Source organism: Salminus brasiliensis, chromosome 14 (genome assembly GCF_030463535.1).
Source record: "Salminus brasiliensis chromosome 14, fSalBra1.hap2, whole genome shotgun sequence".
Taxonomy (NCBI): Eukaryota; Metazoa; Chordata; class Actinopteri; order Characiformes; family Bryconidae; genus Salminus; species Salminus brasiliensis.
Window position 1 is genome coordinate 7,606,846 of NC_132891.1, and position 144,179 is coordinate 7,751,024.

General features: G+C 41.8%; 2 protein-coding genes across 4 annotated transcripts; one reads left to right on the forward strand and one right to left on the reverse strand.

The window, feature by feature from the left end:
• The first annotated feature begins 4,605 nt into the window (after positions 1-4,605).
• arhgef25a (Rho guanine nucleotide exchange factor (GEF) 25a) lies at positions 4,606-110,929 on the forward strand. 3 transcript variants are annotated; one of them, XM_072696898.1, is made up of 17 exons: positions 4,606-5,204; positions 9,649-9,784; positions 73,222-73,532; positions 75,175-75,282; positions 86,325-86,449; positions 87,465-87,531; positions 88,284-88,387; positions 89,686-89,755; positions 95,660-95,749; positions 96,240-96,332; positions 97,823-97,873; positions 98,206-98,283; positions 98,394-98,585; positions 100,358-100,538; positions 101,107-101,324; positions 103,092-103,259; positions 107,170-110,929. In XM_072696898.1, the coding sequence occupies exons 1-17, from the start codon at positions 5,109-5,111 to the stop codon at positions 107,272-107,274; spliced, it is 2,193 nt and encodes a 730-aa protein (XP_072552999.1). In that variant the 5' UTR covers positions 4,606-5,108; the 3' UTR covers positions 107,275-110,929. The 3 variants fall into 3 exon arrangements, with proteins under 3 accessions (XP_072552999.1, XP_072553000.1, XP_072553002.1); XM_072696899.1 differs by lacking the exons at positions 4,606-5,204; positions 9,649-9,784 and adding an exon at positions 33,434-33,894; XM_072696901.1 differs by lacking the exons at positions 4,606-5,204; positions 9,649-9,784 and adding an exon at positions 66,139-66,308.
• A 2,870-nt stretch (positions 110,930-113,799) lies between these two features.
• sp5l (Sp5 transcription factor-like) lies at positions 113,800-115,455 on the reverse strand. The gene is made up of 2 exons (XM_072697386.1): positions 115,402-115,455; positions 113,800-114,849 (listed from the first exon to the last, which is right to left on the reverse strand). The coding sequence occupies exons 1-2, from the start codon at positions 115,453-115,455 to the stop codon at positions 113,800-113,802; spliced, it is 1,104 nt and encodes a 367-aa protein (XP_072553487.1).
• Between the last annotated feature and the right edge of the window lie 28,724 nt (positions 115,456-144,179).

Here is a 144,179-nt window from a genome sequence, read left to right on the forward strand (position 1 = left end):
ACACATGTGCCACATGTGGTGTCAGAGACTGTATGACATTCTGCACTCTATAACAACGAAGAAATGTCTTATCAGCTGCTCTCTTTCCTGATCCCGCAGTGTTTTCAGTTGTTATGCTTGCAGGTGGACTCCGCCCCTGAAGTCTGCTTGCACTGCACAGTTTAATATTTGCCTTTTTTAAACACACCTCATTCCACATAAGAGGGACTCTTAGTGGATTGGTCTGAGACAGGGAATTGAATATGCTCTGAATAATGAGTGTATTTTTTACTTATTGTACCAGTAGGGGGCCTCTGCACACAGTTAGTTAAGCCCAGTTAAGGGTGACTGAACAGGAGTTCAGACACTGACACAATGTTAAAGGAATGCCATTACATTATATAATGGCTTATGATAAACTACTACCAAACGAATCCTTTAAAACAAATGTGATAGAGTTGATATTTGTGTATTAGAGCTTTTGGTTATGAAGCTCTTATTTTCTGTAGTGTTTTACCTGTAGTTAAGCTCACAAACCTGGAATGGAAAAATGGAAAGAACTCAAGGGAATCATCAGCAATCCCTTAAGCCCTAAAGACCTGTATCTTGGCTTAGAAAGCTGGTGTCAGCCATGCTACAATGCCCCTGCAACAGAGAGTGTTGAAAGCCATGCTCAAGGACCCAACAGTGGCATCTTAACTAATCTGGGTATTGAACCCACAACCCTGTGATCAATAAACCAGCACCATACCCACTGAGCCACCACTGCCCCAACCTTTAGCTAACACCTTTACGTTTGATCTTCACTTGAACACTACTGAGAGATGGTGGAAGTAATCTCACCTACTGTTACAGCCAAGATCCACAGTATTGTTTTATTCATTACTAATTAATTAACGTTTACATTCCGTTTACATTTGTATTAAATGTGGACGAGATCCGTCTCTGAGCATCTCTGGATGTGGTTTGAGTGATCTGATTGTAATCTGATCACAGTGTATCTCAGGGGTGAACGTTGAACGGTGAAATCTGAACGTTATTCGGTCACAGAAATTGCTGTTAATGGTCGGTGTAAACAGGCTCTTAATTTGGTTTGCTCTATTGTTTTACTGTCCGCAAGTGGAGAACATGCCAACATGGACAGAACAGGCCGTCGAGTGAGTTCAGTCCAAAATCAGACCTCAGTAAGCATAAAGAAGTCTGTAACGATCCGTAAAAGTCTTCATGGGACCTACAGGTAGCTCTTTCCACAGTTACTGTCAAAGTACAGCATCTACCATCTGCACACGGTAGTTTCTCTAATGGGAGGTGAACAAGGAGGAACCCCTTGCTGTGAGAATCCCCCCCATCAGAGCAACAGTTCCAGCTTGATATTTTATCATGTACCATTTTCATGCTTTTATTAACCACATTTTTAATGTCAGTACATCAGAAGTCCCATGGAAGTAAAAGGAAAACTCACTTTTTAGATGTATATTTTGATTAATTCCATTCTTCCAGACTTAAACATCTCAGGGGCCAAAAGAAATGCAACATTTCCCGACAATATGGACATAAATGCATTAAGAAAGAAGACTAAACGTTGATGGATCAGCCTCAGCCCTCCGCTCTCTGGCATGTGGTCAGACTGAGTGAGGGGTTGGACAAGAAAGGGCCGGTGAGCTCTAAGTTTAGACACGGTGCCAGTTCTAAACACAGCCGTGTGCTGGGCTATTATTAGACCATTGGCAGTGTTTCCATGAGCCGTCTTAACACCACGTCGCCGCCGCAGCTTGGAGGAGCTGGAGCTGATTATTTTCCTCCCCTTCTCGCAATCACGCTGCAGCTTGGTGTTCCTGAAAGCCCGCAAATGGTGCTTCATCTATGGAGAATGTGTCTGACGGGGGGGGGCATAAAACAAACCCAAATTTGACCGTTCTTACTGTGGTTCTGGCAGCAGAGCGAGCGAGAGAGAGAGACTAGTCACAGTAACTTTTTTTTTTGGATTGGTGTTCTGTGTCTGGGCCAGACGAAGCAGGAGTGAGCAGCAGACTGTAGAATGTATATGTCTAACACAGGAAGGGGCCAATATACAGTGGAGGCCACCCACAAATGGACTGTTTTTAGCAGTCACAGAGGCGCTCCTTTTAGGTCTGATAACCGATCTAAATGGGCCTAAATGGATACCGGAACACCAGGATCTGCACACACACACACACACACATACTAAACACACACACTCACACACACACACACACACATACTAAACACATAATATTTCTTGTACTCAGATTCTATGCATACACTTTATGGACTAAAGTATTGGGACACCTGCTCATTCTTTCATTGTTTCTTCTTTAATCAAGGGAATAAAAAGGTTTTTTGCTGCTCTTGTTGGAGTAACGGTAACTCCACCAGGAAGGCTTTCTTTTAGATTTTGGTGCATTGTTGTGAGGATTTGATTGCATTTAGCAGTAGCAGTAGCAGAGTCGGGCTGTTGGATTATTTTCCATTTTGGATGACCTCCCCAACTCATCACAAAACTTTTAGATGAGTGGAGCTGAGAGGCTGTTGTAGCTAAAAGCTAGTGCACGTCTACGTCACCTGCAATCTTTTGTACTACATTAGCCTTGTAGCTTCACTGCAAAACTGAAGAAGCTGGCAAAATGCGAATTTGCCTGAGATAACTCGTCCTATTGCTGTTTAGCCACTCTCAAAATGCTTTCAATTTTTCAATGAATCAGACGTGCCAGGTGGCTGCACATAAATAAAAGATGCTACACCAGCACAGTTGCACACTTTTTTGTTGATTTGTTGTGGCACGGATTGTGTTCATGTAAAACGTTTTATTCATGACACGTTTTATTCGACACCTTGACTCAGATGACACTGACCACTGCACTGAAAAATAAGCCAGTGTTTTGAAGTTGCATGATTAGAATGTGTCGGGTGGTGGCGGCACACAAATCAAAGGTGCTCCATCTACATCATTCTTGCCACGGGAAGTGGGCTGCGGTACAGTGTTTCATGCATGCAGTGTTTTGAATCAACGGTACAAAGTACAGGGAAATGTTATCACTATTAAAAATTAAAGGGGAAGTCCGCTGGGTGGGTTTGTACTTGTAGTTCGATTCCCTTGGTTCTGGATCAAGCATGAATATGATACATTGTTGCATTTTACTTCTGGTTTGATTTGCGTTCATACTGACATGTTTGGAGCACAAAGGAAAAAGGTGGTGTATGATGCATGTATATGACAGAAGGCTTGCAAGTAGAGGTGGGTCTGTCTGCAGGTCATGTCTAACCTCTGGATCCTTAAACCTGTCTTATTAAATCACTTTGCCTTGATCTCAGTATTAAACCACAGATTTGATCATGTACACATGTTAATTTGTCCACAGAACGATTTTAATGTTGAAGCTGTAAAGTGTGGCGTTACTGTGGCTGCATGCCAACTTTCACCCATCTTTACTTTTAGGCAATTACACTAATGAACACAGTTCTAATGGTGACTAGTGTAGTAGTTTGGTAATGTGTGGTTTGGGGCACAGCCCCGCTGACCGAAAGCAACAAACAGAGGAAGGTGGCAGTTAAAGCACAGAAACGTGGGCAGGTCTGCACTAATGATGCAATGGTCAGAAATGGACGGCATTAGTAGAGCAAACAAGCAGGACTGATACTAGATGTTGCAGGCAGGAGTGACCCCCTCTGCACTCTTTGGTTCGATTAGACGCCTTTGGTTTGTATTCTGTTCGTACTTCAAACGGGCTGCACTAGACTTCGCCTAGAGACAGACCAGGACCCACCTGCTCAGGTGGCCTTGGCCTTGGAGTTGAAAAGGCAGCTTCCATGCTTACTCTAATGAATCACACTAACAGAGCAATCACACCAGGGTTCGTTTAATCGAGCCAGAGCTTTTAGGTATAAACACACCCTTAAATGTTGTCTGTAAGTCAGTGGTCGAGATGTAACTGAAGTCTTTTAGTCAGAGTGGTCTGTTATGAAATGGAGGATTGTAATGGTGAATGGAACCAAGTGCAGTCATTTAGTAGCATGGTTACGTTTCTTGCGTGAGACCAGGTTAGAATTGATATAGTATTGCAAAACATAATATTGCGATACTTTGATATATCGTATTTTTCTGAACCCCCTAATAGTTATTAAAGATCCATGCATTGAAAAGTATTTAATGCAGTCAAAACCGGCTCTTCTGTGGTGTTGCTCTGAAGAACCCTCTTTGACACCTCTGAGACACAAAGCCAACTGCTGTGTGTATCAAAGCAGACCCAGTGGACACAGTGAATAACCCTTGACAGTTTGCCTGTAAGCAGAGGGTGCCCTGTTCTCCAGCCCCAGTTGCCTTATTTGGGAGTATACACAAGCCATGTGCCACTGAATGGGGATAACAAGAGAGGAGCATAGCAGAGCATGGCAGACGGGATAAGGAGAAGAAGGCAAGGAAAAAAAAAAGAAAGAAAGTTGCTCCCTGAATTTTGCAAAGTCTTGTGCAAGCGAGCCCTGAGGAACGAAAGATGGATGGGGGGAGAGAGGGAGGAGAAGCTTGTGAAGGGGTGGAAAACACACACAGCCAATGACTGGCCAGAGCAAGACAGCCTTCAGAGTTGTTAGATGGTCAGTCTTCACATTACGAGCAAGGTTCTAAAAAAGCCCAGGAACGTGCGTCAAAGAATGTGGAGGACACGTCACTTTGCCTCGGGATAAGGAGATAAGAATCCACGAGGAATAAAGGATTACAAGAAGAAAGGATGAGTCAGTGAATTATGATGCTTCACGGAAAGTGGACAGCAGTTATTTGGGAAGGTGTTTTTAAATTTGTGATTTAAGTGACCTTACGGTAAGGAAGCAGCAGTGCTTTGGGACGAGGCCCTGACTGAAGTGTGCCGCACGTCTGACCACTTGGAAGAAGCATTAGGAAAGGAAAGCAGTGTGGGAAAAGCAAGCACGCGTCAGGCCAGACGAAAGCACCCTCCGCTCTTCCACAATCAATTATTTATGTGCAGGAGTGTTCTAGTGGGCCAGGCGAATAGGAGTTGGGCTGCGGCTCAAAGCTCGGCCACAGTGCGCCATAGGAAACAGAGGGATAACCGGGAGAGTAAGAGGGCAGATTGAGAAGAGCAGAGCGTTGCACGATGACAGCTCTTCAGAAGAACCAAGGGCGCACTGACCAGATTCTGGGTGCTATGGCAGATATGCTGAGCTCACTGGCCATGCCTAATCAACAGTGGGTGAGTGACTTTGTGTCTCAGCTTTTTCTATATTCATTTATTAATGTGGCTTTAGTTTGGAGTTCCACTTGTCCAGCATGTTTGTTTTAACTTCAGCAAACTTAAAACTAAAATTTCACAAGATGCTCAACAGAGTAGCTGGTGCCAGTCGCACAGTGATGGTACTAGTCATGCCTTTGCTAATGCTCGAGATGACAATGCAATTAGGATAATCCCTTTCCAGTTATTGCAGTTATTTCATGATCATGATCTAATTCAGTTGAGACTACACTAACGTCTTCCTAAATATGGCTTTGGGGTAGGTTTGAATAAATTCTGTACACACAATAGCTTCTGTGTTTTAAGCCTTAGGCCAGCTCACTGATATCCTAGTGGACAAATCAGACACAATGAGACTGCTTCAGATCTGTCACCACAAATGTCTCATGACCCCTGATGAACAGATGAAGGATCGTACCTTTAAAATGCCAATAGCCTACTTGGCCTGACCTCTCTGTTAACTCACATGTCAGTGGACTGGCCTGAGCCAAAGCTAGTGAGCTAACTGGACAGTTAGTGTTTACAAACACATTCCAGAGATGAGATGAGATGAGATTTCGTGCTTGTATGTGTATGTAGTTGTGTATGGAGGGGCTTGCGGAGATCAGGAGACAGGATTCTAAAACATGCACAAAAAAACCTGTGCAGCACATCCTGTGCAGCCGACCAGAGGATTGTCCATCAGAGGAATTATGAGTTGTATGAGTTGTTACTGGGCTCTATTCAGTTTCAAGTCAGTTTAGAATATTAATGTGTTTAAGATATTTTTTTTAAATAATGAATAATTCAATTATGTATTTTTTTACTTTACAATTTAATGTAATAATATATTCATATAATAATACATATAATAATACATATTTAATACATGCATCATAGTTTGGGCGAATTTTCCACTTTCCTACTGTAGCTCCCCCTAGCACTAGCAATGCTCCCGACACTAGACGGGTAAGAACTTAACGCGTTTCTCCTCTGATACATGCAAAGCCAGCCAGCTGTTCAGCCGACACGCTCAGAGAAAAGCACTGGGTCCCCAGAACAACATCTATCCACTCGGAGAGAGCACAGACAGTTTGACCCTCTTAGACTCTGGCCGCTGATGGCAGAGTGACATGAGGTTTGGAGTTCATTGGACACATTGGACCACTGGGTCACTTGGATCCCTGTTAATTACATCATTAATTACATAATTTACAAAGTTAATTACATAATTCACAGTCTGTTTCGACAGGTTGAGTGTTAACAAATGACAGAATCAATGCAAATATGCATAATAAAATGTTTGGTACATGGAAGTGAAATATCGTGAACTAGGGCTGGCCGGTATCATGGTAATATTGTATACTGTGGTGTTTACATATAATGGCAGCATCTCCAATTGAGGATGATATTTCAGAATTATGATGTCTGATGTGTCAAATTTCTGTTCTTTTTCAATCTAGTACACTGCCAAGATAGGGCATTTAAAAGAGCCACAGATTAATTCAAGCTGCGCTTAAGTTAAAGGGAAAGCAAGCAAACCTGGATGAACCAGTCTACTAAATGTGCCTGTTCGAAAACATAAACCATTAACTTGAGTTTGAGTTCTCAGATATGAGGCTTTATCCTCTAAATGTGTGGGATTTGAGCCTCACTTATCTGGAACACGGTCTGTACTGTGGTGTTTAGCCTGTTAGCTAACAGATCTAAACCTAGCAAGCCGCCTAAGAGTCTAAACACTGTGAAACACACCTTTTGTCGCTTAACTCAGTTCTGTCAGACACATTTTTTTATCGCCAATGCTCAAAAGCAGCTGCACTGGGCTGGTCGATACTAATGCAACAGCGATTTCGGGAGAATACGGTGTTGTTGTTACTGAAGAGCAGCTCATTAGCTCCAGACTGTGCTAGTTATAAGAATATGAGTTGCTATGTGAATCAGGCCTTGCAACTGTGGCTTTTCCATGACAAAGCGAAAGCCGCAAAAGAACATGTGGATCTTTGCTAGGCTAAAAGCTAACACTAGTCTTTTACCATCTCTTTTCTACCAAACTGGAGCTTAATACACATCAGAACGGAAAGCACCAGCTTATTTTTTCATTGGTAAGACTTGAAAAGGCAAACCATGGGAAGGGAGTGGTGGCGAGGCTAAAAATGAACCTCTCTCTTCTGCTTGCTAACTGCACATCGTGCTGAGAGGACACAGCGAGAGGACAGCAACACTCTGGAATATTACAGTGTTAAAACACTGTAGTGCTGTAAAACCCTCCGTAAAAGGAAAATCAGCTTGTTCCATTCTGAGGCAAAATAACAGGGTTGTAAACAGGCTTGGAACATTGCGTCTGAGCATTTTCCACCCCAACCTACGTCACATATTTACTATTATTACATCAGAGAACAACTGAAAATATGCACTACATGCATTCTTTGGTATCTTTAATATTAAATTGCATCAAATTTTAGTTTTCATCACCAATTAAATGACTTCTTAAAGTCCTAAAAGGAATAGGTTAAATAAACTGTATTGGTGAGTTTAGAGAGACAGAAAATGGACCAGGACTGGTTACTGTGACAAATAGTGGGGCCGGTGTCTCCTCAGGGCTGCAGAGGAATTTTGGACGTTTTACAGGAACAGGAAACAGAGTAGCACTGATGAAGACATCTCCCCATAAACAAACACACCACGCAGGCCCAACTCCTCACCACAGCTGTCATGCAAGCTTCCCAGTGCACTCTGACTTTCTGCCTGCGTCTCCTTCCAAGCATGAGGCAGCCTTTGCCTAGAACCAGCAATAACACTTCAAAACAAGTCATAAAATCAGAATCACTACGTAATGCTGGTAGTTCACCGCTTCAAGAAAAGCTACAAACTGGAACAATACAGTTCGTAAAGGGAGAGAAGAAGAAGGGAAGGGAAAACAGCAAACTAATTGAGCAAGATTAGTGCAACTATGTGAAGCTTTTCCATCCCTGTGCAACACCCTGCCTGAGGTCGCGCTCCAAGGCCTGCAGTAAAATAGATTTAAAACACTGCTTTTCTACACTTACAGTTCCACTCCCTCTGCCAGAATAAAGTCTGTTGAGGAAATTATTTGCACAAGGAATTTTAAGCTGTTGATTTTCAGCATCTCAGTAGGAATATGTTTGGTTAAAGGTGATCATAGCGTTTTGGCTTATTGAATCATTGAATACCTGTGGCAATAAATCGGTATTATTTGCGTGCCAAAAAGTATGATGTCTCAAACTCATGGCCCATTACTTTACCATCTGTCTTAAAGTAAGATCACTGTGGCAAACCTTAATTCCTCCTCAGAAAGGAATTAACTGCTATAAAATCCATATGTTGAGCTTATACACTCAAATATGTTGTGTCTGAATTTATATATATATGTATATATATATATATATATATATATATTCATTATTGGTTTGTCAGTGTTTCCAGTTTTTCTTTCAATTAAGTACTGCTAATTAACCCACCCGTAGCTCCCCCTGGCACTAGCAGTGCTCCCAACACAGTGCTCCCAAGGGACTTAACACATGTCTCCTCCGATACATGCAAAGTCAGCCACTGCCTCTTTTCTAACTGCTGCTAATGATAACTTCCAGGCAGGCGACACACTCGGAATAAAGCACCGGGTCCCCAGCTCATCTGCACCGGCCAACAGATGCTTGTGTCGGCCAACATTGCTTAAGAGTGATGAGGGAAGAGAGTGCCGTCTACCCACCTGGACAGAGCATAGCATTAGAGTGCTGAACCACTCCCAGTGTCCTGGATTTGTATAATGTGTTAAGTGAGAATTGGTATTTTCAGCTGGTATTTTCAGCTCGTGGGCTTCCCTTACAGTTGGGGAGTGTAATTCACTTTTACACCACTGCCGTAAATGTAAGTCGCACTTTGAGCTCCCCCTAATGGACAGCTGTGTGTGTGTGCACTTGTTGACATGTTAAAGAAGTTAATGAATCATGTCAGCTGATGCTGTAGAGCCCTGGTCTTCCAGTCTGGGCATTGAATTCAGTTTGCAGTCCTGGATTTTGTTCTTACTGGTTAAGGTGACTGTTAATGTACTGACAGGCCACTTAGTGTCATACCTATCAAGAATTACAGGTCAAGTCCAGGACTACTGTTCTAGAGTAATACTCCAGTAATATCACATTGCTTTACCTGAGTCTGAAGTTTTGAGGCATCTTTGTTGGATGTAAATGGGTAACTGAACTACACAATACTGAGTCACTTTTTCCATTGCTTCCCATTTCCAGTGATAGTAGCTCAATTTGGGAATCGCTAGTCCTGGTAATTCAGTGACTCTTATTTTGATTTTGAAATATTGCAGTATTTCAGTATTTTGCAATATGACTTCATGCCAGTATCATTCCTCTCAGACCTGTTCATAAGTACAGTATGTGTGTGTGTGTCTGTGTTATAGAACTCTGAGGGAAATGAGGAGCCGGTGGTGGATGGGGAGCAGAAGGCAGCAGGCCAGCCTCGGTGGGATACAGAAGGGCTGGAGTGGGAGCGGGCGTCTCAGGACAGCCATGAGAGAGGGCAAAGAGACAAAGAAGGTAAGACGCAGATGCCTTATTTGGTCGTGTTCAGCTTGACTTGGACAGTAGGTTTATTTAATACATCAAATCTTGACAGTGATCAAGTTTCCATATTCAGAAGAGAACAGAGTGATGCAATCCTGTAGGCAACAGAAATAGCATGCTTCATACGTACAGAAGTCATGAATCAACCAAGACCTTTCGCTGACCTGTCAGCACAGCTGGCTTAGTGGCTACATGCTGAGCGATAGTACTGACCACTCTGTATCTGACATTGGTCAGATATCAGCAAAAGGTCTTCGTTAATAAGTGAATAGACAAGTTTAAAGGTAGCAATGAATGCTTTCATCCAGTATTTTGTCCAGTTAAATAAAGTTAAGTTGTTCTTAGTGATTCTGATTGGGGTGAAAAATGCTCAGATGCAGTTTTACAACCTTATTTACCACCCTGTTATTTTATACCTCAGAGTGAAAAATGCTGTTTTTCCCTTTATGGTAGACTTGTGACACACTGACATTTGCATACAGCATAGCATAGCCTGGCTTTTAAGACTGTCGCAAGGACTTTGTGGTTGGCATTTAGCATTTTTAGCTGTGCTCAGTATCTTCTGAGGAATTTGTTGCATTTTGCCTCGGAAAGGCTGTTATCAGAAATTGTGGATGTGTTTATACGAATATTACTACAAATGTAACTGTGTAAACCATTTACTTTTGCCATTGTAAAGAAGAGTTGACATGCCACACTCAGTAGTTTGTCAGACTTAGCAAGAGCAACCGAAACAGGGGGGCTTAGCAAAAGGATCATTTAGCGAAATTAGTTGGAATTGTTGCGCTCATATTAAAACTAGGTGTAGCTGCTTAGCGACAACTGTGTATCAGATAGATGTAAAGTCGGGGCTGTATACCCTTGCTGTGTGTCTGCTGCTTGTGACTTGTGTTTCTTGGAAAGAACTATAATGGATCCTTAAGCTTCACAAGCATGTGAGGCTAACTTGATCAGTACTGACTGATTTTTTAAACTACTGACTACTACTATCTAATTCCATTTTATCTATGCAGATCATAATTCTAAATAATTTATAAAAATAGACCAAAAAAAAATTATGCCATAATTAATGTATTATACTTATACTTATACTTATACTTATACTTATACTGAGTGATGCGATAGAAGAATGATAAAGAAATGTTTTCTAACAGTAATCAAGTTTTCTTTAAATCTTTAAACCTCTGTAATGTAAATTTTGTGTTTCTGGGCAAAAATAATCATCTCATTATAGCTGATAAACATTTCAAAATAATACAGATTTTATATGATAAAATAAAAGAAGTTATTGTAATCATTACACATTGTTATACACTTTTGAGCATAATTTTTTGCATATTTAGACAATAACAAATACTCTTTATATTTATTACAGACCACTTTGTGTCGAAATTGAACAAGAAACCACTTTAATTTTTTTAGTAGTGGCACAAAATAATATTTTATGCTGGTCAAAGTTGACCTGTATGATTTTCTTACTAAATAAAAGACAAAAGGAACCTTCAACACGTTCTTCACACCTTGACACTTGACACTTATACACTTAGTTACCACTAGGGGCACCAGCACATTCATTTGACTGGCACTCTAAATAAACACACAGGCCAGCAATGTTTGCGAGCTGCCAAATATTTACAAATCCATCCAGCCACTATTAACATGTTTTGTGTGCCCAAATGGAATTATAATGGTTTCAGTGTGGGCCAAAAGGAATTATCAAATTCATATCAGATGTGCAGCCGTGCGTGTGGCAGATCAGAGTTTAATACGGCTAATACTTGATCCTCAACTTCAGCCGCAGATTTTCAGAGGTCCAGCAGGCAAATCCCACAATCAGGGCATAATCCGTACGTTTCGTTTCGCTTGCCAAGCCGGTGTTGGGGTGGGCGAGAATCCGCTGCGTAGCGATAAGCGAAGGTAGCATGACTGTTATCAGATTGGATTTGGATACAGTGGCAAGCTGGAGGTTAATGAACCACACCCTGTAAACTGCAATGCCTGGACTGATAATCAGAGCGGCCTAATCAAACCGGGGAAGCGATGTGGGCCCCTGCTAATGTTCCATGCAGAAATCTTGATGACTTGCCTGCCCAGAGCAACTTCCAGATGCATTGGAGAACCAAAGAGGCATAGCTTGCTCCAGAGTGAGGGGAAAAAACAAACCCAAAAAGCCCTATCGATTGCAGCCATAGTTATTTTGCCTAGGAAAGGTTTGCGTGCATTCACATGTTCATTGAGTGCCATGGAACAAAAGGAGCTTTGTAAGTGTACTGGGGGAGTGACTGGGGTCTGAGGTTCGCACCATATGGCTGAATGGCAGGCTGTTGTGCAGAACGATGCGTTTAGGAGAGCGAGGAGGCCGTTGGAGATGTTTATTTCGAACGAGACCACTTAGATGAATCGCACTGCCAGAGCTCCATCTTCCAAATATTGGCTTATGTAATGGCACGAGGCAGCCTGAGTGCTATGAGCTTCGTTGTTTTTGTTAGCGCTGGCTTGTGCTGACGTTAGCTGACCTGCTTCCTCCATGCCATCATTATGCTGGCTTATAGAGGGTCAGATTTCTCAAAGCTCTGCAGAAGTTGGAGATTTTAATTGCTGATAACTCCATAATGGTTACCAAACCGCATCTACTTTAGCTAGGAAAGGTCTCGAGATGTGTTTTGCTGTGCTTTAAGATGTCCACCTCACTTATGGTAATGCAATTTGAGCGACCCATCAATAAGTTTTGAAAGGGCCGGAGTGGAGTTTCCATGCTTTGCTGGGGGAGGAGGCCCCAGCTCCAATTACTTAAGAGAGGGAGAGAGGGAGGGAAAGAGAGAGAGAGAGAGAAAGAAAGAGAGAGATGCATAGAGGCATAGGAGATCACCCATCTGTTAAAGATTAGGAACAAGATGCCTTCTAGTGGCTTCAGTGGAATCACGGGACTGTGCCAGCAGTTCCCTAAATCACAAGCAGACACTGCAATTTGCGGAGGCTGTACCCTGTGTCCCCCTCACTCAATTTAAAATAAAGGGGGTACATAGAGCGATACCATAGAGCGATACTATAGAACGACCACTTTTGGTCCTCAGAAGAACCTTTCATACTGTGTTTTACCCTAATCTATCTGCCACCTCTGTATCCAACAGCAAAGGATCTACACCATGTGTACAAATGTTTGTGGACACCCCTTCTAATGACTGCAGTCAGCTACTTTAAGCAGCCATGGCTGACACAGATGAGCAGACACACACACACACAATCCTAGAGGAAACGCTGTTGATAATAGCACACTTACAATGCGTGAAGGTGCAAATGGCTCGTCATAACTGCAAATATCATTTACTAAATGGTTCTTTAAAGGACCACCACTGAATGCTCTATGACATGGGCTCCAAAGGGCTCCAAAGAACCCTTTTTGGCACCTGCATAATTAATAAGGGTGATTGTCTACGGTAAGCAATCAGATGTGGTAGGTTGAAATGGTAAAAAACAAGGAAACTCTGTGCAGTGTTTTTTAAAGGTACACTATATAAAAAAGTATTTGGAACCCTTCTCAAATTTTGCCTTTTCCTGAAATCCAGGGTATTAAAATGTTATCCTGCAGTTAGTCCTGCTTTTGTTGGAGTAACTGTCTCTACTGTCCAGGGAAAAAGGCTTGTTAGATTTTGGAGCAATGATGTGAGGATCTGAATCAGCATTCAGGGACAAGAGTGTTAGTGAGGTCAGGATGTTCCACTGCTCCACAGCTCAATGCTGGGGGCTTTATACCCATCTAGCCCACTCCTGACATTAGACACGGTGCCAACAGGTTTGCATGTTTAGTCCTATTCTATTGGCAGTACTTTCTCTACAGAGACTAGACAAGCTGTGTCGTCTATGTCAGCAGTGGGTACAACTTAAAGTAGCTGAATGCCGTCAATTGAAGAGGTGTCTACAATCTTTTGGACATGCAGTGTATCATCCACTGAAACGTTCTTTAGGGAACCAAAGGTGGTTCATCTACAACATTGCTATTATTGAGAGCCCCTCGCAGTTCCTTTGATAGGTGGTCATATTTCCCTCTCAAAGCTCCTCGTTCAGTTTCATTCGGCATGCTTCAAGGCCCACCCACGAGCAGATTTAGCTAAGGCCCTCAGGACCAGCTCGAGCCATTTAGCTCCTTCAGTCTTTCATAACAAGCCTGGGCTGAGGTGACTGCATGGATGGAAGCCGATCTTTTCTGTGTTTTCTTTGTCGGTGTGGAAAGCTTAGAAACACAACAACAGGAAGCAGCAAGTGCTCAGTTACCAAGGTGGGCTGTTCCACCTCCAGTTTCCTAAGAATTATAACCCTGGCAGGAGATGTATACATGGAATGGAACAGAAGATGGCGCAGAGCTTTTTGCAGAACTGAACTGACTGTACTTTTTAATCAGTTACCATCAACTGATTGTAATTTCTCGCTTATCAGCTACATAACTCACATAATGCTTTCATAGCTAGTCCTTCAGAATAGAGATTGCTTGCTGTGCCTTAAAGGAATTATCTGGCAACATCCAAATTTACACAGTTATCTGATAACAAACACTAGAAGTCAGTATTTACCCAAATGTTTCCATACATACGTGCCCACGCACTTTTCTGCACCCACTCAGACTGCATCCAGGTCTTCTTTAAGACCGCTCAGACTTGTCAGTGTTATTTAGGGCACAGTGTGGCTTACTGTCCTGTACCACAATTCTCCTTCATGTACATGCATGTCTCTCGGACATATGGACACGCAGAGGGGAGTCATATACTAAGGAGATTGTGCAACCTTAAGGAAGACCTGGATGCAGTTTGTTCATGTTGATGCTCCACTAACTGAAGACTGAAGTCAGTGTCTCTATCATTGCTGCTCCAGACTGAGGATGCCAGACCATACCCCTGTCATTGTAGGGCGTTTTCACACTAGAGCTTTTTTTCGGACCCAGGTCCGCTTGCTCTGCATGTTTGGTGCATAACGGTGGACCATTCGAGCCCAGAATGGTCCAGAGCACCGATCTCTGGTCCTACTGAAATCAGTGGTCTCTGGTTCGCTTCAAATGGACTCTGGTGTGGTCGGCTGCAGGTGTGGAAGCTGTCTGCTCCCGGCACCGTATGTGGGGTTGCCTGGTTAATTTTGTGCACTGTAAAAATGCCATGACTGAGCGCTGTTCTTCGCTGCTTGAGTGTTTGTATCCAAGGAAAATAAGGAAAATCTATAGACAGATGAACTTGGTCTTACTACTTTTTTTTTAGAAATGCATGCAGAACAGTGATGTTAGAATTTCCGAACTCGAGCCACGGTTTGGATGGAATTCTTCTGTGTGAAAGCAAAGCAGTGATTGTGAGCCCCTCCAACAAATGAGCCCAGATTCGGTCCAGGGTGTGGACTTATGTATTCAGGACAAGTGTGAAAACACCATTAGTGCAACCACATGGTTCTTCCACTTCAGGTGATGGCTTTGTATGTCTCAGCTTGTCCGGAAATGCATGTGAAAGCATGCCCTGCAGTGGCGGCTTAAAGCGTGAATTACCCCTCCCGACTGAAGGGGGAGCTCAGGAGCAAGAAATGCCAGTTCTCGCATGATGCTGCTTTAAGGCACAGTAATTGATCCATATGATCAGTAGATAGCTCTGAAACCATTATGTAGGTTATGTAGTTATGTAGTCACGTTTTGAAAGTAAAGGTGCTACAGTGGGGTCTTTAAGCGAAGCCAAGGGAGAACCAGTTTCATAAAAGAGATGTGTGTGTGAATAATCTTTAAATTGTAAATTACCTTTACCTTTACATCCCCTTCTTTAAACCCCCTGGGCCCCAGGTGGCCCAGCGGACTAAGGTGCTGTCATGATCAGAGGATCGCTGGTTTGAATTCTGGTCATGCTGCTAGCCATCGGCAGCCGAGGCCCTGAGAAAGCACAATTGGCCTTGCTCTCTACAGGGTGGGTAGATGGCGCTCTGTCCCCCCACACTGGTTAGTTGCGGTTCTGGCCGTCGCTTGCATCTGCAGGCTGGTGTGTTCCCTCGAAAAGTTTGAAAAATGAGCAACTTGATTGCACACATGTTGGAGGGGGTGTGTGCTCGTCCACCTTCACTGGTGATAGGGGCATCACGTGTGATGTGGGGGGGTAGTACATGGGTAATTGGCAGCCCTGATTGGGGAGAAAATGGGTGAAAATTGGAAAAAAAACTTTCATAAAAAAAGGTTCTTCACACACATCTCTTTTATAAAACTGGTTCCTTATGGGACCACATTTTTTTTCTGTGGCACCACATACAGAAACCGTTTGCAGCACCTTTATTATTAAAAAGTGGAATTATTTCATGTGTGTTTATGTACGGGTTCAGCATGTATTGCCCCTAAGTCCATAAAACCCCTTCATCCAGTTTCATTCTTTCATGTGTGAATCTTTAAAAAGCCACGGGACGCTTTACAAGACCTTTACAGAGGAGAATAAAGGGGGTATTAACTGTTGCAATTTCAGTCGCCAGTGGGCTTAAATGCTTCAGTCCTAGAAATGCAGCCTGGTTTAGATTTTGTCTTCACTTTGTTCACTGGCGAGCATGATGCCTTCAGCTTTCTGCCCTTGAACCGATTACACATGGTGAATCTTTGCATGCCACATTTTCCATGAGACTGTCTTATATGTAATCAGTTTCTACCCTCTAATAATTCATTTGAATGACTAATGACCTTGGCAGGGTGATTGCGTACCAGGCTGAGAATAGATGTTCTTTTCCACGTCTTTTCCATCCTTTTTTCATGTAAACAAGATTAAAACCTCCCTCTCTATTGTCATAGCTCTCAGAAGAACCTTGTCATTAAGAAACAAGCTTTTATGAGGGGAAAGAAAATCCCCCCACTGTTTAATCTAGTCAAAACCAAGGAGAAACCCCTTCTTTGACTGTAAACTTGCTCAACAATTTATTAGGGAGATTACACTAGTACTAAGATGGGCCTCAATTTGCTCTCAGCCTCAATTCTTGATGGCTTGGATTCCAAAAGATATATTCCCAGCATCTATTCTTCTGAGATTCTGGTCCATGTTAACAGGATTGTTTCACTCATTCCTGTAGATCTTTCAGAAACACCTGTTCTCCTGTTCTACTGGAAATCCAGTGAAGAAAACTGACCTCATTGTTAAGTTTTTAACAACTTTGCATCTGCACGTCTTGCTATCCCTTTGCTGCTGTGACACTGTAAATGTCCCCACTGTGGGACTAATAAAGGAGTATCTTTTCTTATCTTAAGTTTACGTAACCAGTTTGAGACGATGGTTGCTTTGTGACATGGTGCATCATCATGCTGGAAGTAGCCGTTAGAAGATAGGTAAACTGTGGCCATTAAGAGATGTGCATGATCAGGAACAATATTTCAATAAGCTGTGGCCTTCAAGCAATGATTGATTGGTATTAATGGCCCTAAGTATGGCAAGAAAATGTTCTCTTCTGGCTCTTGTGAGGCCAGTGTGGTGACTGTCCAATTGGCTTTTTGGCAGGGCTTTTCTATGGAGATTACACAAGCTGTGTAAGATGCACAACTGACCACCTTTATCATCCATAGATGCACCTAAAGTAGTGGAATTTCCTAATTAGAGGGGGTGTCTAAATACATTTTGATAGGCAGTATATATATATAAACACAACCATGGTATCAATCGAGAGTTTACACAGCAAATATCCCATTTAATACTTACTGTGCTGATTTAACGCTGACATATTAGCTGTGTGGAATCTGCAAGTTTTCTTGTTTGTTTGTGCGGGTGAGTAATAAATAAACAAGAAGAAGAGGCACTTCAAAGTGTATACACCACAGGGGAGCTGAGAGTTGGGGTTAAAGACCTGGTATTTATGGCTCATTCACTCATTCATAAGCTGACCCATTTTATGGTCCTGTTCTTCACATCTTCCCCCAAAAAAAAAAAAAAAAAAAAAAAAAAAAACAGCTGCGGGAATTTGCAGTTGGGCCTTCCAGGGGAGCGGCGGGTTTAGCCAGGCCTGACCTTAAAAGGGCCTTGCTACCACAGCCCTCAAGCCGGCCTGAATGTGTCACGCTTTCACAACGTGTAAGTGTGTGTATGAGTAAGCGTGTGTAATATTTCTATTTTAGTGGTCATCAGAGGATGATTAGACCATAAACTGTGACAAGGACAGCCAAGTTGCGAGGTGCTCTCCATCACACAAGCCCCCCCCCCATTTGCTGTTCATCAGACCCCTATTAGTACCCCACCTGTGTGTCAGTAAAGAAGAAAATGAAAAAAACAAAAAACAGATGTTGATGTTCAGCATACATAAGCAGTGGGAGTGTGTATAAACCAGGTCAAGGTCCAAAGTTTTAGGCTTGAAAATAAACTGGGGTTGTCGTGGAGAGCAGAAAGTCTCTAGGAACGACGCTCCATGAGTGGCTGACATGTTGATGGACTGCTGGCCTTAGTGCCTCTGCTCCAGGCTCCAGGCCAAAACAGACACCCTGAAACGTCAGCCGTAAAACACTCAGACATCTCTACAGGCAGGATGAGCCTGTGTCAAACGCACCATAAAGCCCTACTGTTGCTTTGATCTTCTATTGTGTAATGTTTGTAAATGGCATCTCATATAGATATCAGCTTTATAGGAGAAGGAAAACACTCCATAACTTTCAATGGAAGTCAATGTAAAAACATTTTGGAGAGTTTATATATAAATCATTCATCATGATTTTTTAGCGCAATGTACAAAACGACAGACGACAGATTTCAATACGGCAGAAATGGAGATACAATGTTTTTGTGTGACAGTGAGGATATACATTGCAAAAGTTTTAGACACCTATGAAAACTTTGATTGAGATTTAAAAAATATGCTGTCTCTGGGCAGTGAGTGTTTATTTACTCTATTTATTTATATTGATAAATAACAAAATAAATACAATTAACATTAATGCAAAAAGTACTCTATGACACCGTGTTTTTTGGTAAATCAGTGCTTAAATGATGTTAAATCAGGTGAGCCGTTATATATAATCATATTCCCTATATATATATATATATATATATATATATATATATATATATATATATATATATATATATATACACACACACGCACACACACACACACACATATATATATATATATATATATATATATATATATATATGTGTGTGTGTGTGTGTGTGTGTGTGTGTGTGTGTGTATGTGTGCGTATTGTCAAATTTGAAACATTCTGTATCTCTGCATTTATTTATTTCCACATCTATTGTTTTGTCTCTACATGTACAGTATATGTAGAACATGCAGTTAGAGACTGCAGTCCATCTGTTTGCCATGCATAATTTATGCAAGCCATCCTCTAGCCATTCGCAAATGGTCAGTTTCTGACCACAAAACCACTTTTGGCTGGATATTTATGTTTTTTCTCAGCCTGGCAGTGACAAAGACGTCTGCAAAACCACTAGAAACATTGCTGTATTTGCCGCCCGAGTTCTATATTTATATTAGCAGCAGTACAGTGGTCAGAAACCGTCCAGTCGTGAATCCGGTGGTGCATGTCCACAACACAACAGATGTGCATGGTTTGTGCATTCTACATTTTTATAGTAGAGCTGCACAAAAAGTGGTGCTTTAACATCAAGTAATGTGTGTGAGTTTATTTTATTACACTTTCTTGTTCTGTTAACAAAATGTTGGGTGGCCAGAGGGATACCAGGTAGATGTTTTTAATAAAACAGCCAATGAGTGCTACAGAGGGGATATTTCCAATAAAGTGGGCAATGAATACTGTAAAGTAGACCTTTCTAAAGAAGTGGTAGATGTTTCTAATAAAGTGGCCAATAAGTGCTTTAAAGTAGACGGTTCAAGTACAGTGGCCTACAAAGTAGATGTTTCTCTTAAAGTGGCCCATAAGTGACGCAAAGTAGATATTTCCAATAAAGTGACCAATGAGTGCTAAAAAGTAGTTGTTTATAAGAAAGTGGCCAATGAGCGCTACAGAGTAGATGTTTCTGATAAAAAGGGGCAGATAAGTGCCACAGAGTAGATGTTTCTAATAAAGTGGCCAGGAAGTGCCACAAAGTTTCTGATAAAGTGGCCAATGAATTTCTCAAGTAGACGTTTCAAATAAAGTGGCCAATGAGTGCTACAAAGTAGACGTTTCTAGTAAAGTGGCCAATAAATTTCACAAGTAGACGTTTTCAATAAAGTGGCCAATAATTGCTACAAAGTAGATATTTCTAATAAAGCGGCCAGTAAGTGCCACAAAGTAGCTGTTTCTAACAAAGTTGCCAATGAATTTCACAAGTAGGCGTTTCCAGTAAAGTGGCCAATGAGCAGACAAACGTAGATGGTGAGTGTATATGTGCAGCACAGTTGAATCTTTTCCCTCCTCAGAAACCCTTAATTCAGCTCATCAGTTAATCCGGTTTAAATCAGTAGGCGTGTTGAGCTGGAAAATTGTTAACTGCTACTGGACTCCTTTTACAGTAGAGTTTCGAGTGACTAGTAGCATATGTAGGTTATAGTGACAGTTGTGTAAGTAGCGCAGTGCTGCATAATCCAGTGGAACATTTAGCGGGGTCTGGGCTATGTCTTGAACCACGTCTTCTCCACACATTGTTCCATAGGACAGAGCCAAATCCCTGTGATTAACTGACCATTTGGAACTGAACCTTTGATCCCGGGCAGTCAGAGAGGGAAAGGTCTGAGTCTTCTGACACTGACCAGGTGTCATCCTCATAAGCCACGGGGTTCGTGACACAGTGCCTCAGGACCAGAAAGAGCCTGGAAGAAAAACAGTGGAAAGCCTTTAGTTGTGCTGCACTGATATAGTGGCTTTAATCGATATCAACGACTGTAGCAAGAAGAGGGTGCCAAATTCAGTAAGAATAGTAGTTGTAAAGTTAATCATAGTAATAATAAAGGGGCAGCGGGTTATTTTTAATAACCAGGCCCAATACATCAAATCTGCCACTTGCTAAAAAAAACTAAGATTTGTCTTATTCCACAAGTCCTGGTCTTTGTCTAGATGTTCTCTGGCAACAGTTGGTCTTGGCCTGATATTTTTATTCTCATCTCCCATGAAAACCAAACTTCTGCGCTTCTTTCTGATGGTCTGTGCTGTATTTTGACCTATTCGTATTTTGACGAAGCTACCTGTAGTTCTCGTGATGACATTTTAAGATTGTTAGAGACTTTGTTACACATCCTGTGGTCTGCTGTTGGGTGATTGGGTCGGAGCATCTCCAAAACATCAGGCATGTCTTGTGGGTTTTTTACTGGTATCAGCCAAAAGTGCTCCAAGAAAGGACAACCAGTGAACCAGCAACAGGGTCATGGGCACCCAAGACTCATGGATGGTCATGAAGGCCCCACCTCACAACTTACAGGACTTAAAGGATCTGTTGCTAATGCCTTGATGTACAGATACAAGGAGGACCTACTCAATATTACTAATGTTATGGCTGATATTGTGTCAGAATTTCATGATGAACTTGACTTTCATTAAAAGTTAAGAAGGTTTTTTTCCTTCTGTGAAGTTGCTGTTTTAGATTTACAAGGTTTTCGCATCAGTATATGGCCCTATATCAGATTTCTGTGTGGGCTGTCAAAACAAAACCTTGCATATCCAAAAAAAGTAACTTTGCAGAAGAAGCTAAATTCTCTCTGATGACAAACATTCATAATTCACCCTGTTGATACTGTGCCTATGAAGACCTACCAGAGAACAAGATGGAACCAAGAACAGCAGCCCAAATGCGTGTCTGTGCTCAGTAACTGTAGTGTGTGAGAGGCAGATGTGCATTATTCAGCGCAGGACATTAATAAGAAATGCTGTGTGAGAGTTATGCTTTATAAGGCAATGACACAAGGTCAAGGTTGGAGTCAGTATGCGCTGTAACTTAAAACAGAAAGGTCTTATGTAATCTGAGTGAGGGGCTTAATGTGTGTTTCTCTGACTGCGCTTCGATTCGGGAACTTGAAAAGACGGCTCATGAGTAGTGTTTACATAAGATAAAAACATCTGCTGGAATATCTGTGATCTGTATAAAAAGGCCCCCAAATCCTCTTAGAGATTTCTACACGTTAGATGTAATGCATGTGTCCAGAATTCCTTTGGCCTGCATGTGCTCCGTGGAGTGGGACTGAGGGTGGGGGCACTGAATCCGAGGGGAGCTACGAACGGCACCGCCTGGTACGTCCTCCCCTTACTCCTTCCATGCAGGTGGCCTACTGCTGGTGTTTTTGTGTGTGTGTGTGTGTGTGTTTGTGTATTTGTGTTTGAAAGTGAGTCCTGGCTGCTCTCATGCGCTGGGCTCGCAGACAGGCTAGTAAACAGTTCGCAGCGCACTGAGCCCAAATGAGCTGCACCCTCTGGCACCGGGCCAGCTCGTCTTGTCCAGCCTTCCAGTGCTCTCCTATACAAGCAAGCCTTAATTGGGCTTCACCCCAGAAGAGAGAGAGGCAGAGAGAAATGAGAGAAGAAAAGAGAGTAAGTATGAATAAGAAAGGCAGAAGATAGGGAGGGGCAGAGAGAGAGAGAGAGAGAGAGAGAGAGAGAGAGAGAGAGAGAGAGAGAGATTATAGGTGGGAAAAGAGAAAGAGTGTGAAAGACAAGGGATGGAGAGAGGGAGGGGCAAACAAAAGTGACAATGAGAGAAAGAGAGGGAGAGAAATTAAGAGATTAAGGAGAAAAAGAAATAAATTAAGGGAGAGAAGAAAAAGAGAAAGAAAGGAAAGTGGGAGAGGCAAGTGACAGAGACAAGAGAGCTAGATAGAGAAAGAAAGAAAGAAGGGAGAGATACACTGAAGGAGACAGATAAAAGAAAAGAAAGAGAAAAAGTAGAGGAGCGATGAGAGAGAGAGAGTGAAAGAGAAAAAAAGGGGGGGGGGGCAAGCAAGAGAGAGCAAGATAAGAGAAAGAGAGGGAGAGAAACCGAAAGAGAGACAGAATTGAAAGAGGGAGATAGATAGATAGATAGAGAGAGAGAGAGAGAGAGAGAGAGAGAGAGAGAGAGAGAGAGAGAGAGAGAGAGAGAAATGTATGGGAGAGAGATACATTGAGAGAAAGAGAGAACCTAGAAGAATAGAAGAGTGTGAAAGAGTAAGGGTGGAGAGAGGGAGAGAGAGCACAATAGAGAGAGAGTGAGAAAGTGAGGGAGAGCGTTAGAGAATGGAAAGAGAGGAGAAGGGTGTATATATATATATATATATATATATATATATATATAGATATATATATATATATATAGATAGATAGATAGATAGATAGAGAGAGAGAGAGAGAGAGAGCATAGGCTATAAAAAGCTCACTCTGAGTTTGGATCTCAGTTAGTTATGTCTGTGCTTCAGATGGCCTGTGTAGTTCTGGAGAATTTATCCATCTTGTAAAGACTGGGTGAGAGGGGACATAGTTTGGATGAACAAACACATTTTCTTCGTTTTTTTTTTATTCCTCCTGTGTCCTCCAGCCGTCTACTCTGTACATGCTACCATGCTAGTGCGCTAATCTTCTTCTTATTCTTCTTCAGAACCTGTTTGAGCTTGGCTAAAATCCAGCTGTAGCCCATTTGTACAAGGCTTGCATGTTTTCATGTCCACAAACACAGTATACACAGTATACTGTCAGTTCACTTAAAATCTCAAAATGTGAAAGAGACAGAGAGAGAGAGAGAGAGAGAGAGAGGGAGAAATGAAAAGCACGGTGAGGGGTCAGAGGTAAGATCAGCTTTGGGTGCCCCCTCCCCTAACCAACACAGACTTTGTCAAAGCCATAATACCGTTATGTAAAGTCTATGTAAATCAAAAGGATCAAATACATTCTACTGCGTCATATTAAGATCAAAGCTGTCTATGATTGTCCTTTAAAAACGAATCAGAACTTGTGATTAGAACTACTGATAATTCAACAGAAAACTGTTGGACAGCATATATCAATATGACTGCATCAGCAGTGTCCAAGTAACATGTTGTTCAGCTCTGATGACCGTGACGGGGTCCACTTTGGCAGTTCCCACAGCTTAAAACTGAACACAACAAGTTCTTATCTAATGTCAGCGTGTTCTTCTTAAACACAACAGCCAGTCCTTGTGCGTCAAAGAATCTTAAAGTGTCCTAAAGTCTCTGTAAAAAAGGTGAAAGAGAAGAAATGAGTGGTTGGTAAAAGCTCTTTTGCCCTGCATACAGCTTTACACCGTGCAGAACAGGCGTGCACTAGCCATGCTGAGGAGAGGTTATAAAGAACGGCACTCTGATAGCTTGTTGTCCTGTAGTTCATTCTCTTGCGGCCTGAGCCCAGTTCTTAAATTTCACTTCTGCCCAACACAGGAAAAGCATCTTGATAATGGCTTTCAGGAGAATATCTCAGCCTCCTGAAAAACATAAACAGCTCCAAACACCCTCCAAGGCCTTGTGCTCTTGTTATTGTGTCAGAGCTAGACAGAGCTGTCCCTCTAAATGATCAGTTATAAGTAGTAAGTAAGAAAATTATGCATAACAATTATAATAAGAGAGTAAGGGAATGGGAGTCTCCGATCACTCCCATTACCCTGTATAAACTAATAAAATAATAAAATAATAAAATAATATTCTGAATGGCCAGTTTTAAGTGCCTATTTCCATATATTCCTTTAAATGATAATGAGTTACTGCTCGTTCCATAAGTACCCTTGTTCATTACCCCTCCCCTAGCTACACAAATTCTTAGACGTATGAATTCTGATGTCATTGTTTTCACTAGTTAACTAACATTTACTTCACCTTGAGTTCACATCTCATGTTTTCTTTCCCTCCTAGCTGTAGTCCGCTGTACTTGCCTTTCTGTTTTCCGGTTTCCTGCTACCCAAATCAGGACTAATGTACACTCACTGTACAGTTGATTTTCGTTTTGTGCCCTTGGTACATTTTCAAAGTAGCCCAAAATACCATGCAACCTGACATTTTGGACCCGCGTCTGCCTTTTGAAACTCTGCCTTCGCAAAGGTAGTAGATTGAGTTACTTAGATGGGGGCGATATAACACTAGTAGCTATTGTAACCCAGGTGGCAGGTGTCTACAAACTGACAGGGTTGGCTAATTTAACAGTCTGTGGGTTGGTAGGCACTCCAGATACCCAAATATATGCACACAAGCATTGAATAGGACTAGTACTGTAACATGTGTAGAGTTCAAGATCATTCTATTGAATAAAAATGATCTAAAATTATGGATGTATTTGTTCATTCACAGACATCATCAGGCTTTCTCTAAAGGCCCAGAAGGTGCTGGAGGTTCCCTACTGGTGCAGATGTAGCCACCTTAAAAGCGTAATCAACTGCAAATCCTATCGCAATCACAATATGCAACATGTAAAATCGTGGTATAGTATTTCAGTGTTTTCCATATCGTGCAGCTCTAACATGCACAGCTTTAAGCTAGTTTCTTTCCTCTCCAGATCCTCGGCCCAGTGTGGCTTTCTCCCCCTGCAGTGATTTAGTAGGAGGAAGTCAGGCTTGATCTGTTACATGCTTGATTAAGACACAGGAAGGAGTGTCAGGCTCTTGTGCATGTGCCAACACAGGCACACTTTCAGAAGCATGCTTCAGCATAGCAGAGTTGACCCTGTGTGATGATTCACGAGCTAAGCATTTGATTTCTGCTGGAGCTCGGGTGGCATAAGTGTTGGGATCGGGCCGAACTGAACGGGTCGTAAATGGGCACAGCAGACGTGGATGAAGAATGAACGGATGGAGAAAAGGAGAGCCTTTCCCCCTGGCCCTGACCTGCCCCGCTCCGTTCAGCTCTGCTCCCGGGCACACAAACAGGGCCATCAATTCTGCTTTCTCAGAAGAGCTTAGTGGGAGGGAATGGGCCTGCACGGATGTTCAGATACACATGTCTTCAGTCACCTCAAATGGTGGCTGGTGAGGCCTAGACATCTGTGTTTATGCTTAATGTATGTGTGTGTGTGTGTGTGTGTGTGTGTGTGTGTGTGTGTGTGTGTGTGTGAGAGAGAGAGAGAGAGTGAGTGAGTGAGAGAGAGGAAAAGAAAGATGATTCTCCTCAGTCTTCTTAGCCTAGAAAATGGATGATTCTACACAAATAGTTTCTTATGCACAAAAACTGATGATTATTATTTATATAATTAACAAATGAGCCTAAATACAATCTGAAATACTGGATTTCAGATTTCTTAGCACACATCATAAACACAGTTAGCTTGATCTCTGTATGCTGTATGTAATAAGTCATTAGAAGCTTTAACTTCACTATTTAACTTTCAGTTTTACAATTTTAATTCTACACTTTATTAACTCTATACACCTTATTAATTAATTATCAGTATCTAATTATTGGTAACTATTAAGTTTTATTTAAGTATTATTTAGTATTTGTTGATAGAATAGTCATGGATGGTGTAGTAGCATGGCCTTTGAGTGAGATGTGAAAGAAAAAATGCAGGCAGCTGTGTTTTGGCACTATACTCGCCCCCTAATGACAAGGAGCGGTACTGCATGCAGTCTCATACAGCTTACAGCACACTATTCTCAGATGTTCTGTTGCAGATAAAGATTATCCTGTGTATTAAGATATGCTGTTTTTTGCACTTAAGGAGTATATCATATGATTTATACTGTGAATACATTTGATATTAGAATCAAATAACAGTATTTAAGAACAAAATCTATAAGGATATAAGAAATACAGACATATGAATCTTTATTCTTGACCAGCTTATTATTTTTTTGTTTTGCTTCATGAATACAACACCATGTGTGCATAATATTACACATGCATTGGCATATATGTCAAGAAATTGACCATATAAAGGACTGTGGCCAGGACAAAACTTACCACCCTGTTACACACCTTCACATTTTACTGTAAATATGGCTCAATAAAAACAATATTATTCATAAGATCTTTTAGACACATTTGTATTTTTACACTTACACTTATATACATTATTTAAAAAGGAAACATTTGGCCTTAAATTGATTATTACCTCTACAGTATATGTGTATAAAATATATGTATATATATCAAGTAATGATTATAAACCCCAATGTTTCCTATTTATAAAATAATTTTACATGTGTGTTTATATATCTCTGCAGTACTTTTGCCCTGCCCACCCACATTCACAGTATAAGAGTGTTTCAACCTGGACTGCTTTTTGAATGAGGCACAAAACAGATACGTCATTTGCATAGATACTCGTCTTAAAGGCACAGTACAACCTGTTCAATTCTAATGGATCAATTAAACTTGGAAAGTCATGTATTAGCGAATTATGATTTCCCTTGTTACATAAACCCACTCAAACACCAAAAGTAGACCTCATGATTTAGGTAAAAAACAGTCACAATCATATTTGACAGCTCACAGTCCATAACTGACAGCTGTGTCTGTCAGCAAAGCACCGGTTAAATGAAACTACTGGGGAATATTAAATTATATAATATTAGATTTAATCATTTTTCAGAACTTTTAGCTCCTAATAATCGTTTGGGTCACAAGCCTTTTCACATCTGCCAAGCCCTAATATTTACACTGATCTGCTGTGCAGCCTTTCCTCCTCAGTTTAATCTGGCTTCTCTATGTTTATTTTAATGTCATTGATCTTCAGGGAGGTAAATGTCCATGGCGGTTGTTTGGAATGGCCTAACCTTGAAAAAACAAACTTATACCTGGCCTTATTTACCCACTACTCATGGGTAATGCACCCAATTACTACTGCTCAAGGAGCTCTAATGAAGCAAGAATGCCAGACCCCACTCTTATTAATGTCTTTACGAGCTTTTACATCAGTGAGTTCATCTGAGTTCTTTAAAGAACCGTTGAATTGAAATGTTCTTTACAGTGTTCTTCAATGGCACCGATCCAAAAGAACTTATGAGAGAGTGGAGGAGAGAAGGAGATGGAGGTGTAGAGGATGGGGTTGGTGGTGGAGAGAAAGAGAGGGTGGTGGTGAGAAGGAGTGAGAGGGTGTAGAGATTGAGAGAGTGGTAGAGAGAGGGAGACTGGTGGAGAGAGTGTGGTGAAGAAAGAGCAGTGGATAAGGCGAGAGAGTGAAAGAGAGGTGGTGGAGAGATGGCCAGAATGATGGAGAGAGGGAGAGAGTGGTGGAGAGGGTGAACGTTATTGAGAGATGGAGGGAGTGGTAGAGAGGGATAGAATGGATGGAGAGAGTGGTGGAGAGGGAGAGCCTGGTGGAGAGAGGGGGAGAGTGATGGAGAGAGTGGTGGAGAGAGGGAGAGAGTTATTGAGAGAGCGAGAGGATGGATGGAGAGACAGTGGTGGAGAGAGGAAGAGAGTGGTGGAAAGAATGATAGAATGATGGAGAGTGGTACAGAGAGGAGAGAGGGGGTGGAGAGATTGGTGGAGAGAGGGTGAGACTGGGTGAAGAGAGATTGCTGGAGAGAGGAACAGAGAGAGAGCGAGTGGAAAGAGATTGATGGAGAGAGGTAGAGAGTGGTGGAGAGTGGGAGAGAGGGAGAGAGTGGGTGGAGAGAAGAATAGAGTGGGTGGAGAAAGGGAGAGAGGCAGAGAGTGGTGGAGAGAGGGGGAGAATGGAGGAGAGAGGGAAAGTGTGTGTGGAGAGAGAGAGAGAGAGAGAGAGTGGTGAAGATTGTTTCATTACCCACGCTCCTCTTTGATGTGCCAGGGGCAGCTTCCACCCCCAGTTACCTCAGTACTCTCTGTCTCTGTCTGTCTGTCTCTCTCTCTCTCTTCATCGTGTGGTGTGTGAGGGTACACACAGTGCTCTGGGTCTGTTCTCCTCTAGGTGTGTTTTGTAAATATTGTGTAACTCTGTCCGGTCTGATCAGGCCTGCTTTCCGAGATGTGCCTTAATGCCTGCTGCTGTTCTTTTCATGTCTGTTTCCTTCCTCCTTTTACTTCTTCTGGCATCTGTTTTGCATTCAGAGACACCAGTGCAGACCTGGAGAAAAGACCTGCTATATTACCATCTGACTACACATATATATACACACACACAGTACAACTAGCAGTGAATTGCTTGGACAATTATATATATATATATATATATATATATATATATATATATATATATATATATATGTATATAGATAATATTTATCTAAAAATATATAAAGAAAATAAATAGCAGTATATACAGTAAATGTACCTGATATAAAAAAGAAGAATTTACAGTATCTTAGTAGGTATATATACAGTCATAGCAGCATATTATGCCCACCTACATAATAGTGGGAAGAACCTCCCTTGGCTCAGATGACACTAGTGAGACGTCATGACAAGGACTGTATTAGGTGAGTGAAGGTGTTCATCATAGAAGCTAACTGGTCCGCTGTGACACATCGATCGCTCTATACCAAACACCATCGAGTCATCCTTTCCCTCTGGCATCAGTGGCCCGTGGTCATTGGGAGGCACTCAATGTGTGAGAATCCATTCTCTGTATACTTTCACTACGGCAGCTCTAGAACATCCTATTAACATAGCAAGATTCTCAGATGCTACCACCCTTTACCTGTTACCCATTATCACAGCCTTTTGGACATTTTGCACTCTGCTACAACTGACTGGTGTGCTCGCTTATTTATATGGCTACCTATTGTCTTGGTGCCCAAAACACGATCACAATGTTGACATGCACAGCTCTAAAATATTTGATGATACTTTACTGGTATTTTGGCATGTTGTTAAAAGGTAGTCTTATGACCAGGAGGTAGTGTTACTTAATGATGAGGTTGTGACAACATTGCTGAAAAAACATAAACAGTGCTGTGTAGCCTGTGCAGACTGTGTTGTAGCAACTTTGTAAGACAGTACACAACGCTGCGACAATGCTGCGTGTTTGCTGGGATACCCTGTCATGCGGCATCTATGACGTCCTGAGCCGAGTTCATTCCAAACCGGCGGTGGTGCCCCCTTTCTACCATTGTTGCAGTTACAGATGCTTTGGTATTTGCGTATTTAATGTGTATCATTCCACACAGAACACCAGAAGTGAACAATGCCCAAAATGATTGGCACTCTCAACTCAGAGCCTCAAAGGCTATGTTCAGATTGCTAGCCCAAATCAGATTTTTGGCAAATTTAGTTTGTATGCAGATTTATTTTTGATAGTCTGGACAGTCAAAAATCACATCAGATTTCAAAATGTCTGTTGCATCACCCGTAACGTCTGATCCGATCTGATCCAGTCTGATCACCTGCAAATAACTTGTCTCTCAGATTTGAAGGGTGTCTCCACAGATGTTCTATAGGATTTAGATCTGGGCTCATTACTGGCCACCTCATAACTCTCCAGGTGTTTATCTTAAATAACTTACAGGTGCTTGTTGAAGTAAGTTTTGGGTCACTTTCCTGCTGAAATACCCATGGCCTGTGACGGCACACAAGATTCTTTGGTAGTCATGTCCACACCCAGTGTTTGACCATAGGGAGATGGGACAATGAAGTGCTTTCCCAGAAAGCTATATTTTGCTCTCATCTCTCCACAGGATGTTCTCCCTGAAGGATTGTGGCTTCCTCATATGGCCAGCACCTGTCACCTGTTAAAAACAGTATGTGAATATATGACGTCCGGGGCTTTCTTAAGGCTCTTGTTAGCACAACGGTGGATCTATTGCAGTTAAATGCTAATAGCAGTCAGGCACTTGCAAAAAATGCTTGCTTTGACGTCTTCATGTCATTGTGACTACAGTCTCTTGGCCCTGTATTTAAACTGGTAAAATTAAGAACTGTGACAAGCTGCTTAATTACAGCAGTAGAGTCAGAAGACTCATCTTTTTATAATCAGAATGCAGGTCCCTGGGCTCGTCATAGGTGTCAGAGCCCAAAGTTAAATCCTGCTCAAAAGTGTGAATAACACCAGAGTTTTCTTTATCACGCTTTAAATGAACTTAATAGTCCTGACGAGTCGAGTTTGGTCTGCGTTGTAGCTGAATAGAACTTTTGAGTGATTCCTGACTGATTTGCTTTTCAGGCCCCACAGCTCATACACTCATACAACTCATACACTTCACTTGCAATAGCTAATAGATACACAGGCAAGGTCGTTTGGGTCGATGGAGACAAGCTATTGGTGCCAAATTCTCACTCTGCCGTCTGTGAGCCTCAGCAGAAATTGAGATTCATCAGACCAGGCTTCGTTTTTCTGGTCTTCTGGGTGAGCCTGTGCCCACGGCAGCCTCAGCTTTCTGTTCTTGGCTGATAGAGGTGAAACCTGATGTGGTTTTCTGCTGTTGTAGCCTCCGGTTTGGACATGTTGTGCATTCTGAGATGCTTTTTTGCTCACCTTAACTGTACTATGTGGCTATCTGAGTTACTGTAGCCTTTCTGTCAGCTCCAACCAGTCTGGTGTTTCTCTGTGAACCTAACCCCCTGGTGTGGAGGCTGTACTTTAGCCTGGCTAGATCTCACCATGGAAAAAATCTGTATTACATCCACCAAGAATGTAATGGATTGACACAGTATAGGTCAGTTCTGGGACTAGTGCACAACTGCTAAGCGATTTTTAATTCTGAAAAGTTGAGATAAGCAATCTTATGGAAAAATGACTTTTATAGTATAGATGAGTCTGGATGGTGGCCACGATTTTAATTAAAAATGTTGATCTTGAGGTAAAGCCCGTGCGCTGAGTGTGTAACACATGATGTAGTGTGCTGTGTAATGGCTTTGATGCTGATCTGTAGAACTGCAGGATAAGTACTGGGAGGAGAAAACAGTTAGCAGCTCAATCCTCACATCTCTCTGGACTTTAGATGAAGCTGCTCTGCTCTACTGAAGTACATGTTCTGTAATTGGACTCTAGAGGGACTGATTCCATATGCGTGCGCGCACACACACACAGGCACAGTGGGGGCGTGCAAGAGTTTGGAGAGAGAGAGAAAGACAGGAAGAGGGGGGAAAGAGAGATTCAGTCACTCAGCACAATCCCCAGCACGCACACACATACCTTAAACACACACACACACACACATCCTCAGAGTTCAGACGCATGCTCCTTATTACATGCTTCTCCTGCAACATCCCACATTCCAACACACACACATACACACACACACTGCTTCACAGTTCCTTCCTATGCTGACCCCCGCATCAGAAATCAGCAGTAATACGTGTCTCTCAGTGTCCTTCTGTACTGACGTGTTCACTGCTGCTGTGTACAGTAAACATCCCCAACACCCTGCCCTCCCCCTCCCCTCAGCGGCCTGTTTTAGCCGCTCCGTCACTGGCACTCACTGTTCAGTCTGGCAGGACAGGGGCACCTCTCGCTTTACACTTCAGACACAATTATCATTAAACACATGTGCAGGGGTGGGTTGGGGGAGGGGTCTGTTTAACCCCTTAAACTTAAAGTGCCACACCTACACGTCTTACAGTCTTACAGTGTGGTTTAATAGTTACTGGACCATCCATAGTAGTTCCTGTGTCATTTGTAGTAGCTCCTGAATAATATACCATAATTACTATATATATAATAACTGAATCATGAGCCTCTATATTAATACCTCAGTAATACGCTTCAACATTTGTTAATAAATAATATGCCTAAACATATTTAATAAACTTTTAACATTAATAAAGTAGTAAGAAGGCAAAATTTTATGAACTTTATTAAGATTCTTAATTTCAATACTTGAATAATAAGCCTTACTAGTAATAGCTAAACAATAAGCCTTTAAATTAATAATGAAATAAATATTACATAATTACTAAATAATTAACTGTTAAAACGGAATATACCTAAACATTAATAACCGAACAGTAATCCTGTACATTAGTAACTGATTAATAGTAACATATTAATAATTATTAATATGTGAATATGTGAATTAATATGTGAATAATTAACCTAAATATTAGTAACTGCAAAATAGGCCTAATATATAAAACTATATAATAATCCCTTAAACATTTATTAAATACGCAGAAGAAAGGCGCATTACTAACTTTATTATAATTCTCAGTCATTTAAACACTTGAATAATAAGCCTAAAGATTAATAACTGAATAATAAGCCTTCAAGTTAATAACTGGTTATGTCTAAACATTATTAACTGAACAGTAACCCTAAATATTAATAACCTAATAATAAGCATAAGCATTAATAACAGAGCAATAACCCAAAACATATATACCTTTCATTTTTCATTTCAATCTGGGTAATAAGCCTTAGTATCAATAACAGAACAACATAAATCTAACACTTTTAAGTGAATAAAAGAGGTAAATAGAATAATTCAGCTTGATTAGCATTAATATCAGTACTCTGTAATATTAATTCCTGAATATGAAGCCTGTGTTTGGACTGTCTCAGTGTCTGGTATGTTGAATGGGCCGAGCTGAAGTGTTGGGTTTCTGACTGCTCGTCTCTCTCGGAGAGCTTCTGAGTAAGAAACCCACCTCAGTTACACCTCAACTGCCCAGCCTGAGAGTGGGCTACACTCTGAAACCGACCCACATCAGGAAGCAAGGAGAGGAACATGTTGGAGAGCGAGAGAGCAAGAGATAGAGCAAGAGAGAAAATTTGAGGGGAGTGGGAGCTGTATCCTGGAATAGCCAGTGACTGGAGCTGCTGACTCCACCTCCTCCCCCTCCTCTCTCTCCCTCTCTCCCTCTCTATCTCTCTCTCTCTCTCTCACGCTCTCTCGCTCTCGCTCTCTCATGCTCTCTTTCGCTGTCTGTCATTTGACCAGGCGGTGAGCAGGAGAGAGCAGGGCAGAGGAAAAACACTGCATGTGTGTGTGTGTGTGTGTGTGTGTGTGTATGAGAGAGAGAGAGAGCGGAGGAGAGAGGGAGAGAATGAACTGAGCTTCTTCTTCTGGCGCTGGCTGCTTTCTCCACGGCTGGATATCTGGACTTTTTTTCTTTCTTTTTTTTTTTACTTCAATGTTCCACTTTTGTCCCTTCACCGTTTGAGGCTTTGGGATTAACTCCACAGAAACCCGCCGGCAGGGGTGTGTGTGTGTGTGTGTGTGTGTGTGTGTGTGTGTGTGTGAGTGCCATGGGCCATGCCCCTACCTGGTAGTCGTTTGGCCAGTGTTTGGGGTACACCATGAAGGGGGGCCATCACCACCGGGGCTGCGCCTGCCAACACTTGTTCCGAAAAGTCCTGGCAAAGTGCGGCTGCTGCTATGCCAGGGTCAGAGGTCAGTGACTCCGATGCCTCCCTTTTTTGTTGTTGTTTGGGTCTGTGGGACGGGTTTCAGATAGCTATTGTCTGTGTTCCACTCCTTGGCCTATTATTCAGTCATTTACCCATGTTATTAACCTGTGTTTCTCCAAAATGGCAACTTTACAGGAGACGTCTGTGTAAAAAGATTTTAGTCCAAATCACGTCTGAGCTTTTCTATTGGTCCTGAAATTTGGACTCAATGTAATGAAACAACTGCCAGACTCACATTCAAGAATCATCAAAAATGGAGATACAAGTTGTATATTTGTTTATTTAAGTTTGGGCCTTAATATGAGCCTTTACACACTGAAGACAAGTGAGTCAGTTGTTCGCATAATTTCCTCACTAATAAATAAACATAACATTAATATGAATATAATACAGTTATTGCCCAAACCAAGTGAACCGAAGTCAGGTCATTTCAGTGCATTACTGTTATTCCTGTGTTGTCTAAGAGGCGTTAAACAGTGCACATCTTCAGTTAAATGAACCAAACCTTGGACTCTATCCATAAAACAGCCATTCGAGCCTCGTCCAAAGTGTGTTCCTGTTTCCGAGCTGTGGCACTTTCTTAAAACCGTATGTACTCCCACTCCCACTGTACCAGGTGACCTCCCACACGGCTGCCCTATTTCTTCTTGTTTGTTGGTCTGCCCGTTCCTTTCTCCCCATCAGATGTTCTTTGCCTTAAATCCTCTTTGGCAGATGCTCTCCCACCTCTTCCTTATCTCTCCCCCTGAGATGGAGTGTTGGTATACACTGACGATTTAGCGTAGCAGTGCATGTATATGTGTGAATTGCTCTCGCTCTTTCCCTCATCCACCCACTCTCAGGCAGAGCAACAGACGCCTGTCACTTCTCCTGCTTATGGTGTCGCTTCACACGTACTTTGAAGATTTTTCTCTTGGACGCATGCAGTTATCACACAATTGTGTACAATTGTGTGCATATGAGTGTAGCCTATATGTGAAAGCACAGCTGAACGTGAATCATGGGAAATGACACTTCTGAGGGAATTGAACTTTTTGCAGCATTTCCGCAGCGTTTACGTCCATTACAAGTTTCGGAACTCTAATCCAGCTGTTTGCGCTGCTGTCGTGAGTCAAACTCACCCCTAACTGACTCACGACTCGACCCGAGGCATTAAATACATTAAAGACAACAAAGCTGATTAACTTGTGGACCAGCAGTCTTAATCTTGAGCAGTAAATGAGTTAACCGTTAAGGTTCCAAGCTTATGTCTGACTTTTACTACAGTCAATCCCAGCATTCATTCTGAAGCCAAGAACAAAGCTCTACATGCAATACCTAACTAGCACACTAGCTCATCTTACTGAAGTTTCAGTAAGTTACAGATCACATCAGCTGAATAAGATCTTATGCTAGCTAGCTCATTTGCCCCACAAACTACAGGCTAACAGACCATTTCGAGTTGTGTGTCTGGCTGCAGTATTAACTGTGTGTAGAGCTTCAGTTCTGTCGCTCAGATCAAAGATTTTTCTATAACAAAAGGCTGAAGTTTTAGCTGGATTTATTTTTGCAAAGTTCAGTGCCTGCAGTTAATAATGCTAATAATGCTAATCATGAGTGAAAGTCATACACCCAATGGCTTAAGACTTGAGTTAGATCCCTATGAAGGGATGTGTGGATTTTGTGCCGGCCTGAGCTGTTCTACACTGGTTTATGCTGGTCTGCTGCTGGTTTAGCTTGGTTTAGGTTTCTGCTTGAACAGCATATGCTGGTTTTTGTACTTGTCCATTTCACAACATTACATGACTCAATCTCCAAAATGCCAACTTTAAAGGAGAAGGACAAAAAAAACCTTAACGTTCATTGAAAGTCAATGTAAAACGATTTTTGTCCAATTAATTTTGGAGCATTTCTATTGGTCCATTCGTCACGACATTTAGACATACCGTAACGAACATCTGCCAGATTTGATAGGTCAAAAAGTGAGAAACATCAAAATGTAGATGGAGAATATTCCATAAATTGAAATATGATTTGAGAAGAATCGTTTTGGAAGGATGAGTTGAACTGTGTTTGTGTGCCTGTGTGTGTTTGTGTATGTGTGTGTGTGTGTGTCTGTGTAAGGAACTATACAGTGACAGCTAGTGCTATAGCAAGTGGCATGTGTATCCCATGCTTTAGGTATGTGCAGCACATGGGTGGATGAAACAGTGGGGCGCTGAGCCACATAGAAAAATTCCTTCCCTTCAAACAGCGGGAACAAAATCCAGGCCTTTCTTGTCTTCCTGCTTTTCTCCTGCCCCCCCCCCCCCCCCCCCCCCCCCCCCGCTGAACACCTCTGCACTCTCGGCCTGTTGCTGAAGTCCCTGTGATTACGTGCCGTAACGAGGCCCTGAATGCTAGCATTTAGTGATGCGGAGTAAAACAGCGGGAAGTGTGATGTAACAGCAATTTGTGGCAACTACAAAAGGAGAGAACTAGCTTGTAACATGCACCTAATAATAATAATAATCCAGGAACAAGCACATGTACACACACAAAACACAAGATTAGCACAACCCAGAGTCTTTCTTAGGAACTTTGAGAATGAGTGCTTGTGCTTGTATCTAACCCTACATGGATGTTCACCTCATGAGGCTCATCATTCAGTAATTACATTGAGAATATTACAAAATAATAATAATAATTACCTTCAAACTACATGAATGCTCACATACTGAGGCTTATCATTCAGTACCTACATTAAAAATATTACAAAATGACAAAGTTGGCATTCATTTATTGTACATGCATGAAGAACTGAAGTTTAGACCTGCCAGCTGGGTCCCTCTACAACTGATAGGGGTGGTGGGAAAGGAAAGGAAGATGAAATAAGATATTATTGGTTAATAATATTTTCCTGTGTGCTGGTGCACAATGATATGGCCATAAATCAAAAGGTGTTTTTGAAGGCAGGCAAGAGCCAAAACAAACTGAGAGGAAGGAAGAACTAACACCAGCTAGGCTCAATCGCTAATGCCCTTCCTTAAATTCACATTTGCTTTTTGGCTTCTGTAAAAATCGGGGCTTGAACACATCTCAGAAACTACAGCTGACAGTACTTAATGCATCTACGTCAAAGAGTGAAGGTTTCCATAGCAGGAGGTGCGTGTAAAACTGTGAAGCTGTAAAACTGGAACATACCAAATGAAAAGAATATGGTGTTTGAAGCTCTTACGGGCTTCAGATGTCCTTGTCTAAACTAAACCTAGTGTGTGGACGTGAGAGTAAACAGCTATTAGTTTGACCTGGGTGGGTCGAAAGGTTTGGTACAATATCTACTGTAGAAACTTGTAGAGGGTTTAAACACAAATACAGTAAAAGGAACCGATCTTGTGAGCTAGTCTGAAGAACAAAGCTTGGTTCTCCTGGATTTCTCCTAGACGCCTCCAGCCAGCACAGCGTGGATGTGTTCAATTCCATCAGCAGCTCACCTGATTTACCATCATTAAGCACCTATTTACCAAACCAGGTGTTGGATGATCATTATAAATAATACTAGACTTCATGAGGAGAACTTTGGAGATGTTTTAAAGAACACAGGGATGGAAAACAATTACTTTTATATGAATTTTACAGCCCAGCAACCCAGACAAGCAGAACTCAAACAATTTGAACAGAGAATGTTACAAAGCAACAAACCAGTGAAGTCCTAACCCTAACCCTAACCATAACTAGAACCTTAAAACAAACTTATCTTAACCCTTATCCTAATCCTAACCTTAACCTTAACCTTAAACTAAAGTTAACCTAACCCTTATCCTAATCTTAACCCTAAACTTAACTATAATCTTAAACCAAAATTAACTTAACCCTTATCCTAATCCTAACCTTAACCTAAACTTAAACCAAGCTTAACCTAACCCTTATCCTAATCTTAACCCTAAATTTAACTATAATCTTAAACCAAAATTAACTTAACCCTTATCCTAATCCTAACCCCAACCCCAAACTTAACTATAATCTTAAACTAAGCTTAACTTAACCCTTATCCTAATCCTAACCCTAACCCTAACCTTAAACTAAACTTAACCTTACCCTTATCCTAACCTTAACCTTAACCTTAAACTAAACTTAACCCCCCCTTATCCTAACCTTAACCTTAATTTTAAACTAAACTTAACCCCCCCTTATCCTAACCTTAACCTTAACCTTAAACTAAACTTAACCCCCCCTTATCCTAACCTTAACCTTAACCTTAACCTTAAACTAAACTTAACCTAATTCTAACCCTAACCCTAACCTTAATCTTAACCCTAACCATAACCTTAAACCCTAAACTAAATCATAGTGGGATGTGTTTCTGTCCTTTCTTTCTTTTTTTCTAAGCTCCATAATGGAGAAAAGCGTAATGCTGTGAATGAATTTCTCTTCAAAATGACACTAAATTATGACTCATGCTTAATGTCACCAGGGAACCATATACAAGTTCAGAAAGGGTCACTTTAAAATTTTGGGTTGACTTCAAAGAGTTAAAAGTGCCCAGCACATGTTGGCTCTGCAGTCTGAAGTCCACCTCAGGTCCACCTCTGCTGTTTCTGCTGCTGTGTACGCGGCAGGACCCGGGAATAGTTGAAATGCCTCATGTTTAATCTCCAGCGCTTATTTAATGGAGCTTCTCTCCATGCTTGCTTATCACTGACGGGATTTGGCAGTTTGGCAGGATGCAAATTCACAGAAACCTGAGGAGAAAAATGAATGAAAGTATTTTGCCTAGTTAACCCTTTATGCGCTAGGTTGATTATTCAGTTTTGGAGCTGAAGACACTGAGGAACTGAAGTGTGAATCCACATACAGGCCCACTCACCTTGCTTTACAGTAAAGTCCACAAGGATGCCATGAAGGAACTTTGAGGATGTTCCGAAAGTAGCAGCAGGCACTCATTAAACTTCAATGGTGCACCGCTTTTAGCTCATCTCCATGCATGCATGATGTCCCCTCTGGCCCGATCACAGTGTAGTCTCAATGGGGCGAGAGAAGACATAAGTCTCTGTGAGCAAAATGGCAGCAGTGCTCTCTCTCTCTCCAACAGCGGAGAAGGCCGTCTCAAGACCGCGCTAAGCCTGCAGTTATGTGGGCTACAGAGCAAATGCTATTGGAAGTCAAGCAAATATCATTTTAATGCTGGGCATTAGCATCAGGCCCAGCTGCTTTAATATAAATCACATTAGGGGAGTGTTGCAGGCAGATGGAGACTGCTTACACCCATATGTGACTCCCTCTCACCTTCTTTTTTTACCTCTTTCCTCCCCAACTCTTTCTCTTTCTCTCGTTTTATTTTTTCCTTTATTCCTTCTGGCCTGCAGGCTGCTTGCCATCTCTGCGGCACCTAAGCTGCATCCTCCATGATGGAGGAGGGTATAACTGGGTGGTTTACATAAGAGTGTTTAATCATGCTTGAATAAGGGCTAAATGTTTACTCGGGCCCTGGACTAAAGGAAACAAGCTAAATGTATCCAGAGCAGGACAATGTGTGAGATGTTATTTGTGCTACATGCTCGAGTTTGCCGAAACACTCACATTCCACCGTCCAGCATGGGTTAGCGCTGTGTTTGGCTCTTCTCATTGACCCCACTTACCTTAAACCGCACTGTAAACATTATAAAGGCAGCCAGCTTAAAATGATGCAGTAACTGCTTACAGAGCATTTTTTGAGTTAACTCAACTTAGTTTCGTAAAAAATTCTCCTAACTCACACTTTTTTTTTTTTACTTCTGCATCTCAGTTTGGTCAAAAGTACATATTTGACTAATTACATATGTTTTACTAATCAAAAACATTAGTAAATGAGCTGCAGCTGACATTGCTTAGACATTTGGTAAGATTTCTAGTCCGTGTCCCTTAATTGTTTACTGTTTATTCCCATCTGCACGTTAGGGCTCCCCCATCACATGGTTGTAGAACATCCCAATCTCCTGGCCATTAGGGGCTGTGGTGTTGATGGGATCCCTATGATCTCTTGTCTCTTGACAAGCAGTCAGTTAGACAGTTGCACCACTCTAGAGGTGGGAAACCATGTACATATCAGTGTCCAAGACAGAACGGTAAATTTACTCAGAAATGTGTTTTATGTAGTGTAATTACAGCTCCAGGGTGGCCCTACAGTCTAACTGCCTGTGCATTAAGTGTGAAGAGAGTAGGACCTCCATAGAAATCCCAGCAAGGACTCAGCACTGCATTGTCAAAATCCTCCCAGACTGGGCCTAACCTGCAGATGCCATTCTGTGATATAAACCACATAACCACAAAGTTTTCACAGAGAATTTGGGAGAAAAGGGGGGCAGTTTGATAAGATATTTGATCACACACTCACGGAGCATTCCCATTTTCCATGTTTGTGGCAGAAACAGTCTGAGGCAATTTCGAGCTGATTAGACTCACGTGCCAGATTGGCCAGTTGTTCACATCCTCCTTCCCTGGAGTGAAATGAGAAATGAAGCAGTGCACCCACACGTTTCCTGGAACTGAATCATCTCCCCATTTCATCTTTATTTATTTCACTCCACCGTGATGTTGCATCAGAATTTATGCATATGAATATTCTTTGGTGTATTTGTAAATGTTGACGATTAATTTCTGAATCTCAAAAACAGGCTGTTTGTGTTACTGTTTCTTTAAGACTGAGGTATGTAAATGGTCTGGTGTTCTGATTGCCAGTTTGTTTGTGTTGTGTCTCATTCAAAAAGCAGTTCAGGCCAAAACACTTTGACATCTTTAGTGTGAGGGGGTGGGGCTGCACACTGCTGCACAATGAATAGGCAGATTCTGTACATGTAAATGCACTGATATGTGACATCACAAAATCAGTGAATTTAAAAATACATTTTTGCAGTTTTTTTTCCCAAAATATATAGATTGTATAGAAATAAAGATCTTTATATTAACCTTTTAAAGTAGCATTATGCAAGAATTCGTCATGAGTATAGTTGCCACTTTGCAAGAGAACAAGCCGAAAGATACAGAACCGGCTTCTGAAGTGAAAGTAGCATAAGGAGTTTAAGCTATAAGGAGTAGCAACGATAGCGGGGATGTTCTCCCTATTACAGGCCAGTGGAACATTGATAAGATTTTGAAGCTGTTAAAGGTAAAAAATACTACATAATGCTGCTTTAAATCTCATGTTTTAGTTGGCAATTAATCATAACGCAGAAACTATTATCAAATGTTTCATAACAGGTCAGCATATTTTGCGAGGAACCACAGGGTTCTATTGTAAGGTCTATGAAACTGTTTAGTTCAGACTGCTTAATTAATCCCAAATAATCCCAAAGAATCCCAGCTGATCTTAATTATGAGAGTACTGGAGTTAGTGTGAGCATTTGCACAGGGTTTAAGGAGCAGCAGCACTAGGGCTCAGTACTTTGCACCATTAAGTGGAACTGATTAGAAGTGTTTTTGAGGTTAAAATGAATGTACAATCACCTCTGTACATCTAAACCTGTTAATTTACTTCAATTGGTTCCACTCAGAATAGTCATTGCATCTGAATAAAACCAGTTAAGTTTGTGACCACATGAAGTTGTTAAGTTGACTATTTTTAGAGTGTCTAACCCTCCCCCTTTTTATGGGTTTTAGTAGATTTCCCAACACGTCAGCCCACTTTGCTCTTTAATCCGCAGTGTGTCTCAGAACAGGACATTTTTGCTTGGTGTGTCAGTCTTTTTAAAGGCCTCTGCTTCTGCCTGTTGTTTTTTAAAAAAAAAATCCAGACCCTGATAGTCATAATTACGCCGCTTTACGGCCGCTTCTTTCCGCACTGCAGCTGCAGATGCCTGTTATTTACAAGCGCAGCAGGATTGAATGAAATGGTCTGAATGACCACAGTGCCTGTGGTGCATATGACAACCCCCTCCCCCCTGGTCCCTGGATCAATAGTCTTTAAGACAATGCCTGGTGATCACACCAGGCCCTCAGCTGCCCGCGCCTGAATCAGATCAATATCAATGAGCTGTTAGATTGCAGACCTGCATCCCTGTGTCTGTTTGTGTATGTTTTGATGTGATACTTAGAGTGTAATGGATCAGAATCTGTTGGCATCATGGTACTTCACAAAGTACAGCAATGGAAAGAACCTTTTGGTACAGATACAGACACCAGATATAGTTGACGAGCCAACATGTGTCATGTTTGTTCTGATTTTTTTGCAGTGTTGCATTTCCTCTGCTTCTTAGCTAGCTAGTAGCACACGGTACCTAGTTTGCTAACTGCCTGCACTGGACTTTGTAATGAAAAATGAGCAGCACGAGACCTCTCACCAGAGCTGCGTAATGCTGCATAACCCGATGTCGGTTCTGTATCTCTCAGCTTGTCAACAAATGCACATTTATAACTGTCCAAAAGAGGGAGCTCATAGCAAGATCTGTATTTACAGCAGAGGGGTGAAAGTGTAAAGCAAAGTTTTCATCATTCTAATTAATTTCTGTGAAGACATGACAAATCACACCATTGCAGGAGGGGGGACCTTTCTGGTGATGTCACCACACAGCCTGGTTACACTGTTCCATGTGTGTGGCCAACAGGCTCCTAAAAAGGAGTCTTCATAGGACAGTCCAACCGAGGACCTGCCCTACCTCGCTTGCAGCCTAGGCTTTGAAACGCTGCAGTAGACGTCCTTTATTGTTGTATAATTGCTTGCCAAAAAATGCACATTTATAACTGTCCAAAAGAAGGAGCTAATAGCAAGATCTGTATTTACAGCAGAGGGGTGAAAGTGAATTGCACGGCCTAGCTGTAAGGAAAGCCCAGGATCACAAAATACCAAGTGGGCTGTGTTTCTCGGCCGCAACATCATAGAAGGCTGTTCCTAAGAGCCATTGGGAGGACACAACTGATGTATTCGTCCCCGGCCCTCACCCAGAGGCCTCTGCGCACGTTGCAATGCTGGTGAAAAAGAAGTGAAAAAAAAAGAAGCACCACGACAATGGCGTAAAGCAAAGTTTTCATCATTCTAATTCATTTCTGTGAAGACATGACAAAGCACAGCACACAATTGCAGGGGGCGGGACCTTTCTGGTGATGTCACCACACAGCCTGGTTACACTGTTCCATGTGTGTGGCCAACAGGCTCCTTAAAAGGAGTCTTTATAGGACAGTCCAACCAAGGACCTGCCCTATTTCGCTTCGCTTGCCTAGGCTTTGAAACGCTGTAGTAGGCGTCCTTTATTGTTGTATGCACTGTAGTAATTTCAGAGGAAGCACATGAGAGCACAAAGTTAAGAATTGTTAAGTGTGTAGATATCTATAATACTGGACAAAAGGATGGACAGAATTCAGACTTCAGACATGTAGCTGATCAGTGTTTACGGTATCCTCAATATGCTTAGAAAAGCATACTGTTTTCACGATAACAACATTTATCACAATAAGATAAAATATCGTCATATTGCCCAGCTCTACTGCAACTACTGCTACTACAAATCTACCACAAAAATACTGCTTTTGCACAGGTCTAGAGACATTACTTGACTTTACAACTGACAATACTTAATAGCTTGGGGTGGTTTCGAGCAAGTGGTCAGTTTGCTCATAAGCTAACTTTTAAAAACAGTGCATCACATTGGATTGCAAGCACTTCATGGCTGATCCGCTGTATTCAGTTCCAAGGCAAAAGGTGTAGATTTGATTTTTGGAGTAGGTGTGGGGGAAAGAGTGAGAAAGACAAAGAAGAAGAGAGTTGGGAAGAGAAACACAGAGACAAAGCCTGAAAACTGTGTGTGAATGCGAGAGAATAGACTGTTGTATCTATTTCATCTCAGCTTCTAACTTGGCCCTCCCAGCAACAGGAAGCTAAGCTTTAGCTCAGGAAAAAACACAGCTTAGCCCAAGACGTGTGAGTCAAAGGGGGCTGTTTGGACCCCTGTTTCACTGTGGTCAGGCAGAGAGGTGTGAGGGAGTGTAAGGGCTTTCAAATTTACTGTCCAATGTCTTTCTTTTATGGAGACTCTCAGATTAAGTGGACTCAGGGTTGTTTCTTCGGCCTTGTAACGTCTTACGTTTTAATTGTCTTTTGGATTCTCAGCATTAACGGATTTCACGCTGTTTAGAGAAAGCTTGGAGTTCTTAGCTGTTTGATTTAGCCCAGCTGGGCTGCGTATATGTCCTGCCCATTTATACGGATGGCACCATTCCCTGTGCTGTCAAGGAAATAAAGAGGAATCCCTACACTTTACTCAACTATGGGAATGTAAAGCCTCTTAGAAGTTGGCCCATCAGGCCGTGACAGGGCAGCAGTGGATGACACTTTAATGACCCTTAGATTAACCCTTTGACTTCGCAGTTATTCTCAGTGATAAGAAGAGCATGTTGCCATTTTTATTAAAGGAGCCAAAGAATGTATTTATTGGGTAATTTAAGTTGTCCTTTAATGTATAAATTGTAAATATAACCCTGTTCACATCTGGTCACTTCATGTGACTAGTATCTGGACTGTAACCTGATAAGATTTTACCCACAAGCATTTACACTGGTTAGTCAAATGCATCTGTGTGTGGGACAGAATATGCAAATTCGTTGATTGTGTGTGTGGTTATTATTACTGGTGTTTCAGTTGTACTGGGAGGGGTTTTGGTTGTCGAATGTGGATGCATTTAATTGCTTTTATTGGCTGGATTGCAGCACAGAAACCACCACAACAGCATAACATAGCCTAGCCTAGCCTAGCATAGCATAGCTTAACACTCTAACGAGAACAAATAAACACAAACATATATTTTGTAATTATTCCTGATTCATAACAGATAACGGATACCGGACATGTTGTTCTCCAGTTGGCACAGTGTGCAGTTAGCAAGCAAAAGAGAGATTGTAGTAACTCAGCCTAGCATTAGCTTATTGCTTTTTCAGGTTCCAGAGGCATCTGTGCACTAGATAGCATCAGCTCTTGCTTTGGTCAGCCTAGTGTTAGCTTTTAGTAATTTCAGAGGCTTCTGTGTGACAGATAACAGCATCGGTTCTTGCTTCGCTCATCTTAGCGGTAGCTTTTAGCTGTTCCAGATGCTCCAGAAGCTTCAGTGTGCCGGATTACAGCCTTGGCCTGTGCTTCGGTCATCTTAGCGGTAGCTTTTAGCTGCTCCAGAGACTCCAAAGGCCTGTGTGTGCCAGATACCAGCATTGGTCCTTGCTTTGTACGGCCTAGTGGTAGCTTTTGGCTATTCCAGAGGCTCCAGAGGCTTCTGTGTGCCGGATTACAGCCTTGACCCATGCTTTGGTCGGCCTAGCTGTAGCTTTTAGCTGTTCCAAAGGCTCCAGAGGCTTCTGTGTCCCGGATTACAGCCTTGACCCATGCTTTGGTCTGCCTAGCTGTAGCTTTTAGCTGTTCCAAAGGCTCCAGAGGCTTCTGTGCGCCGGATTACAGCCTTGACCCATGCTTTGGTCGGCCTAGCTGTAGCTTTTAGCTGTTCCAAAGGCTCCAGAGGCTTCTGTGCGCCGGATTACAGCCTTGACCCATGCTTTGGTCGGCCTAGCTGTAGCTTTTAGCTGTTCCAAAGGCTCCAGAGGCTTCTGTGCGCCGGATTACAGCCCCCCTCTATCCCCTTCTATCTGTATTCCCACAAATGTCTGTGATTCCATAAAACTAAACTGAACACAGTACTTGGCCGTTTGGTCGGATCATGTTCGGATTTCACTTGTCTGCATGAAAATCCAGGTGTGAACTGGAAGGAAGTCTGAAGCTTGAGATGCTGAAGCCGAGTCTTTGTGATTGTAGGTGCACCCTGTGTAGACACCAATGACCCCACATCCTATCTTTTGGTTCCCTTTGCCTTTCATTTGAACCATTGTCTGAAGAAGTCCTGCATGTGTATTGGGTTGGGCTTCCTCAGGACCCGAACTCTCTCAGAACTCTCTCAATGGAGAAGTTCTTCAGCTAAAGTTCAACAGTATCACTCCAGAGAACCTTTTCACCACCTTTATCTGGACGAGTTTCACCAGGCCATTGTGGGGACGTCCTGAAGCGATGATGGCGAACAGTGTGTTTCTGTCTGTAACACATCCTGGCTCTAATCTCTCCCTGTCGTCCTCTTCCGCGCTCTCTGTTCTGAATGCAGTGAGGAAAGAGCAGCAGAAAGCAGCAGAAACTGAAAGTATGCAGGGGGCTCTAGTCTGCTGCCTCTTCAGGAGTGAGATATTTTTAACATGAGACCCCATCCCCCCCTTACCCTCCTTCTGTCCCTTTCTCTTCCAACACATCTTTCTCTGATATGCTTCCTTTTCAACTCTCTTGCTCGCTCTCTCTCACTACACACACACACAGGGTTCTCGCAGCGGGACAGAGAAATAGCAGAGGCTAAATTTTGGGCACAAAGTCGTATGATTTGACTGTGAGGAATGTGAACATCAAGTGGAGCATTAAGATCATTCCTGGGGCAAATATCTGTCTCTCTCTCTCTCTCTCTCTTTTATGTCTCTCTTTCTTTTTTATGTCTCTCTCACTGTCTTTCTAATTCTCTAATTTGCTTGCACCTGTCTAAACCCCACCTTGGGGTAACCCCCCCCCCCCCTCTCTCTCTTTCTCTTTTTACTTATCTTGTCTTGCTCTCTCTCTCTCTCTCTCTTTCTCTCTCAATGTTTCTGTCTGTCTCTCTGTCCCTCACTCTCTGTCTCCTGTCCCCACTTCTTTCTTTCTTTGTCTTGCCAAGGTGCACCTCAGTCTAAACGTCACCTTGTGGTGACCCCTCTCTCTCTTTCTCTTTCTACTAATCTTGTCTTGCTCTCTGTCTCTCTTTCTCTCGTTCTACTTATCTTGTGTTGCTCTGTCTTTCTCTCTCTGTCTCTCTCTCTTTCTACTTATCTTGTCTTCTGTCTCTCTGTCTCTTTGTCTCTGAGGTGCACCTCAGTCTAAACCTCACCTTGTGGTAACCTCTCTCTCTCTCTTTCTACTTATCTCATTCGTGCTCTTTCTAACTTCAACAGCATCTTTCTCTCTGTCTCTCTCTCCATGTTTCTGTCTGTCTCTCTGTGTTTGTCTGTCTGTCTTTCCCTCTCTCTCTTCATTTCTGGTGCTCTCTCCATGGCTTGCTTTTTCAATCTTTCTCTTTCTCTCTCTCTGCCTCTCGTCATGTCTTGGTCTCTCAATCTCTCTCTCTTTCTCTCTCTCTCTCTCTCTCTTTCTCTCTCTCTCTCTCTCTCTCTCTCTCTCTCTCTCTCTCTCTCTCTCTCTGTCTCTCTCTCTCTCTGCCTCTCGTCATGTCTTGGTCTCTCAATCTTTCTCTCTCAATCTCTCTCTCTCTCTCTCTCTCTCTCTCTCTCTGTCTCTCTCTCTCAGTCAGGCTACATTAATCACCGTTCCCACAGCTGGTTGTAATAACCCTCTCTACTTGATTCACCTTTGCTTCCCTGCAGTCATATCCCCACCCCTCCTCTCTCTCTCTTTCTCCCTCACACACACACTGACATAACTCTTGCTATGTCGTCTGCTCTCCAGGCTTGTGTTTGTGAAGCATGCATTAAGACAAGAACGAGGGAACGGCTTATTAAAGGCAGGAGAGCATTCCATACCTTGTTTAGAATAAAAAAAGGGAAGGTATGGAACACACTCGGGAAAATTCCTCATCCTCCAAGAGTGTATCTTCACTTTACCAACCCCCCACCTCAACCCCATCTCTCCTCGCGTGGCAGACATAAGCTGTCCAGCAAGCAACTTAAAATAGAGCCCTGTTGCATCTCCCAGCTTCAGAAAGAGAGCTGCAGCGGCAGCGGTGTGTCTGTTAAGGAGTAGTACTTTCTCTGACCTTTGGCATGCCTTTCAGTGCTGCGTTTCCCTGCCATGTTTTTCAGCACAAAGGTCTCCGTCTGTCTCCACTGGCAGCCGCCCACTTTTTCTTTCCCCCGCAGGATCCCTGAAAGAAAGGACTGGCAAACATTTTCATGAGGCCGAAAAAAAAGCCTTAAATGATTGTGGAGTGGAAACAGTTCCTCAGCCCAGCAGAGCTCACGGTCTGACTCTCCAAGCCTTTATATGATGTAAAAGGGGAAAAAAAAGCATTGTGAGGGGGGATCCAGCTGTAGATCCCAACTCCACAGGGACTAGAGGATTGGCTGCCTTTTGAGGAGGGGTGCCTTCACTTCAATTATGCAACAAGCTCAAGGCCTACTGAGAAATGTGGAGGATCTGTATGTTTACTTTTGACCTCAGGGGGGAATCCTCAGTGTATTCACTCGTCTGTGATTAACCCCTTAATGCAGCGTTCATTTATTGGTATTTTGTACTCATGGGCTCCCCCTAGAGTTTACTGCTGTAAACACAAGTCACACTCATGGACAGCTGTACACATGCATTTGTTGACAAGCTGCAGGATACAGAACCAGCATCTGAAGTGAAAAAAGCACGTGGACGGAGGCGGTAGAGTAGTATTACAGGATTGTGCACTGTTACGCAGTTCTGGCTAGAGATGTTGTGCAGCTCCACCAAAGTTCCACAGTGCAGTAGCAGCAGTGCAGCATCAACATGATTCTGAAGCTGCTATTTTAGGGTGAACCTGCTATGCAGATTTAGACTGTATGGACTGGAGTGTGAATGGTATGTACTGAAACTGCCAAACCCATTGTTCAAACCTTGTATCTCCATTTTTGCTGTTTTTCACTTTTTAGCATAGTTTGAATCTGGCAGTTGTTTTATATATTATGTCACAGTCCTGTGATGATTGGGCCTATAGAAATGCTCCGAAATGTAGATCTTTTTACATTGACTTCTATTGAAAGTTAAGAAGGTTTTTCCTTCTCCTGTAGAGTTGCAATTTTGGCGATACAAGTTTTTTGCTTGACAGTGACAGTAAGGTCTGTTTTTAAAGGTTAAGGGGGGTTAATAGCGTTAGTATTAGTTTATAATATTATTTTTTCATAATTACAATGAAGATGACTTTTTCAGCAACGTCCTGCTGGAATAAAACGATGCTTCAAAGTCAGTTAAAGGTGTGAGGCTGCAAATGGACAGCGAGTCCCAGCTGTGGGGCTCTGATGTCAGCACTAACTCACAAAACGTATGAAGTAATGTACGTGTGTGTGTGTGTGTCTGAGGAAGAGAGGAAGCATGGGTGTTAGAACAGGCTTTCTGACTGCTTATCTTCTGTGTGGATGTCCCTCACTCTCCTCCCCTTGGGTTTAGTTGCTATGGCAATGTGACTTAGAAGAAATGGAGAGACATGGGAAAGAATAAGAATGTGCGTTTGAAAAATGAGCCAAATAGATGCAGCACACCTTCGTTGGGCTCTCTGCCATGCCATACATGCACTGTCTCGGAAACACACACAGCGGGCGTCTGTTGTCTGTAACGTTATCCCTGTAACCCTGTTGCACACCTTACTCCTCCCATACAGTGCTCGGAGCGTTTGTTGGGTCCCGAGCGTTCCTGATTGTTTTTAGTTGAAAAATCCCAGCTTTAGCTCATAATTTCAGTCATTTGCACGCACACACTAAGCACCACATGACTTTTCTGGGCCGTGGGCTTTCCACACCGGAACCGTCTCTGTGAGAGGCTCTTCAGTACCATCTGGACCTGGGCAGCCAGCTTCACAATTGTAAAGCTTCAGTAGGCACACACACAAACACAGCATGGCACAGCGTTGGGCAGGATTTCTCCTTGGCACAAACATTGGGAGACTCACTTTCACACAGAGGCTGTTTACACCTGGTGTTAGCATGCCATTTTTTAGTAATTGGCTCATGTTCGGATTTCTCGTCTCTACATGAAAAGACAGGAGCAAAACCATCTTCAGAGATGGTCCGAGGTGCATCTGAACGAATTGTATCACGCGTGTAAATGGAATGCTCCTTCCATGTCATGTCGGATACAGTTAAACAAGTGGAAATATGTCTGTTGGAATATAGTTAACACAAGTAATTATTACCTGATATGGATACTGGTGTCTAGCAGAGGAAGATGCCACTGTGGAAACCCTGGCATTTCTTGAAACAGAGCTAGACTACCTTGGTGAGAGACCGTCGGTTACAGAAAGTAAAATGTAAATTATGTACAGTATGTGCAACAAAAGTATTGGGACACCTGCTTATTCATTGGTTCTTCTGAAATCAGGGGGATTAAAAAAGAGTTTTTCCCATTGGAGTAACTGTCTGTACTGTGCAGGGAAGAAGGCTTCTGCTAGATTTTGGAGCATTAATAAGGTCAGGATGTTGGATGACCACCATTCCACCTCCATCCCCAACTCCCCAGCTAACCCCAAAAGAACCATAATTCCAGAGAACACAGTTCCACTGCTCCACAGCTCAATGCTAGTGGTCTGTTTACCCCTCCAGTCCACTCCTGGTATTCGGCATGGTGCCAAAAGGTTCATGGTTATCTGCTCCGGAGAGTCCTATTCTATTGTCAGTACCTCTCTATAGGGGCACGACAAGCTGTGTGTGTGTGTGTGTGTGTGTGTATATGTGTGTGTGTGTGTGCAAGTATCAGCAAACTCAGCAGCTCAGTGGGTTCGTATGGTGAATATTCGGATATTATCCAGATATGAAATGAATGTTAACGCAAGGTTTAAATAGCCTCAAAGACGCCCACATTGTTATGGAGAACATCTGAAGCTCCATTTACCCCAAATCAAGGTGAGGTTTTGGTGAGATGTTCAGCAGGCTGGAACAAGAGTGTTGCTGACTGTAAATGATCAAATATATAGAGATATATACATTTACAGTTAGTGTATTGTGTGTAAAATTGTCTGCAGATGACAAGGAGGCCAAATAGATGCTTGAACTTGTTTCTGAACTGCTGGAAGAACATCAGAGAGAACATTGATGCTCCAGGCTTCTAAAGCCACCTGTTGCTGTTTGTATAGAAGTAGACTGGGGCACTGAGCAGAAATATGAGCTGGAGCACATCAGTTCATCACTGAAATAAGCTTGTGCTTCACTCCTGAAATGGAGCAGTATATCAGAGAGATCTCGGCGCGAGAGAGAACATTGATGCTCCAGCTTTCTAAAGCCACTTCTTGCTCAGGGCAAATCGCACCTCTCCACTTCCACTCCCGCTCCACCCGGCAAACTTCTTTTCTGTAGACTCTGTAGTGCTCTGAGTGGGCTACGATATAACCCAGTTCAATGTCATCATCATCATCATCATCATCATCAAGGAAGAATCATGTAAGGGCCAACAACAGTGAGAGTGGTCAAGCCATCTCTGGACAAATCAGGAAAGGAATGTTTGGCAAGTGTATTCCTCACAAACAATGTCAAGACTGCATTGTCATACACTATAGGGACAAAAGTATTGGGACACCTGCTCATTCATTGTTTCTTCTGAAATCAAAGGTATTTAAAAAGAGTCTATCCCGCTTCTCTCACTACTGTCCAGGGAAGGCTTTCTACAAGATTTTGGAGGAGCATTGCTGTCAGGGTTTGATTGCATTCTGTGACAAGGGCATTAGTAATGTCAGGCTGTTCGATTATCACGACCCTACCTCATCCCCAAGTCCCTAACTGCTGGGGGCTTTACACCTGGCATTAGGTATGGTGCCAATAGGGTCAGGTTCCTATTCTATTGGCAGTACTTCTCTAAAAGGACTACACAAGCTGTGTGTAAGTGCCTTTGCAGATCTGTACCAGCAATAGGTGCAACTTAAACTAGATGAATGCATTCGTTAGAAGGGGTGTCCACAAACATTTGGACATATAGTGTATCTTTTGTTAGCTTTGAGCCAAGCTTCAGTTTAGTCACTGAATATGTCTCTGCGGATCGACTACATTGCAAATGAGATTTTGCGCTGCAATATGAAGTACATGCCCACTCAGAGGGAAGCCCTTTCTGACCATCCATGCAAATGCCAGTGAACCCAGCCGTTCTCTATCCCCGTCACGCATGCCTGCCTCACACTCAAACCCAATCAGCATTCCTTGCTGCACCCCCACACGAATCCAATATAAGGTAAATAAGATTAATCAGAAACTGAAGCCCTGTCTCACAGCCCTTATGTAGAGGTTGCTGGGTTCACTCTCTCTCCCCACACGCTGCCAACCACTGCAGCCCATCATTAGGAAGAGTAGACTGTGTGTGTGCTAGGGGTGCAGGAAGAGTGCATGGATTCAGGCTGCGGCTGAAGAAGTGTAATTTCCATCCCCTCTCTCTTCATTTAAGCTGTGTCTAGCCCGCTAATCCCAGGGGCCGCAGGCTCCTGTGGTGGCTCCTGAAGAAACGAGGGCACAAAGAGGGACTTGGAAGGGCTGCTTGACCTGCTGCGCTGGAATGCAGGACTTTTTTCCCCCTAAACCAGGACTGCATGGCTCCCGCCCAGCCCGGCGCACACCACTCAACTTACACTCACTCATAGACCTGCAACCTGAATAAGAGCCGCGAGCTAGAGTTAGAAATATTTGTCCAAATCCAACAGGACCCCACTATTCACTCTGAGGTTCGGTCAGGTTTAAACATCATTTCTGAAATATTTGTCGGGCTCAAGTCGGGTTCAGATTTCTGCCTTGGGTTTCTCATAACCGGTCTACCAACTTTAACATACTTTAGCATGCTTTTACCCCTGCTTAAATTTTCCTCTGTACTTTAGTCTGTCCCCCTGCTTCTAGTGTCTCAAACGATTCTCAATCAGCTATGCTAGAGGCTCTCTTTCTGTTGGCAGGGAGGTCTGCTGAGTCAAAGAGACTGGAAGGAAAATAAAGTGTTAGGTTATGTAAAGGTTGTCCAGAGTAAAATCGCTTGGATTGCTGTTTGTAAAGTATTGAAGGATGAATACATTTAAGTTCTGACAGAATTGGGTTGGGCTGCACTCACATTTAGACAGACTTTGGTCGTACTACAAATGAGTTCAGAAGGGCATTTTTCAGACTATGGTTTGGGTTCAGAAAATATTGTTTTAGACTACAATCAGGTTCCCATAGAATTTTGAAGGGTTACATTTGGGTTTGGACATAATTTCGTCAGACTATATTCTGGCTTGGACATAATTTTGTCAGACTACATTTGGGTTTAGACAGAATTTTGTCTGACTTTGTTCTGGTTTGTACAGAATTTTGTCTGACTGTGTTCTGGTTTGGACAGAATTTTGTCTGACTGTGTTCTGGTTTGGACAGAATTTTGTCTGACTGTGTTCTGGTTTGGACAGAATCTTGTCAGACTACATTTGGGTTTGGACAGAATTTTATCAGACTACATTCTGACTTGGACAGAATTTTGTCAGATTAGGTTCTGGCTTGGACAAATGGACTACATTTGGGCTTGGACAGAATTTTGTCTACAACTACAATCGGGATTAGAATTTTTTGTGACCTGCTGTAACATTTGAAAGAACCTTGTCGGACTGTAGTTGAGTTGACAGAATTATATGGCATGTAGTTGCCATACAGGTTTGAAAGAAATTTGGTGGACTATGATGTGGTTGGGCTACAGTTGGGTTCAGACAGAACTTTACAGACTGCAGTCAGGTTTGAACAGAGGTTGGTCGGACTACATTGTTTGGCTCAGACTGAATTTTGTTGTACTACAGTCAGTCTAAACTTCAGGCCCGATTAAAGCTCCGGCACAAGCTTTTCACTCTTGAGACTCAGGAGACAGGCAGACCTGCCCCAATCCATCCCCATCTTTCTTTTCACTAGCTGGAAATGTCACTGACTGCCATTGACCTGAATACTCTGACTGCCCCAGATCCAGGCATTTCATCAGATTATGAAGTGGTGAGTGAAGTGTAACATGCGAGCAGTGCTGACCGTGCTCACACATTGACCTCTACGCTCAGAGCTGTGTGTATCATCTTCAGAGCGGAGTGGAATAGAACTTGAAAAAGGTTTCGCTGTTCACACTGGGTTCAGACATTGCTTCTCAACTATTTGTTGAGCTTGGATTGGATCTCCTACCTTTGACAGATTTTGGCCTGCATTTATCCCTGCTTTCGTTTTTCCCCAACTCTCTATTTTATTATCTTAAAGCTTTTTAATCTGGAATACTGGAATCACTCATGCTGGTTCATGTGGCCAACACATGTGTCAAAATGAAAGCCAGTGAGATAGAAAACGGCAAATTTATTAAGCAGAACATGTTGCAGGCAAGACAACGTTCATCACATGTGTGAAAATCTTCGGACATGGCACATAACAAGTACATGTTTTGTTCAGAATGTTTTATACAGCTCCAGTTGGTGGTGGTGGTCTTTGGATTTGGATTGGATCGGACTGAGAAGGAATTTTGAGGAGCTCCAGTTGGGTTCTTATTCAGAACCTGTGGTGCTGTTGGTTGGGTCAGAGTCTTGTGTGCTTCTTTGGCTGCTGCTCGGACGTTCAATACCAGGGACAGATTCCAGTGCAGTTCGGTGAATTCCAGATTAAACACACCTGCTAAACTGGCTTGAATCAGATATGTGTGAATAAGGAAACTGAATTTCCTCATGAGCCTGAGTTCGGCTCATCTTGACCAGAGCTGGACAGCCTTGATCTTTTTCCGCCTGCCTGCCAGCTGGAGAGGGAGACTAACTCAGAAGTGACAGGAGGACTTCAGTGCTGGGTGTGCTGGAGAGAGGCCCAGTGGTGCCTTTTCGACAGAGTTGTCTAGCTCTCTAGCAAGATAACACACACAGCCTGATCCGATCAAGCAGCCCGAAGTGTCAAACACTGAGAGCCTTCGGGGTAATGAGACTGGAGAACATATACACATATGCATCCACTCTCTAACACACACACACACACCTTGAAGGGTTACACATAAGTCTCATTCGTCTTTTAAGTATTATTCATGTACTTTAATGATCTATAATTTATATCATTTATGTTATCCATACAATAGCAAATGGAGCTAAACATTACACCTTAGTATACACTGATCAGCCATAACATTAGCACCATCTGCCTAATATAGAGTAGGTGCCCCTTGTGCCACCACAGCAGATCTGAGCATTTGAGGCATGGACTCCACCAGACCTCTAAAGGTGTCCTGTGGTATCTGGCACCAAGATGTTAGCAGTAGATACTTGAAGTCCTGTGGGTTGTGAGGTTGCCTTATTTGCCCATGACCCTGTTTTGCCGAATTACTGGTTGTCCTCTCTTGGAGCACTTTTGGTAGGTACTGACCAATGCATACCCAGAAAAACACAAGACCACAAGACCTGCCCGATGTTTTGGAGATGTTCTGACTCAGTGGTCTAGCCACCACAGTTAGGTTCTTGGCATAGTGTCTCAGATCCTTATCCTTGCCCATTTTTCTGCTTTTAGCACATCAACACATGAAGATAATCTGTCTTTCACTTCACCTCTCAGTGGTGCTAATGTTATGGCTGATCAGTGTATAGATTTCTGTATATGTGATCAAACCCAGGAAGGGGACCACTGGACTTGAAGGATAACAGGAAGGCTGGAGTAGGTAATCAGGAAAGTCAGGAGGCCTGTGGCTTTTTTGCTCAGGTTTCTGTGAGCTACTTTATACAATTACAGGGTTAAACTGGTGCCCCTGCCTCCGGTTGTTCAGTCCCGGTTTGCTGATTGCAGCTGAGTCTGTGTTTTTTTGTTGTGTGTTTGTGCAGCAGGAAACACAGTTTAGGGTTTTAGCTGGTCTGCATTATGAAACTCCCAGTCTGAAAATGAGTCCCAATCGGGCCTGGGATAACACTGTTAGCATTTAACCTCCAAGCAAGTTGATTAGATTTAGGATAAACAACGCTTCCTCCCCAACGTGTAAACTGCTGGCTTAACCTTCCGAGACAGTAGCATTTTAAAGAACACAGCAACAGTGTGCCTAAGAGTGCTGTCTCTGCATTCACGATCCATCTCTTATGAAGTGGCAAATCCTGCTCTTCCCCTGCACCAGTCCAGGAGATGAGTGTGTCCCTCGGGACGGCTGGGGGAACGGGTGGAGGAGGGGGTTGCTGGACGCCTCTGTGTGTTTGCGGTTCTTCTTTTATCGCCTGTGGCTTTCCTCCACCGTCCCGTCCGTAATCATTCACACTGTTTGGAGTGTATCAGACAGCTAGCCTCAGCTCTGTGCTGAGCTTATGTAACAACCACACAGCTGGAGTTCGCACTTCTGAGGATGTCTGGAACTGTTAACAGACTGGCATTAAATGAAGAGTCAGCAAGATGGTTTATATGGCTTTGCCTTGGGCCTGTACACGGTAATATTAAGTAACAGTACCATCAGCACATTGGGAGTGAGCTGTGGTCTACCAGCAATGCCATCTCCATTATACTGTGATGAAGAGTGCATGTGTCAGAGATGTCGACTGACTGACAACTCGAGTTGGACCCCCTTAACTGACTCACGGCTCACAACTCAACTCGGAGTCAAGGCTTTCTTATGTGTGAGACGTCACCTGTCAGTATTGCTGTGCTTACACAGAGTTATTAGTACAATGTCAATCCCTCTCAGCTTGCAGAAATGAGCCATTTGCTATGAAAAAACTTTCAGTTTAATGGACAGAATCAAGCTCTACATCTGTGCAGGGTTTGTTAGCTACAGTTCCTATAAGTGACAGAGCACATTCCTCAAAAATGAAGCTTTCATGCTATTTAACTAGCATATCTGCTGTACAAAGGATGGACTAACCAACAATTCCACCTAAAATAGTGCAACAGTTACAGTCAGACTCATATATGGGTACTTGTGTGCAACTGCAGAAGCATTTCAATTTAGAATTTAAAATAAGAATAAGAAGCTGAGACTTGGATTCAGATCCCAGGGACTCAACACTGAACTCAGACTTGTATCCCAGAGACTCAACACTGAACTCGGACTTGCATCCCAAAGACTCAACACTGAACTCAGACTTGCACCCCAAAGACTCAACACTGAACTCAGACTTGCATCTCAGAGACCCAACGCTGAACTCAGACTTGCATCCCAGGGACTCAACACTGAACTCAGACTTGCATCCCAGAGACTCAACATAGACTTGCATCCCAGAGACTTTAGGCTTAACTCAGACCCAGACTTGCATCCCAGAGACCCAACGCTGAACTCGGACTTGCATCCCAGAGACTCAACATAGACTTGCATCCCAGAGACTTTAGGCTTAACTCAGACCCAGACTTGCATCCCAGAGACTCAACGCTGAACTCGGACTTGCATCCCAGAGACTCAACACTGAACTCGGACTTGCATCCCAGAGACTCAACACTGAACTCGGACTTGCATCCCAGAGACTCAACACTGAACTCGGACTTGCATCCCAGAGACCCAACACTAAACTCGGACTTGCATCCCAGAGACCCAACACTGAACTCAGACTTGCATCCCAGGGACTCAACGCTGAACTCGGACTTGCATCCCAGAGACTCAACATAGACTTGCATCCCAGAGACTTTAGGCTTAACTCAGACCCAGACTTGCATCCCAGAGACTCAACACTGAACTTGGACTTGCATCCCAGAGACTTTAGTCTCAACTCAGACTCAGACTTGCGGCCAAGAGACTCTACGCTAAACACATACTTGCATAAAAGAGACCTAACGCTGAACTCGAAGAAGACTTGCATCCCAAAGACCCAACATAGACTCGCATCCCAGAGACTTAAGGCTCAGTTCGGACCTGCATCACAGGAATTCAACACAGACTTTTATCCCAGAGGCTCAAGACTCGGCTCGAACTCAGATACAGGCACTCAGGACTCTCAGTTCAGGCATCTCAGACTGCACAAAATATTAAACTAAAGCGAATGGCCTACAACAGCAGGAGACTACTTCTGGTGGGTTCCAGCTAAGGATGGCAGTGGGCACAGGCTCACCAAAATGAGACAGCTGAAGACTGTAAAAACTAAGCCTGGTCTGATGATATTTGATTTGTGCTGAGGCTCACAGATGATAGGCTCAGAATTTGGCACCAACAGCATGAGTCCATGGACTCAACATGGCATGTGTCAACAGACCGGGCTGGTAAAGGTGGTGTACTGGTGTGGAGAATGTTTTCCTGGCATACTTTGGACTGGTTTATACCAATCAATTAATGCTTGAATGCCACATGTGGGTATTGCCTATGTGAGTATTGTTGGTGACCATGTGTTTCCCTTTACTGCCACAATTTGTATACCTTCTTATCTTCTAAACAGCCAGCATGATGATGCACCATGTCTGTTACCAAGGCAATTTTAGACTTTTCTTTTCTCTTGTTATCTCTTTCCCTGCTGCCCCACTTTCAATACACCATTACACCTTGCCATGCACTTATGTGGAAGGTAAACACAGAAGAGCTGCTAACACGAGAAGGCCGCGTTAGTTCCGCTGCATTAGGTGCCTCCCGGAACGGGACATTTCCAGGTTTCCCGTAAGACAGAGGCACCGGAGGGACTGGATGCAGCTGCTTTTTGGCCTGTCAGCCTGGTGGCCACATGGTATAATGCTCATCTCAGCATCTTTGAACTGGTGAATGGACAGGGGGTTGGTGCTGTAGAGCAGAGAGCACAGTCTGTCCAAGATGCGGAGAAAACAGGAAAGTTAAGGAGGGAGGAGAGGCTGAAAAGAAGGAACAGCCAACAGTCAGTGCTTATTAACTCAAGTAGAGCAAAAAAAAAAAGCCCATAAACAAAGCCAAACAATAACACAGGATCAGATACCCCATATATGGCTGAGAGCATAAACAACAAGGCACATTAAGAGCTCAGAGCAGCACTCGGGCAAAAATAAACCTGGAAAATGGCCGTAATCATGACCAGCACCGATAAACCTAGGCTCATGTGTGCCCCAGCTCCGGCGGGGGCCGAGTCATGTAAGGTCACAGCATGGATGGGGTTTTGTTATTTATTGAAGTACTCAGCCCTCGTTCGGTCCAGTTCAGCTATGCCCAGAGCTGGAAAGCATCAATGACCTGGTCAGAGGGCTTGTCCTCCAGCCACATCCCAGCACAGCTGAGCTCTTTTGGAGCCAGACCTGTCTGAACCTCAGACAGCTCCATTTCCTCTGAGTAGGTGAAATGTAATCTCAGGACAGGAGTCGGTACAGATGAGAAGCTATAGAAAGAGAGGGGGTGAGGGAGAGCGGTGGGTGGGGACAGGGATAGCATGAAGGTGCTCTTCTTTATGGTCCTGCTAACTGAGCCTTTCAAGCACACTGAGCTAACTCAGTGAATTTAAGGGCTTCTATGTACGTCCATAATTCAGTTCCTCAGACCTATTTGTTACCAAGTAACCATATGGATATTTTCTGTAATTACTGCAGATGCTTTTATCCAGAGCGATGTACGTTGGTACTATGTAGACATGTAGGCGAAAAAGTATTGGGACACCTTCTTATTCATTGTTTCTTCTGAAATTTATGGGCATTAAACATTACATTACATTACAGTATTCTGCTTTTATTGAAGAAACTGGCTTTACTGTCCAGGGACGAAGGCTTTCTACTAGATGTTGGAGCATTGCTGTGAGGATTTGATTGCATTCAGAGTGTTATTGAGGTCAAGGTCTTGGATGATCATCACTATGCCTCTGTCCCAATTCCACAAGTCATCCCAAAAGTATTGGATAGAGCACCATCATTCACAGCTCAATGCTGGGGGGCTTTATACCCCTTTAGCCCATGCTAAAAGGTGCTTAGCCTGTTTTTATAGTTGCAAAATTAACATATAAAGACACGGAAAGATTATAATTATATATTGCTGTGTAAATTATTATTATTATTATTATTATTATTATTATTATTAATAGTTGAATAATAAGCCAGCTGTTTAAGGGTTAAGCGTATCCTGGCTGTTGGCCATGCTTCCATCTCTCTGGTCCACTGAATGATTCTAATGCTGTGAATAATGCTGCTCGGGCACCCGCTGTGTGTGTTTGTGTGTTAGCCCATGCTTCACAGGGCTGGAAATCACTACACAGGTTAGACGCAGTGGGATGTTAATCTGTGATGAGTGTGTTTATCCTTGCTACTCAGGGTTTAATATCAATGCAAAAGTGTCTGTGTGTGTGTGGGTGCACGTATATGCTTCACAGAGCCTGTCAGTGCTGCATTGTTTTATACAGTTGGTGGTCAGGTGGAGATGACCTGGCTCTGTTCCCCCTCAGTGCAGTCTCTGTGGCCTAGCCAAGCCTGAGCTGACTAAAGGCTTTCAGGTCCCATGAGGCTGGAACGCTCTGTCTAAACAATGCTGCCCCATAATGGCTACACTCTGTCCAGCGGAGTGCCTGCATCAGCAGTGGCCTGGCACAATCGATACCCAAAAACTGAGGCCAAATTTTTTTGAAAAACAATCTGCTCCCTAAGAACTTTAGAGCATGAACTTTTTAGGTGAATTCATTAGGGGAGAAATGAAGGGACAGAAGATCCATCTTTGGTTCCTTAAAGATTTGTTTAGTGGATGGTTTTTCAGATAAATGTTTGCTTATGAGATTAACCTTTAAAGATGAATCTTTTGAACCCAACAACCCTTAACATCTCATCCCATAACAACATAATATTAATAATTATAGTGTCTTAGCAATTACTGAATCATTTATAGTGGATACTAAATAATTCATAGAGATTACTAAATTATTCATATTAGACATGTAATAATTTATAGTGGATATGGAATAATTCATAGTACATAGTGACTAATTAGTAGACTCTGAAAAAATAATTGTAGTTACTGAATGATTCATAGTCGTTACTAAATAATTCATAGTGGATACTGTATAGTCAACTGTAAATACTGAATAATTCATAGAGATTACTGCATAATACGTAGTAGTTACTGAATAATTCATAGTAGTTACTGAATAATTCATAGTAGTTACTGAGTAATTCATAGTGGATAATGAATAAGCCACTGTAAATACTGAATAATATCTAAATACTTAATAAATAATAGATAATGATATCTTAAAAATACATCTAGGCTTAAAGATCTACATTTAGTGATCCTAAGGTGTTAGAATGAGGACCCTTTCTTCATAGAACCATTTCAGATGGCCACAGATATTTCAAGTATTTCAACAAATGAGCAACCCACTGACATCACCAGAGGCCAGACATCCTCCCTAGTGATGCGTGCTCTTTCAGGCCTGCAATGCATCCATTTAGGGTTGACGGCTGACTTGACCAATTAAAAATATTCCATTTCTTGACCCTGAAGATCCTCAGCGGCGCGTTTGTGCTACAGAATAAAATGCCATTGCGTTTTGAAGCATTTGATCATTGAAGAAGTTGATGTATCTGATGAAGAAGAAGATGTTTTTGATCACCTCACAATTCATACTGGTGACTCATCAATAAAAGAACTGTACAGTGTGCCAGTTCAGGGCTGCCAACTCTGCTTCTGGAAATCTACTGCACTGGCGAGTTCTGTTCCAGCACACATGGCTCTAATGTTCAGATACTTCTGAAGTCCTGACTAACTGGATCAGGTGTGTTCGATTAGGATTGAAAGAAGGTCTGTGCCAGTAACAGATCCCTCTTATTTGTCTTCCCGTGTGGAAAATAGCTGCGGTAAACAGTTCAAGTGGAACTTTGGGGTTGTTCTCTTTTTTTTTTCTCTTGTAATGATGTGACAGACCCTCACAGTGAAGTGGACTCAGGAGCAAACAAAAACATGAAGGCATGTGAACTGATGATTGATCTTTGTGAAATAACAGAACATTGTAAGAGCAGTTCAGGAAAAGTTGTAGTGGTAAAACAGTCATCTTTAATTTGGCTCCAAAACTCACAATATTTCAGTGGAAAACAACAGAGCTGTCTTTTATCTGAGAGCTGAGACACGGCTTAAAGCCGTTTTGTCTGATGTGGGAAACTTGATGTTGTGGTCTGAGGATGTTCTCAAAGTAACGTTTTGTACAGGCATCGTACCCATCTTTCATAACAGCTAACAGCCCCCTTCTTCCCAGAATGCTCAACCAGGGCTCCTCAGCAGCAGCAACATTTAGAAAAATCTAAGCTGTGAAACTTGATTAACCATCACAGGCCCAGTTGAAACGAAATGCTGCGCAATGGTAGATCGGCTGGATAAGAGTCACACCTGCCTTTGATCATTGTCGTTCCTTTTTTCCACCCTTTCTAGCGAATTATGAAAACATGCATGAAAAAAATTTTCTTGCTCTTGGATAATGTGCATAAGTTAGTTTATGGATGCAAATCTGCAAAAAAAGGAGTGAAGGGAGAAAGGTTTGGCATTTAGATCCTGATGTAGGCCTAGAAGAGCATGTTTAGCATTACGGCTAAATCCGAGCTGTTTACTGCAGTGACGTTCCCACCCAAGGGTTCAGTTGATGATGGTAAAGCCCTCATAAATGGACTACTGCCGCTCAACCTGGCATCTCTGAACTACTATCATTAAGTCCGCTATAGGTGTATAAAATCAAGCAGCTAACTTTGCAATCAGCCTTTAATTCTGCCACACATTAGTGAAAGAATGGGTGGCTGTAAAGAGCTCAGTGAATTCCAGCGTGGTTCTCTAATAGGATGACACCGTTGCATCAAAGCAGGTGACATTTCGTCCCTCGTGGATCTTCCAGTGATATTAAGAGGTGTTGCTGAAAGCCGGAAGCATTTAGGAACTTGTAAAGTTACAGAGCAGGGTCACGTAATGCTGAGGTGCACAGTGCCTAAAAGTCTCCAACGCTCTGCTGAGTCAATAGAGAGAATTGGAGAGTTCCAACCCTCCTCTGGCATTAACATCAGCACAAAAACGGTGTGCCAGGAGCTTCATGGCATGGGCATTCAAGCCTTACATCACCAAGCACAATTTCAAGCATTGGTTGGGGTGTTGTAAAGCACACCACCACTGGAGCACCCTGGAGCAGCAGAATCGTGTTCTGGCAGAGTTTGGTAATGCCAGGAGAACACTGCCTGCCATGACTGCATTGCGCCAACTGTTAAGTTTGAATGGGTAAAATTTCACAGACACACCCTAAAATCCTGCAGAAAGCCTTCCCATGTAGAGCAGAAGCTGATATAGTGGCAAACAGGGCACCAACTCCTTATTAATGCCTATGAATTTAGAATGGGCTGTCAGAAAAGCTCCTGTAGGTGTAATGTGTAGGTGTCCCAATAATTTTGTCCTACAGCAGCTTGTTGAAGTTTTGACATAATTGGAATCTGGCAGTTGTTCTTTATATTATGAATGAATTTTGTGATGAATGGACCAGCAGAAATGCTCCACAATAAAAAATCTTTGAGCGTGGAATGGCCTTTGCTTGACAACGACAATATATAAAGCTCACTGACTGCAACTTTTATTCCATAGTTATAGTTTCCCTTCAATTACAGTCGCCTGTGAACAGAGACAAAACATCCCTGTGTGAGCGAATACTTCCAAACTGCACTGTTACTGCGAGTGCTTATTATCCCTGAGGTTTTTTGCACAGAAAGCATAAAGCTGAGAACAGGAGCAATGCCTTGGCAGAGCCATTAGTGAGAGAAAAGGGGAGGGGGATTAGAGAGGGAGAAGCATAATGGGAGGGAGAAGCCCAGCATTACACTGAAAGCTACAGAGAGGGGGAGCCCGGCCTTAATATGCCTGCCTTTTACTTTCAGCTGTTAATTATCAAATCCACTGAAGGCTGCTGCACTTGCATTAGGAAAATGCATCTGTGTAATCTGTTCTCGCTCTCAAGCACGCCATTAGAGAAATGAGTTGCCAGCAGCCCTGCAGGCCGAGTCTGACAGTCTGGGAGGAGTGGAGGCTCTTTTTTTTTTAATCTCCATAATACACACACACACACACTCCTCTTTAAGTGACACAGTGACAGCAGAGTGCTGGGAGAGAGAAGGGCAACCCAGTTATGGACATTAACTCACATAAGCATTCCGGGGCATAGGGAAGAATTATGGCCGTGCTCTCAGGCGGCACAATTATCACAATATTGGCCTTTGCAAGAGGGTTATCGCTGAGGCTGGCGAAAAACTAAAGCCTCAATCAAATCCCTAAATGTTTTATTGCGTGATCATCCTCCTGGCCTGTTCACACACATCCCAGATCAATTTCTGAGGGTGTTGTGATGAGTCAAGGCATTCATGTTAGCCTGCAAATGCTAATCATTTTGGTAAAAATAAAAAAAAATTAAAATTTGAGAATCAAAAGACTTTAGGACTATATGGACAAAAGTATTGGGACACCTACACATTGCACCTACAAGAGCTGACAACTTCTTTTTGCAGTGATGGTTCCAGCGATGGTTCCAGCACCACGCTGGAGTTCAGTGAGCTCTTTAGAACCACCCATTCTTTCATTAATGTGTGGAAAGGCAGACTGCATGGCTAGATGCTTGATTTTATACACCTGTGGCAATGTGTGTCCCAATACTTTTGTCCAGCTAATAGTAGTAATATTAATTGTGAGTCAAAACATGAAAAAATTAACACTGTCTGCAACTAAATTAGCTTTATATTATTCAACACATTGATTATATCATTAGATCAGTTTTTCCAACCCTCTGAGTGTTAGTGTGGCTTTACAGTGGACTGTATGTGTGTGTGTGTGTGTGTGTGTTTAGGCATCACATCCTGTGCAGGGTGACAGCTGGAAGGCAAAGCCAGCCCAAAATGAACCAAACCCCTTCAGAGCCCACCCAGCTCCTCTATCTCCCCACATCAGACACACCACTCCACTCTGAGTCAAACACCAAGCACATTTTCAGCGTCTCACAGACGTCTCCGCTCACTTTTTTGCCTCTTATAAAAGCAGAAAGGAAGGAGACGTTAGACTGGTGGGGACAGTCCTCAAAGACGCTTCATATACACAGAGCCAGAGCAGAGAGCGAACACTCGTACACAGAAAAATAAGACGGGGCGAAGGCAGGGAAAGCGCAGAGGAGATATCTTCCCCAGCAGAAGACGGAGGAATTAGAGGCATTCATCTCGAACAGTGAAGCTGTGCTTTAAGATTAGGTTTCAGACTGAGGGTGAATAGCCGGCTGCTCCTCAGCTCTGGAGCTGTGCATGAAACAGCTCCGCCAGCTGTGTCCTTCTTTATTCTCAGAACAACTAGTCCCCAATCGTTTGATCTCACAATCAGCTGCATGTTTGCATGACCTTCAGAGGTCTACAGTCCCCCCACAAAGCCCCCCAACAACATGCGCTTCTCATTCCAGTAAACGTCTATAGGGTTGCCGCTGTAATCTGATTTAGGAATCACTGTTGACCTTTAGAAGTTGCTATTGTTTTTTTTCTGTACTATTACTACACTATACTACGTGCAGTAATGTAGCGAATTACATAATTGACGTGATTTACATTCTGATTCTGGGCTACATAGCTTTTACGCTTGTTTTGTAATGTACGCTTTTTGGACAAAAGTATTGGGACATCTGCTCGTTCATTGTTTCTTGAAATCAATTTTGTTGAAATCAAGGGTATTAATAAAGAGTTGATCCTGCTTCTGTTGGAGTAACTCTCTCTACTGTCCAGGGAAGAAGGCTTTCTTCTAGATTTTGGACCATTGCTGTGAGGATCTGATTGCATCACGTGACAAGAGCATTAGTGAGGTCAGGATTTTGGATGATCACCACCCCACCTCAACTGAAACTCCAACCTATCTAAAAACAACCAAATTATTGGTTGGACCAGCATCATAAGCACCCCTTTTCACAATAGGCCATCTGGAAAAGAAAAACAAGCTTGTTTTCATTGTTTTTCAGGTAAAATAACAGGGTGGTAAGTAGGCTTATAACATCGCATCTGAGCTGAAGTCTGACTGCCAGGGAAAAACTGCTCATGAGTCTGGACGACTCTGCCCGGATGCTCTGTAGCCTGTGTCCAGATGGGAGGTGCATACACGATAGATTTCTGTCACAATATCACATTAAATGATCTTTTCTTCCACATGAACATAAACATGGTATCAGTTGAACATTCAGAATCTGTATTTTTAGCAGATTTGGTCTGCTAGTGAAACTAAAGTTCCTCCCACCATCTCTGTCACCTCCATTCTCCCCCAAGCCAGTGTTTGTCTAATGTCTTCACTGCCTTCCTTCCCTTTTCCTTTCTTGAAGACTTCTCTATCCCTCTGGCCATTCATCCCTCCATCCTGGATCTCCTTACACTGCTCTAATGGCTATACCTTCATGGCTGGTTTTGTGGCAGAGGGCCGCTCTAGGTCGCCCTGAGCTGAAACATATGCTTTTGAGAAAATCACCATGGGGGACATGCCAGGAATTTCTTCTTTCCAACTCTGTGTGTGTGTGTGTGTGTGTGAGAGTGAGAGAGAGAGAGAGATGAAGTACACAATGACTGACTAGTCAGTTTCCATGCATACTTTACTTTCTATGCACTATATGGACAAAAGTATCAGGACACTTGCTTAATCATTGTTTATTAATTGGTATTAAAACAGTGTTCATCCTGCTTATGTTGGATTATTTGTCCCTTATGTCAAGGGAAGGCTTTCGATTAGATGTTTGGAGAAACCCCCAACTCCCCAACTCATTCCTAATGTCTTGGATGGAGCACCATCATTCCAGAAAACACAATTCCACTGCTCCACAGCTCCAACATGCTGGGGGGCTTAGTACCCCTCTAGCCCATGCCTGGCATAAGGCATGGTGCCAATAGGTTTGTGCTTATCTTCTCTAGAGAGTCATTTTCTATTGCCAGTCCTTCTCTAAGGGGACTAGGCAGGCTGTGTGTGTGCATTTGCATGTCTGTGTCAGTAATGAGTGTAACTTAAAATAGACAAATGCATTCGTTAGAAGGGGTGTGCACAAACATTACGTATAGTTTATGTAGCCGCAGAATTGGGACTTTTGGTGTCATTGGTTTGGCTATTTTTTTTTTTTTTTAGATTAACTGACCAGCTGTCATTAGGGATTTGTAGTTTACCAGCCAAAGTTCTAGGCTATAGAACCTCATGCATGTACATGTTTCAGTGACATTGACAGGGTGTCAGCTCATGAGAACTGGGCCAATAGATGTTTTTTATTAGCTTTTATTGACCACTGTCAGTATGGGAGGAGAATTTCTTTGCCAAATATTACATAAAGTGTTCCGCCTTCAACTTGATGACCCCGCTTTTATGAGTAGGTGGTTTAATTGGCGAGACTCAGTTTGTAGAGGCGAATTCCGCAAGACAGACTAAGTTCCAGAGAACGTCAGCTTAGCTGTTAATGCCAGAACTCAAAAAGCTGAGGTAGTGTGGCAGAGAGCCACTCGTTGACCTTGAGTCAAACATCAGTCCAATGCAGAGAGCCCTGCTGCTGCTTCTCTAATGTGAAAAAGCTCGCCGGATGGACATGAATGGCACTAGGCAGTGTATTGTGAATGGACGTTAATACAGAAACATCCGACTGCTCGATAAGGTCATGCAAGCGCACTGAATACACCCACGCACATTAACTCTGCTCTGCTTTTCCTCTCTATCTCTGCGGATTTATCACTAGTCCATCCACTGTCTCTGAGCAGTAGGAGTGGGTGAAGCTCCATAGTGGAAGTCTGGGGACTGGCACTCAGTCAGAGTCACAGTAAGGAAGTAAGGAACTCCCGGCAGCTCACTGCAGTTAACAAGTCAAGTGAAGCCATGGTTGTACAGTAAGGCAAATGGACTGGGATGACTCGTCTTCATGGGCATCTTCTTTTAGTCTAAAACAAAGAGTCTCTGATGACTCACCAGCTTGAGGTGATGGTTATAAAATCTAAAAATCTACCCTAAATGTAGCCCTTCCACCAAATCAGGTCAGGTCTGATGTTCAAACTCTGCTTAATTTAGAGTCACACATTTCGGAATTACGAAAGAAAGAAAAAACACTCATTATATCCATTCATATCATGTCAGCTCTCCACATTTGCTTGATACTTGGTGGCAGATCTTTTAAACGGGTAGCTTTGGCATTTACAGTGTTGTTTGATTGTAAGTCAAATTCTTGTTTTCTACCTTATCCAAAATAAAATAACGATGGATGCAATTTTCAGCCAGGCTTTCTCTGAAGGAGCTCCAATGCTTTGCACCTAATTCCACACAGAGTTTACAGTGGGAGTACAGGGGGATATTTATGCCAGTACTTTTTAAAACCAGTTCTGTTGATAACAGTGGTCCATAAAGTGTCAGAAACCACATAACCAGGTCTATTTGAGATTACTTAAGAGCTTGATATGGTTTGAGGCAAGGCCTGTAGAAAACATGGACAGCACAAGGTCTCTCAAAAGTGAAGCTTGAGGATCGCTGGGTCAAATCCTGGGTCATGTTGCCTGCATCCGCAGCAGGAGCCAGAGCGACCACAGTTTGCCTTGCTCTCTCCGGTTGGGTAGGTGGCCTGCTCTCTCTCCACATCACTTCAGTGTGATGCTGGGAGGCACAGGCGTCTGCTAGCTGATGCATCAGGGCAGGGTACCCGGAGCTTTCCTCTGAGCATATTGGTTGCCAGGTGACATTGTGTCTGCAGCATTACATGTTTTGGGGGGCGGGGACTAACACATGAGTTGGGTAATTGGCCGTCTAAAATTCGGGGATGAAAATTGGGTAAAAATAATTGCCAGAATTCGTATTCTGCTGTATTGTAAGAAGGCCTTGGCTTGAAGAAACAGGTTTGTTTGCAGGATCTACAGAATGAGTAGGTGAGTCTGGTCTCTACTGCACAGACTCTGGGGGTACTAATTAGTAATGCTAACTAATTTTTGAGTATGTAATATAGATATAAATAGCAGTGTTGAAGTTGAGTTTACTCAAATATGCACCAAGCTTACTTAAAACCCTGGTTTTATGCATGTGGTTTGGTATTGATCCCACAGTGCAGTGCAAAACAGAAAGGAGCTACGATGGTGACAATGCAAGGGCAGTTGCAATAGTGGCAGGAGAACTCGTCCTGTTAGTACAAAACAAAGTGATTTAGTATGTCGCTAATAGGTAAATTATAAGTAACCTGTTAGTTGTATTAATCACCAGACTTGTCTTGGCTAAAAGCTTTTGGGAAACTCTTGAGGGGAAACTGTTTCTTAATCTTGGTCTGTCCATGCATGGTTCTATTTTACCAGTAGCCTTCTGTAGGCTTCTGTGAGCTACTATAGTGCTGTAGCTGCTGTAAACTTGATAATGAATGGAGAAGTCTTAAACCAGCCTGACATGTGCATAGGCTGAAGTGAAGGACAACTCATTGTTCAATAGTGTATGTCACTATTGATTTGTGGAGGATACCATAAACAATAGCTGATTGTTCCAGACTCCAAAAGGTCATTGTGCAGCCCTTGATTCTCGATAACATTACATTCCTGTCCCCAAAAAATTTAAAACCGGCTATTGAATTTGATTTATCCCACTTCCATAAGAGCTGTTCTGTGAGAACGAGCTCAGAGAGAGGAAGAGAGAGACGTGAGTGAGAACTGCAGGCTAACGCTGTTTCCTCGCCCCTCTCTGCAGTGGAGAAAGACACATGGATGGTCTGTCACCTCGTTCACACATTCTGCAGGTCAGCATGCTGCAATATGGTGTCAGAAAGCTGCTATTCTCCTCAGCTCAGTAGCAGGCAGTAGGAGGTGTAATCAAACCCTCTTGGGTTTCCTCTAGATTCCACTTGGGCTGAGATCAACTCTGTTATTAGGCTGTTAATTTAAACGCTAACCTGGAAAATGTTGTGAAATGGAATAAGCAGTTTTCACAGCAGGAACGCTTTCTGCATGAGGCATTTCCAAGTCCAATTTTTCACCAACGTCATCAGCACACTCTTCTGAAAAGAAGTGCTGCCTCTTTCGACCTGAGGAAGTGCTACTGCAGCTGTTGGGACATTGAGTGGCTGTATACAGTACATGACCTTACACATTAACCTCGGGCTCGGGGCCTGTGCAGGTCAGAGGGAAGAAAATGTTTATCCGTGTGCAGTTCTAGAAACGGTTCTTTTCAATAAACCTCTAGGACTGAATCTTAAATCCTGCGACATCCAAAATTCTTTCCAATTTTTTTCGATTCCATTAAGAACTTTTTTTTTTTTTTGTAAAAGAGAAGTGTGGACCCTCACATGGGACCAAAAATTCTCTCTTAAAGAACACATTGTAGCACATTCATGTTTTAGAGTCCACATAACCATACAATACTACTGCTACTGTGCAGAAGCCTGTCCAGGATTCCTGTGGGACCCACCACAATATGATACCCTGCTACAGCACCTTTTAGGCTAGGGGAGGTTAAGGGCCTTGCTTAACCGACGTGAGTGTTGATTCACTGAGCCACAACTTCTTTTTGCCTATATGGGTCTGCATGAACGGGAGCAGGCTGGAAAGTGTAGGTTGACTGTTAATTGTATGGACAAAAGTATTGGGACACCTGCTCATTAGTTGCTTCTTCTGAATTCAAGATTATTAAAAACAGTTTATCCTGCTTTGGTTGGATTAACTGTCACTACTATCCAGGAAAGACATTCTACTAACTTTTGGAGCATTGCTGTGAGGATTTGATTGTCTTGAGAGTTCTATTTTATTGAACAAGGGGTGTCCACAAACATTTGTGTATGTGTTGGTGCTTTGTGTTCCAATTCCAGTTAATTCCATTAACATGCACAAGTGCCCACAGAACTGAACCTGAGAGCAAAGTTTACTTTTAAATCAAAGGATCACTGACATTTGATTCTTCAAAAAGAATCAGTTCACTACACTGAATAGAACTCTCCTTCAGAGGTCAGAAAGGGCTGCTGGAGAAGGATGGGAGGATGAAGCAGGCGAGTGAAGAGGGTCATTTGATAACCCCAGACATGGCTGCCACACTCTGGGGGGAAGATAGGGGGTGGGGCATTGGGGAATGGAATGGGACACGGACGTGTTCAGAAAACAACAATGAAAAAAGAGTTAGCGCAGCCTTTCCTGTGGGTGAGGATTAAAGTGTGCTTCCTGTACACATCCCCCTTGTTCCCCCTGCTCCCTTCCCAGGGTCTCCGTGACACCAGTGCTCCTCTCACAGCCTCAGCTGGACTGGGACTATATTTAGCTCCCCTGGGTCACACTGCAGTCCAGCTGACCAGTACTGCTCCTTCTTGTCCGCCCTCAAGCACCCTTATACACTGCCAATTCATGCCAACTCAAATAGGGCTCCTGCACAGGGCACTCGCACACTGGCATGAAATGTACACCCGTATGTGTAACCTCAAGAATATACACACATACACATCCTTAAACTATAGATAGAAACTATATAGAACTATATAGAATCAAGACATGAAGTCATACATATCCCCCATATCTGCTATATACATATTTACTCTCTATTGACCCCAAAGCACAAGAAAACCCTGCTCCAACATGCTCACAACCATATGAATAATCAGCAGAAGTTTGGGGATCTGCTATGGATCAGTGGTCTGGAGGGGGAAGAATTAAGCATATGTTAAAAAGAACACCCTGCCTACAGTGAAGCATGGCGGTGGCTTGGTGATGCTCTGGGGCTGCCTTGTGTCTTCTGGCACTGGAAATCAGTGAGGAAGCTGAAGCTTAGGCATCATTGCACCTTCCAACAGGACACCGATCCCAAGCAAACCTCAGAGTCCACCTTGGCTTGGTTTCAGAAGAAGTCCTGGAGGATTCTGAAGTGGCCGTCACAGGTGCCTGATTTGAACACCATAGTTAACTGGAGGCCACTGTTCATGAAGAATGGGCTAAGATTCCCAAGGATTGCTGCCAGAAGCTGATGTCTGGCTCTGTATCATGTTTACAGCAGGTCGTAACAGCAGATGGGTGCTGTACTAGGTAGAGTACTGAAGATGAGTCAGGGGTGAATCCTGAGTCTGTAGTCATCATTAAAAGTAGTATTCTGTGTTGAAATTGGGCAAAGCACTCGTTCTATTAGTTGTGAGAGTGCTGATCTATTTAAATTGCTCTTGTTTGATTGGTTTATTGCAAAGAGCTAAACGTTTTTACATTTTGCAAATAAAGCTAATTTGCAATGGGGATTTTTGATTATAGTAAGTAAGTAACTGCATGTGTTCATAATAATATGCCCCATATCTGTTATATATAAATAACTACGTAATAAAGGTTTATTTAACTGAAAAAAAACTGTTTGTTTAGTGAAAAAGAAAATCACAAAGGACCATTTTGTTGGATCTGAAGTCTGGCCCTGTTTTCCGCTGGTGTTTCTACAGCGTCAGGATATTTGTATCTTGAAACCTTGTGAAAACAAACACCCTTGTACACACATGCACAACTACTGCCTAGAGTGTCAGGAGAGCTGAAACACTGAATCATAGCTCCTCTAAGGTCCATGTGTTACGCAACTGTGTGTGAAAGTTTGTGATGTTTGTGTTTTGCACTTCTGCTGCAGACCTAATGTATGAAAGCAAACAGGTTTTGAAGTTTCGGAGAAAATATTTTACAGTGAAGTCCAGGTGCCAACGAGCAACACAATACAACATGTTTATTGACTTCTAGGCCTTGGTTTGCTCTAGTTTGCTGTGCTGTGTTCCGACTTCAGTAAAAGTCGGTTGGTCTAAAACAGTCCCCTACATTCTTGACTCTCAATACATCCTATTCAGTGCCTCGGTCCTTTAGAAGCTTCTGATTGGATGAATCAAGAGTGTCTGATTAAATCTGCAGTAAACCTCTGCAGGGGAGTCTCTGAGAACTTCAAATATTTATCCAAGCCTTTATTCTGTGATAATAAACACTGTTCATAATGTCCTGAACATTTTCAGGATATTTGTACACAGTAAATATTGCCCCCCAAACTACACATATTACACGATATGGGCAAATGTATTGGGACACCTTCTCAATCTTTGTTTCTACAGAATTCAATGGAATTAAAAAGAGTTTATCCTGCTTTTGTCAGAGCAACTGTCTCTACTGTCCAGAGAAAAAGGCTTTCTACTAGATGTTGGTGCATTGCTGTGAGGATCTGATTGTATTCAGCGAGAAAAGAGTTAGTGAGGTCAGAATGTTGAATGATTACCATGCCACCTCGTGCCCAGCTCCGCAAATCATCCCAAAAGTATTGGATGGAGCACCAACCATCATTTCAGCGAGAACAATCCCACTGCTTCACACCCCTCTAGCCCACTACTGGCGTTAGGCATGATGCCAATAGGGTTTTAATTATCTGCTCCAGAGGGTCCTATTTAAAATTGACAGTACGTCTCTACTGAGACTAGACAAGCTGTGTGTGTGTTTTTGCGTTTGCACATCTGTGTCGACAAAGTGTACAACTTAAAGTAGCTGAATGCATTCATTAAAAGGGGTGTCCACAAACATTTGGACATGTAGTGTTTGTGGTAGCTGTTACACAAACACCTTGTATCTCCTTGTAACTTTTAACTTTCAGTGGAAGTCGATGTGAAAATATTTAATTCCGGGTCATTTTGGAGCATTTCTATTGGTCCATTCCTCATGAAATTTGGACACGATGTAGAGAACAACTGCCAGATTCTCACCATGTCAAAAAATGAAAGATGGCAGAAAGACAGATAGCAACAATATGTATGTGTGAAGGAATGCACTTCAGGTTTATCTCTTTTCCTTCCTGAAATGCTTATTGTTGCGTTTCTCCATGTGTGTGCAGATTCCTACTCCGCAGCAGGCAGCGAGGGCAGTATCTCCACATCCGTGGCCTCGTTACCCCCCCAGGCATCTGGCAGCTCTGCCCCAAGCTCCCCCAGCTCTCGTCGCTCCGTCAGCACTCTGAAAAAGTGGCTGACCAACCCAGTGAGAAAACTGAGCGCTGGAGCAGCCGGGGGCAGCAAGGGGGAACGGCCGGCACGCAAGCAGGAAGGCAAACCCCCTCCACCTCAAAGCAAGAGCAATCAGGAGCTGGGCAGCAGCAGGACTGCGGAGGAGCACCTGACCATCCTGCCCATCACAGACAAGGAGCTGGTGAGAGAAATTGCACATTCTGCAGTAGTGGACAGGGGGCCCCCTATTAGATATTGTGGTAGCAGTGTAGATCCTTCAATGTCATCCTCTAGAGAAGACGGTTACATTAGACCCCAATGTCTGTGGATTTACATTCTGGTATTAAAGGGCCAGTGTCCAGTACTGTTTGCTGATTGCTGACACTCTTATCTGTTAATTATCAAGGTTCATGGGTGGGCTAGAGCTAGGAAATTACCAAGTGTGCTGCCCACCGGCCCTGCAGGAACTGATGTCCCTGCACAAATACTTGATAATAATAGTCCACATGAGACACATATGCCATTACATTTTATATTAGTATATTAAATCCATATATTTGCATAAATACTATGTTACAGTATTGTTTTATCCATTAGATCCTTATGCTAGTAATGTGGAATACCTTACAGTAGACGCTTGTGTCAATGTACTCTACATTATATTCTTATTTCAGTAAACTCTATATTAGACCCTCCTTCTCAGTGTACTCTATATCAGACCCTCTGGTCAATATACTCTTTATCAGAAGCCCCTGTCAGAATACTTTGTTAGACCCTTATTTTAGTATATTCTGTATTAGACCCATATTTGAGTATGTTAGGCCCTCCTGCCTAATATAAATATAAATATACTGACAGGAGGGTCTAATTACGTGTACTGACACGTAATTAGACCCTCCTGTCAGTATATTTATATTAGACCCTTTTTTCAGTATGCTCTTATTTAGACCTGTATATCAGTATATCAGTACACGCTTATGTCAATATACTCTACACAAGGCCTTTATGCCAGTTTACGCTACATTACATTCTTGTCAGTATACTCTACACTGGAGATGTAGAGAGAGATATTATATATAGAATATAGAATATTATATCAGAAGACACACTCTTAGAAAATAAGGGACTAAAGTATTCAAATGTGTTTTACTAGCAAATATTTAGTACATTTAGTTACAGAACATAATTGTATAATATTCCATTGCATTTATTATTTTATGCTGCATTAACTCAATAGAATTTCTATTGAATTTTTCTATTAAATGTGTTAAGATAGTTTTGTGTAAATATGTGACTCATTCATATAAGGTACCCAATTGAACCTTATAGGACGTTGTTGTAACTTTAATGGTATGTTTAAATTGTTTGCACATATAAATAACATACCCGTACAGCACCCTGTTCTTCTGCCAGCCTTAAGTCTGTCAGTGGAGATCCTGAAAGATACTAATATCTTCCCAGTTGTGCCCAGCACTCTTAGCCCTGTCTGACCTTCACACACCAAAGAAAGTACACAGGCCACACCTGTACACATGTCACTGTCCTCAGCCAGCTGTCTCATAAGGCAGCGAGAGCTGGCCCACACTGAGTTAGCATCTGATCCGCTGGACTGCCCTGCAGCGTGCATCTGTCTAACTGACCAGCATGCCCACTGAGTGTTATGCGTCAAGGACTCTGCTGCTGTGCCCTGCTGTCTACTTTTTTTAAAGGCCTTGAAATATTCTAGTAGAGTCTACAGTGGAGCTCGGGTCATTATGTGGAGAATGAAGCTTATAAGGCATGTTTTTTTCCAACTTTTCATAATAACCTAAAAGTGATGGCTATTTTTATGTTTTCCAATGCAGGAGTGGAGGGATGGCCTACCAGCCTCTGAAGATTCTCCAAGCATTCTGCAGTCTCACAGCCACCAGTCTGATTCCCTACAAGGCTCCAGCTCACTGGGCCCTGTACAGGTCAGTCCCTTCCATACAAACAGAGAGAAATAGAGAGAACATCATGATTTCCATCATGCTCTTTTAGTCTCGTCAGTGGCACATTAGTCTGTATAGCCTGCACTAATGGGTGAGCAGTGACCTTTTAGAACATTCGTCTCTAAATCTCAATGACTCAAACTCAGTCATCAAGTGGTAACACCAGATGACCCTTGAGATTGGTTGAGTGTACTGAAAATGGAGATTTACGACTTGTACTAATGACTATATAATGACTTCTACTTGTTGTAAATGACTTGTAGTTGTTGTTGTAGTTGTTTGTTGACTCGTCTGTGACTCTTCTACGACTTCATCCTGTACAATGAGGTCACTTGTAGTCTCTGTAGATGGCTTGTAGGCTGTCTTCTGAGACTTTTGTTCTTTGTAGATGACTTTTTAGCTTCTCCTCAGAGATGATTGCTTGCAGACATCTTGTAGGCTCTCCTATGAGAGGAGTATTTGTGGCTGTTTTAGGGGAGCTGAACATTTTATGAAATAGCAGCTTGAGGTTGATGTAGTAAACTTGTAGACTCTCTTATATGAGATGGTGACTTGTAGTCCTTATAGACAACATGTAGGCTCCTCCTCCTCTGAAGTGATGTTTTTAGCTTCTCCTAAGAGATAATTACTTGTCTTTGGTAAATGACTTGCAGACTTTAATATAAGAAGACGACTTGCCGTCAGGACAGATGACGTGTGGTTGTTGTGGACAAACAATTGGCTCGATGTGAAGATTTATGGCTGTTGTAAAGGACCTGTAGATTCTCCTATGAGATGGCAACTTGAGGTTGGTGTAGAAGACTTATGGTTGTTGTAGACATCATGTAGACTCTCTTACGAGATAATGACTTGTAGTTGATGTAGACTATGTAGGCTCTCCTCTGAGATGATGACGCTTTAGCCTCTCTTAAAAGATGACTACATAATATTCTTTGTAAATGACTTGTAGACTCTCCGATAAGAAGATAACTTGTAGTATGTGTAGATGATGAGGGGCTGTTGTAGACAGTTTATATGCTCTGCTATGAGTTGACTTGTGGCTGTAGGGGATTCTCCTATGAGATGGCAAGTGGCTGTAGATATGGTTTTAGGAGACTAGTAGAGTCTCCTAGGATGTGGCAATTTGTAGCCAGTGTAGATGAAAGTGTATTCTCTCCTGTAAGATGGTGACTTGTGGATGCTGAGGTTTGATCATGGGTGCTACCTGGTCCGAAGCATTGAAGCGAATATCAGAGAAAGCTAATTGCTACACTTTCCTCAGCACTGGAAAGGGAATTAAATGGGCTGAGGAAAGTGTAGAGGTAAGGAGAGATGATTAAGGGTTTGAGGGAGGTGAAAAGTGAGGGGTGAGGAACGAGCTGAGAAAGACATACACATAGATTTAGCTGAAAAAGGCTGCAGAAGCACTGATGTATTTGTGTGTGTTCAAGAGTGTGCTGTGTGAGAAGAGCCAGATGGGACAGAGTGATGGGTCATTAGTCGCCAGGCTGCCTGTTAAAGCACCGACTCCAAGAGCGAGAACACACACTGATCAAACACAATTCACACACGCCACCTGAGCACTACACACACACACACACACACACACATATATAAAGCCCACACATCTCGTACGCTTCAGCTGGAGCCAAGGGAAAACAAACACAGCTCCAGACGTCACACACAACATCACCCTTAAAACCCTTATGGTGGACCTAGTGTTTCTGGCATGTGTCCAGCATGGACTATAGCTCAGAGTGCCTGACTGATGACTGAAGAACTGTAATTACACAACTTCAGAGCAGAATAGAGGAATGCTAGTGATTTTGATCTACAGCCTTGTGATTACCACTCAGTGTGCAGTCATTGTGCAGAAAACTATTATTGCCAGATGGTAGATACTGTATTAGTAATCAAATACACCACTGGTCAAAAGTTTTAGGACACCCCCAATTTTTTCACTAGTCCACTGCCAGTGTTGCATGACCCATGGTCTTAGCAGTGACTCTCGTACTGCCACTCGACCTGTCAAACCTGCAGCTCCAAGTTTTCTTCTCTCAGCTGTAATTGAGACTTGGTCCAGTGTTAAGCTGTTCTACAAGGTGGTGTCACGGTTAGCTGCCTATTACACAAGCTGTTGACTTTCAGAAACTCGTCTTCTGATGCTGTTGTGATTTTGAGTCTGTCAGACCTCTTTCTGTACCAGAGCTCTGCAGTTTTCCAGTCTTTTAATGTGTATGAAAACGACACCCTGTAGTGTACTCTAAAGCAAAGAGCTCCACTTTTACATTTACATTTAAGGCATTAAGCAGACGGCCTTCTCCAGAGTGTCTTACAAAAGAGCTTTGCTATTTACCCAAGAAAAACCTCAGCTAGTTTGAAAAGGCTAAAAATTCAAAGATACCTCTAAACACAAGGCAAATAATCTGCTTTACGACCCATTTTCTACATCTCCAACTGTACCACCTCTTCTCAGTCTGAGAAGAGGTGGTACAGTTGGAGATGTAGAAAATGGGTTGTAAAGCAGATGTTAATGATCCTGTCGCACACCCTGCAGGTATTTATAGCTCAATCATCCACAACACCATCTGCAGGAGCCTGCAGTTACTACCCCCTTAAACATGCAAGGTGACTCATTTTCCGTCCGGGAAGCATATTACTTTAACTCCAGCGCAAACCAACAATAAAAGCATGAAGAAAAAACATATCAGCACTGATCAATTTTACTCTGCTGAACAGTGTCGTACACACTCTTCTCCGAGGGCAGATTTTAAAGGTTAAGAGACTCAAAGACAAGCTGTCTGAATGTATCACAGTAAGAATAAGGCAGCGTAGGGTTAATACCTTTCTCTCTGGTGCTGTTATGAACTGGGAGGATGACAGAGTGCACGTGGTGTTCGGGGTCAGGCATTGGCCTGCCATGCTGTCTTTGTATGTAGCTTAAGGATCTGAGTGCAAAGCTGTGCTGGGATTAAAATCTATAACTGTGTGATTACTGGTCAGCGTCCTGCATGCCCTGTATTCACTCTCAGTCATTAGACCAGTTCTTTTTCCATATCTCACCTCTAGACTTTCCAGTGTGGGTATCATATGATAAGGGAAATGCACTGGGGTGTGCGTTTGTGTATGTGTGTGTTCGTGCAGGCATGGGTGAGAAATGACTGCTGGGCATTTTGTTGCCAGGCTTCATGTTATAGGCACGACTCACACTGATGAAGCACATCACACACACACACCAACAAACCAGTTTATTTTCACATAGTTTTAGGATGTCGTGTCATACATAGATCCCATATGTAGGCTATTATATGTGTATTGCATATACATCTGTGTAAGTACCTACAGTTGTGAACATGGTTTACAAACATCATGGATATGAGATTCATGGTAATATTGGGCTTTCTTTTCATTTCAGTCAACCCTGTATTATGTATCCTAATTTTGACCCTGTGTCAATTAAAAAAACAAACAAATATGCACCTCATTTAATTTTCTTTATTAAAGATGTTTTATTAAAGAACAATTTAAAGAAAACATTGAAAGCCCAATATTGCCATGACATTTCCCTTTACATGCACTCATCGTATGTGTAATAATGTAAAATTGTCCCCTCTCATGCAAAAATCTTGTATCTTCAAAATGGCAACTTTACAGGAGAAGGAACCCCTTTTTAACTTTCAGTGGAACTCGATATAAAACCTTTATTCTAGGTCATTTGGGAGTATTTCTATTGGTTCATTCATCATAAAGTCTGACACAAATGGCAGATTCACATTAGCACAAATGGTCAAAAACTGCAAAAAATTAGGATTAGAAAATTGATGGACAATATCTTGATGTACACTATATGTCCAATTGTTTGTGGACACTCCTTCTAATGAATGCATTCCGCTACTTTTAAGTTGCACCCATTTTTAAGATGACAGGTGTGCAAATGCAAACACACACACGCCAATAGAATAGGACTTTTTTTTAAAAAACCTTTGATTTTGGAAGAAATTACATCTATATTAACTTTGGAATAATTTCCATCAATATACATTAACTACATATGTCTGTAACAAGCTGTTTTGTCTGTATTTGTAGTTTTTTGTTTTCACATGTCCTTTAGATTATGTAGAAAAGAATACACTAATAATACTACGCTAAAAATAATCATTCAAAAGTTGACAGAAATTACTAGTATTTATATTTATGTCTTTTAAACGTACAGTAAAATTTTAAATGTAACAAGCATGTCTTTTCACATGGCTTTGATTTTAACAATGATACATAAGTATCTTTTGTTGTATCTATGATATTTAAGCATTTATGTAATAATATGTTCCATATGTAGTACATATGGGCCACTTTTTAAATGATGTAATAGTAATTTGTCCCATATGTTTATATACATATACATACACAGTGGTGAAGTGGCCCTGGGTTTTTGGTGAAGTGGCCAGAGTCACGTAATTTTAACATAAGCAAATTATAGTTTCACTTTTAACTTGAATCCCAAAATCACCACACTCACATCACTGTGCAGAGAGAGAGAGAGAGAGAGAGAGGGAGAGAGAGAGGGAGAGAGAGAGGGAGAGAGAGAGAGAGAGAGAGAGAGAGAGAGACATTGCAGTGAACAGGGTTAAGATGTCCTTTTAGAAGAAGATTAAATAGGATGAAATCATGTTAGGTACATACTGAAATCCCACCTCTTAACTCTGCAGTAAAGAAAGGAAGATGAGAGAGGGAGAGACAGACAGAGAGAGCTGTGAGTTGTGGATTACAGAATTCGGGTCAGTCTCTCTTGGGTTGTGCCCTCATGAATATTTCTCTGTTATTACTGCAAATTGCAAAAATCAAGGCTGCTTACTTTAAGCCTCTACCAGCATCTCTCCACCCAGGCTAAGGCTCAAACTGCACGTTTGCTCTGTCCTGCTGAAGGGCCTCATTCCTTAGCTTGCTTTACCTGCCTCTGAGCTGCAGGCCCCAGCACTCCAGCATGAGTTTATTGTTTGTTGGCTAATGGAAAATTCCTGAATGAATATATAATCGCTCCAGCAAGCTGACCCCCCTCCCCCCAACCCCCCAAATGGATGGACACTGAGAATGTTCTAAACAAAGTGTTTAATTTCAGGCCCTGCATTGCCTTTCCTACAAATGTCGGTCTGACACAGTGCATCCTGGCTAAGTGGGAAACTGCAGAGGGTTTAATTCTCCCGAGTTTTCTCACACCAGACAGAAAAAGAAATAGGGGAGTGATGCTGGGATGGCCTCTTCTTCACTGTACCTAACTTTAGCATAATTTCCTGCAGGAAGCAAAACAAGTCTTGATCCCAGCGTTTTATTAAAATGTTTGAGTGCGGAACGTGGGCTTCTGGGTAGAAAAACAACGCGTGCAAATAAAGGAGAGAGCGTAAAGTAGAGGGATGTCTCCTGCGGACTGAGCCAGAGTGCATCTGGAAGTGATCAGAGGCGAGCAGAACGGCCAGGAAACCTGTCAGCTAAGCAGGGGAGCACAAACAGCAACACACAACTCAGCATAACGCAATGCAGTGTGACACAGTATAGCACGATGCAACACAATACTCAGTTTAACACAGCGAGACGCAGTGTAGCACAATGCAACACATTGTAGCACAGTAGAACCCAGAAACCTGTAGAATACCTCAACCCACTGTAGCACAGTGTACCACAGTACAATTCAATGTAGCACAGTGCAACAGTGCTACCCAGTGTAGGCCAGTGCAACCCAATGTAGCTCAGTGTAACCCATTGCTGCACACCACAACCTATTGTAGCACAGTGCAACACATTATAGCACAACGTTACCCAGTGTAGCACAAAGCAATACAATGCAACACAGTATTGCACCACAACCCAGTGTAGCACCGTGCAACACAACACTGTGCAACTGACTGTAGCACAGTAAAACCCAGTGTAGTACACCTTAACCCAGTGTAGCACACTGCAACACAATGTAGCACAGTATGAACCAGTGTAGCACACATTAACCCCAGCATAGCACAGTGCAACCCAGTGCAATACAGTGCATTGTCTTACTGTGTTTAGTACAGTAACACCAAATGATAAACCAAGGCTTGCGTGGCGAGATTGTACTATAGCCTTCACTGTAAACAGTTTTAGAATATGCCATGGTGTGCAAATATCACTCATTCACATTTCATTGAGGTAGTTTTACCAGAGGAGCATTTTAGCATACCCTTAACTAATACCCTTGAGCCAAAGGCAAGAGAAACATCCCCTAAACAACCCCTATGATACCAAACCCTAGGTCGGTCAGAGAATCCGCCAGTATAGGGATAGACTGTGGTGTAGGTGCTCAAGAGCCTTTACACAATTGCTGACATACCTATTACCCATCCGTCTATTATCTACATCTACATCTATATCTATTATCTTAGTCCACTACAGTCATTCTGAAACTTGTCATTCTTTAGTGGCTTGTTAAAATGCTTGAAAGTCAGTCACATACGAGAAGAAGCGAAGGCAATGTGAATGTTTCAGCCTGATATCTGCATGGAGCTGAAGAGGAGGCTGCTGTAGGCAAAGGTCTTTCTCAGAAAAGCCATAAGTAATGAACAGAGAGGGAGAAAGACAGAGAGAGAAGCCCAGGGGATGGAGAACAGAGCGGTGGTCTCAATCACAGCACCAGTGTGTGCTTTATATTAGGCTATGTAACTTTAAAGCCCCAAACAGTTCTTTGGTCGCCCCAGGACTTCTGTCTCTCTGCTCACTTACGAGTTCACTTACAAAAACAGGGACACAATAAAAGACAGGCCTTGTCTTTCTGTGTTTTCTGCATGCTTATTACTGTTCACACATCTCTGCAGCCATGTCACAGTCAGCGTGCTGGGTAGGTGATCATGGAGAGGAGACTAAGGAAGGTTTCTTCCTCTTGATTCAAGGGAGTTTTTCTTGCCACTGTCATTATCGGTTTGTTCAAAAGAGGCTCAGACCCGGATCTCTGTAAAGCTGCTTTGCGATGACATTTGTTGTGAAAGCTTCTCATGAAGTCACTTCTAGTAGGAGTGTTGATCTGGGATCCGCTCTTGTTAGTAAGAATTTTAGACCAAAATCTGATCTTGGGTCAGAACTCAGAACATTCAGCTTCTCCAGTTTATTCGTGTTTTGCCGAACAACAACCTCTACTCTTTTGCCAAGGCTTTCCACTAGATGTTGGACAAGCTTTACAAAAACACTCCGACAATTCCTTTCAAACTAATGAGAAACACTGTTAATAATTTGTTATGCTTGGTAGTTGGGATGTCACTGAATAGCAGTTTGGATAAACATGAATAGATTTAGTCATCCACTTGCTACGATTCCCCCATTCCCACAATTCTAGCTACAATCACTGGGAGGTTGAAGGCTAGCAAGGGCTTCCTCTGAGTCATGAAGCCAGTCAACTGCATTTTTTCAAACTGCCATTAACACAACGCCATTGGACAGCTCAGCATGCTTGGATGAGAACACTAATGGTACATGTCCACTGCACACAAATTCATCACCCACTCCACTGCTGCGTTCTCTTCACTGGCTTCCTGTAGCTGCCCGCATCAGATTCAAAACCCTGACGCTGGCCTACAAAGCCAAGAACGGACCAGCCCCTCCGTACTTGATGGCAATGGTCAAAAGCCGATTCGCACATAGAGCCCTTCGAGCTTCAAGTACGGCTCGGCTCGACCCGCCATCCCTCAAAATCCGCGGAGAACAAGCATCCAGACTTTTTTCTGTCTTGGCACCAAAGTGGTGGAACGAGCTGTCCCTGGGTGTCTGAACGGCCGAGTCGCTCGCTGTCTTCAAACGCAGACTGAAGACCCACCTCTTCAGAGAGTACTTGGACGATTAGAGTACTATGGTCACCTTATTGTCTTGTGTTTAGTAGTGTCTAAGCTTAGAGGTATCCTTTGAATTATTAGTCTATTCTAACTAGCTAAGGCTTTTCTTGGGTAAATAGCAAAGCACTTTGTAAGTCGCTCTGGATAAGAGCGTCTACTAAATGCCATAAATGTAAATGTAAATGTAAATCACCCGTCAGCCAGTAGTAGCGAGTAGTAGTGAGGAGAAAAATAGGTTGCATGGGGTGGCAAGAAAACTTGAGCTGGCTTCACCTTTTTGTAAATTGCCACTGCAATCTGACCAATCAGGCAAAAGCAACATTTTGTTGTCCGTGCACAACCAGTATTTGCCTGCACAGTTCTGCCTGCACGACATGGATGTGAACCCATTAAGCACTGGTGTTGCTAACTGGTGTAGTTAGCACGGTATAGCTAATTTAGAGTGTTTAATCTCCACATTTAAAGCTACAGTACAGTACAGTTTCTAAAAAAGCAACTGGGAGTGGGAATACATTTGGATTTGGTAATTGGATGTAATTGTAAATAGACATGAAATAATTCAACTACTGTCAGACTTATTTTATTCAAAAATAAGTCTGACTGAACCAGGTTTAAGATAAGATAAGATAATCCTTTATTAGTCCCACAGTGGGGAAATTCTCAGTCACAGCAGAAAAGGGATAGCAAGACAAAAACGTAGATAAATGACCAATTCAACAATATAAATAATAGAAGTAAGAAAAGCAATAACAGTATTATTTATTATTGAAATCTGTTTGAAATCCACGACTTCATGATTGACACATTCCTTTACACCCTATATTGTTGGCATACACGGCCCTAAAGTGTTGAGGCGCTGGTGAAGGAAGTGGATAGAGAATTTTGCATTCTCCCCTGCATTCTCCCAATCACAAGACAGATGCTTAGACAGCTGCGCCACTCAGTAGCTCCCCCTATTGTTTCTTGTGTAGTTCCCAGTTTTTGATGATCAGGAAACTCAAAACTTGCATATTGCAACTTTCTTTCCTGTCAGTTTTTGCTGATTCTGTCTGGTCTGTATCTCGTGGTTTGAGCTGTCAGGGGTGCGCTCCAGAAGCCTGAGCTAAGATTAGCGAGCTGAATAAAAATAATAAAATCATTATTCTGAACAAACTGACTCAAAGAATACACACTCTTTTAGAGTGTGTATTCTAAAAGAGTTTTACACCACTTTAGCTGATGCTTGGCATTGTGCATGGTGATCATGGCGATCCCATTCTACTGCCAGTGCTTTTCTGTGGAGATCAAATAGCCGTGTATGCAATTTAACACCTGTGTCAGCAAAGAGTGACTAATTAGAAGCAGTGTCTGGATACTTTTGGAAGTATAACTGTTGGTTGGCACATAACTACCCTCCTGGCATGAGGTATGAGGCATTACGGCTGAAAAATGAGATGAAAACTGGAAGAGCTGCAGAGGAACGGCAGCTTTAGCCACTGATTAAAGGACTTTCTGTTCCCTGCACACAGAGGCTGCAGTTGGTTAGCTTGGCTCTCTCTGTCTTTTGATTTCAAAGCGACGCTCGCTGCTTGAGTAATGTTTCTGTACAAGCTCTACTCTTCTAATCCCTATTATAGTCCTGACATCTCATTTACATTCATTTGTCGCTGCTCTTTTGAGGGAAATTAATTGACTTGTGAAAGAGAAGCTTGACTTGTGTGTTTGTCCTCAGTTTACCTTCGAAAAATATGTTAACAACAAAGACAGGAACCTCCATGTACTTCCCCTCTTTCAACACTTTACACAACCAAACAGGACCAAATGGACTTTCCTCATTAGAAACATGAACAATGGCCCAAAAATTCACACACAGCGGAATTTAAAGCAACAACATGTAGCAATTGTATTTTATAATAACAGCTTCACAATCGCTTACCCTGACTGTAATACAGAGAATGGCATATCTGTCGTTGACACTCGGGACCAGGACGGCGATTACTATACTATGGTAACTATGGTGGATCTGTAGGTAATCTTTCATGAGAACTGTATAATGCTGCGTGACCTGTGTCATGCTAGGTGGACCATGACCTAGGCCTTTAATCCAGGCCATAAGACCTCTAAGATAATCTAAGGCAGTGGTGGACCATTACCTAGGCCTTTAGTTCAGGCCATAAGACCTCTAGGATAATTCTAGGCAGTGGTGGACCATGAACTAAGCCTTGAGTTTAGGCCACAATGCCTCTAAGATAATGTTAGACAGTGGTGGGCCATGACATAGGCCTTTAGTTCAGGCCATAAGACCTCTAGGATAATTCTAGGCAGTAGTGGATCATTACATAGGCCTTTAGTTTCGGCCACAACACCTCTAGAATAATGTAAGGCAGTGGTGGACCATTACCTAGGCCTTTAGTTCAGGCCATTAAACCTCCCACCTCATTCCCAACTTCCCATTTCATCTCAAAGGTATTGGATGGAGCACCATCATTCCTGAGAACACAGTCCTGCTGCTCCACAGTTTAATGCTGTGGGGCTTTACACTCCTCCATCCCATGTCTGCATTATGCGTGGTGCCAACACATTCATGTTAATCTGCTCCAGAGAGTCCTATTCTATTGGCAATAATTCTTTACAGTGACAAGACAAGTTGTGTGTGTGTGCATTTGCACATTAATGTCAGCAGCGGGTGTAATTGAAGTAGCTGAATGCATTCATTAGAAGGGGTGTCCGCAAGCATGGGGTGTCCACAAATTTGGATAAATACAAACTAAACATTAGGTACATTTTCAGTTCCAGGAATCATTAGACCTTCTCTGAAGACATTGAAGGCCCTTTGGGTTTACTAGGTTGTGCTCTGGTCCTAACAACCACACATGTCTTTAATGGTTAAGTTTGATGAGCTTACTCTCTCTCTTTCTCTCTATCTCTCTCTTTCCCTCCCTCTCTCGCACGCTAATGGTGTCATGATTATTGGTAAGCACTGAATGCCTCTTATCATTCAGTCACCGTCACCGACAGAGCCTGAATACGCCTCTTCCGTCACCTAGGCAACTTGCTCCATTACAGCAAGACAACAGGAGCTCATCTCTCTCTCGCTCTCTCTCTCTCTCTCTCTCTCTCTCTCTCTCTCTCTCTCTCTCTCTCTCTCTCTCTCTCTCTTTTTCTGCCAAGCATTAAATGCATTTCATAACGGTTTCATCACTTGTTTACTCTCTGTTTCCACAGAACACCCAATCTTCTAACCTACAGCTAGAGGACAGTGGCTCCGTGTTGGTGGATGACACCTCCAGCCAATCATCAGCCACTATAGACAGTGAGGAGGAGAGGAGGAGTGCCTTAGAGAAAAGCATGTATGTATGCAGTCTGTTACTGAAATGGTGTTGAAACTGCTCTAGGTGGCTAAACGCAGGCTGGGCCATATATTTCTATCTACATATTGCTTATTCCCCGCCCACATTACAGGTTTTTAACCCCTGTTAAAATGTAATAGACCCAATTTTCACAGCCCCTCACACTACAAGATTACCCGGGAAGTACTGTAATGCTGCTTCTACATTATTATAGTAGATAGACCAGATATGTTATTATATTAATGGATCAGCAGCTGAACTTTATTCCGATGTGGTGGTGGTGATGGCAGCGAATTCACCACTCAGTTTTGCTGTAGAGGTGGAGCAAACCAGATGTAGATGTATTATACTTAAAATATTCACAGCTCAATTCCTTATTAAACACTATATAGATTTCACAGTTCGCCAACTAATATCATCGACAGGGACAGGCCTTATTAAAAGTGATGTAAATGATATTACAGTCAATTAAGGCTGCATAGTATATCGGTTCTGCATCTCCATCATGCTACTTTTTTGCTGCTTATATAAAAAGATTCCAAGATTTACAGATTTACAGATTTTCCATGACCTATCTACCAGAGGCAGGCACGATCAAATCCCGTACATAATGGGTGCAATATTAATATCATGAAATGTTGGATCACTGGATCATTTACTTCTGGTGAGTTCTGGTGAAAATTCCTCTCTTTTGTGATGGCACAATTTTTTTATTTTTTTATTTTTTTTCGCAATGCAATTTTTTCAATGTAGTGCAGTCCTACAGTCCATACTGTTTACTCTTTAGTAATATAACATGACACAGCATTGGTCTTGTGGGAACAACAAGGTTAAATAAGGCCTAATCCTTTCCCTTACGTATTCGCCACGTTGTGTGTGGAGTGCCTAATTGAAGCGGATGCAGATACCACATCAATTACACTGTTATCTCCTCTGAGTGAAAGCAATGCTGGCAGCATTATTCTCACATCAAACAGATGAAAGCCCTCCTCATATGTCCCTTCTCTCTCTGTAGGTATGTTCTCAAAGAGCTGATTGAGACGGAGAAGCTGTATGTAGTTGACCTGGGACTCATCGTTGAGGTGAGCTTGAATGAATGGATAGATGGATGGATGGGTGATAGAGATTGTTTTTCAATACACCAATAAAAATGATCTTTAAATGTTATATATGAAAATTGAAATAATTCATCAAATATATTTTTAAAAACATATATAATATATGTTTATTATAATAAAACGTTTTTTTTTTAGATTATTCTGTAACATACACATTACTCATAAGACTCAGTAGAGGTTTAATAGAGCCCTATTTACTTTTTATTAGAGACATATTTACGTAATACAATACCCCATGTACAATGATTAGGTTTTAAATATGTGCTCCTTTTTCCTATTTATTCGTAGTTGTTGCTCACAGCACTGAGTGGAACTGTAATAAAGCCTTACACAAGATCATGGCATCATTCTCTCTCAACAGCATTAAAAGCATGGCAAGAATAAACAGAGTTTTGGGATGAATCCAAAAACAGCTAGCAGCGGATAAGAAAGGGATTTGTTCCAATCTCCCACTATGGTCCATTATGTAAAGTCCAGTTTTCCTAAATATTTGTTGGACATGGCTGAGCTGAAGTGAGCTATAGTGCTTTTATTATGTCACCATTAAAGCCATGCCTTATTGTTGACAGCACATTTTGTTGCAGAGGAATGGTTTAATGTAAACGGTAAATGCATATTTACTGGACTGGTCCAACTGTGTGTATGTGTGTGTGTCTTTATCATGTGTTGAGTTGCTAGTGTGAGCTCTGTTGACCATTTATCTGGTATCTCCACAGGGCTACATGGCCACTATGGCTGCTAAAGGAGTACCAGAAGACATGAAGGGAAAAGATAAAATAGTGTTTGGCAACATACACCAAATCTTCGACTGGCATAAAGAGTGAGTATTTTCAGTTGAAAAGTTTGGAGTTAATCATTTTTTTAATAATTTGATATACACCACGGAAAATGTGTCTCCGTTCTGTAGTTTTCACTGGATCCTCTGAATTATGAGGTCATTAACAAGTCACAATATAACTATAGCAGCATATAAGCTGATGCTACTGTGCACTGAATTGACGTCATTAGTCTGGCAGTTTGGGTAGCAGTTGTTGACCAATCAAGATGGTTAAGCTGGTCATGGTGTTAGACCAGCTAAACCATTAAACACAAATGGATACATATGCTGTGCTGGTCAAGAGCTAGACTGCTTGATCAGCTTAACTTTGATCAGCCTGGATGAGCAGCTTTTCAACCACCTTGACCATCAAAGACCATCTGAAACCGGTTACCAGCCAAAGCTGGTGTCAAGCTGGATTTTCAAACCTCATGTAAGCGAAACAGAGCTGGAAAGCAGGCCAATTCCAACAGTCCTGATTCGTGATTACAAACACCCAGCCCAGCTGAAGCTAATGCTAGGCCGACCGTCTACAATGTCTTTCTGTAATTTTTAGAATTCAGTCGTTTTAAAGTCGTTTCCAGCTCCTTTCATCATTCTGAACCCAGTTAACACTTTCTTTCACAACTTTCTTACCTCCATTTTTGTATCATTTTAAATGTTTGGAAACATTGCTTATACGTTAAACAGGCTTCAGTTATACAGATATAACACAGTGCCAAAAAGTAATCTGATAGAATACAGCTGTTACTGAGCATTGCAAGTAGTTGCAATAAACAATGTGATGTGCAGTTTTTTAGCCACTGTCAGGCAACATGACCGGACTGATCATATATGGTCATATGTGTGTATATGATGTTATAGTATGTTACAGCGGCTTTAAACATGGCCAATCAGAATTTAGAACCCAAACTGTACATTTTCTCAAGTATTTTTCTTAAGTGTGACTGCAATCTTTGAGACACAATAGTAATATGTGTATGTGTGTGCGTTTGTGTATGTGTGTGTGTGTGTGTGTGTGTGTGTGTGTGTGTGAGTGAGTGAGAAATGCAAAGTCAGTTAAAAGGTAGTTTTGTACCGTGTGGGCAGTGTTTAGAGTGACCTCAGGATGACCTTGCCCACTGTTCTTCTTTCTCTGTTAACGTGTGCTGCTAACGCCTCCAGCCAGATTTGCTAAAAAGGGCAGCGTCTTCTGTGTGCCAGAACTGAGTGATGTTGAGTGTGTGTATGTGTGTGTGTGTGTGTGTGTGTGTGTGATGAGTTAGTGTTTGGCTGATCCTCTCTCTTTTTCGTGTGTGCAGTTATTTCCTGGGAGAGCTGGAGAAGTGTGTGGCGGAGCCGGAGAGACTGGCCCAGCTCTTCATCAAACACGTACGTCTGTCTGTCTGTCAGTGTCTGTATCTGTCCTTATTTGTTTCTGTGTGTGTGTGTCCCACTGTCTTTTCTGCTCTCGGTCTGATTGTGCCTGTTCATCAGGGATCAGTGGTCTTACACAAGTATGTCTGATTGTGATGATTCCTTTTAAAAAGATTTTTTTGTACAAAAGTGTCAATATTCTGAAGAGTTTTCCATGTGGGAGGAGTGGGAGATGTGGAAGAAGTTGGAAAAGTGGGAGATTTGGGGGAAGTGGGAAAGTGGGAAAGTGGGAAAGTGGGAAAGTGGGAAAGTGGGAGAAGTGGGAGAAGTGGGAGAAGTGGGAGATGTGGGAGATGTGAGGGATATGGGAGAAGTGGAAAAGTGGTAGAAGTGGGAAAGTGGGAGAAGTGGGGGAAGTGGGAGAAGTGGGAGATGTGAAGGATATGGGAGAAGTAGGAAAGTGGTAGAAGTGGGAGATGTGAGGGATATGGGAGAAGTGGGAAAGTGGAAGAAGTGGGGAAGTGGGAGAAGTGGGAAAGTGGGAGAAGTGGGGAAGTGGGAGAAGTGGGAGATGTGAGGGATATGGGAGAAGTGGGAAAGTGGAAGAAGTGGGGAAGTGGGAGAAGTGGGAAAGTGTGAGAAGTGGGAAAGTGGGAGAGTGCAGGAATGTCGACAGCATAAAGAAAGTAAAGCCTCTTTTGTGTGTTTTTGTAGTTCTTTTCAAAAGTCCTGAGACAGGTTGTAGTAAAACTGTCCACATTACCAGTGTCTCTGTCTCTCTCTCTGTATCTGTGCCCTGTCCCTCTCTTTGTGTGTCTCTGTCTTCATGCCTCTCTCTGTCTCTTGCGGTCTCTCACACTGTCTTTCTGTCTCTCTTTTGCTTTCTGTTACTCTTTCTGTCTCTTTATCTGTCTTTCTGTTTCTGTCCTTCTGTCTCTCTGTCTGCCCATCTCTTTTTCTTTTCTCTCTTTCTTTGTCTTTCTGTTTCTTGTTCTGTCTTTTTATTTGTATTTCTGTCTTTATCTTCATCTCTCTCTCTCTCTCTCTCTCTCTCTCTCTCTCTCTCTCTCTCTCTCTCTCTCTCTCTCTCTTTCTTTCTCTCTCTTTCTGTAGTTGTGAGTGGAGCTGCCATGCTTGCTGTGTGTATGTGTGTGTGTGTGTGTGTGTGTGTTTAAGTGAAGGAGTAAACAGAGCTGAGAAAACACACACCAGCCCGGCTTATCCTCCCCAGTGAACCCACTCTATTTCTGTACCTCACACACCCTCTGTTACTGATACTCTGTGTGTGTGTGTGTGTGTGTGATCTCTCCACTGTTATAGCAGAGCCTCATATCTGGTAACCTAATGGGAGAAAGAATAAGCGTGTGTTCCTAACGAACGTTAACTTAACAAGCTTTTATTCCAGTGGTTTTCAGCCATCTCTCTTTCTTTATATGAAATATGAAAAACAACAAATAGAACAAATCCAGAAATAACAACATTACATATTATAACTGTATATATAATACATAATTTACGTTAATATTACATATATTCACATATTTATCACATTTAAAAATCTTTTTTATACCTCTGTTTCTGTTAATTTAAAGTGAATCTGGCTGGGTTTTTTTTACAGTGTCTCAAAATTGAGTTCATGTTTGTTTCATGATTGTCAGCAGGAATGCTTCAAAATAATGAAATCTTTCACATTTTTCCTGTTTTTGTCCTTCTCCTGAAAAGTTTGGAGATGTAAGGTTTTTACAGAACAGCAACATATTACATATAGATTCTTACATGTATCTGGTTAATTGTGTTTCGTAGCTATCAGGCATTACTTACTTTTTTACCATAATGTAAATCTGTCACTTCACATTATGTCAGATTCACTTTAAGGATGAATTGACCAATAGAAATGCTCCAGAATTACTTGGACGTTCATTAAAAGGTTAAGAAGGTTTTCCCTCTTATGTAAAGTTGCCATTCTGGAGTTGCAAGGTTTTTGCCTGACAGAGGAATGTCATATACATATGTCATATGTTTATGATATGATGGGTGATGGGTGTTGGCTTGTATTTAATGTTTTTTGAGGGGGTCTTTTAACAGCTGACTCAGACCACCAGATGAAAATTAGGCTCGGTTACAGTTTTGCTACTGACAGCCTTACATTAGAATCACGTTACACAGGTAGGACTCCTATTGGTGTAGTGTGGTGTGCTTACCTGCTTAGAATTGAACCCTATAGTCCCACAGGGAAAAAGGTGCTGTTACCCACCCCGCTACACCTACCACTATATACCATTACAGGCAATTACATTACATCATACTATAAGAGCCAAAACAAATCTGTGTGTGTGTGCATGAGCATGCAACTCCCCTGGCTCACCTCTATGAAGACTCGTATGGTCAGGAAGCCCGAAGGAAAAAACAGACTGACTGAAGCGGCCAGAAATAAGAGGTGGAATAATAAACACAGGGTGCACTCGTTGATAGCAGAGCTTCATGCACAAAGCTGGCCTATTTCTGGTGCTCAGGATGTGCACAATGTACGATCCTCTCCAGAACACAAAAACACGGTTCTGCAGTTTTGGAACGTGTTTGTTGGGGGTGGGGCAGAAGCTGGTGGGGATAAACAGCGTAAATGGAATTACACTAGGCAGTCATATGCTGGGGTAATTTCTGGATTAGTGGCACATGCAGCGTTGGAGGTTTTTGGTGGTTAAATGAAATATGAACGGGTGGAGTTGCTGTATGGCACTGTGTGCGTCTCTCTCTGACTCTCTCTCCAGGCTGTAATAAGACTGAGGCCTCTGGGTAATTAACTTAAAAAGGCTTGAGGGGAATAAAGAAACTCATAACCAAAATCAAGAGCGGTGTCAAACTGTGAAAACAAGCAGGCTGGGATGTCCGGCCCTAATGAAAAACAGAGAGTGGGGCGGGGGGCAGCGGGGGGTCGGGGTAAAGTTTTCTTCCATTCTTGCCGCCCCTTTATTCCACCCTCTCTCACACTTTCAGGGACAGCCTCTCTGGTTCATAAGTTCTTCCTATTTCCAAGAGCTTTATTGCTTATATTTATTCACTCATGAAATATTCTGTAGGGTGGTCCTACTTTGAGAGGATTTTGGGGATACAGAAGCTTCTGCAGTGGTTAAGGTGTTGTGGTCAGGGGGGCTTCAAGTAGGCCTAAGTTGTATGACCATGGCAGTGAGTGTATGTGAGGTTGAGTGGGAGATGAATACCTCTAAAAAGCTACACTAAATGTCCAAATGTTTGTGGACACACCTTCTAATGAATGCATTTCAGTGCTTTATATAGTGATCTGGATTTCCACATGTAAGGGAATATAGTGAATGATTGCATGTAGCTGCAGGTGCATGTAGACCAATCGTGGCAGTGAGAAGGCTTGGTGTTTTATGTAATTTGGAAATCTGAGCATCTACTGATGCTCACTCTGCAGGTGGCTTATGGAGGAAGACAGTAGGTTGGAGCTCCTTCACTGAAACATGAACAAATACATGTTAAACTGTTTTTCACTGGAATGTTTACGGCTGTGATGTGAAGTCGCCTTCTCTTCTAACACACTCAGCATGGGCTGAACTGTCTCTTGGCAACACTGTATGTGTAGTGTGTGTGTGTGTATCCAGGTGTTGGTTCCCGGTACCTGGCTGCAGTGAGATAGGCTTGCTGTAGTCTCTGGTTACATTCTGGATAGAGTGACTGAATTATACATGACCTCATGCTCATACTACTCTATTAGAGCCCCCCCTCCCGCTCTCTCTTTTAGCCTCTCTATTTCTCTCTCTCTCCCCCTGTTCCCTGCCTTTCTGTGTCTCTTTCACTTTCTTCTGCCTGTCTCTCCTCTCCCCCTCTTTCTCTCTTTAGGCCAGTGTACACCAGGCATTAACATGTGCTCTGTATCCAGATAGTATCTGGACATACGCTGATCTGAATGTGCTACCACTATGGCCTGCGGGTCGAATCCCAGGCAATGCCACTTTGCCACTAGCAGTCAGAGTCAGAGAGAGCACAAGCTTAATGAACACACAACTTTTTAAAGATTACTTTCCATACTCTGAAACGCTGAACCCTTAGAAAGCTTATCTGAAAAATGACTCTGCTCTGCTTTCCAAGAACTGTCCGGTGCGATTGCGCTCCCAGATGTATGGTGGACGTTGTCAGGGTGGCACCGAAATTTCAGCCCTAGGTGGGACACTACTCGCCCTGCCCGACATCTCTGAACTATAAACAATGCAGTTGTGCAAACGACTGTAAAGAGGATTCTGCTAAAAAGAAAAGACAGAGCTTTAAAGTTTCTCTGCATGACTGTCACCAGAATGGCAGGGGGCAGTGGTGGCTCCTTGGTTAGAACACCTGGCTGTTGATGACAGGGTTGTGGGTTTGATGCCCGGGCTCGGCAAGCTGCCACTGTTGGGCCCTTGAGCAAGGCCATGCTCTCTGCTCCCCGGTCACCACAGCAATGGGTGCCCACCGCTCTGGGCATGTATGCTCACTGTCACTGTGTGTGTGTGTGTGTGTGTGTGTGTTCCCTGCACGGATGGGTTAAACACTGTCTTGTCCTAATTGCGCATAGATTTTGTGAAGCGTTTGACAGGAACCTGGCCACTCTCTGCCTCCCTCTGATTTCTTTCTCTTTATTTCTTCCTTCTCTGTCTTTCACTTTCCATTACTCCTGTGGGTCTCTCTCTCCCTATTTCTTTCTGTCACTGTCTCCTTCTCGATCTCTCTTTTTCATTTTCTCATGGTTCACCTTTTCATCTCTCTCTCTCTATCTCTCTCTCTCTCTCTCTCACTCTCTCTATCCTGTTAGTCACAGTGCACCGCTCCCACTGCAGCAGAGAGTCAGTATCACACAGGCTCATTTAAAAACAAATAGAAGCTCCTCCAGCAAATGACTGCAGTGCTGAAGTCAAATCTCTCTCTCTCTCTCTCTCTCTCTCTCTCTCTCTCTCTCTCTCTCTCTCTCTCTGTCTCTCATCCTAATGCATTTTTCCTCTTTCCATCAGTCAGTCATGTGACCTGTCCATAGCAGGTGTATTTATGATGAGAGACAGTTGGGCCCCCTTTATGGTGCTTGTCTCTTATTGTTTCCTATATAGTCATTTTGCTCTGTATTGAGCTGTCAGGGATCCATCGTCTCTCATATTGCTCATTCACTGGTTCATTATACGACCTAAACAACATCCACCCACACAATTCAATTGGTTTAAAGTGCTGTACTTGTGCTGTTTCATTATAGTCACTATTCCTGTGCAATTCTGCAGACCACCTGTTGCTAAATGCACTCCCCCTGCTTATCCAACGCTTCTCCTGCATTAATTATTAACCCCCTTTTCTTCAGGTACAGCTAGTCTTCTGGGTAGGCTTTACACTATATGTTGAAAGATTGCTGTGAGGGTGTGATTGGAGCCACAGGAGCATTGGTGAGGTTGGAGAATTAGTTCTGGATCACCAACACCACTCCAACTCATCCCAAAGTTACTGGATTGAGCTTCACCTTTCCAGAGAGCGCAGAATTGCTCCACGGCTCTCCTTATACCTCTATAGCCTAGTGGTTCTCAACCCTGGTCCTGGAGGACCCACCTGCAGTGCACATAGTTGTTGGTTCCTGCTCTAAAACACCACCTCCAACTCAAGAAGGGTTTGTTAATTAGCTTGGACAAGATGTGTTGAGGGCAGGGTAGCCACACCTGCAGGGCAGGGGGTCCTTTAACACCAGGATTGGGAACCAATGCTCTAGGGTATGGTGGCCATCTGCCTGGTTATGCTGCTTCTAAGTATCCTGTTGTATTGGCAGTGGTTTTCTATGGAGCTTGCTGCCGATTTCAGAGGACGTCTGGATGCTTTACATGATAACACACTACTTCCTGCACTTCTGAAGCTGATATTTGAAGGTAAAAACTTCACCTGTTTGCTTTGCAGGAGAGACGACTCCACATGTATGTGGTGTACTGCCAGAACAAGCCGAAGTCGGAGCACATAGTGTCGGAATACATTGACACCTACTTTGAAGTAAGTCTCGCCAGTTTTAAACTGCCATGTCAAACACACACACACACACACACACCTACAGATAGACAGCTGCACGCTTCAGTGCAGCTCTCCACCACACACAGGCCATGCATGACCGAGTACACGGAGCCGGCCCATCTGTGCAAGCATCATCAATATCCCCTCTATCATTCCGAATACACTTTCCTACATGAGTCACGCCGACCGGACAGGCCTGTGCCCTATCTCTTCTAGGAACGGAGGAAATTGCGGGATGTGCAGTCGTCAGCTTTAAGTGCCATTAATGTGTTTATCTCAGCACTGTGACAATATAATTAGTCATTTTATTGGTGGTGGTGTTCGGTGGGTTCTGGATGGATGTCTGAATCAGAAGGCGAATAAATGGCTCCTTAATGACAGTCAGAACACAACAAGCTGTGGCATAAATGACCTTGAATGTTAACTTGTTAACTGTGTGTAAATGTGTCTGTGTGTGTGTTGGGGTGTGTAGGAGCTAAAGCAGCAGCTTGGCCACCGGTTGCAGCTGAACGATCTTCTCATCAAACCTGTGCAGAGAATCATGAAGTACCAGCTGCTGCTGAAGGTGAGACAAGGTGTCACCAACACCTAAACACACCACACACACACATTGATGCAGGTGATGCACATGGCACAGCGTAATGTAAAGTACAATGTAACACACCTTATTTACGAGGTTAAACAGATAAAATTAGAACATTGGATCATGTCCTCATATTTCTGAAGCTATGTATGGACAGATGTTTCTCTACAATCACATTAAAGACTGCTTTTGCACCATAAAAACACCCTTTTTCATCATACCTTTGCAAATGTGATTACTAAGTCACAGAATTTACAGTAATTGGGTATTAGGACACCTGCTCAGTCATAGTTTCTTCCACAATTAAGGATATTTAAAAATATATATTTTGTTGAAGTAACTGTCTCTACTGTCCAGGAAAGGTTTTCTACTAGATTATGAAGGAGCATTACTGTGAGGATTTGAGGATGTTGGTTGATATTAACCACTCCACCTTCTCCCCAACTCCCCAACTCATTCCAAAAGTATTGTATGGATCAATGCTGGTGGGGCATTTTACCCCCTCTCGCCCACACCTGGCATTAAGCATGTTGCCAATAGGTTCATGATTGTCTGCTCCAGAGAGTCCTATTCTGTTGGCAGTACTTCAGGTACTCCAGGGCTAGACAATCTATGTCTGTGCATTTGCACATCTGTCTCAGCAATGGGCTCAACTTAAAACAGCTGAGTACATTAAGTTAATTAAGCTAATTGTCATAAAAGAAATGTACAAGGTAATTGTAAACCCAGTGTTGCTTATTTTCTTTTATTTAGTAGAACAATTGAAGGGTTCTTTGATTACGCTCTAGAAAAGAGCTCTATATGGAACCAGGACAAATCAAAGAACCCTTCAATTGTTCTACCAAATAAAAGAAAATAAGCAACACTGGGTTTACAATTACCTTGTACATTTCTTTTAGCATTTCAGGTAGCCTAAGCATTTCTCAGATAATGAGTCCTAGACATACAGTACATATTTGACATGAATAGCCTAGCATGAATTTAGGGTGCTTAAACCAGATAGAACTGATTTGCTGTTTTAAGCCATTGTTGGATGTATGAGTAGTATGTGACTTGCTTCAATGTGTCTAGTGTTAGCTTTTAGGCTCTAGCCAGTCATTCTGACTTCTTAGATGTGGCCTCCTTATCTTTTAGCCTCTGGTCGCCCCTTCATCACTTCCAGACATGCATTCATACTGTGGGCTGAGTGCATGTACATTTTGGGGGCGTGAATAAAATGAGCCATACCTGTTAGCTAATAGTTTTTGGATTGGCCCATTTAACAGCTTTTTAACTTTGTAACCGCAGGGTTAACTGCTTACACGATCTCTGTAGAGATTTAGAATTTAAACCTTGTGATTTTATGCCACAGTTTTGTTTAAAAACTTAAGGGATAAAGGAAAAACTGTGTTACATGATGGTCCCAGTTTCCCATAAAAGGAGAAACTGGAACTGTAAATAGATCGGATTTCTGATACTGTATTTCTCAACAGGATTTCCTAAAGTACTATACCAAGGCTGGGATGGACACAGAGGAGCTGGAGGTATGAATCATCCTTCTGAATCTGAGCTTACAATTAACCAGTAGTTTTATTTCAAACTGCGAAAAAAGAGGGGAAAAAAACACAGGGTGAGAAGTATCCCATTACTGGGGCATGGTGTAATGCTGGTGCAGGCGCCAAGAAGAGCTTACTCACAGAACTCTGTGTACTCTGTCTGTTTCAGTGTTAACACTCAGGCAGAAATCTCTCAGGAATACAGTAATTCTTTCTTAATGCCCTTACTAAGATCTGTTTTCACATATTTCAAAAGCACCCCTCTCTCACTGTCTCTCTCTCTCTCTCTCTCTCTCTCTCTCACTGTGTCTTTGGAACAGAAAGCAGTGGAGGTGATGTGCTTTGTTCCTAAGCGCTGCAATGACATGATGAACGTGGGTCGGCTGCAGGGCTTTGAGGTAAGGCGCCAGACGTGGGCTGCAGTTTAAAACTGTCTCGACACAGAAGGAGATACTGCAGAAGTCAGAGGTGTTTCAGGGCCCTAAAGCCTTGCTGTCTCTCTCTGCAGGGGAAGATCACAGCGCAGGGTAAGCTGCTCCAGCAGGACACTTTCACCGTCACCGAGCAGGACAGCAGCTTCCTGTCCCGGCCCAAGGACAGGCGGGTCTTCCTCTTTGAGCAGATTGTGATTTTTAGTGAGCCTATTGACCGGAAGAAAGGATTTTCACTGCCTGGTTACACATTTAAGAGCAGCATCAAGGTGAGTTTTGAGGGTCTTCTTATCAATACAGCTGTTCTATGGTCAAGATGACCATTAGGATGGTGCTTTAGTCATTTGCATTTTTAAACGCTCTGTCACGTAACACTACACTAAAGTTAAAGTGAAGCACTGACTTGATTTAAAGGATTTACTTTATTTGAAACAGCTGCATTGAGTGAAAACTGGTATTTCTTGCTCCTGGGCTCCCCCTATAGTTGTGAAATGTAATTCCCTTTTACACCACTGTCAAAAATACAGATCTCACTATAAGCTCTCTGACATGTACCTGCTGTACACATGCATTTGTTGACAAGCTGAAGGATACTAGCAACCTCAGAAGGTAAGGAAACATGTGGACTCAGGCAGCAGAGCAATATTACAGGATTTTACACAAAAATGACTCGGGTTATGCAGAGTTATGCAGTTGGCGACTGGTCTCATGCACTGCCACCAACGTTGCATAGTGTAGCAGAAACCAAACCTGTACCTGAACCTGAAACTTTAATTTGAGGTGAAATTGCTGCATAATGTTGCTTTAAAAACATTATTTCTACATTAATAAAAAATAAAATGACTTGAGTTAATATACACTGTTAAAAGTCAGTATGGACCTTTTGGAGGTTCTTCCATTTGAAACTGTGGAGGAACCTCTTAAGGTTCTTTGATAAACTTTCAAGAACAGGTTTTTAGAAGAAAAGGTTCCTTGAAGGTTCCTCAAGTCAGTCAGTGCCTCCTGACCAACCTAAAGCATTCTAGGACACTTTCTGTGACTGCTTGGACCAATAACTGAAGAAAACAAACAGCACAACAGTTTTCTCTTTGCTAATATTGACACTTAGGTGGGGTTACACCTAGGAGCAAAGTGATTGACAGACTGGCTGATCTTTTCTTTGAGTTATAACTTACATGAACTACACTTTTCTGATGCAACATTACACTTCCTGGGGTAATTACACAAACTGGGTGTCCAGGAAAAAATACGCTCTGCTTCTGTGCTGAAAGCTCGATGAAGGCAGTCTGAGATACGCTTGGTCTGGGAGAAGGAGGCTGGTCTACCAAATGAGTAGGCAAATCTGGCTCTGCCTCTGGTCCTCACTGTGGCTCTGGTTGCAGATTTGACAACATGGTGGACAGTTTTGGAAAGAAAAGCAACAATAGCATACATGTCTTCTACAGTCATTGGTCTGGACGAATCAAAGCAGTTTCATGATCCAATAATGCTTGATCACAATTATGCAGGTCAGAGTTTTAACAGTTGGATGTACAGCATCACACACAGTCGGACTGTCAGCTGTCAGTTAATAGTTTTTCTTTTCTCTATTTTAATCATCCCTAATTTAGAGAAGAAGAATGATAACTGCGTGTCTGCTACATCTCATCTTAACATAGATTCAGTTATGATTTCAGAGATGAGCAAATTATTTCAATTATCCACTTCAGCTGCTGAGTTCATTAAGCACTATCTGTAATATCATCTGCAATGTCAGTAGAGCTGATACTATCTGCAGTATCAGTAGAACTTAATGACCCTCATTCCAACTTGTCCATTTTATGCAATGATTCTTTATGTATTTCTGTTCTTCAGGGAAACTGAAATTACTGCTCTCATAAGCAAGACATTAATAGATGGTAGATCATGCTCCATTTACTCCAATTGGATGAATTATATGTGGCTGGTGGATCCATACAGTAGTTCTTATTACACAGCTGCATCGTCATGTCATTCTCAGCTTGTCCATTGTCTGTTTTGTCATGCGATGTGTTTCTCTCAGATGAGCTGTTTGGGTCTTGAGCCATGTGTGGATGGTGATCCGGCTCGTTTTGCGCTGACCTCTCGCGGGGCCGACGGCAGCATGGTGCGTTTTGTCCTGCACTCCACCTCAGTGGACATTAGCAGGTCCTGGGTCAACGATGTTAGCCAGATCTTGGAGACCCAGCGCAACTTCCTCAATGGTGAGCCCCATCTGACCTCCACCCCAATTCCCACACACCCCAGTCTATGCTTTGATCTGCGAACCTCAGCCTCAGGTCAGGCCTGGCCAGTCAGCCTTGGTTAAGCACTCCACCAGGTGCCGGACAATTCAGACAGCCCCTGTCTTTAAGAGTTGCCTCAGGTCTGAGGACTGCTTTATGAGAGTGCTGTTCAGACCACACACAGACTACGTTCCCCTTCAGATTAACAGAGCTGAACATTTAGCCTGAGATCAAACTAGTCCAACCAAATTTGATAGTATTGAAAGCAAAGAGGACATAGAGAATATAGAGGAAGCACTTTTGGTTCTTGAAGGTTCTTCAGATTTTTAGAAGGTTCTTCACAGTCAGACTTGATTCTTTAAGGCAGTGGTTTCTGACTGTGGCCCACACATTTTAGTGGTTTCTTCATATAACACTTTGTTTTAGAGAACCAAAAGTGGCCCTGCTGTGGCATTGCTCAAAGAACCTTCTGTTATAACTTTTTAGCATATTTAAGAGAGTATATGCAGTATGAGAGCGTAACTGTTTGATGTGTTTTGTTCTTCAGCCCTGCAGTCGCCCATAGAGTACCAGCGGAGGGAGAGTAAGAGTAACAGTCTGGGCCGCAGTATGAAGGCTCCTGTGTCTGCAGCCTCCAGCCTCAGGCCTCACTCCTCAGCCTCCATCGACAGGCAGAGAGTTCCCTGCCTGCGTGCCTACAACACCTCACTGCCCACCCTCTACCTGCCCAGCCAGGGCTCCGCCAATACACACACGCAGCCAGAGGTACCACCCTCATTAATACACACTACTGCACCCAACACCCGAGACTTGGCTTCATAGCTGAAGCATAAGCTGATTTATTTGCAGCTGCAGTTCACCCTGCCCTCAGCTCTAATGTAAAAGATACGGTCTACACACACATTTACACACACACCAAGTGTATTTGACAACAAACACAAGCATGTTCAGCCTGCAGAACTGGAATAAGCTCTAATAGACTCTGTAGGGGCACAGCCACACCATATTACTGACTCTTATGTAGGTGTAGGGTAATATTATATTCTATATCAGAAATGTTTGATTTTGGAATTTTGCAGGATTCCATTCCTTAATTCCAGTATTAGAATCCAATGAACTTTTGGTACAATTGGTCCCGTTACTGGGATTCATTCAAACAGAATGTGTCCTCAGCATGAATGGTCAACATTTCTTTCATTTCTGACTCGTACAAAAAACACCCAAGCAGTGCTTTTCTCTCACAAAAACTGGAAACTGAGACTGAAAACAAGAGAGAAATGTTCTTATTTGCCAGCTATGCTATGCCCACTCTCCACATTAGCGGCTGCACATGCACAATGGTAGATTCCGCTGCTTCTCTCAAGTGGTATGTCACTAGAATGCAGTGCTGAATACACCACTGTGACATTTTTTTACTTTGACAGAAAATCGACAGAAAAAAACGGCAGAAACATGCTGACTGCAATGTATCGGCTCCTGTTTACATAGGGTGACCATACATCCTATTTTTCCCAGACATGTACACGTACATGAACATGTACAGAAATGTCTCTCGGCACACCCTCTGTGTATGCATATATATTCAATCATTGGTCAAACTGCTCAAAGACAGAGGGGGAGTGAGAGAAAGAGAAAGAGAGAGAGAGAGAGACTGAAAATATCTTAACGCAAAAGGAAATAAACATAAATCAGTTACAGGAAAAATTCAGTGGTTTCATCTTGGTGGAACCATGTGGAGCAAATATTCTGAAAGATCCAAAATCAATAATTAAATCAATCACACACACAGTTTTAGCCTGTCGACAGTGAAATAGTAGATTTTTTATGGCAACTGATTTCATCTTTGTATTCTTTTTTAATTTACTTGTGAGATCTGGTCAAATAGACTGTTAAGTGTGTATGTATAGATGTATTTATGTATGTTTTAGTCTTGGTAAATGAGTAAATGGGTATATATTCATTATCATAGCTGCATGGTTTCAAAGGGGTTTAACTCCCTCCCTCCTTCCCACATCCGCACTGTCATGGTTCTACAACTTAGGCCTATTTAAAGCCCCTTAACCACAACATCCATACTACAGCCCTGTGTTCCCTATATGATCACTGTAGTTTTTATGAGTCCTCCTGGTAATTGTACAGGAGTTGTACTTGGTCTTGTGCCGGTTAATTGCCACATTCACCTTGCCTCGGTTTTGACTGCAGTTTGCATTGTACAAGTCTTATGTACTGTAAATGGCATGTGTGAAACAGGCTTTTGAAGGTTAGCTAGATAGTGTACAAAGTCCATGAGCCCCATCCTTGGCCGGCTTATTCCAGATGTCTGATGATTTGTTTAGGATTCAAATTCCTTAGCCTTGCAATCAAGCTTTCGGAAATGACCAGATAGATCATTATCAATGTTGAGTGATATGGAAACATAATGGTTATCATCCAGTCCTTAAGAATTAACAAGATCCTTCAGTTATCAGAAAGGGCTCTGTGAGTCCGGTCTACAAGTCATGCACTGATTCCTGTGTGTGATTGCGTTTACAGTTAACACAAGAGCAGCGCAGCCTGCTGGAATCTAGGCTAGAGTCCCACACGGTGTCTCCGACCCATGTGCAGCTGGCCTTCAGCGAGGAGCCTCCGTTCTCCCAGACCACTCTCCTCTGCCAGACAGTGTCCAATGGCGTCTACCCCTCCAACACACAGAGCTCTCAGGTATGACATACACATCTGAACAGGTACTATATGGTGAATAATAGATTTTAATTTTTAATGACAGAATAATAATCCCACAGTTTAAGGGGTTGAAAACAAATTTAGAAATAAGACACACTACTCCCCCTGCTGGACACTGAAGGAAACACAAATGAAACACTGAATGTTTGTTTACTTGTCGACATATTAAATATAACATTTAATTTTATTACAATTATTTATAGACATTGTGTATAAAATATATTTTATTTTACATTAATATGTAGATTTTATTAATGTGGAAATTATGTCTATTGCAATCCGACGATTTGAGTCAGGTCATTTGATTCAAGTGATTTAAATCAAGTCATTTAAATCAGGCCATTTTTAAAAAGTTGATTTACTTTTTTTTTTTTTTTTTTTACTTGGTTCAGATCTGGTATTTCCCATCTGAGGTGCAGCCATCTGAATAAGTGTATCATATATGAAGCTTTATTTGAAATAAGCAAGAGATGACATTTTAAATGCCTCGCTAGCAAGTCATCTGTTTCCCGCACCTGTTCACCTGCCCTGGACCCAGAGGCCTCCAGCAACCTCAGTCCTGTCACTCTGGCCCATTAAGAGTGTCTGCAGGTCAGGCTGATGACAGCTCAACAATAGCTGAGTGGGCTTCCCTTGTCTATCATGTTTACTCAGATCCGCTGGGCTGGTTTACAAAGCAAACAGGAAGCAAAGAGGACGTCTCAGATCCCTATCGCCAGCCTGATTGTTCTTGTGGCAAACTGGTGCTGGACTTGAGTGCTGTTTTGATGGCTACTTGTAAACAGTGACCACAGGCCTGATGAGGACTCAGTTCAACTGGGAAAAAATCACTCTCTAGACAGAAGAGTGTAATGGCTTTCTAGTGAGCTGTAGGAGCCACTGTTTCTTTTTTATCTCTTTAAACTTTTAACTAGCAGCCTCATCTATAGAGTTATACGTGTGCAATAAATTCAATCTGCAAAATGCTAAAAGTCATAGACATACATCATATTCATAGACATTGTCATGACACTGAATCTATCATGATAATATTTACAGTGCCTTTTAAAAGTGTTCACTTTCATGGATGTTTTTCCTTTTTTTGTTTTTATAAATGGAATCATCGTCAAAATAATTTGTCTTTTTTGACAAGAATTTAAAAAAAAATCTGTAAGTGAAAACAGATTTCTACAGTAATGTCAGTTAAATTAAATGATATAATGTAAAATAATTGGCTGCATAAATATTCACTACCTGCAAAGTGACTGACCTAGAGAGACTGCATATGACAACTGTTGCCTGGGTTCTTCACCCGTCCAAATGCTGATTAACCAGTGACTGGGCCAAACAGGTGTCTTTATACTTCAGTCATTTGAGACCCTTTCACTGTGCTCAGCTGATCATATAATAATTGTGAGACTACTAGCAACAATTGCCTGGACCTCCTCCTCTTTTATTTATTTACTTTTAAGGCATTTAGCAGACGCTCTTATCCAGAGCGACTTACAAAAGTGCTTTGCTATTTACCCAAGAAAAAACCTCAGCTAGTTTGAATAGGCTAAAATTCAAAGATACCTCTAAGTTTAGACACTACTAAACACCAGTCAATAAGGTGACCATTTATGCACTTATCATTGATTTTACACTAGATATTTTTATTTTATTGTGAAAAATTTTTTTGTAAAAAATTGTTTTCACTGACATTAACAGGTTTTTTGTAAATTCTTGATAAAAAAAATGCAAATTATATTGACCATGATTCCATTTAAAAAAGAAATAAATGGGGAGAACCAAATCCAAGAGAGTGAATTCCTTTTATAGGCACTGTAATTGCATGACTCCAAAAGATGATAGGAAAAAGCTGTTTACATTTACTGTGCTTTAATAGAATAAAGAAATAATTTCGTACCATATCTGTTGTTCCACTGAGCGGGAAATATTCATGCAGCGTTTTTTAAATGAAAGCAATCATATACAGAAAACCAGCAGTGGAAAACACTTAGTAATTATAATTCATTACTGTACTTATATATTGTTTAGATTATTCATTCACTTTTATTGTACCTTTATTACATTTCCACAAAGAAAACATACTTTTTGGTTTTCACACAAAAACATCACACAAAAACAACTTGCGTTGCTTCTTTTTCCAGAGTTCCTGCACTGCAACATCATTTAAAAAAATAACTGTCCAGAATTAAGCCTTGACTGTGGGCCAGTACTGTTCATTAGTTATCGCACCACACACAGGATTATTGAAACGATGAAGTCCATACAGACTGACTCACTAGTCTTTAGTTACATCAAATGTTATTGGCTTGTGCCTCGAATGAAAGTTTTAGCTTTAACATGATGATTTTCTATGTTTTAACTTTTACGTTTAAATACTGGAGCGTGTTTAAATGTAGATCCTTTTTGGCCTTCACTCAAGAGTATTTTTGGAGGCCGTAGTTATTTCACTTGAGTCACTTGTAATTACTGAGATAAAGCACAGGACCTGCACTTCTGTACTTTTTCCACCCATGCAGAAAAAATGACCTCATTTGAGGGCAGCAGTGGTGCTTTTAGGTAATGAGGGAGGGAAAAGCTGTGGCGGCATAGCCGATATGTAGCTGTAAGGAGAAGCTAATCTAAAGTCAGAACGCTGTCGAGAAGTACTGCAAATAGAGTAGGACTCTCTGGAGCAGATAAACATGAACCTATCGGTACCATGCATAATATCAGGCATAAAGCCCCCCTCAGCATTGAGCATTGGAGCAGTGGAGCAGTGGAAATGTGTTTTCTGGAATAAATTCATTTTAATACCCATGATTTTGTCCATGTAGTCCATGTTTGTGGTGTATTCATATCTGACATTTCACACCCATATCTGTACAGTACAGCAGTAAATGAGCACAGCCATGCTTTCTGCCACTACTGCAACATGGGTTTTCCATCTCTCTCAGGTTTCAGCGCTTTTTTGTTGCTAAGCTCTGCAGAGTGGCGTGATTCACTGACTCATTCACAGGGATTTAGACTCTATCATGGTCTTAATAAAGGAACAGCTCTGACAGCCAGTGAGCCAAATATAACATGCTTGGGGATTAGCTGCAAATTACTTTGCTGTGTTTGGCACATGCTGAGCTCCGCTTTTAGTTTTCTCCCGATGGTGTAAATAAAGACCTGTGGACATAAAAAGGAGCTGCAGGAATGGACTCAGCAGTAGTATTGTATAGGATTTTGTTTCTACATTTTGCGGTGGTGATGTATCATCTGGATCTGTGATTAGCCAAGATGCTCATACCACGTTGTGTTGAGTTGGAGGGCTTGTTTGCATATTGCCACATTTCTGTGACATCAGATTTACAAAGGCCAGTGTTGTGATACATTTTACACTGCATACATAGTCTCATCAGCACAGCTGATATGTAGTCGTAAGAAGCAGCAAGGCTAAAGTGAGAACAAAGGTTTGGAATAAGTCAGATTTCTCTAGAGGATGCTAGCGGGGTATATAGCCCCAGCATTGAGCTGTGGAGCAGTGGAACTGTGTTCTCTGGAATGAAGGATCCATCCAACACTTTTGGGATGAGTTGGGGATGAGGTGGGGTGGTGATCATCCAACATCCTAACCTCACTAATGCTCTTGTCGCTGAATGCAATCAGATACTCCAAGAGACAGATACTCCAACAAAATCAGATAAACTTTAAAAAAAAATACCCTTGATTTCAGAAGAAGCAGTAAAGAGCAGGTGTCCCAATGCTTTTGTCCATATACATTCCAGATGGGAATGTTTTCTAAGTGAATAGCAAAGCACCTTTGCACTCAGGATAAGAGCATCCGATGAATGTCCTAAATGTACATGTAGATGTATGCAGAAGTGTAGTAGCCAGTAGTTGTAAGAGATATGTGTTTTTGTCTCCATGGCAACAGCGTGCAGGAGAAGGCAGTTCCAGAGCTTCTCTGAGGGACACTGGACCTTCCTCCAGTCTACCGCACCCCAACAACCTGGCCCAGCTAGACGAGGACGAACTGTGAACCTTGACGTTTGACCTTGTTTGCTCCCTGGGAGCCAGCCACGGCCTGGATGCGTCCAGCCACCACCACTAGTGGACGTCACTGACGTGAATTAGCCTCATGCTGTCTGTTCCTTGTTCTTCTCACACTCTGGCATGAATGACCAAGTGAAAAGTGACAATTTTTTCTGCTTTTTTTCTCAACCTTTTTTTGTTTTTGTTGTTGGTTTTGTTTTTAATGGCAGTGTGTTTCGTTCAAAAGAGAAATAACCATTCCTGCACTGGGAGGTCACTGGAGTTGGAATCCTTGAGAAACCTTTATTTTGTTATTGTTGTTTTTTTTTTTTTTTGTACGACTGTATGTATGTGTGTATACGAGTGTGTATGTGTGCATGGGTGCTGGAAATCGCTTTATATTGTAGACATGCTGAGTGTTTTCCCTCAAACAATGTGCTCTAACAGAGGACTAATCATAAACGTTGAAGAGCCTGCATGAGGCTCTAGCTGGATTAGGTTCAACAAGGCCTCCTTTACAAAGACACTCTTACAGTCTCCAGCCTATTTTACAGTAACTGTCCTGCTGGCCTGCATGGATTCTTCAATGGAAAACAGACTGACAGTGCAACTGATTTGTATATACTGTACGCTGAGGAAGTATTGGCATACTGACTGTGTGCATGAACGCAGAGACGCAGTGGCTTTGCTCTCTCTCTCTCTCTTATTCCCTCTCTATCTCTCTCTGTGTCTTCTCGCTGAATACGGAAGCGTCCAGTGCTGTGTTTCCGAATTCTCTTTGACTGTAAGGTGCTGTTTGATCTGAGCAGAAAAAGTGCAGATGCGGCGCCCCCTAGAGACACTCCACTGGCAGAGGGGGTCACTCGCTCCTCCCTGCAGCTACTGTTGGACGCGTCAGGCCGCTGACAGCTCTCAGCCTCGCTGTGGCGGGACAAAGGACACTCTGAGTGTGCTCTGGGAATAACACACTGTTCTACCTGATAAGGAGAAAAGTGCAGTTGTAATGACAGAATACAACGCAGTGAGAAGTCTTACAGTACGCCAGTCTTCATATGTAATTAACCCATCCATTTCAGCTCCTGTCTGCCTTTCCCCTCACGACCCACGCCACCTTCCCCGCCGTTCACTGTCTAGTTTAAAAGAGAGGGAATTTGAAAAGCATATCAGGAATTTGATGAGGACTGAGAAACGGATATGGAAGGAAATCCCCCTGACTGTATTTCACTAAGTGCCAAAAAGCAATTACCAGTGCCCTTAAGATAATGCTTTGCAAACTAAAGCATCCCAGACAAGCAGATCGAAATTCAGGTGATACATTTGGTGTAACCTGGAGACCACCCTTGGTTTATGGCATTTCCAGGCAAAACAACCAGTCAGTGCAAGTTTTTTCACCAGAAAATTTAACAGGTAATTACACGAGAAGCCTCAACAACTATGTCTAATATATTTTTCTTTACTTTTTCAAATAGAAAATCTGTAGAGAAGTTCAGTCTTAGTAACTGGAGCCCTTTCTGCTTCTCATTCTCAAGTCATTCAAACACATTCAAAGATATAAAGTCTGGACTCTGGTCCAGGGTGGTCAGTCCATTGATCTCAGAACACCACAATTCGTTTTGCAAACATTTGCCATTTTTTGTCTGTTCATTGTTCATTTTTTTCAGTAAGAGCTTCTTAATCAGCTCCTCATCCTTTCAGACCCAGAGTGTTGAGTTGTCTTCTCATAGTGGACGTGTGAGAGGACAGAGTTTTCAGATCTGAAGCGAGAGTGGAGACTGACATTCTTCTGTCTCTTAACATTGAAACCTTTGGGTGCTGTTTTAATGTGTTGAAGGTTGATTAGGTTGTGTTTTTAAAAAAAACTCAGGGTTTTTCCCTCTTTTTCTCTGATGTTCCTCTTTGTTGTGCAGAGATTTCTATCTTCTGTTTAATCTCCTCAAAGGTTTCTCCTGAAAAAATGACACACTTGTGCTTAATGTCTGTTTTGACTGGAAACGTAATACAGTAATGAAAGGGTGGCCTCTGACTCTGTACAGTACCCTATACATAACTATATATATACACACACATAATAATGTGTGCTGATCACCATCTAAAAATCATTTGATTAAAATGCTAGGGTGACCATATTTAGTTTTTTTTTAAAAAGAGGACACTGGGGACACACAGGTATCCACCATAGTCAGGATGTCATGGCTAGGGGGTTGCAAGTAAGCCTCAGATGTACGTTTGAACTGAAAGGAGGTGATTGGTCATATAGGTTATTAAGGGTATTTACTGGTCTTGCTTAATGAGTAAATACTGATGTGTTAATGTACATCAACATTAACTGAGCTGCACCCTCACGTATACACATTGCCACGGTCCTACAACTTAGGCCTACTTGAAACCCCGCCCAGCCACGACATCCTGACTGCAGTGGAGACCTGTGTGCCCTCAGTGTCCTCTTTTTTGAAAACAAAAATGCAGTCACCCTAGCATTCAGATCATATGTTTGAACTATATATACAGTCTTATCCGAAGGTTTTTGCTCCCCTGTTCAAATAACACATTTAGTTAATTTGACTGGAAATAAATGAACAAATTCTCTACATGTTTCTGCACATTTTAGACACAATTACTGGTTCATTTCTGAATTTAATGTGTTGGAAATAAAACAACCTATTTGTGCATGTCTTATTTATTTCATTTTTCACAACACGTTTAATTCCGCAAATAAACAGCAGTGCATTAAAATAGGCAACACTGTGCTCTCCACTGAGGAGCTGTACTTATTTACTTATTATTTACTAGTTGTTTGACCAGGGGTGCTCAAGACTGTATGTATATGTATATAAAAGATCCATTTAAAAAGGAACCACCTTCATATCTGATGTAAGTTTTATTCACTAGTTATAAAATATTGTCCTCCACTCAGAGACATGTTCCTGAATCCTGTCTAAAACCTAAGTGATGTGACTGTGTTTAGTCGTGGGATTACTCTTTTTTTTTATCCCTCAAGACATCACCTTGCTTATCGAATCTTTATTCCATCAGCCTCAGAAGAGGACGGACTGTACTGAAATGGAAAATGAGCAGTGAATAGCAAGCACTTTCTAATTTCGCTTTGCCATTTGCACTGTGTAACCAGCAGAGGGCAGAAGGAGGCTTTGGCACTGCTGTAGCACCGCTGCTTTTTTCCCACTGATCCATCCAGGACCAGTTTTCCAAAAGCACTGCAGTGGCCAGACCACACTAACTTTTAGATAGAGTGACCGGAGTAGCACGTATTCCTGACACTTTATTATAAAAAAGCACCCCCCAATCAAAGCTGCAAAGCTGCACCAAAGCTTGCATATTTTAATACTGGCATGTTTACAGTGCATTTACCCCAATACTCTTCAAATAATGTCCCAATGTTCTCCTGTCCTGATATGATATTCAAATTTGTAGAAGAGGTAATAGGACGTATAGCCCAGAGTATGAACTCTACTGAGTATTGCCTTTGCACAAGAACCTAAAGTTTTGCATGAACTGTTGAACTGTACCCTCAAAGCAACGAGAAAACCCAAACAGCAGTGGATGAAGTAAGAGAATTAGGGAAAAGGACAGACGTAAACACGTGTCTATATGACTGATCTCATTGTTGTATCATATTAAATAAACTGTGTCTTTTTGGAATAGAAGCAGCTTGTTTTTGTGGATTTGTTTGTTGTTTGGTAGCAGGACAACATTTTTTTACTGTCATTTACAGAAACACAAATGAACACTGTGACACTGGTCACTGCAGACACTTTAGCTGAATCTTACTTACATAGGAACTTCATGGCATAATTGTAAGCATTGTATGGTATTTAAAAAGCAATTCACAATTTTCTTTGGGAACAGCTTACGCTGATATTTGCGAGCTGGTGTACGTTTGTTTTATGAAGTGGATGATCTTATATTCACATAAAGGCTCTTACACTAAAATAACACACACGCATAAAACTGCTGTAAAGCTCAAAAAGCCAAACCCCACTTAAGAATACTGTCTTTTATTTTTATAATTAATTTAATTTTATTTAATATTTTGACCCATTTTTTTATATTGATTAATATAAAGTGTATAATATTTTACATCATTTACATCATCTATGGATAAAGTTTAAAAAGTCAGTGTTAAATAAAAGAAGAAATATTCTTATTTGAGTAAGTCCACTATTAATATTTCACCTCCCTAATATAAGCAGTATTTCTGTACTGAACTCCAGTAGAAATATGCATATTTGATATATGATGATGCTAACCAGGCCGTTTGCTAATACAGTCCATTATTTAGGAATAATGCTTAGGAGTGTTATAGCTAGGACAAACTTCTGTCACTTTAATTTTACTCATGTCAAAACAATGCCAGCTGTGTCATAAAACAAGTAGTGACACTTTGCAAATAGTTGCTTTCATGCAAAAACCTTTTTTTAACTTTTTGACAGAATTTGAACTCGGCTGTTGTTGTTTACATTGTGAATTAATTTCTTAATGGCAATAGAAAAGCCCAGAAATGACTTATAAGTAAAATTGATATATGGGGTTTCTAACAAGGCCTCTTCCTCATACATCCCATTATTTAAGAATTATCATTCATAACAGTGTTATAAATTAGACAAATGTCACATTTTGCCGTTTTTCACTTTTTAACATTTAACACTTTGAATCTGACAATTGTTTTTTACATTATGTGCAAATTATATGATGACTGGACCAATAGAAATGCTCTAACATGACTTGAAATGAAGTTTTAAGTTGACTTTTTGGAGACAGCATTGAAATACTACCAGAGCATGTTCATAAATAGTTAAGTAATGCCTTTAAAATACAGTATTTGCTGCTTGTGCATGTATAATGAAGTCTATATGCATTTATATAATTTGATAATATAATAATAGCCTTCACATTTAGTGTTACCAAAAATAACAGAGCTAAAAAAACAAAATTTTCAGTTTCAAGAATGTCCTTAAATCCTGCAGAGTAACTGTGTCTGTCCAGAGCAACAGCTTTAAAGCCGGTGGGGTAAGTGGGGGAGCAGGCATTTATGCAGGCATTTGCTTCATTTGTTCCCGGAGCAGAGCCACACTGTGAGCATTGTAAAGAGCTAACGGTAGCATGTGTGTGATATACGGGACTGCTGAAAGAGGGTCTTAAGGTATTCACTTTCAGAAGGGTGCCAAATCAAAGCAACTCATGTCACTGTCGGCGGGGCCTGCCCAGCCGGGGGTCTATTCAAAGCGAGCACCCCCCGCAAAGCACCATCCTCACTCACTGTTGACCCAGTCATTACCACGGAGGAAACTGTGAGCGAGAGCAGAGGCCAGTAAAAGGCCACATGACTGTGAACTTGATGGCAGAAGGTCAGGGCACTGTCTCGCTATCTCTCTCTATCAATGGCCTTTACAGTTTACAGGAAGGTGTAAAAAGTCTTAATGCTTTTTCCACTCCTTTGCCCTTTTCAAGTGTTTCTCCGGCACCTAGCAACAATGACCACCCAACATTAGCATCGCCAAGACTGTCCTATTAACATCTGAATCGGCCCTGTGTCCCGGCACTCGCACAGTGTTAGATGCAAAGGTAGCCATTTGCCCATATTTACACTTTAATTAAGACGTGAGGAGTGTGCTGCGGAGTGTTGCGGCATGCCACGGCGTGAAGAACACAACGGCAGAGATCATATTTATCCAATTATTTAAGCTTTTATTCAGTTTTTACATGCTTTCTGAGTCTTTCATAGAACTGTATGCCATATGAACATTATGTACACTGAGCTTTTCCGAGGCCACAGTTAACACACTCAGGAAAAAGGGAATGTTTGGAGTGCAAATCACAGCTTCAAATTTAAGATGGAAGGAGAGTGAAGGGTTGCAAATATCCCGCCCAAAAAACAGAGCAAAATAAAGGTCTACAGTAGATTTCACAAACAAAATAAAAGTGACCAAAGGAAACATTTCATGTTAAGGCAACATTTTCTGTAAAAAAAAAAAAGAAAATTAAACTCATTTAATAAATATTAGTCTATATTGTGCTTAAACACTTTTTAATGCATGTAAAATTCGATCGCTGATTGATTTGTGCAAAGATGGGTCTGAGTCACGTTACACTTGTGGTGGTGACTGAATTCAAAGGAAGAAACCCCCAACATTTCGCTCAATTTCTTCCCGCATTGTCCTGCAAGCTGGTACCAACTGTGGTGGACCTACTCAAGTCTTTCTATTGTCTTAATTTAGAGACCAGCAAAAGACCCGCTCGGAGCACGGAAGCGTGCGCACTGCTCCAGTGTTCCTCCTTTACCTCCTCCCTAGTGCAGTGGTCCTATCAACCATGCAGAACTCCACTTCCAACAATTCACCAGGCATCTCAACATCAGTCTCAGTACCTCCGCACTGTTAGCCAGCGAGAATGAATGGGAAACTGTAGCAGGCTTTTCAATATGGCTTTGTCTCTCTTCAGTGTGACTGGAGTTGACACAACACTGTGAAACTCTTCAAAGTCTCTTTTGGAAAGACCTCCCCCCTACTCGCCCTCTTCACTCTCTCTTGATGTTGCTGAGCTGCGGGTCGGCTGGAGCGGGCTGTCCGGAGCGGCCCTTCCTGCCCTGGTGGGTCTTGACGTGTTTGGACAGGTGGTCACTGCGCATGAACCTCTTGCCGCACTGCTGGCAGCCGAAGCGCTTCTCTCCGGTGTGCGTGCGCAGGTGCCGCTGCAGCTCGTCGGAGCGTGTGAAGCTCTTGCCGCAGAAGAGCCAGTTGCAGACGAAGGGTCGCTCGCCCGCATGCCAGCGCAGGTGCGCCTTCAGGTGGGACGTCTTCTTGTACACCTTGCCGCACTCGGGAATGTGGCAGATGTGCAGTCTCTTTTTGCCAAACTCCAGGCTGCTGCCCCCCGAGGTTTGGCAGTTGGGGCACTTGCAGCGGCGGCAGCGGCGCGTGGAGCTCAGCAGGCTCTTAGACGTTCCCTGCAGCAGGGCGGCGATCTGGGGCTGGTGGCCCAGGACCAACTGCCTGCCCAGTGAGAAGTGGTGGCCAGAGGCGGCACCGTTGCCCTGAGGCAGGCTCCACCACTGCTGGCTGTCGTCAGCAGGACCTCCGGCAAGGTGGGGAGGCCTGGCCGAATTCGACTGCAGAAAGCTAGGAAAGTTCTGACCCATTGCGTTGTGCTGGGTGTAATACTGAGCATTCCCCTGGGCCTGGGTGGACAGCATCTTGACCGGAGAGAGCTCGAAGGAGTATGTGGCAGGCGGCTCAGCAGGTGGTGTGAGGGGCAGCTCATGGTGGTGGTGATGGTGGTGGTGGTGATGGTGGTGGGAGTGTGAGCCCAGGCCCGTCTGGACGTGGCCGGGAAACTGCACCTTGGGCACGGTGAAGGCCATTTGGTGGGCGCTCAGGCCCGAGTTGGGCGCCATCTCGTTGCTCCACAGCTGAAACATGCTGGAAGCCGAGCCCACCGCACCCTCATAGGGGAACTGAGGCCCCTCGGTGCCCACGCTCCCACCCACCTGCCAAGCCTGGCTGCACGTGGTGGCCAGAAAGGATAGTGGGTTGGGGCCACTCTCTGGGGAGGAGCTGGGGGTGCGATCCTGAGGGGGACATGAGAAAATGCAATTAGTGAAAATGCCATTCACTAAACATAGTACTGCTTTAATATCTACTTCTATAACTGTAATAACTGAATATGGTAATATAGCAATAGCAATCAAAGGCACCCATTGATTCTTATTGTATTGTATTTTTTGTATTATATTCTATCAAATAAAATATTAATATATATATTTTAGAGGCTTAAGTAATGTGTTCAATCTGTAAAAATAAATAAATAACATTTATTTAGAATTTTTTTATGTCTTTAATTTTTTAGCATTCTCATAAATAATCCTGTTATTAATAACTGCACAATTAATAATAATCACACTATGAATACTAGGTACATCATTAAAGGTTTGCCAGTCTTGTTTAACGTTCTTTATTTGGCTAGAGCTGTTTATTATTTTTATTATTTTATTTATTATTATTAACTGTTATGCCAAGTTGGGAAACGCACGAGACGCATATAAAAGCGAATGATGACGATTGCATATTAAAAATAAATATTAAAAAGATCATAAAGTAGCGTGCAATAAAAAACAGCAAACCTGTAGGAAGTTGTGCAGGAAGTTATCCGCTCTGGTCAGCGTTAGCGCAGCCATGTGCTCTCGCCTTCACCGGGTCCGCACCTGCGAAAGAGCGCGCCGGGGACGCGCAGCAGAGACGCGCAGCAGAGACGCGCACTCCGAGCCTTGAGCAGAGAGGCAAGGGAGCGCGCATGAACGCAATAGTAATCCGGGGAACTCCTGCTCTCCTCCACTTCAGCTAGTCCTCCACTGCCTGGCTGCTCTGCTTCTGCTTCTTCCCTGTTGTTTCTTTCCTTGTTTGGGTCTCAGACTCACAGACTCACAGACTGTCTCTCCTCGCAGCACTTCTCCTTCTGCACTGCTGCCGCGAGCCTGTTGCAGTCCATCCTCACGAGCTCCCACTGCATGTTCCCTTTATAGAGTAAAGCCTCCTCACCACGGGGTCTCTTAAGTACCAGGATTGAGGGCTGATGCTTTGGGGGGTGGGCGGTGTGAGGAAGGGTGGGGGCTACCTATACCCACCAGCTTAGCCTTTAGATTTCATTCTAATGAAATCTTACCAAATGCTGACCTTTGAAGCCCCCCAGTCACCCAGACCCCCCCCCCCCCCACACACACACACACACACCCTCAACAGCTGTTTGAGAGAAGTGTGTAATATGATAATGAGAGCTGTAAATAAAAAGTGCTGTTAAACTCTAAACTCTGCTGTCAGAATTAGGGAAACATGCTCCTGCGTTGTTTTTGGCCATTAGCAGCGGTCAGCTCTGCTACAGAGTTCACAGTCTGGCTCAAGTTTTTTAGGGAAAGCTGAAGGCAGGTTTGATGAAGCCTCTACACTGTAAACACTGATCAATGCTCTATTGAAGAACCCTCAAAAAACCAATAGTATAATATAATATAGGATAGTATAATATAGTATAATATAGTATAGGATAGTATAATATAGTATTATATAGTATAGGATAGTATAATATAGTATAATAGAGTATAGGATAGTATAATATTGTATAATATAGTATTATATAGTATAATATAGTATAATATAGTATTATATAGTATTATATAGTATAGGATAGTATAATATAGTATAATATAGTATTATATAGTATAGGATAGTATAATATAGTATTATATAGTATAGGATAGTATAATATAGTATAATATAGTATTATATAGTATAGGATAGTATAGGATAGTATAATATAGTGTAATATAGTATTATATAGTATAGGATAGTATAATATAGTATAGGATAGTACAGACCCATACTGCCCATACAGACCCATATTTGTTAGTGAACTACAGTGTAACATCGTAACACTAAGGAGTAACAATACTGGTCTTTGACTAGTAACACTGGCTGTACTATTTCCGTGATAACAAAAAATGAATTATATAGAAATAAGTTAAATAAGGTTATCTGCCCCATTTCCTGCTGTATACATCAATTTCTAAAAAGGTTCTTTGAGAACTGTATACCCATCATAAAGAAACAAATGTAACCAGTCAAGGAAACGTTTATAAATTCAAAAGGTATTTTTGAGTTTAGAGATGGTACTAGAGAGTTTACAGTTCTGCTGTCTTTACTTAAGAACCCTTGAAGAACCATAGTGCATTTGTTAGAATAGTACAGTATAGTATAGTATAATAACCATATACTGCTATAAAGAGTTCAATAATAGCATCAAATAATATTTGGATCCCTTTGCTGCTTTATAGATCTTTAAATATCCAGATCCTGTAATATCCAGGTTCTTAATCATACATCCTTAGCAACAGTTTCAGAAACAGTGACAAAGGTTACAAGCATTTTTGGTGCTGTCTAGCATTACAATGTGTGTATATATATATATATATATATAAACACATTAAAAATAAATAAACATTTCCTTGACTGGGGAAATGGTGGATGGATATCCAGTTATTAAATTTATTTTATTATTTTTTAAAGAACCTTTTAGAAATTGATTCCAACAGCACCTCAATGGATCAGATAACACTATTTCTAATAGCTATTTACTTTGGCATGTTTGCTAAGACTGTATGGAGGATAAACTGTATGGTAATTAGCAGATCTGTATGGCACCGCAACAGTCCCGCTAGTGATACCACAACATCTTTGTCACTCCTTTTGCATTGTAGTGATGCTGTACGATGCTACACTGTATTTGGTCAGGATGTTGGACGATCACCACCCCACCTTAATTAACCTTGTTTGCTCTATGCCGCTATTTTCTGTAGCATTTATATTCTAGGCTGGTGCTGTATAAATCTTTAAATAGCCTAACCATACAGATGGAGAACCATGCAGGTTCTCTGTCATACAGTCCTAGCAAAATGGTTCTAAAAATGGACTGTACAAATAAGCTAGTACCAAAAAGGTTCTTTGACTTATATTAAACAGTGCAGTCCTTTTCAGTGCTGTACAGAACAATTTCTCCACCACATAAAAGAACCCTCTCATGTTTCTAGAACCACTGATTTTAGTAAAGAACACTCCAATGGCACCTTCCTGTAGAAATGTACAGCCAATAGAATAGGGCTCTTTAGAGCAGATAAACATGAACCTATTGGCACCATGTCTAATGCCAGGCGTGGGCTAGAGGGGCATAAAGCCCACCAGCACTGAGCTGTGGTGCGGTGGAACTGTGGAATGATTCTCTGGAATGACGGATGGTGCTCCATCCAGTACTCTTGGGAAAAATTGGTGATGATGTGGGTGGTGCTCATCCAACATCCTGATCTCACTACCACTCTTGTTGCTGAATGCAATCAAATCCTCACAGCAATGCTTCAAAATCTAGCAGGAAGCCTTCACAAGAAACAATGCATGAGCAGGTGTCCCAATACCTCTGTCCATATAGACGCATGCGTTTCAGTGACTGCATGAAAAAGGAGTTTCAGAATTCTTTCATTTCTGAATTTCAGCTCGTGATCTGAAGACCCCCGCGGCTGCTGGATGATTGTTATGCGCTGAGGTGAATCCCGCTCTTTCTGCACATTTGCATGTTAAACCACTTTCCCAGAGAAGCCCCTCCACCTCCCAGCTCTCCGGACAGCAGACCCCAGCAGACCCCGGACCTTACAGGGGCTCATCCTGCCTCCCTCTCTGCTCTGCGCTTTTCATCCGGGTGAATGTGATGGTCGCCCTTACCTTGACCCCGGGGTGTGAAGCGTCCTGCAGAGCAGCTCATTGACCTGCTACTTAACACGGGGGTCTTTGATCGGCTTGTATTCAGTCTGTGCGCGTGTTTTCTTACTCGGGGGGTTTCAGGAACAAAATCTGCTGCACGTGGGACTGAATGCGCGTCATGACAAAATAAGAGTAGCCTAATATACACCAATAAACACTCACACACCTACACCACCACACACACATCACACATCTCACACACACACACACTGCATGCATATACAGGGTGTTTCTGAATGTTCGTACTTGGGGCCTTCAACCACTCAAACAGTATTACTCAGCACGCTGGAATATTAACGAATTAGTACTAATATTGTAATCAAGCAAATTAACTATGATAAAATTATAAATAAATAAATATACTAACTTTAATTAATTAAATAAATGAAAGTTTGGCATACCCATAATTTATGATTTCTGTTCATTTATGATTGCTTCCAAAAAACAAACTATATTCAAAACAAACAAATAAACAATACTGATGCTTTTAAAAGCTTTGCAGATGCTTGTCTTATTTTTAAGGTTTTTACATAGAGCTCCGCCTCCAATTAGTCAGTTTATACTACAGAAGGATGGTAGAAGTAATGGTGGTAGGCCAGCAAGAGCAACTGCCAGAGGGAACTGTGTACAATACACACTTTATTGCCAAAAGTATTCACTCGCCTGCCTTCACATGCATATGAACTCGAGTGACCTCATTCTTAATCCATAGGGTTTATTATGATGTTGGGCCACCCTGTGCAGCTATAACAGCTTCAACCCTTCTGGGAAGGATTTCCACAAGGTTTAGGAGTGTGTTTATGGGAAATTTTGACCGCAGTCTCCGCTCTAATTCATCCCAAAGGTGTTGTATCAGGTTGAGGTCTGGACTCTGTGCAGGCCAGGATACCTGCTCACGCATGTCTTTATGGACCTTGCTTTGTGCACAGTCATGTTGGAAAATCCCCAAATTGTCTTCACAAAGTTGGGAGCATGAAATTGACCAAACTCTCTTGGTATTCTGAACCAATAAGAGTTCATTTCACTGGAACTAAGGGGCTGAACCCAACTCCTGAAAAGCAACCCCACACCATAATCCCCCCTCTACCAAACTTTACACTTGGCACAATGCAGTCAGACAAATACCGTTCTCTTGGCAATCGCCAAACCCAGACTTGTCCATCGGATTGCCAGGGGGAGAAGCGTGATTCGTCACTCCAGAGAACACGTCTCCACTGCTCTACAGTCCAGTGGCGGCATGCTTTACACCACTGCATCTGACACAAGCCGTGCATTGGAAGCCGTCCAGGCAAGCAGTCTTCAAGTCTTCAGTTTTAATTATAAATGTAAGACACGGCTTGAAGAAAACTACATAGTAACTACAGTAACCTGCACTACAGATGAAAATTCTCTGACACATTTATGTTGATGTGGAACTTAAATGTTGATTAATTTGCATTGTTAATTATAAATAATTAATTAGAAATAAATAAATAATTTCTTTACAGGACAATGTGACTTAACTTTAAATAGAAGTCAATGTAACATAAGTTCATTCCATATAATGTAGAGCATTTCTATTGGTCTATTCATCCAGAATCATTTACACAGTGTACAGAGCTGCTGTGTTCAAACCTGAAAACGGACAGAAATGGAGATACATGTTTTTCATTAGACAACATAGATATGTATACACACACATACACACACACAAGCAGGATCAATCCTGTCCACTTACACTGGAGTTATAAGGAGTGTTTCAGCTTGTGTGTGTTATAGAAGTCTTGGATCAGGGAAGGGTTATATATTTACAGTGTAAATGACTGATTTAGACTGTTTGTGTACTGCTGACATTTCAGGCAGCTTCATCTATTATAGTATGTCAGTCAGTTTAATGGTTCTTAAAGTGAACACTAATCTATTCTCTAGTATGATTATTTAAAGAGTAGATGGTGTAAAAGGCCTAGTTGCTATTGGTTCTTTAAACACACATCTGCAGCAGTGAGATCAGCACATGGGCTCTCTTACACACCACAAGGGACATTTAAATATGGTATTAATTTCTAAAACATAAACGTTTTGAGTTCATGATGAACTCTTGTCAGTAAATTGATTAAGTGCACACTGATGTGCAGATATTACTGCATTCATATGCAGATTTAAATGGCTGTATGAGTGTAAATGGCTGATGTAAATATGAATGAATACAGCAAGCATTGCTAGTCATTCTATTAATCAATAATATAAATGCATAAAAAAACCCAGATGATAATGATATAGCTTTAGTGATGTAGTGTTCATCATATGCTCTCATATAGCGCCTCAATGATCAAAGTGATGACAGTACTGGAGCTGTAAAGCCTGTAAAGCCTTTACAACAGTGTGTATGTAAAGTAAACAACAAAGGCAACTTTGGAAAATGGGTCTCATTTTATGGTATTTTATTGCGTCTGTAATAAAATCAGGCAGAATTTTCACTGAGAAACATTGACTGCAGAAAATAACTGAAAAACATCACCTAGATTTAGAAATGCAGATTTTATTTTTCACTAAATAATTTAATCAAACTGTATAAGAGACATACAAGGATTTTGCTATATAGAGAGGATTATATATATATATATATATATATATATATATATATATATTTAGAGAGAGAGAGAGAGAGAGAGAGAGACTTACTGTCATGCAAAAACCTTGTATTTCCCCATCTCCACACTGTGTCAAAATTTCATGATGAATAGAAATGCTTCAAAATGACTTTTGGAGGTTTTATGTGACCGTGAATATATATATATATATATATATATATATATATATATATATATATATATATATATATATATATATTATATAACTACATAAACTTATGAAATTGTTACTATACTTTTACAATGAAACAGCGATTCACATTTCCAAATACATTTGCTCTAATTAAACAGGAATGCTTTTTAAAAATACTGGTGATATTAATCTTTTAAATAAACAATAAAACCTGCCATTGTACTGTAAAGTTTTCCGATAAGTGAAAATCAGTGACCTCTGGGTGCCTTTTCATTTCAGTCTAAAGACGCATTCAAGCCACAATACTGAATGATTTACACTCAACCTCGGATCCTCACAGTGATGCAGATCTGGTCTGAGCCCCACTCTCGCGCTGCTGACACAGTGATGCGTGCTTTCTTGCTACACTGCTACATAATTCATGAGTCTTTGTACTTCTGGTTAACCTAAAGAACACGGATGAACAAATCATTAACATCCTTTCTCCAGGAATTAATCTGCTGTAAAATTACAGCACTGCCAGAAAAGCCATGTTAGAAACACAGAAGCAGAAACAACATCAGAAACAGCTCATTCTTGTGTTTGGGGGGCAATTAAAGTGTGTAATACTAATAAAACAAAATAACACTTAAATACGAGGGAAAGCAGGGGTAAAGGGCACGAGCAAAACACATCAAATATTTGGTGGCGTTAAGAAGGGAGGCCGCCTCTGTCTCTTTCTGTGGGCTTCATTACCGAGCAGAAGTTGTTAATTACCCTGATTCTTATTTCCTGTCCCCTAACCCCCCCCCCCTTTTTGCTCCTACCCCCCTATTCTACCCACCCCCACTCTGAGTGCCTCCCAGATGAGTGTCTTTGAAGTGCAAAGTATGCTCGCCTTACTTTGAACTGTGAAAACAATGCTCCTGTGGTTGTGCTTACCTTCCCCATGTTACCTCATTTAAATAGACCTGGATACGGCTTCCACCGTTTTCAAGGGAAAACTCATTTCCAGAGCAAGCACAGATCCCAGCCTTCATTAGACAGCTGCGGAGATGGCAGGCAATCAGGCAGTGCCTCAAACACTCAGGACTGTGGAGCTGATAGATGGCCGCTTACAGCTCTTATGATGATGCTTGAATAGAAATGCAGTGTGTGGTTTTACTTAGCATGTTCCAGCTGTTCTACAAATAAAATAAAATAAAATAAAATAAAATAGAAAAAAAAATAGAAAGTTAGAAATTAGAAATGACGTCAGAATAAATATGTATTAAAATATATAAATATGTAACAATACATATATAATATATAATACATTATATAATAATATATAATATGTTTTACTGTTAAAAATGATTTATTTATTTATTTTTATTAAAACATTCCTCCACATGATTTAAGGAAACCAAAATGATTAAGGAAATCAGTTTACCTTTAGCAAAAGACACCCGTGTAAGATCATAAAAAAAACTTGCCATCTCTAAAAATGCCAGCTTTACAGGGAAACACACACACACACACACACACACACACACACACACACACACACACACACATATATATATATATAAATGCGACAGAATTATTCAGATTTAAAAAATATATATATATATATAAGTTCATGTTCAATGGAAGTCATTGTGAAAATATTTTAATCTGAATAATTCTGTCGCATTTCTATTGGTCCATTCATCATTCAATTTAGACACAATGTATAAACAACTGGTACATTCAAATCATGTCAAAGTAAAAGTAAAGTAAAAACACCAAAATTGGATATATTTTTGTGTGAAAGCTATTTTAAATTAATAATAATAATAATAATAATAATAATAATTAGGAAGGAAGAAACTTTCAGATGATTAAAATGATGATTAAAAAGTATGTGCTTCAATATTTTAGGGCTAATTGCCTAACAAGTCATAAACAGGCACTGTCAATTAACCCAAAACACTTAAGCTGAATGAACTTCTTTGTTTTTCTACAAACATGAGCATCAGGATGAATGAGCACTGCTTATTGGCCATCTCTATGATTCAGGAATAATCAGTGTAATGTCTGATTCTGGTGGCTTGGTGTGCATGTGCTAGTCTAATTCAGAGGCTGTTTGGAAATCACAGCCAGCTGATTACATTTCTATAGTAGTGAGACAGGCCTGAGCAGGCAAACTGGTAAAGCCCCCGCATGATTAATGTAATGAATACCTGTACACTCCATCCACGTTTTAGAAAATGTTAATTCATGTTAATGTTAATATACTGGTAAAATCAAAGATGCTAAAAAAACATTTTTGTAAAGGAGCTGTGGGTGTGAAGAACCTTAACATTGACAAAGAACCTTAACACTGACTTCTTTAAACACTGAAAAGGTTCATCACACGTACACCGCTTTTACAAACATGGGTCAGAATTTTTTCAGAAAAGCCTTTGTAGCACTTTGTAGCATGTTTTTAAGAATGTACACAAAATTAATTAGATTTTTTTTATCACATCAGAACATTTCTACAAAATGATTAAGAAACATTTTGCCTTTTGTTCTTAAAATAAAAAACACCAGTTTAAGCTCATGCAAAATAATAAAAAAAATAGCAACTTTATAATAAAAGAAAAAAGCCTCTTAACGTTCAGTGGTTCTTCTTTGTTTAGAATTGTTCAGAGAACCATTTGTAGCACCTTTATTTTTTATTTAGAAAAGTACACAACATCAGCTTTTAGAAATAACAAGCAGAAGCCAACAAAACTGGGAAATTTCGTCTTCTCCATTACTTCTAAACTCTACTCAGGATCATGAACTTAAAAAAGTGAGAAATTCAATTAATGAATTTTTAATTTGAGGATTAGTGTAGTTCGTTAACTAGATGAGGATCTATATGTAATCTATTGAGGGATATGACAAGAAAGTGAGACCTAAAAATAAATAAATAAATAAATAAATAAATAAATAAATAAAGTAAGCTTTCCAACCCTTGAAAGATCTTTGTGATGAAAATCAAGTTAAGAAATCAAGTGTTGCTGAACTGAAATTAAAGGCAGAATAACAATAGGCCCTCTGTTGCATTTATTTGTAAATCACTGCTCTTGTGGTGATGCAGGAATAGGAAGTCCCCTCCTGTGTTGCCTCAGATAAAACTCCTTTTCTCAAATCCAAGGGGAAATGAAACGTCTGAAGCTTCTCAGCGTACCTAACATGAATACCTTTACAATGAACGGCCATTAACTTCCTGCCATGTGCTTAGATCATGCAGACTAGCTTTTACAACAAACCTGGAGGCACTAAAATGTTCAACATGCTCTCTTAAAGTGGCCTCTGAGTGTAAACTCAGAGCCAGCTCTGGGGTGGTCAGGGCTCTTTGTTCGAACTGTTGGTCTAAAAGAGAAAAAAAGGAGAGAAAACAATAGAAAATACGGAACGATTGAGTTCTGCACTCTTTCCATCATAGATGACAAATCCACCCGTTTGAAGCTCAGTGTCCTCATAAAAGGGACTAAACAATGCAGGAATAAGCAGGCATGTTGTCAAGCTGTTTTTAGCATGTCTGGGGGCAGTTTTAGAGCCTCAGATCACTAAATTGTCCCAGCTGTCTTGACCATCTGCACTCCAAACAGCCAGCCACCAGCTTTTGTACTGGTGGCCATTTCCAAAAGCCAATTTTACAGCCTCATGTCAGCTAAATGACCCTCCAACGACCAACGTGACAAATGTAGTATAATGGATGAGACGAAAAAGCCTGCTGTTCCCTGCATCTCTCCAGGTTTAAGCCTTAATCAATGCAGACTGAGGCAGTACTGCTCGTAACTCCCCGACGGACTCTGTAGGAGAGCGAAAGGGACAAAAGAGCTTTAAATGGGCTTCCTTTAGTTTTGATCATTTGTTCTTAAAGATTTTAGCACATTTCCTTTTGTGGTGCCATATGTTAAAACACTTGCCATTACTTGCCAGTTAAAGGTCACTTATATTTTCTGCTTCTGTATAAATCATCAGCTGACGTCAGACTTGAAAGCAATGATGAGTTTAGCTCAGAAATGCCGGCAGTTTTGATGGAATGTGGAAGTCATTTCCTGCTTTGGACAGGGCCAGATGAAGAGCCACCTCTGCAATGTTGAGCAAAGTATCTATCAATGTGACGGCAACATTTTCTGAGAAATGCAAGCTGCTAATACATATTGCCTGATAAACATACTATATTAAATTATATAAAATAATACATTTATTATAGAATTCTATCATTACTGTTATGGAAAAAGGGACATTTTATGTTTTTTAGTTCATTTATTAAATAGCCCGTGGCTTGCAGGTAGGTTGAAAGTGTTATTACAAACTTCTATTACCAAAGAATAGCTTCACCAGTTTGTACAGAAGTTCCTATAATGACTAAGTAATAAATCAGAGTAGGTAATAGGTCTTTCTGCGGTAAGGGGTTAAGGCAACAGTAATCCAGTCTTATGGAAATGTTTGAGCACACTTGGTTAAATGACACATTTGGTTGTTGTTGCTTTTCTGTTTGGAAGCAATTACGAACCGAACAGAACTGAACAGCTTTTCACCACCTGAACAGGGGGTGTCTGAAGTTCTGAAATATTTCTGTTTTGTCTATAACTGCACAGCTTCTCTATAATAATTAGGCCTGGGCACTGGGGCGATTCATCTCTTCAGGTAGTCCATAGTGGAGCTTGAGGTATATTTTGGATCATTAACCTGTTGTAGAAGCTGCCCACTTTTAAACAGATGGTTTGATGTTTACGTCCAGGATTTGCAGGAATTTTGTGGAATTAAGTCTTTCCTCCACGTGTGCAGTACTGCCAATGCCACTGGCAGCAACACAACCCCTATTTGCTTCACAGTTGGCAGGGTGTTCTTTCCATGAAATGCAGTTCCTTTTTTGTCCAAATGTACCATGGCTGAAGTTCAGTTTTGACTTCATCAGTCCAAAGGCCTTGTTTCTCAGCTGGCTTCTCTGGATGTTCCGTAAAACTTCAAACATTGGGTTGGTTTTTGATGAAGTCACAGTGAAGGTTTCCTTCCCAAGATTCTTCCATTAAGAAGATTATGTTTGTGCAAGCATGGAGCGGTGCATTAACGTCTTGACTTAACTTTGGCTAATGGCTAAACTTTCAAGCAGGCTCTTGGTGGTAAATGAGGATTTTGATTTGCCTGTCTTACCAGCATATGAGCAGTTCTCTCCAAGAGTTTCCTTGGCCTCCAAGATCTCACCTTGGCTTCCATAGTACCCCTAAACTATCATGTAAACATCATTCAGCACTGCTTAAAATGCTTGAATATCTTTTTATTTTCTGGAAATTAAGGTCTAAGCCCTTGAGCAAAACTTGGATTTTAAAATAAAAAAAATGACTCGAAAATATTGTGTTTTATGTTTGATTAGCAACAGAGGCTGTGGGTATTACTTCACAATACAAAACGTTCTAAAAATGTGTGACACAATAATGCTTTACAACATTACACTTTCTCAAATTAAAAATACAATGAATAAAATACTATACAATAAAAACACTGATACATAATCGCACTAATAAATAGTATTTAATGAAGGTGTCATAAAATGTTTCCCAAATCATTTTTTGACCATAGATTAGAAGATTTTCTGAATTTACACTGTTAATAAAGGTTCAAACCATGAACTTGCATTACTTTTAGAAAGTATTCCTATCAAATGTAAGAGTAAACAAATGAACTTAAAATAAATAAATAAATAAATAAATAAACTGAAGCTTTCTAGCAACAGACTAAACTTGACAGAACCAAAAACTCCAAAATTCAATATTGGTTAGTAGAACATTCCCATAATGTTCTACTAACCAATATTTTCAAGCTGGGTTAACATATTTGAAGGACTTTATTTGTAACATATTTAGTGTCCTAAGAGTTTATTTTGTGAGTAAGAAATGATGATGGGTGAACCGTCTGATGTGTAAACTGCCGCTGGGTAATGCAGGCTTTTATTATTTAAAATGTCAGTACTCGTCCACTTGTGTGAATGCAATGCTGAGCTTCTCTGCTCAGGTACAGATATAGAAAAGCTGATATTTCCAGTTGTCAGAGAAAACTTTTATCACTAGCAGGGGCACTTGAAGTTTGTTTGCATTTTGTTTTCCAGTACTCTTAACAACTTCAGAAGTCAGATCACAGGAGCCCATGATCAAAGCGCCTTTCGGTTAGTTCAGGAAACACAGGAGCTATACGCCATGCTTTGATACTCCACATCAATATTTCAATTCAACAATCGCTTGACATGCACCCGCACTCCCTCAGACGAAAGACGAAAGACGAAAGGATAGAGTGAAATGGAGGGGGGCACTGAAAGACTGTATTAAAGGACTGGAGAGTTGATTTTTTTTGCACGGCACTACTCCCTTTACAGCAATCTGCTGTGAGCGCCATTTAAATACACTCTGGCTGCTTGGTCTTTTGGCCTTAATAAATTGGCTGAGTAGAATGTAAAAGAAAACTAAACGGTGAAATTCTTCAACATCTTACAGCCCCTTTGCTTTCCAGCATCTGAAGGAATTTAGCTCAGTGTTAAGCTTTGAAGAGTACCTCACTACTTTGAAGAAGACACTCTTTTTGAAGAGCGAGTATTAAGACTTGACGGTTCGGCTACATTGGAAACAAGAAAAGGATTTGATTCACCGTGTGGAAGTTTGTTGTAAGTGAGTTCTGAGGTGTTTGGGCAGACTGAGGTCTTCAAATCAAAAAACAAATAATGACATTTGTTTTATATGAGTTATGTGGCTTTGTGCAACTCCATGAAGCCCACAACACATTGTCTTGATGGAACCTGCAAATTTACTAAATATACAACTTATGGCTATGTAATATGTTAATTGAGGTCCACATACACTACAGTTCAAAAGTTTGGTATCACCCGCCATATTAACATTTTGTGTTTTATACAAACTATCATCTAAATTCACCCACTAAATCCATCCATCCAATCTAATATGCCAGCCAGAACATTAGTGTGTAGGTCCCCCTTGTGCCGCCACAGCAGATCTGAGTAATTAAGGCATGGATTCCACACAAGACCTCTGAATGCATCCTGTGGTACCTGGCATCAAGTTGTTAGCAGCAGATCCGTAAAGTCCTGTAGGTTGTGAGGTGACCCTATAAGCCAGTTCACCAGTTGTCCTTTCTTGGACCACTTTTGGTCAGTACTGACAGGTACTGTATGTTCTGGAAATGTGTCTAAGCCATCGCATCGTCCTTTTCGAAATGGCACAGATTCTCACGCTTGACCATTTTCCCTGCTTTTAACACACCACTGTCAGCTCAGTAAAGCTGATATAAAATATGAAAATAATATTAAAATAAATTCAAATAACATTCATACAAAAACTGTGTTCATTAAAACATCTCCAAAGCTCCCCCCATGGGAGTCTAGTATTCTTTATAGTCATCATCCAACACCTGGTTTGGCAAATCAGTGCTTAATGATGTTAAATAGGGAGAAATCTGAAACCAAGCCTGGTTCTTCAAGCTTACTTAAAAGATCTCGACTACTTTCTTCAAAATTAGAAAGACTTGTTACTTTTGTTTATGTTTGTGCACATGCATGATTTTATGTGCATGATGTTCTTAGGTGCCTACAACATGTGCACAATACTGTATAAATACATATGTTAAGTGGTAAATAATACACTGTAATGATCTTTTTACATTGTCTGCCTTTAGATTTAAGCTCCATATTTGAACCTTAAAGTTTAGATCTTATACCCCTATACATCTTCTCATTTTCCGCGCCTCTGTTTCTTATTGTGGACGCTACTACAGTCTACAGTCTTACTTTTTGCAGGTTTTATTGACATACAGTGCCACAACCTTTTATATTATATATTATTGCAAACACTGCGCCTTATTTATTCACCAACCAGTTCTAGGATGACATTTATTCTTAAAACCCACTTGCTTAATTTGTACGAAGATTCTGACTTTCACCAATGTTTTCTTATTTGGGATTTATTCTATTCAGGAGGACAATGGGATCCATTATACTAAGAGCAGAGCTGTGAACAGTTCAGTAGTTTAAAAACTGATTCGAACATTTGAACAGTGATGCCAAACTTCTGAACAGCAGTGTATCATCTTCATCTATAATAGCTGCCGTACCAAGAATTTCACTACTCATTCACTTCCCTTTATATCATTCAACATTAATGGTTGCTAATTTACTCTGTGAAGGAAATTGTTTATTTATGGCCCATGTTTGCTAAAGCCCTTAAAAAGCCTAATTCCCTACAATAGCTGTCAGGCTAAAGCAACGTAATATGAATAATAAAGAAGCTTTGGTGAAAACAAAAGGAAAGAACAATGCGATTATCAATCACAAAGCGGCTTCTAACACACCAGCACGAGCTTATGAACAAACGAAAATAATTAGTCCAAACAGCTGACAGTGTCATTTCACAAGCATCAAGTTAATGTGGGTATTGTAGTGCACATGGACCCCTGCCAATTTCCTTAGAAAGCTTGGGAGATGGTGAGACTTGGTGAGCACGTGTTATGTTGAGATGGCTGGTGTTCTCACTACACAGGAACTCAAGGAGCTGAATTTCACATCAGCATGGATGTAGCAGAAATGACTCCAGAAGACATATATGGTAAGATCATGTCATATATACATATATATTATATTTAAATTGTCCAGCATGATGGATGAAGCTGTAGAAGATGTTAGAAATGACTAAGAAAGTTTACAAGTTAATTAGTGAGCTAATGTTATAGCTGATTGGTTTAGTATATGTGTATTATTTAAATATTAATTGTATTTATGTAACTTCTTGTTCATAGAATTGTTGCAATATTGAGTAACACCTAATAATACAAAAAAATAATAAAAGTCAATCAACAGAGCTGAGAAAAGCTATAAAAAGCTACATTAATATAGAACAAATAAACATTTGCAAGGTAAATAAACAGGCCTGTTTTGCATGTGTTGCACAAGCACACACAGCAGCAGCCCTCTAGATGCTGATGCCCCAGGCCAGGAGAGGCCTGCTCTCCTCCGCTGCTGTACTGCATTAATGATGAGCCAATGAGGAGCTGTATTTGTGTTTGCTGAGCTCCGTCAGCAGCTGTTGGAGCCGCCTCAGTCAGCACAGCCCCTGCATGGAACGTATGGAGGGATGTCACCCTGCAGACAGCCATGGCTGTGCACCGCTGTGTGGTGTGTAAGCAGTGGCGCTTTGAGGGTGCCACCGCGTGACAGGGAGCCGCTTTCATCTAATCCTCCTGGTGTAATCCGCACCTCCGTACCTTTAATTGACGACTACTCATCAAATACCTGCCTGTGGAAAATGAGAAACTTAAATCTGTTTTTTTACCCTTTGCTCGCTGTGCAAAAAGAATTCTTAATGCCACAGATGGAGGGGGATGCGCATTATGATGGAGGGGAGCGGCAGATTGAGTTTACTTTTTTTGATCTTCACCTTTAATTGAGAGAGGAGGCAATAAAAAAGCCAAGCCTACCCCTGGTGTTCAATGGTGGATCATTTTTTAAATGGAATCATCTACAGCAGGCTACAATATGATGTGGAAAGGGTGTTATGGACCTCAGCTTGTTAAGATGAAGCTTGTAAAGTCAAGTTGGTTTCCATGTGGTTTTCCAAGGGATCAACGCACCTTCAGCACTTACACTGTGAGAAAGGACATTAACAACATTGAAATCAACCACACACCTCCAACAATCATTCCTTTGCATGTGAAATCATCTTAAATATAGGTGGAATATATGTTTCTCTTTTTGAGGTTGTTAAAATATACTTTTCTTAGAATAAGCTAGATGATCTGCCAGTGAAATCAGAAAACAATGGCTAAAATATTTAAGAATTTCTAGGAAATTGGCTTAATAATTCAAAAATCCTCATACAACAAAAAGAGGAATGAACTATTGCATTAAATACTGACTTTAAAAAATTTGTGGAATTTTGAAATATTATGAGGAAAAAAAGACTGTCAAGTTTAGTCTGATTTATATATATATATAAATAATTTTATGTGTCAAAACACTGTTCATGCTGTAATCTGTAAATAATATCTACAGGTCTATAAAAAGTTTGAAGTATATAGAAGGTGAAGATGCATTATTCAGCTTATTCAGCATCGTGCCAATATTAAGAATTCAGAGTGTTAGCTGGATTCAGCACAGCAAAAATGAATGGGATTCTTGAAAACCGCTGCTGTCCCCTCCTGTTATCTGCACTTTTATAATATTAATTTTATTTTCAGGATTAAATTTTAGAGTGGACACTAATATTTACATCTTTTCAATCTGCTCGACCACCAAGTAGAATGCTGCTTTCAAGTGGTGTCGGCTTTATCAGAAAATGATCATGATCAGGAAGCATCATATGAGCACCCTCTGAAGTTGAAAGGTGAGTCGGATACATTGAAATTTTTGGTGCAGCATGACCTGTCCGAGCTTTCAACATATCCAAACAGTTTATCACCAGAAAGATATTAAATAATTATGTATAATAAGTTTTTAAACATCTACAATCACCACGTTATTTTGCTTTTTTTTTGATGAAAACTGACTTTTAGGTGGTTAGTAGCTGCAGAATTTTTTTTTATCTTTACGACAGGCTCTGGATTGTGCTTACCTAGCACTTTTTTAACCTTCTTCATTTCTGAGCTAAAATTTCAAATAGAAAACTCTTGTTTCCCCTGATTTTCCATTAAAATGTATTGACTTTTCCTCGCCCTTAAAAGGTCTTCAACATTTTGATGATGTCACCATGCACCAGTGGGCGGTGTAAAATTAAATAAAGCTCCGCCTCCCACTACACCACCTATATATGCTTAGCTAGCTCAGAAACCCTGACTGGTACTGTTTTCTTCTCAACAGAAGAGTTGATTTCAGAGTCACGGTAAAGGTGAAGGTTTCAAACAGACCACTTTTGGTTCCCCAAAGAACCTTGGAATCAGTGGATAGTTTTTAGGAAGAACCTTTTTGGTAAATATGATGTGTGGGTGAAGAACCTTTTTCAGCTGAAGGACCTGAAGGTTCTTTGCCAGTTCAGTTCACGGCCCTGTTTCTGCAACAGACAAATTCTTTAATCCCAGGTTACCGAACCTCATTCAGACTAACAGCTGAAGATGATGAGAGCCATCAGCGTCACATTCTCCGTCAAATCTTCTTCAATCAACTATTCTGTTTCACCGCAGCAGAACAGAAGGTGCTGGTTGGCAAAACAAACGAACAAACAGAAAAGAGATATGGAGTGATGAAAGAGCAAACAACACACGCTACATGCCCCACAACCATAACAGCCTTGAAGTAGGTTACACTTCTAGTAACCTGATTTACTCGGCGCTCCTGTTCTCGCGTGGTGTTCCGGCCTTCTGTGTAACTTTCCGAAGTGGAGGATTCCAGCAGTTCCTTCGAACCCAGGTCCGTTTGAGTGATAAATCCAAGGCATATTCCTGCACATGCAGCATGCCCCCCAAACACTTCATTATAAAGAAAGATGATATTTAGTCAATCTATTGATGTTGCCCAACTAATTGTAAAGCGGGGGGGACTCAAAAGCAGATGTTGCATTTCAAAGCACTTGTGAGCAAGGAGACAGGTTATGATTTATGCTAAGATGTGTGGCTTCAAAGCGCTGAATGAGGCTTCTAAACAAATTGAACAAGTCAAGCGTTATTCACCCAGGACCGCGGGTGTGCCTGGTGCATGCAGATCAGAGGAGCGCGTCTGCCGCTTGTAATATCCCTCAATGGAAGAACAGGTCCACTGGGAAGAGGCAGCAGATAGTGGTTAGCACTGAGCTCAGTTTGTGTGTGTGTGTGTGTACAGGCATGAGAGCCTGGTGCCATTGCAACACCTGTGCACCGAATCAAACCCTACTCATGTCAGGAGCATGATCAGGTGGGCAGGGGAAGGGGGGCGCACCTGGAGACTTGACACCCTTTCTTCACAGCGCCATTCTTCACCATCCGATGGGGGGTGAACACCCGGTCTGTGTCAACAATCTGATGCAATATCAGTAAACACTGATAATTATTTATGAAGCTGTGGGATACTGTACGGTGATCGCTGTTCCAGGCGTTGTGGAATATGCCCATCGCTGTTGTCTTCTCAGCTTAATCGCCATGTACATTATAAGCTGCGACAGCTCGGCTCGAGAGCCAACACGTTCGGATAGAGTCTCCGAGTCTCAAAAGTGGAGCATATCCTAAAAAGCCCCATTGCAAAGTTTGAACCTGGTAGCCACTGCTCCTGCACTATGTAACTCTGGTGAAGTGGGCAAGAAAACACTCACCGGGTCTGCATAACGTTGCATAACCCGGGACATATTAGTATGGTTCTGTTTTCCTAGGCTTGTCCAGAAATACACGTGTTACACGTGTATTTTAGGAGTGGCTCCAAATTACACTTCCTGACTGTAGGGGGAGCTTTTTAAAGGGTCCAAACCAAACCAAACTGTTTTTTTTTATTTTTATGGAGTAGTTTGATGCAGCATGTAAACACTGTTCCGTGTTCTAAACACTCACTATTCCCTTTTCAGCCAACAAAACATTTTAATACTTTTGTTTAGCAAAATATTTCTCCCAATTTGGTATTGCCAATCAACCCACCTGTTCTAGCTCCCCAGGTGCTGAAAACAAAGGAGTTCCCGAGCAGAATAGAGATCAAGGCACAGTAAAGTAAAAAAGTAAAGAAAAAAAACAGTTTCCATCGTTTTAAAGGTTTAAGAGAAGAAAAAATATATTTTTCAAATCCAAGTTGACTTTTCCCCCTAGAATATTTCCTACAAATATAATGACAATCCCCAGCTTTAAAAAGTCACCATGCACCAGTGGGCGGCGCACAATAACATTAACCTCCACCTCTACACCACCTATAATCAACAGAAAGCACTTAGCTAACTCAGAGGCCCTCAGTGATACTGTGTTTCGTTCAGAAATACATCCCAGAAGAAAAATGCTTTATGATTTCAGATTCATGTTCATGGTGAAGGTGCCAAATGAATTTTAGGTCCTTAAAGAACCTTTGGTGGATAGTTTTTTGAAGGACTTTTTTTTGTTTGTTTGTTAACTAGACGTGTCTAAAAAACCACCTTAATGTTTAAGGAACCTCAAGATTCCATACCAACAAGAGAGTTTTCTCAGAACCGCCGACTGAACACCCATCTCTTCCAAGAGTACTTGGGCGAAGTGTAGTGCAGAGTATTGTGGTCTCCACACTGACGTGTGTATTTAGTAGTATCTAATCTGGATCTTAACATTTACAAACTAGCTAAGAGTATTTCTAAGTAAACAGTGAAGGATAAGAGCATCTGCCTTAAATGCCTTAAACGTAAATATAATGTGAATCTAAGCCTAACCTTTTATTATATATATTATATAACACAATTGCAATTAACATCTCTGTATTTCCAGTTTGTAAGTCAGTAGCTCAGCCCCCCTGGTCCATTTCTTTAAGTGTAACGTGACAGCGTTTTATTTTTGATGTGTTAAAGAAGAAGCTACACAGAGAAACCTCCAGTTTCCAAGACCTCCAAACCAGTCCTCCTCCACATTCCAGGTAACGCTTTTTATTTCAGTGCAGATCTTAAAGTATCCAGACTGTTGTCTTATTTCCTCCGACGACTCAAACATGGAAAGTGACAGGCCGCATGCACCTCTCTCAAAATTATTTCCGTCTGTTTTCTCCCATTTGATGCAACCCAAATTGGTGCTGAAGAAACGAATTGCTAAATTTTTAATTAACTTCATAACATCTGCACTTCAGCTTTGAGAGAGCAGGGAGATTTCCTTTTAACCTATTCCAGCACATTTGCACACCAAGGTAAAATCTTGATGCTGGCACTCTTACAGAAAGGAAGGAGAAAAAAAATTAAAAATGGAAATGAACCCGTACTTGTGTGTGTAGATCAAAGACATGGAATTATTCAACTTTTTGCCATTGCTTGATCTTCAAAAATAAAAGAGGAGAAACTAGAGTACATAGATGGACGGATCAGACTAAGTCAGATGCCATCTTGCTGTTTGTTACACAGCTTCAGACTTCATGCTCATTTTCACAGTTCAGAGCCGAGAACCCTGCAGCTTCTGCTGTGGAGGGAGGACGACTTAACCTGCTAAGAGCTTTACTGCAATATCCCACACTACACTCAGTGTTTAATACGATCAATACTGCATCTATCTGTTATTAATACACACCATAATACATTCTAAAATAAAAGTATTTCTATGTAGTTCTATGTATAAGTAGTTCTATGTATAACATCATATAGATCCACTTCTGGTTCCCTAAAGAGAACTTATATTTGGGCCGTTTAGACCATTAAAATAATGGTTCTTTCTAGAACGTTTACATTATGTGGAGGTAATTTAAACTTTCACACTCACACTTTACACATCTCACATTACAAACCACAAAGGGTTCTTTGAGCAAACTAATTTTGGTTCCCTAAAGAACAATATTTAACAACGAGATGTTTAAGGGTTCTTCCTAGAACTTTTACATAATGTGGAGGTTCTTTGAACTTTTAAAAGGTTCTTCACACTCAAACATCACACATCTATGAGCGATGTTATAGAGGAACCAATTTTGGTTCCCTACAGAACCATATTTGACAGAGATGTGTGAATGTGTGGAACATTTTGCATGATGAATGAAACCTAAAGATAAAACAACTGTTCAATATCAAATTATTAAAGGGTTCTTCCAAGAACCTTCACATTATATCTATATATGCTCACACATCACACAGACTTAAAAATGAAGACAGCACAAAAGGTTCTATGAGCAAAATCATTTTTGTGTTCTCTTCAGAACCATATTTGACTGGTTCTTCCATGTCATTGTTCATTAGAATGAGAGTGTGCAGTGCTGGCTTTTGGTTATCATTACTTTTTTCCCCCACATGATTAATATTATATTAATATTAGATTATACTTTATTGTATATCCCATAGACCATGATGATGATGATTATAAACAATAATAATTATTATAATTATAATATATAATAAACAATTATTATAAATAATAATAAGAAAAATAACTTTTACATTTTATGTAAATATTAAACATGTAAAACATTAGAAATATTGGATAGTGCAATTAGTTCCATGTGTAAGTCTTTAATTCCTTTCCTTGTAAAAATATTATAAAGTGATTTTAATATGTATTTTTATAAAACTTTAATAAAAATATCAAACTGTTTTTCTAATTGTACTGTTGCTTGTTTGCCACCAGATAGCAGTACTGAGTCAAAGACAGCCTTGCAGAAAGAGCTACTGTGATAAAGTATGTGGGTCACCAAATTAAACTTAGTAACAGACCCTGCTTTTATGAACAGATCACAGATTTACACGATTACTTTAAAAACACCGCTTTACAACAGAGACACTTCTGCAGCCCCTCTACAGAACCTTCTCACACTAACCTAATGCTGTTCAGACAAACACAGCTGAAACGGGAGCAGTTTGCCCACCATCCCCCTCAGTACACCTGCACTGATGTGAATGATATTCTAGCACAGCACTGCTTCTTCAACAAGTCTCTCTTTGATAGAACTCACACAATACTGTCTCTGTGTGGTAGCCGTCACCTGTCTACCTGTGGGAAAATAGGCCACTGCCCTGGACAGAGCTGTGACACAAATGGCAGAGTAATTAAGGGCACGGTTCATGCTGAGAAGGGAAAACTCCACTGAATAAACAAGAATAAGCTTGGCCACTAGGAGACACTGTTTGTAGAGTAAACTTCCTTAAACCTGCAAGGACAATAAAAGCAGCAAAACATGCATCTCCTGCCACGTGTGTAAAACTTCAGATTTGGAACTTCAGAGTTTGATCAGCATTGCCTCGGGCCTTGAGACTAAACCACTCTTCAGAGACATACTGGAATCATTAAACCTATTTGACTAAAACTACGTTTCCATAATGGACCTTAATAGAATTACAAAAAATTACACATCTCTGATGCACAATTCTCTGTTGAGTTATCCTCTTTTCTTCCCAGTTTTGGTATTGAAAAGTATCCATCCATTCCTGACTCTCCCTGGCACTAGCAATGCTGCAGACAGTAAGAAGGTATGGACTTAACACACATGTCCTCTGAAACATGCGTAGCCAGCCACCGCCTTTTTCAGAACTGTAGATGTGGCACTGGCAGATAGCTGACACACTCACAGACGCCTGTGCTGCCCAACATCAATTAAGATGTGATGCAGGGAAAGAGGGTCATCTACCCATTCAGGTAGTGCATGGTCAATTGTGCTCTCTTGGACTCTGGTTGCTGATGGCAAAGCGGCATGGTTCAGGATTTGAACTCGTGACCCCTGGGCCATAGTCTTAAGGCATTTGACCCCTGAGCCACTCAGAGCCCTTCTGATGCACTTTTGCCCTGAAGCATTTAAAATCTATATAGTACTGAAAAAGTTCTTTGACCCTTCTTAATGCTCTGTAGAACCACATTTAGGAACATACCTTCTCTAAGACATGTGAAGCTGCTCATCTATCAAACTGCCATTAATGCAACACTTGAAGGAAAACACCAACTTCCAATTAACTGCCCATTATGTTCCCATGTGGCTACTTCTGGCTGTAGCATCACAGATTACACCCACCTACACTATATGCCCAAACGTGGACACCCCAATGAATGTATCCAACTATATTAAGCTGCACCCATTGCTGATACAGTGCAAATTAACACAGACAATGTGTCTAGTTCATGTAAAGAAGTACTGCCAATAGAATAGGATTCTCTAGAGCAGAAAAACATGAACCTATTGGCATCGTGCCTAATGCCAGGCATGGGCTATAGGGGTATAAAGCCCCCCAGCTTTGAGCTATGGAGCAGTGGAGCTGTGTTGTCTGAAATGTTCTCTGGTGCTCCATCCAAAATGTTTGGAATGAGTTGGGAACTTGGGGATGAGCTAGGGTGGTGATCACCCAAGATCCTGACCTAACTAACATTCTTGTTGCTGAATGCAGTCAAATTCTTACAGCAATGCTGCAGCAAAATCCCTACACAGTAGAGACTCCAACAAAGCAGCATAGACTCTTTTTTGATGCCCTTGATTTGGCAATTTTTGCCAAACTCCAAAGAAGCCATAGAAGATCCATTCATGGTTACATAAAGAAGCATATATTCTTTTTTAATAAAGGTAAGTGAGAAGAACCTTTAGAAGGTCTAGAAAACATTGACTTAATGTAAGGGTAAGGGGTAAGGGTAATGTAAGGTTATTCGCACTCACACATCTCTATTATAAAGATGGTTCTTTATGGAACCAAAAGTTGTTCCTCTATGGCATTGCTCAAAGAACCATTTGAAGAGTTTTTAGGAGTGTAGAGGGTTGTGACACTGTACAGTTTAGTGGCTATTTATGCATATCAGCATGCAAAGTACTCTGATTTAGAAGCTGATTAGTTGGATCAAGTGTGGTCGAGCAGAGAAATGTGCTTCAGGACCCAGATTTGGAAACCCTTGTTCTAATGCACTTGATGCAGTATTTTTCAAATACTGAAAGTCACTTGGTTGTATTACAGTGAAGAACACACTCCACTGTGCAGTGCTGCTGTGATCCAGGCTTGACGCCTGACACCAGTGCTGTGAGGGGATACCTAATTGTGTCTGTCAGCCATGGCCCTTAGGCCCTATTCAGCCAAACTGTTGATGCTTCCCTTATTAACTCAGATGCTCTGTGCAGTAAAGTGTAGCCACACATCTCCACCAATAGCAGGAACATCATGCATATTACAAAGTTCATACAGTCTTTTTCTGAGTTGCCAGATAAAGCTAAAGCCTTTGTACCAGAACATGTAAGCAAGCAAGGGCTTTTTTTGTGGGCCCCTCATTTAATAGTTTTGGAACAGTTAATCAATAAAATTGACTAATTAATTAACAGGTAATAGTTAGATCTTTAGCGTAGGGCTAAAATGTTCAATGTAGTGACCTTTGTGTATCAATCCACGTTTGTCCCGTCCACCTGCTTAAATCAGCTATGCTTTTGAAAAAGAAAAAAAAACCTTAGTGCAGTCAGCAAGGAGGGAGGAGGGACTCCCAAGGCACTTGGCTTTGTCTGCCTCTTGGCCTAGGCCATCAGATAACGGGCAGGACAATGGCCCTCCATTCTGCGCTCCGCTTCTTAAATGACCAGGAAGCGCTTGTGAGCGGCCCCGCTGGCCAGCTCCCTGGGGCCCGCTCAGCCCTGACGGGGTCCGGACCAGGCTGAATGGCTGAAGTGCACGCGGGAGGAAATGAGAGGCTGGTGGCCACCCAGCCGGAGCCATGAGTGCCCTTTGATGCTGGAAGCAGAGGGCGAAGGTTAAGGGTGGGCGCAGGGAGAGGCGCTGGATGACAGAAGAAGAGAGACTTGGTCTGGGCCACTGCCCAATTACTCAGTCCTACTGAGCACTTTTTCATGTTTTCGCTCTCTCTCTCTCTCTCTCTCTCTCTCTTCCAGAGGGTCAAGGCAAGGGGGAACCCAGCTACCCAGAATCCCTCTTCATTCATTTCATTTAAAAGTGATCAATTCGAGGGCATTAAAAGGGTTTGTCAAGGTTGCCCTTATCTCCAATGTGATTCATGGGTTTGATTTCCAACAGTTGCTGCTGATGTATTCAGCAGTAATGGACGTTTGTACCCTACACATTAGCAGCATGCTAACTGCCAGCCTAAATCATCACACACTTGCATCATACTGGGTCACATTACTGGGTCATCTTTAGCTTTAATCTTACTACAGCAATGTCTCTGTCCATTTAGACAACAATATGTCCCAATACATACATGCACTGGGGAACTCTACCTCCCATTTCTTATTTATGCGGAAAAACATACGTCTGTATGTATACATATGTCTCATCAGAATTTTATGACCACCTACCAAATAGTGTGAATATCGGCAAATATTGGCTTGGATTACACTAGTGAGATGTTGTGGTCCACAGTGGTGCTTGGATTGCTCTGTTCCACTAACCAGAGTTGTCAGTCCCCTCCGGCATCAATGGTGCGTGGGGCACCACTGTTATGCTGCTGGGAGTCCATTCTCGGTACACCTTCTATACGGTGGCTCTAGAGCCTCCCACAAAGGATGCAATTTGACTAATGTTTAAATGGGCATGATGATAAGGTACGGGGCGAGGAGTGATAACATCTCAGAAACCACTAACTTTGTGGGATGTTCTAGAGCTGCCGTAGTGAAGTGTGTCGAGAACGGACTTAAGCACACTGAGTGCCTTCCAGTGGGAAAACAATGGTGTCTCACAGGCCACTGATGCCAGAGGGCAACAACAACTTCAGTGAGTGATCTAATACAGTCACTAACGTCTCACAAGTGTCATCCGAGCCAAGCGTGGTTATTCATGAGGTTCTGGTAGATCCACGATTGGATATTCTATTCTAGGAAAATCAGTCTCATAAAAACGGCTCCTTACTGCCAGGACCTTTGAAGAATACTTCAGAATATTTGCTTAAACAGCTACTTTTCTTTGTGTCTTCCTCCCAGCAGTCTCAGTCTTTCTCACATCAGCTGCAGTCGTGAACCGCACTGCTGATTAAGAAACATATATGGGACAGCAAGCCCTTCAGAGAAACTGCATTGTGACAAGGTATGAATATGCACCCAGAAGACTTGTGGCCTAAATATAGCCCCTTAGGCTGGGCACACTCCGTCAAAACCTGCTTAAATTTATGTGCACTTGAGCCTTGAAAGGATGACAGTAATACGACTCTAAGGACTATCTAGGAACCTCTGAATGGCCTGACATATTTGGTGTTGCTGTCAATGATATGTAAAATGTAAATGAATGTCTAAACTGGAATGGAGTATTAGCCTTTCGCATTCAGGCAGGCGTTTGATTCAGTGAACTATATTAAAACTATACTAGCATACTAGGCCTGTTTGCCAGTTAAGTATTTGCCTCTTGTGTAGCAAATGTGAAAGTGCGTTACCTTATGTAGTAGTAGCTTGAATGAGAGGGCGAGTGACTGCTGTAGAAGTTTTAGCACTTAGTTGCTAGCTAGCTACTTAGATACATAGCCAGTGACATTTAAAAGTAATCCAAATTACAAACACTGATCAGCCACAACATTAAAACCACTGACAGGTGAAGTGAATAACAGTGCTTATCTCATCTCAATGGTACCTGTCAAGGGGTGAGATATACATATTAGGCAGCAAGTGAAGAGTCAGTTCTTGAAGTTGATGTGTGGGTCAAGCATAAAAAATCTCCTGAAAAAAGTGCTGAATGTTGAAGGCAAGATAACTGGGTCACAACATCTCCAAAACATCAGGCAAGTCCGATGGGGTTTGTTATGAAGTGATCAGTACCTATCAAAAAGTTGTTTCATGGAAGGACAACAGGTGAACCGTTGAACTGGCTACAAGGTCATTTATTTTTAGTCTCACAACTTACAGGGCATAAAGGATCTGCTGCTAATGTCCTTGTAGCCAGATACCGCAGGACGCCTGCAGAGATGTTGTGGAGTCCATGCCTGGATTGGTCAGGGCTGTTTTGGTGCCATGAGGAGGACCTACACAGTATTTGGCAGTTGGTTTTAATCTTATGGCAGTATATAAATATGGCTACGCAGTTTTATTTAAATTACAACACTATGGGTGGTGGAAGTGGGGCTCCATAGAGTAATGAAAAAAGGTTTTGACTTATAACTTATTTTGAAACCTGCTATAGAGAACCATTAAAAAAAGAAAAGTTCATTTATATTTATATTTATATAATGTTATAAATAATTTTATATAATAATATAAAATGTTTCTACCAACTTTAAGAACATAAAGAAACATTTAAATCGTTCTTTGAGGTGTCAGTTTTTGTCAGTTCAATGTATCCATTGTCTAAAGAACTACTACTGAAAACACATAAAGAAACTGTGGATACTGTGTAGAGAAAAGAGTTTCTCTTTTTTTAGATCTTAGGGTCTCCCAGCATTACATTTTTCATAAAAGTACATAACATAAAAGTCCTGATTAAGAAGGTCAGACCCTTCAACCCATCCTGTGATTTGAACCCTGGTTGGCAGTCATTTATGCTATAGTCCTCACTATAAATTAAGCTATTAGGCCCATGTGTGACCTGTCCTGACCCTGTCTATGAAAGCATGCAATTCAAGTACCTCCTCCATCAAATCCTCACACGCAAGATCCACTTGAGCGGTTCAGTGTCAGAGACCATGCTTATGACTTTACTGTAATTCACAATTTCATGAACTAAGTCACAATCTGGACACATTTCTGTGTCACTGAGTAACCGTTGAGTAATATTCAGATCTATGGTGGGATGTTTACTCTGGGTGAATCTTCAGAGCTTAGACTAATCTGAAATGTTTCTAATCAGAGCAAATTTACAAAACACTAGTGTCAGCACTCTTGCAATGGTGAGCCAAGAGTCCTTCAGGCCCTCTGGCCTCTTTACTCAATAGGTGTGTTTGTATGTGTGTGTGTGGGTGTGGGCAGGAGAGTTTTAAGCCACTGCAGGCCTCTCTCAAGCACTGTATTTCATCGTTCCTCACTGAGGGTCTCTGGGGTATCTCTGAAATGGAGTACTGAGTGTGAGGGCCACAGGGGTGGAGAGCACACTGAGCGATGGAGAGGCACACAATGCAGCAAGGTTTTTTCACAGCGCCGTTCAAGGCTGTGTCCCTACAGTGCACTAGTGCAACACAATGCTAAGGCAGATGCCAAGAAGAGTGAACCCAGCACAGACTTACATCCAGTCTTTCATTCATGTAGAGGCAACATTAGCCTGTTTTTTTTATTTAACCAACATTGTTAAAAGTAAAGATCCTTGAGGAAACCTTGGAGATTCTTTAGGTAGAAACAGTGGAGGAACCTCTTAAGATGTTTTAAGGAACATTCAACGTTCTAAAACTCTTTTCTTCTAGGTTTCTTAAAGTGCCTTAAGATGCTCTTTTAGAGTAGTGGTGCACTATTCTACTGTGCAGTGATACCAAGACAAAAATCACCCTCATGAAAAAGGCATCAGACAAAAACCTTTCCCGTGTCCGCACCACAAATCTCAAAAACAAAACGACATTTTTAAAGGAACATCTAAACAGGCCTGCTCCTGTGGACTGAAGAAAATATAGCTTACTTTCCTAAAATAAAAGCAAAGTTGGAGAAAAAGGGTGTGGAGATGCATGAAAAGAACACCTTTAAACTGTTAAGTGTAACAGTTTAGTGCTGGGTGGGTAGGTAGTGCTGGGTGGGTAGGCAGCGCTGGGTGGGTAGGTAGTGCTGGGTAGTGCTGGATGGGTAGGTAGCACTGAGTGTGTAGGTAGCGCTGGGTGGGTAGGTAGTGCTGGGTAGTGCTGGGTGGGTAGGTAGCGCTGGGTGGGTCGTGCTGGATGTGTACGTAGTGCTTGATGGGTAGGTAGTGCTGAATGGGTAGGTAGTGCTGGGTGGGTAGGTAGTGCTGGGAGGGTAGGTAGCGCTGGGTGGGTAGGTAGCGCTGAGTGGATAGGTAGCGCTGGGTGGGTAGGTAGTGCTGGGTAGTGCTGGGTGGGTAGGTAGCGCTGGGTGGGTCGTGCTGGATGTGTACGTAGCGCTGGGTGGGTAGGTAGTGCTGGGCAGTGCTGGGTGGGTAGGTAGCGCTGGGAGGGTAGGTAGCGCTGGGTGGGTAGGTAGCGCTGAGTGGATAGGTAGCGCTGGGTGGGTAGGTAGTGCTGAATGGGTAGGTAGTGCTGGGTGGGTAGGTAGTGCTGGGAGGGTAGGTAGCGCTGGGTGGGTAGGTAGCGCTGAGTGGATAGGTAGCGCTGGGTGGGTAGGTAGTGCTGGGTAGTGCTGGGTGGGTAGGTAGCGCTGGGTGGGTCGTGCTGGATGTGTACGTAGCGCTGGGTGGGTAGGTAGTGCTGGGCAGTGTTGGGT

Excerpts from the sequence above, each read along its gene's own strand:
- arhgef25a (XM_072696898.1), top strand. The coding sequence starts at position 5,109 with ATGACAGCTCTTCAGAAGAACCAAGGGCGCACTGACCAGATTCTGGGT. Across the intron at positions 88,388-89,685 it reads ATCTTCGACTGGCATAAAGA|TTATTTCCTGGGAGAGCTGG; the intron begins GTGAGTATTTTC and ends TCGTGTGTGCAG. Across the intron at positions 97,874-98,205 it reads TGGACACAGAGGAGCTGGAG|AAAGCAGTGGAGGTGATGTG; the intron begins GTATGAATCATC and ends TCTTTGGAACAG.
- sp5l (XM_072697386.1), bottom strand. The coding sequence starts at position 115,455 with ATGGCTGCGCTAACGCTGACCAGAGCGGATAACTTCCTGCACAACTTC. Across the intron at positions 114,850-115,401 it reads TCCTGCACAACTTCCTACAG|GATCGCACCCCCAGCTCCTC; the intron begins GTTTGCTGTTTT and ends TGTCCCCCTCAG.